The 127340-nt window shown below is 38.0% G+C and overlaps 2 protein-coding genes across 5 annotated transcripts; one reads left to right on the top strand and one right to left on the bottom strand.

The window, feature by feature from the left end:
- Positions 1 to 15131: 15131 nt before the first annotated feature.
- On the bottom strand, positions 15132 to 64240 carry CDC40 (cell division cycle 40). 2 transcript variants are annotated; one of them, XR_005069261.1, is made up of 16 exons: positions 63999 to 64240; positions 53321 to 53407; positions 44029 to 44158; positions 35791 to 35871; positions 34344 to 34483; positions 32904 to 33000; positions 30565 to 30704; positions 29652 to 29726; positions 27594 to 27639; positions 25031 to 25132; positions 23913 to 24028; positions 23526 to 23659; positions 18546 to 18622; positions 17012 to 17156; positions 15485 to 15995; positions 15132 to 15403 (listed from the first exon to the last, which is right to left on the bottom strand). XR_005069261.1 is itself a non-coding variant. In XM_037065036.1 (15 exons), exons 1-15 carry the CDS (start codon positions 64185 to 64187, stop codon positions 15818 to 15820), a joined length of 1737 nt encoding a protein of 578 aa, XP_036920931.1. In that variant the 5' UTR covers positions 64188 to 64240; the 3' UTR covers positions 15132 to 15817. The 2 variants fall into 2 exon arrangements, 1 of the variants encoding a protein (XP_036920931.1); XM_037065036.1 differs by having other exon boundaries at positions 15132 to 15995.
- Positions 64241 to 64949: 709 nt separating this feature from the next.
- WASF1 (WASP family member 1) lies at positions 64950 to 106540 on the top strand. 3 transcript variants are annotated; one of them, XM_037065039.1, is made up of 9 exons: positions 64950 to 65186; positions 87474 to 87634; positions 93447 to 93581; positions 98053 to 98206; positions 99282 to 99399; positions 100970 to 101139; positions 102719 to 102898; positions 104152 to 104780; positions 105677 to 106540. In XM_037065039.1, the coding sequence occupies exons 2-9, from the start codon at positions 87502 to 87504 to the stop codon at positions 105832 to 105834; spliced, it is 1677 nt and encodes a 558-aa protein (XP_036920934.1). In that variant the 5' UTR covers positions 64950 to 65186; positions 87474 to 87501; the 3' UTR covers positions 105835 to 106540. The 3 variants fall into 3 exon arrangements, with proteins under 3 accessions (XP_036920934.1, XP_036920933.1, XP_036920932.1); XM_037065038.1 differs by having other exon boundaries at positions 100967 to 101139; XM_037065037.1 differs by having other exon boundaries at positions 99282 to 99426; positions 100967 to 101139.
- The last annotated feature ends 20800 nt before the right edge of the window (positions 106541 to 127340 follow it).

Raw genomic sequence — 127340 nt, 5'->3', positions numbered from 1 at the left:
ACATAATATTTCACCAATATAAATGTAAACAGAACTCAACAGCAGCATTGACAACCATTATTCCTCCCAAATTTGGGGGGGAAAAGGTGTGTCTTATAGTCTGAAAAATATAGTAGTATAAAGTGAACCAAATTATTACTTTATTATAAGTTAAATATATTTTCTGACACTTTTTATATCCTGACAGAGCAGGAAAATCATATATACAAGTTTGTTCAAGAAATTTGGGGCAGAATACTGATTAGTACTTAACTTCATACCTTTTTTTCTCATTTTTTTTTTTTTACCTATTTTTACCCCAGATATTCCCTGGGCTTTTTTTTCTTGCAATGGTTTGAAAATACCGTTCCTCAAGTGAGAAACCAAAATATATTAGAGTTATATGATTTCACTAACTTGGGTTCAAAAGAAACAAAACTTTGTGAATTAGTGATGATTTTTAAAAAATATAAACGAGGCTTTTACTTAAAAACCCATGGTGCACTAATAAGTCATTGACTGGGGAGAAGCAGTTCGAATAAGAGACTTGTGATGGCAGTTCAGTGGCGTTCACCGTCCACAGGATGCACAAAGTCTCTAAAGTGATACCGTCAGCTCGCATGGCGTGGCCCCCAAAACAAAGTTTGCTTTAGCACAGTTCCTGTTTGGATTATACCACAGACTTTCTTTTATTTTTTTTCCTAAAAAATGTTATGCATTGAAGCATATACAATAAACCTTTTTATACATTAAACATTTTAAACCTTCTTATACACTAAAGTATGGAGTATACTGATCCTATGTGTCTAGATATGTACCCACCTATATCGAGATTTTTAATTGATGGATTGACGGTTCATGGCATTACTGAAAACCCCCTTTGTGTGGGGCAAGTTCAGTCATCCCAGATCCATAGTGCAGAACACTGACTTTAGCACGCCACACACGCAGGTATCTGAAGCAAGGGTGGGTGTACTGTTAAAAAAAAAAGACAAACTCAAAATAAATCACAAACACACCTACCTACACCCACCTACTAGGCGGCCTGTTAAATAGTTATCTGTATTGATTTTATGCTTATATCTAAGACTGTCCTAAGACATTCCCTTTATGGAGAGTTTGAAATTTATGATGAATTTTCTGACTGTTGCTATGGTTTCTCTGCCTGTAGAATTTATTGTGATTACTGTGTTGGCCAGGGCTTCTTAACCTTGGCACTGCTGCCATTCTGGACTGGATAATACTTCGTTGGGGGAGGGAGGGATGTGCTGTGCATTGTAGGATGTTTAGCAGCCTCTTTGACCCTCCCCACTAGATGCCAGGAGCACCTTCCCCCATGCCTTTTCAGTTGTGACAACCAGGTATGCTCCCAGACAGTGCCAAATGTCCCCTAGAGGGCAGAATCCTCCATGGCAGAGAACCTGGTGTCAGCCGTGAGAAACGGTCTAGGTTACCACAGCACTGGTGTTTAGGGAGATCCTGCTGGTGAAGAGCAGGCAAAATCACCACAAAAGAACACAAAAATCAAGAGCTACTATTTACTGAGTACTTGCTATGTGCCCAGAACTGTCATAGATTATTCCTAATTCTCCCAAGAACCTACAAAGAAGTATAATGTCCCCATTGACATACACAGGTAAGGAAGCTCTGAGAGGTTAAATAGGAATCCCTATCTTGGTCTGTCAGATCGCAAAGCCCATGCTGGCCCCTCCACAATGCTGCCTCAATGGCTTCTAACAAATATAAGATGCCACTTTCAAAGGACATCATTTTGCCTCCCTATTAGTAAGTGGGGGAAAAACCTACAAATATGCTAAGACCAGATCTGCAAATTTCTTAGAGTGGGAGTTATTTCTGTAGCATGCAGGTTTAATTTAAACATTCTACTTAATAGAAGTATGCCTGCCAAATGGAGGCTTACTGAAAAAATACGGGGACCCAACACGTTCTCTCTGAATATATTCAGATTGCCAGGAAAGCTCTTTCAAGGCCCTGGAAGGGACTCTTGGCCCAGACTTGTCCTAATACTCGGCACTTTTCCCCCTGGATTTTAGAAAGGGCACAGCCACTTGGAAGTGCGGTTCCCTTTGTTGCACACATTTCGATTCGATACTGAGCTCAGGTGGGAATACTGGTGCCATAATTAACTTTTACCAGAGCAGTGCTCATAAATGAATCTGAAAGTGCAAATTAAATACTAATGCTCTTATCCAATGATTTAAAAAAAACTGTCCTTTTTTCAGGAAGTAAGAGATTCTTTTTCTGAGGATGTAAGAGATTTAGAGGTCACCTTTCAGCACAAACCCTGTTACATTGTAGATTGTAACCCTGTTACATTTGAGATTAAAGTCAAAGAAAAACAATTTTCCCTTTCCCTGTTTCTTAGAGTGATTGCATTTGATGAAGTTATAGTAGGTTATCATATAAATATTTGTAGGTATTGGAAATGTTCACATGAAAAGAGACAGGGAGAAGTAAACACACTTCCATTAGAATTGATTGATGGTCCGTTAATATTTACATCAGGGTAAAACAAAAGTAAATTCATGAATTTACAGTGTTTAGTTCAAATTGGCTATTCATGTAGGCATTTCTGTCTTGGCTATAAAAGTTTAGAGTGTATAGTAAATATAGCACAAGATTTGCATTTCCCAAGTATTATGTGTTTGGAGTTGGCAAAGTTTGGATTTATACCAGAAAACTAGCCTCATCATGTTTTTCCAGATTAAAATGGAGGCCTCATTTAAATAGTTTATTATACTAGTCAGTACAGTGGTACCTCCAAGCTTAGTTAATATAATTGTTCTCTTCTTCTGGACATAAATTTATGTTTTCCTTTTAAGCAATAACATAATTTTTTTGTATTAGCCCATTGCTGGCTTTTTGTGAATTCAGTAATACATTTAACCTTCTGCTAAAATGTCTTCCTTTTTCTTACATTGAAAGAGATATTTGAACTTATCACATGAAATCATACTCCCAAAGTTCAGTATATTCTTAAACTACCTAAATTTAGAAATTCTTGAAATAATGCTATTCAAAAAATATATCAGGCAAGCTTAATGTCACACTTTATGTTCAGCACTATATGGAAAAATGTTAGTTCTCAATACCTTAAAACCAGTGCTTTGTAAAATTGGCAACTTCGTTTTATTGCATAAAATATTTTAAGTTTTTTCTTAGTGATTGGTTTTGTATGATAAGATGATCTGAAACAATAAGGGATTTTTTTCCTGTCAAGTTTGAATTTAATGTAGACTCTCTCAGTAGCAGCCCAGTACGCATAGGACTGATGAGCAAGCAATAGTACGAGGGGGCAATAGTGGTTGGTAAATGGCTGCCATCCTCAGTCATTCTCTTCCACTGTCGTCCCTTCCCCAGGAAGCCTAGACCTCTCCAAGGTCGAGCGATTAACACACAGCACACTAGGCAGCTTCCCTCCCTCTGCCTCAACAGAGGTTACCTTCCACTCTAACTGCCCCACGTCCCATGTTACTGGTTATTGGATATTTTGATATCAGCTCTGGATAAGTGTATATAATAAGCGAAAGTCCAGGTGGGTTCTATAACATTAATGAAACCGCAATGGTGTTAAAAATAAGCAATTATTTGTGCAGACAATATTATTTCTCAAGGATTGATGTCAGATCAAACCTGGTCTCCGCAGGGGGCCTCGCTCCCATTAAAGGCCCCCAGTTATTGTCTCTGTGCTGCTCTCTAATCTCCCTCTCTTCACAGGCCTTGTCATTTGACGGATCTGCTTGTATAATGGTTGTCTTTCCCAGCAGACTGTAAGCTCCACGAGGGTCAGGGCAAGTCCGTAGCTCCCATGCTCGCTAGGTAAAAGGTGCTCAATAAATATTGGTTGAATATGAATAAAGAAAGTTATTTCACATAGGATTTTTCATCAGTATTTGCTGATGTGAATTTATTTCATCAGCATTTGTTACTGAAAATTTTTTTTCTGGCATTAAAAATATATTTGCAATTTAGATGTACCACTGTCTTTCATCTTGGTTAATTTAAATTTGGACAAAGTTTATCCTTTTCTTGATATGGTTGTTTATTGTGCTGCCTCTAGTAGTCCTCATTTCCAAGTAGAGGGTGCTAACCTGGAGAGTTTCTTGGGGACTTGAAAGGTATATAATAATTGAATGAATAAATACAATAATACCCAAAGACTCAATTATTACTGGAAGATATCCTAGGATATTATACCTCAATCTTCACTTCATAACCCCAACACAGTGTTCTTTCTTTGTACCAAAGCCCAGAAAATGAACTATTAGAGTCAGTGTGCAAAACCACAATTCCCAGTAGCCTGGAGAATATTTTTTGGTTTATGAGAGAAGGAAGGTATGATGATGTGTGGCTACTTATGCCAAGGATAGGGACTGGGACTTCTACATAAGTGGTTAAAACAGATGTTCAAAGAGTAGAAATAAGGTGAGAAAAGGTATTGCATTTTCAAACCATCTGAAATATGACTAAGGAATGTCCTTGTGAGCAGTTATGAGGTGATGAACGGGGGCCCAGCTCAAATGGAAGAGGCTGCGAGAATGTCTTCAGCTACTGATTGTCTTACTGGAGGATGAAATAATTATTTAAATAGCTGAACATTTCTTTTAAACCACTTAACTCAGAGAGAGCCAGCTGGAAGCCACAAAGATTATGACACCAACTTGACAGTTTAAAAAAATACACACGAAGTGGCATTTTGTGGAGGAGGCCGGATAGTGGGCTGGAAGGAGAAAGACTTTAAAGCTGCTGCTAACTAGCTGCATGAGTTCAAGCATCGCCTTTTCTGGCCTGTTTTTTTTTTACATAGGATAGAATATTTAATTTCTAAGGTTTCTTCTAGCTTGAAAAATATCATTATTCTAAGATTTTTGTGATTAGGGAAGGCTTGACAGTGGTAGGATAATTCCTGATTTGTGTGCTATAAAGGGAAATCTTGGGATAAATTCACAAGAATCCAAATGATGTACTTATTCAGAAGAAAAAGCTCGGATAAAAGATGAATCCATTCTTATAGTCCTCCAGTCATCAAGTAAAGTGCCCTCAGGAAAAGTACCTTTTTCGATAACACACAAGCTCCCATGGTTCTAAAAACCAGAATGTTTCAGACTGTACTGGTTTCTATATCTATATTTTTAGACTGTCTTCACAAAGCAGCAATATCTGAAGATACTAGATCAAGTATACATACTTATGGTGATCCTTCTATATGTGTGTGTGTATATGTACATATTTATATATATATTTAAATATATAAACATGCATATATACATGTACACATAGAAGAATCTCATATACTATACTATACTATATGTACACAAATGTAAATATACAAAATTTTGTGTATATATATATACAAAATCACACACACACACACACACAGCTGAATTCTGAAAAAAAATCTTCATACACAAAATTTTTGGACTGTTGTGAGTTCATTTTCATTGGTTTCCAGAAACTTTTTGATTTCTTCCTTGATCTCATGCTTAACCTATTCATTGTTTAATAGCATGCTATTTAATCTCCATGAATTTGAGTGTTTTTGAGTTTTCCTCTTGAGGTGGTTTCTAGTTTCAGTCTCTTGCAATCAGAGAAAATCTTGATATGATTTCAATTTTCTTGAATTTGTTGAGGCTTGTTTTGTGTCCTATCACATGGTCTATCTTTGAAAATGTTCCATGTGCATTTGAAGAGAATGCATATTTTGCTTTGTTGGGATGAAAGATTCTACATCCACTTTCACCACTTCTATTCGACATAGTATTGGAAGTCCTAGCCACAGCAATCAGACAAGAAAAAGAAAGAAAAGGCATCCAAATTGGAAAGGAGGAAGCAAAACTGTCATTGTTTGCAGATGACATGATAGTGTGCATAGAAAATCCTATGGATTCCACCAAAACTACTCCACCTAATAAGTGAATATGGCAAAACATTGGGACACAAAATCAATATTCAGAAATCAAAGACATTTTTGTACATCAACAATGAAATGTCAGAAACAGAAATCAGGGGAAAAATCCCATTTGACATAGCAACAAGAAAAATAAAGTACCTAGGAATAAACCTAACCAAGGAGGTAAAAGACCTGTACTCAGGAAACTACACAACAATGAAAAAGGAAATTAAGGAAGACACAAACAAATGGTACCATGTACCATATTCATGGATTAGAAGAATTAATATCATCAAAATGTCCATACCACCCAAACCAATTTATAGATTGAACTCAATCCCTATTAAAGTACCAATGGCATATTTCACAGATATACAATAAACATTTCAAAAATTTGTATGGAATCATAAGTGACCCCATATAGCTGCAGCAATTTTGAGAAAGAGAAGCAAAGCAGGAGGGATCACAATACTTGACATCAAACTGTATGAAAAGGCCACTGTATTCAAAACAGCCCAGTAGTGACCTAAGAACAGACACATAGATCAATGGAACAGAATAGAGAGCCCAGAAATAAACCCAAGTGTCTATGGTCAATTACTATTCAACAAAGGGGGCTGAAGCATAAAGTGAAGTAGAAATATCCTCTTCAACAAATGGTGTTGGGAGATCTGGACAAGCACATGCAAAAAAAAAATCACCAACTTACACCATACACAAAAATAAATTCAAGGTGGATAAAAGACTTATAAATATAAGTCATGACACCATAGAGAAGAACATAGGCAGAAAAATCTCAGATATTCTACACAGTAATATTTTTACCAATATGTCCCCTAGAGCAAGGAACACAAAGGAAAGAATAAACAAGTGGTATCTCATCAAAATAAAAGGCTTCTGCATGGCTAAAAAAAACAGCATTAAAGTGAAAAGAGAACCAACTGTATGAGAAAACATATTTTCCAATGATACCTCAGACAAGGGCTTGATCTCCAAAGTACATAAAAAACTCACAGGACTCCACTCCAGGAAGACAAAAAACCCAATTAGAAAATTGGCAAAGGACTTGAATAGACATTTCTCTAAGGAGGACATACAGAGGGCCCAGAGACATATGAAAGGATGCTTGGCATCACTAGCCATCAGAGAGATGAAAATTAAAACCACAATGAGATAGCACTCCATACTGGTGAGAATGGCCATCACAAACAAATCAACAAACAACAAGCACTGGTGAGGTTGTGGAGAAAAAGGTACCCTAGTGTACTGTTGGTGGGATTGAAGAATGGTGTAGCCACTGTGCAAAACAGTGTGAAATTTCCTCAGAAAACTAAAAATGGAACTGCCTTTTGACCTGGCAATTCCACCACTGGGATTATACCCTAAGAAGCCTGAAACACCAATTCAAAAGAACCTATGCACCCCAATGTTCGTAGCAGCACAATTTACAAAAGCCAAGTCCCGGAAGCAACCTAAGTGCCTAACGGTAAATGAGTGGATCGAAAAACTGTGGTGGAATACTATGCAGCAGAAAAAAAGAAGGCGCTCCTACCCTTTGAAATATGATGGATGGTACTGGAGAGCATTACGATAAGTGAAATAAACAGGCAGTGAAAGACAAATAGCATATGATCTCACCTGTAAGTGGAAACTAATCAACAAAACAAGCAGGCAAGCAAAATATGACCTGAGACATTGAAATTCAGAATAAACTGACAGTAACCAGATGTGGGAGGGGATTATAGCGGGGAAAGGGGAAACAGTTTTCAGGAACACGTATAAAGGATACATGGACAGAACCAAAGTGGGGTAGGATCAAGGGTGGGAAGTGGGGATGGCTGGGGTGGGGGAGTGGTTTCGGGGAAATGGAGACAACTGTACTTAAACAACAAAAAAACTGTGAAAAATTTTTGGAACAAAAAAAAGAGTATAAATGAAGTTCTCAGTAAAATTATCTTCTTGATCACTCTTGAATAGATGTGTGACATAAAACAAAAAATAAAATTGCATCAAAAAAGAAAAATATGCATATATTAATTACAAGATATATTACTGACATTTTTTAAACTGTCAGCTTGGTGTCATATGTCACTTAGGAGTTGTTTGACTCTTAGGATGCCTTTCAGACAACCAAGTGGCTAAGTGGACCATCTGAGCCAGTGCTGGGATGAGCAGTGTGCAAGCCATTAGCCACACATTGCTGCCGAACACTTAGACTGTGGCCAGTGTGACTGTAACTGAATTTTAACATATATTTTTTACATTTAAAACCTTATCCTTATTTCAATTATTAGAAAACTCTGTGGTATGTCTGGAACAACTTGGGCATACAATGTACTTTGTATGAAACAGTGTCTGAATTGAGATGTGCTGTTAAATGTGAAATACACACCAGATTTTAAAGACTTAGTATGAGAAAAATAAAATAGTAATTAAAAAAATAATTGAAACTTCTGGCCAAGATGGAGGCATAGGTACACACTGTGCCTCTTTGCACAACCAAAAGAAGGACAACAACAATTTAAAAACAAAGAACAACCAGAAATGACAGAAAATTGAACTGTATGGAAGTCTGACAACCAAGGAGTTAAAGAAGAGACATTTACCCAGCCCAGAAGGAGTGGCAGCAGGGTGGAAAGGATTTGCGGCAAGGCAGCGACAGGTGGACCCAGCGAGGTGGTGGACTAGGTGATCCCACATTTGCATGCAGATAAACGGGGAGGAACAACTGGGGAGCAAGACAGACCATGCAACCCAGGGTCCCAGCACCAGGAAGTAAAGCCTCAAGCTTCTGATTGAAAACACCTGTGGGGGTTGAGGCAGCAGCAGGAGAAACTTCCAGCCTCACAGGATAATTCACTGGAGAGATCTACAGGGTCCTAGAATGTACACAAAACTGCCTACCTGGGAATCAGCACCAGAAGGGCCCAATTTGCTTGTGGGTAGTGGAGGAAGTGACTGATAGCCAGCTGAGAGCCAAGCAAGAGGCATTGTTCCCTCTCAGACCCTTCCCCACATACAGCATCACAACGCAGTGACCTGGGTTACCCTGCCCTGGTGAACACCTAAAGCTCCACCCCTTACGACATAACAGGCATGCCAAGACAAAAAAATGGCCCAAATGAAAGAACGGATCAAAGCTCCAGAAAAAATACAACTAAGTAATGAAGAGATAGCCAACCTGTCAGATGCTGAGTTCAAAATACTGGTAACCAGGATGCTCATAGAAATGGTGGAGTATGGTTGCAAACACAAGAAAAAAGTGAAGGCTATGAAAAGTGAAGTAAAGGAAAATGTACAGGGAAACAACAGTGATGGGAAGGAAACCAGGATTCAAACCAATGCTTTGGAGCAGAAGGAAGAAATAAACATTCAACCAGAACAGAATGAAGAAACAAGAATTAAAAAAAATGAGGAGAGGCTTAGGAATCTCCAGGACAACTTCAACTATTCCAACATCTGAATTGTAAGGGTGCCAGAAGGAGAAGAGGAAGAGCAAGAAGTTGAAATTTATTTGAAAAAATAATGAAAGAAAACCCCCCCAATCTGGCAAAGGAAATAGACTTCCAGGATGTCCAGGAAGCTCAGAGAGTCCCAAAGAAGTTGAACCAAAGGAAGCACTCACCAAGGCACATCATAATTACATTACCCACGATTAATGATAAGGAGAGAATCTTCAAAGCAGCAAGAGAAAAGGAGAGAATTACCTACGAAGGAGTTCCCATCAGACTGTCAGCTGATTTCTCAAAAGAAACCTTTCGGGCAAGAAGGGGCTAGAAAGAAGTATTTGAAGTCATGAAAGGCAAGGACTTACCTCTCCAGCAAAGCTATCATTTAGAATGGAAAGGTAGATAAAGTGCTTCCCAGATAAGGTCAAGTTAAAAGAGTTCATCATCACCAAGCCTTTATTATATGAAATGTAAAAGGGACTCATCTAAGAAAAAAGGTAAAAAGTATGAACAGTAAAATGACAACAAACTCACAGTTATTAACAACCAAACCTAAAACAAAGCAAATAATTAGAACAGGAACAGAATCACAGAAATGGACATCACATGGAGGGTTAACAACAGGGGAGTGGGAGGAGGAGAGAGAGGGAAAAGGTACAGAGAATAAGTAACATAAATGGTAGGTAGAAGATAGATGGGGGAGGGTAAGGATAGTATAGGAAATGCAGAAGCCAAAGAACTTATATATATATGACTCATGGACACGAACTAAAGGGGGGGGAATGTGCAGGGCAGAGGGGAATAAAGAGGGGGGGATTCCAACATTTGAATTGTAGGGGTGCCAGAAGGAGAAGAGGAAGAGCAAGAAGTATAATCAATAAAACATTTTTAAAAATTAGTATAATAGTATAAATAGTATAATAAAACATATTTTTAAAAATTAAAAAATAGAATGTTGAAATATTTTGCATGTTATATAAAATATATTATTAAAATTAATATCCTCTGGCTTTAAAATATGGCCTTTAGAAAATTAAAAATTACATATATGGCTCATGTATTTCTATTAGCACTATTCTAGAAAAAACACTTAAATGAAAGGTTTGAGATTTGAGTTCTTCGGATCTCAGGTGCGGAAGGTTGGGGAGTGGGAGCTACATAATTTGTTTGAACATAGGTGTTGTATTATAGGGAGCTGCACATGCAAGGAGTTCTCTCTTCCTCTGTCACTAAAAATACAGCTACTATAAAGACTCTGATTGCAAGTTGTGACTTCTTTTCCCTTAAGTTCCAGATGATGTTGCAGTTAGGATGAGAAAGTTGTGTCTGCAATTATTAAAGTGACTATGAAGTGGAAGGTGCACATATATATATATATAAAATATATATACATTTGCACATGCATATACATACATGCACAAACACACATGTATATATTTTTGGTGAGGTCAATTTCTCTGGGTCATGCACTAAACTGTAGTTTTTGAAATACTGAAGATGAACTCAGACTCTACTTCATGGGTGCTCACCCTCAGTGTGCATCACCTGGCAACCTTGCTAGGACTGCCAACTTCAACCCAGTGAATTTTTATTTTTTAAATTGGAATTTTTTGTTAGTTCATTCTGTTTATTAACCCATTAAATAAAAATTGGTAATGTGAAATTTGAGCCAAGTGCTGTGATAGAAGCTTCTTTCCATTGATTGGATCTTCTCCTTCTCAGGATCCTCCCTTATCACTTCTCTTGTTTATACTGTATGTAATCAATTATTTTATGATCTACTAAGAAAGGCAATTAAACTATGACACAGCATTGATTTTAAGATGCAGCTCCATTTCAGAGATGTAAAAAATATGTGCCCTTGATGAAATATAGCACCAGTGTTCCATAGGTCTCACTTTTTAAGACCCAGATTTTATAATAAGATGGACATCTTGACCTGTCCATCAAGATGGACATCTTGACCTTGACACTTCCCTTCCCCAGACCTGAATTCATTATGGCTCCCCCAACTTACCTTTACCTTCTTCTGAATTCTCTCAGTAGAAGACAGCATCTCCAGGTGATTCTGATGCAGGTGGTTCTCAGTCCATACCACTCTGAGAAATACTTTTCTTCAAAGACAGACTCTAAGTATTGCTAGTGTTGCAATCCTTAAGGCTGCAATCCAAGGGTTTGCTATTTCATTGTCAAAGTTTTCTCTCAGGTAATTTACAAACATGCTAGGGACACCAACCAGCCTCACAATGCATCCTTAAGAAACTACTAGAGCTGATAAATGGAAAAGATGTAAAAGACCTGTACTCGGAAAACTATGACACTGAAGAAAGAAATCGAAAAAGATCCTATCAAGATTCTAATAATGTATTTTACAGAACTAGAACAAATATCATATTTTGCTTTGTATAATGCACACCTACATTTTTGGCCGAAACTTTCAGGGAAAAAAATCTTTGATTTTCTAATTCAATTACTTACTTATTTATATTTAGACACTTGCTTTTTATATTATAAAAAAATTTTAGCATTTATTTTTGAACATATTGTGGTACAAGAAATTTTAAATTACAAAACACAGGAACAGATACAAGGCATTTTAGGCACTACCCATGAATAATGTGCACCCTTATTTTTCCCTCAAAAATTTGGGCAAAAAATACGCATTATGCACAAAATACAGTATTTCAAGATTTTATATGGAATCACAAAAGGCCCTGCATACCAACAGTGATCCTGAGAAAGAAGAACAACATTGGAAGAATCATGCTACCTAATATAAACTATACTACAATGCCATAGTTATCAAAACAGCATGGCACTGGCATAAAAACAGACACATAGATTAGTGGAACAGAGCAGAGAGCCCAGAAATAAACCCACACCTTTATAGCCAATTAGTATTTGACAGAGGAAGCAAGCACATACGATGGGCTAATGGTAGTTTATTCAATAAATGGTTTTGGGAAAATGACTGATGGGTATAGAAAAATGAAACTACACCACCTTCTTATATCACACACAATAATAAATTCAAAATGGATCAAAGGCTTAAATTTAGAGCCCAAACCATAAAAACTGTAGGAGAAAATATAGGCAAAATCTTGGACACTGCTCATAGCAATATTTTATCTGATATATCTCCCCAGGCAAGGTGAACAGAAGAAAAAAAAATAAACGGGACTACATCAAACTAAGAAGTTTTCACACAGCAAGGGAAACTGTCAACAAAATAAAAAGATAACCCACAGAATAGAACATATTTGCAGATACATCTGATAAGGGCTTGATATCCAAAACTTATAAAGAACTAAACAACACAATTAAAATGGACAAAGGACCTGAACAGACACTTCTCCAGAGGACACACAGATGGCCAACAGACATATGAAAAGATGCTCAATGTCACTAATCATCAGAGAAATGCAAATTAAAACCATAATGAGATACCATCTCACACCTGTCAGAATGGCTATTAATAAACCAACCAACAAAACATGCTGGGAGAAAAGGGAACTTCTGTTTTACTGTTGGTGGGAGTGCAGACTGGTGTAGCCGCTGTGGAAAGCAGTATGGAGATCCCTCGAACAATTAAAAATGGATCTGCATTTTGACCCAGTTATCCCACTTCTGGGAATATATCTGAAGGAACCCAAAACACTAATCCAAAAGAACCTAAGTACCACTATGTTCATTGCAGCCTTATTTACAAATACCAAGATACGGAAGAAGTAGTTGAGTGGATAAAACAACTATGGGACATTTACACAATGGAATACTATTCAGCCATAAAAAAGTAAATCTTATCCTTTGTGGCAATATGGTTGGACCTGGAGAAAATTATGCTAAGTGAAATAAGCCAGTCAGAGAAAGACAAATGCCATATGATTTCACTCATATGTGAAATCTAATGAGCTGAACTACCAAGGAAAAAGGGGACGGACTCGTAAATGGAGAGCAGATGACAGCTAGTGGAGGGAGGAAGTGAGGGGTTGGAGGGATTGAGCAAAAAGGAAAGAGGACTCATGAACATGAGCAACAGATTGCTGGGGGAGGGAGGTATAAGGGGACTAAATGGTAATGGAAAATATACAATAAGGATTTTAAAAAACCCTAACATCCATTATATGCCCAGTGAAATTAAATCAATTTTAATTAGGATCTCACTTACATAAAAAACAAAAACAAAAACAAAAAACCCTCTAGACTCTTTATTTCCAGAAGTGGCTGTTTGCTTATATTAAAACCTTGTTATTTAAGACAAAATATTACCAGCTTGTGCTTCAATATTTAAATATCCATCCCATTGAAAATTTCACTAAAGCATCACTTTTATAATGACTTGTAGGAAGGAAATCTGTTCTGGGTGCAGCAAAAAGGACACAGTGAGGAGGAGTCAGGGGCGACCACCTAATCCCGGTGACTGAGACTTGGTGACGCTGGGGCAGAACCCCACTCGTGGGCGTGCTCTGAAGTGAGTGCAGTTGTGACTGACTCAGTGTCGCCACTGAGTGAATAAATGTGGAATGTGTTCAACTTAATGTGTACGTTCTGAGGGTGCTGCCCTGTGTTTTTATTAATCAAAATAAACCCATTAACATACCATACATACCTCTAAAGCATGATTTTTCTCCATGAAAGATCTGTAACTAGTTTAATTTGGTATCTCAACAGAGTTAAGACTTAAAAGGAGACCAAGAATAAAAATTCTGATAATTTTTTAATAAAAATGCTTTATTTAAAAATATGATTTTTTAAAAAAGAGACAACTTTTATATACAATTGTTTACAAACAGTCAAAACACAGTAAAATAAACCAAGATTTAGAAACTATGATTTGTAACATATACAATAATGGTGGTGAATAAGATAGTTTAAATATATGATTCTTTTATTATTAATGAAATATGATTAATTCACATTGGTTAAACCCAGTGGTTGGGACTAAAGAAAAGGTCTTGCCTGAATTCCTTCCTCTTCAGGAAAGGGAAAGGCAGCCACCCTTTCCGGCAGCACAGAAAGGGAGCAGCTAGGCAGTGTATTCTTATTTCTCTCAGTGCTTCTATGTCCAAAAATATAGCTCTACCACTTGTATTTGTTGCCTATTTTTGTCTTCAAATTTTTTTTATGTGTGGCTATAGCTCCTGGTCATCTATACCAGGCTTTTTATTTTAATTTTTTAAAACGTGTGTTCTGAAGGAAAGCAGCACGAACTGCTGCTCCTGACAGCACAAGGCTCGGAGCTAATGCCTCCAGGATGTCAGCACCCAGTGTGACTCCGCCCCCCACTCGGGGCTCTGAGCAGCTGTGAGCTGACTGTTTTTAGTCCGGTAATACGGAAACACCTCGAACCACGTTCACACATCTGACACAGATCTGCGATAAAGCTGGAGAAACGGGTGTCGAACTAAAGTGCTATAACTACTACATTCAAGAGGCTATCTTGATTTCACAATCTTAAGTTTTTAAACTTTTTTACAGCTGCTGCTTCTCAAACTGGGGAACCCTAGCCATTTTCCTGGATTGTCAATTTCACTCAAAGATTTAGAAAGAAGTTTAAAACTTTTCTAATCTTAAAAGTTTTGTCAAATATATTCATAAGCCAAATCAGAATAATTTTAGAGAAGTTACAGGTTGATATTTTGTTCTTTGCCCCATCTCCATTGAGGAGTATTTCAGTAGTAACATCTGTAAAGCAATGACCAAAGAGACCTTAATTTCTGAAAGTATAGCCAGGTTCTTACTGACAGTAAATACAAATAAAATTCAAAGTTTTGACTCATTCTCTTGAGTGCCATCTTCAAAAATTACATAATTCTCTCACTATAGACAGATTGGGAAGAAAGTCAAGGAAGCACTCTGGGTCGCCTTGTGTTTCGCCTTGTTTAATGAGAGGAACACTGCAGCCAGAGAAGACCGCTGGCTCACAAGGAAAAACACACAACATTCGCCACACAGACAGAGGAACCCCTGAGTCCAAAACACCAGCACTCGGTGCACTGGAAATAATGGAAACAGTCACTGTGGGTGGTTTTGTCCTTCTCTCAGAGTCACATCAAACTCGGTCGTCCCTGTCGCTTACTTCTCTTTTGGTTGAAGAGTAAGTACAGGGCACCTTTCTGGATTACTTGTCATTATTACCTCCTATAAAACCCCAAATCCATGAGGGCTTCTTTTCCAACTCCAAAGGGACCCTTTCCGTATGTCTTGGGGGTAAGCCCAAACTGCCTTGTCAAATACAAAATCGATGGTCATTCTCTGTATAAATAGTATCTATAAAGAACAAATTAAAGTTGCCAACAAAATCATATAGGCCAAATTTACAAAGTTTTTTTTTTAAAAACAATGTATATGAACTTTATAAGGCCATGTAAGGAAATGACATCTGTAAATAAAGTTATCATCCCACACACTTAACAATGGAATAGTTAAATATGGTATTGGATCAAAAATAAACCAGAGAGTTGAAGGATTAGTCCCATTAATCCCATAATTTAATGAGACCATCCCAACCGCATGTTATGACTTTAGACGTTTCATGAGGGTGCCACACTGCACCTATGCACACTTTGTCATGAGCTTTAAACCGACTATAGAGTTTTGTGGTCTTCCAGTCCCAGATGTTTAATTTTCCATTTCCATCTCCTGAAATCACATAGCTACAATGGGAAGAAAAATAAATTCAAATTATTCAGACACTTAAAATTGGTAAACGAAGAACAGAGAAAGAGTTTATCTTTTTTACCGTAACATAAAATATTAAAGTGACTATATTATATCAAAGTGACTACATTACCTTATATATTGTAATATATATACCCAGTGAGAAGAACAAGGTAGAGCATAAAGCAGTCTACAATTTAAACTTCTATCAAAACCATCCCTACTGAGCACCAATCTAAGAGTAAAAAATAATTTTTAACTTAAGACTGAGAGACCCAGGGGCCACAACGAGTGTGATGTCACAGTCCCCCTCTAGACAGTCAGAAACTGTGTAGGGAACCCAGTGTCACACTGAACAGCAAACACATTTAGACCCTTTCTACTACAGGGACTCTACCACCTTCAGGGTTACCTCTGGCTCTAATACCTTCTGAATACGTCTAACACTGACTCAGAGGTAGGAGTCTAAGGCCCCATTATCAGGCTGAACGTACAAAGCTACAGGGATCTGTGAGTGACTTTATACCAATATATTTTAGCTAAGAATAGGGAAATGAATGCAGAGTTTCACTTAGAAAGACTATAGGCTTCACAAATCTAGTATGACCTAGAACTATTCCCATCCTGAAGTAGCTGGATTGGAGATTTCAGCACAGAAAAGATGCAGTGAAGCTGTTAACTTCAACAATGCGACGCAGAATGAATCCTTCTGGTGTTCACTCAATCACGGCAATATGGCGATTCCAGTCCTCCAAATCTTGCTCAGAAAAGCAGAGAGAAAAGAAGGCACTGCCTATTCAGGCAGGGATTTAGCATGTGGTTAAAGGGCACAAGACTGATCACTATGAGACAGAAAAGAACTTGCCCCTTTACCTGGCACTTTGACAATCTGCATATTTCTCATATAATTACACATGTGAATGTGATATGTAAGGTGTTATTATTAGTTGTACAACAGAAGTTTATATCATTATATTTGAATATCAGAACAAGTGAGAAGATTTGAACTTACCTCATGTCTGGTGAAAAGTCCACCTGACAAGCATAGCCTGCTACCATATGGCCCTTAAAAATTTTTTTCTTATTTAATCTAAACCTGTTTTGTGCTCCAAAAATTAAGATTTGGTTGTCCATTGATTGGCATGCTAGCCATTTCCCTGTAAATTCAATAAAGAGATATTTCAGAGAAAAATGGAAAAATTTAAAAAGAATTTTTACTCTAAATATATTCAGTCACTAATATTTGCTCCCAACTACTTTATACTAATAGGAAAATAAATTTACCAAACCACCTGTAAAGTGTACAGGTTTGTTGCTGGCAAGAGGTTTTTACATTTAAAGTAATGGAATTGGCTCATACAATCCTATGTCATAAGCACTCTATATATAAACTTTTTTTTGGCTCTGTATATATAAAGGATATACAGATATCCTGGGTTTAGTATTATCAGAACTAAACTAAAATTTATATGAAATTAACCTGTACTAAATATAGACAATAGAATTATAGGGAGAGACTTCTCTATGTTAATTATAAAAAAGGAAAGATCAACTTTAGGTGACAAAAACTAGGATTATTAAATAAAATTATTAAAAAATGATTTAAAAAATTTTAGTATCTGTTGTAAGGCCACATTGCTTTTATCCAGCCAGGATTCCCCAAAGCCCCTAGAGCCCAAATGGCAGTGTCTTTTTGCATCCTATACACCTGCAGACATCAGTAATTACGGGAACAATCCTAACAATGCTCACAGTCTGAGAGGGTAAACGGCCTTGTTCAAGATGGACAAGCTATTTGCAATGTGCACTTTAAAAGTACACTACATAAAACGTACATGCAGCGTCAAATGCGACGAAGTCTACAATACGGTGGTTATTAACAGAGGACCCAGTCAGGTTGCTCCTCTCATTAAGATGACAGGGCGTTTGACAAAAATGACTACTGACTGGCCTGTGGCAGGTGCCCCAATACAAGAGCAAACTGCTTCTTACCTTCTTGTCCTTGTTCTACACTCACAGTGATTCTGTGAGTTCACAGTGGCTTTGATGACAATGTTGCCCAAATACCTACATTCCCCTTTCAGACCCTCATGCAGAGCTATAGTTATATCAGTACACTGTCAGGACATCTGCAGTACGGAAACAGTACTAAATAGATTTATCTTTTTTATTTTGCCTACGAAAATATTTTATACTGAATTGCCGAGATGTTAGAATTCACAATCAATCACTAAATGAATTGTGGAACCCAATTCTGGTGGAAGGAGAATTATTTACAAAACCCCCCTCATTCTCAGATGGAAAAACTTAGATGCTCAATCAATGTTGGTTTCAAATAGTTTCTTTTATTTTTATTATTTTAAAAGGGAGACTGGGTGAGGTGACTCACATAGGAAAACCAATGATTATTTCTAATAATGAAAAGATTTCCTTCGACAGTACGGCGCTGTGACAGACTGCAGAGAGAATGGCCACGGTTCTGCCACCCAGAAACCACACCAAGTCTTCGAAGCTCATTTAAAAACACAGTCTCTCTACTAACTCACCATTTGGAGACAAAGTCACTGCAGGCATCGAGTGCATACTGGGTTCTGCTATATACTTGAAATCCACAGGGATATCCCTAAATAGTACAATAGAACAAGTAATTTTTAAAAAGTACCCTTTGAAGAGTTATCCCTAAACCAGAACAGATATTCTTGAAATGTTATATTTAACAACCTTTCACAGAACTTCCTGGGGGAAGAAAAATCATAAATGACATTCTGTCGCTTATTGTAAATCTTTTACTTCACAAATGACTTTCTGTGATAATTATAACAGTGTCGATGATTTAGTTTTTAAACTCTATGTGATTTAAACTTTGGTCTTTATGTTAAAAAATCTGTTACTGAAACTTGTTTAATAATGAGCTTGTCTAAAAATGTATCACGGTAGGCAGAAGCAAGATGCCGAGGCAAGCCTGCAGAGCCTGCAGGGAAACACTCTCGTTTTACTTGCCCGTCAACATTAACTTCATTCTGCAAGGAGGTGGGAGTGCCAAAGAGCCTTCGGCAATGCAAGCAGAGGGTGCAGCTGTGCCGGGGTCTGCACACAGGCCGAGCCCCGCCAAAAATGATGAGGTTTCAGGATGGGTAAGAAAGATGAAGTGCTGGGTATCCAGGCACCTTCTATTTTCAGTTTATATGTAAAATATTACAAGCATATGGCACTGCAGAAATAGCATTAAAAACATCTCATATAAAAGACAAGACAAAGCAAAAAAATCCAAAACCTGGTCACCTAAATTTAGAGTCATTAGAAGTTCAAAATGCCTTTCCATTTTTAATATTATCTATGATAGAACGAGAATATTAAATCTGAATTACCGAAAGATTTTACTCTTGTTGCTTTTCGTGACAGACCAAAATGCTTTTAAAGAGTAACATGAGGAAAAGGTAATCTCATGTTGTCTCAGAATACAAAGCAATTTCAAACTATAATTTGAGTTCTAAGACTTTACTTAAACAGAAAATAACATCAACAACAACAACAATTTACTTTAAGGATTTTCTTCATCTGTCCAGAGGAAGCAAATGATTTTAAAAAAACCCTATCAAGGTTCTGGTTAAAGAAAAATATTTTCAGGTACAACCCAGGGAACAAGTACCATTTATCAAACCTCCAGCCCTTCACGTACCTAAGGCACCAGTGAAAACTAACATTCAGAATGACCCAAATGTATTGAAAAGAATCTCAATTTGAAAAAAGCTTGACTGGTTTTCCCTCTTCATATTTATTTTTAGTGGCTAACAATTTTATAACTTGAATTAAAACACAAGTGCACTTTCTAAATTAAATTACCCATAATCCAGGTTCATGTCAATGAAATGTTTTACTAAATGTAAACAAAAATGTAAACAGTTATTTCAGTGACTCTTGGTACAATGAGCTCTAAAACAAGAAATTAATCTGAACACCCTGCGGCCTTAATTATTACTAGTAAAATGACTGGTAGGCATAGTTATATTTAATGAACACAACACTATTTTCTAATTAGGAACTGTAATTCAGTATAATAAACTAGTAACATATACCTTACAAATAATCTTCAGTCTGGAAACGAAATCATGTAAAAAACCCTTACAACATCTACGAAAACCTAAAGCTAAAAGATAAACAACAGTATCAACTTCTGTAAATTTTTCTTTTGGGAGGGCTCCCCTTTCCCTCCCAAGCAGGCTGCCAATGTCACCAGTAACTGATTTGGGGCGTGGCTACGTGTGGTGAAGACAGTTCTGGGAATCCTGAGGTAGTTTTGCTTCCTACTTGTCTTTAGAGCAAGGCTGATCCTCACATTTATCGCTTTCTGACTATTCAATCTAGACACAAGTTACCCTTTCTCCAGCAGACCCTATTCATTTAACTATCATCCATGACTAAGAACTCTGGTTCTGGATGTTTTATGTAAGCCTCATGGTATCTAGAGAACAGAATCCTGTAATAGATATGTAAAAGAGAAAGAGAAAGGAATCAAAGCATACCACTGCAGAAAATCATCAAGTGATAAAGGATGAGAGAAGAAACAAAGGAACTAGAAAACAACCACATAACAATCAACAAAATGACAATGGTAAGTCCATAATTTAAATTTACATTACTAAGTAGATGGGGAGAGGTTAAGAATAGTATAGGAAATGGAAAAGCCAAAGAACTTACACGTACAACCCATGCACATGAACTAAGGAAGTGAATGCTGGTTGGTGGGGAGGGTGGGGTGGTCCAGGGTGAAGGGGTATAAAGGGGAGAAAAAAATGGAAAAAAAATGGAATAGCATAATCAATAAAATATACTCAAAAATAAATTTATATCTACTTTAAATGTAAATGGACTAAATTTTCCAAAAGATACAGAGTAGCTTAATGGGCCCAAAACAAACAAAACAAGAACCACCTACATGCTGCCTACAAGAGACTCACTTCAGCTGTCAGGACTTGCACAGATTGAAAGTGATGGGATAAAGATATTCCATGCAAACAGAAACCAAAAGAAAACAGAGATGGCTACACTTACATCAGGAAAAAAAAAAGACTTTAAGCCAAAAACTGTAATAAGAGACAAAGGGGTAAGAGAGGATGGTAAAGAGATCAATTCATCAAAAGGATTTAACAGTTGTAAATGTTTATGTGTAAAGCAAATATTAATAGATTTGAAAGGAGAAATAACTTGCAATACAATAATAGTAGGGGACTCCAATACCCCATTCAACAAGGGATAGATCGTCCTGACAAAATCAACAGAAAACACTGAACTTAAACAACATGTTGGATCAGACGGACCTCACTGATGTATACAAAACATGCCACCCACCGGCAGCAGAAGACACACTAGTCTCAAGTGCACAAGGAACATTCTCCAGGACAAACCATATATTAGGTCACAAAATGAGGCTTAATAAATTTAAGAAGTCTGAAATCATATCAAGCTTCTTTTCTGACAATAATGATATGAAATTAGAAATCACAAAAAAACTGGAAAATTCACAAATATGTGGAGATTGAACAACATGCTGCTTAAGCAAAAAGGGGTCAAAGACATCAAAAGGGAAATAAAAAAATCTTGAGACAACTGAAATAGAAACAAAACATACCAAAACTGCAGGTTGTAGCAGAAACAATTTGAAGAGGAAAGTTTATAGTGAAAAATGCCTACATTAGGGGGAAAAAAGGAAGATTTCAAAGGAAAAAGAACCTATGCCCCAGGTTAGCAGAAGGAAGGAAATGACAAAAACCAGAGAGCAAATAAATGAAAGAGAGACTAAAAAGATAACAGAAAACACCACTATGGGGTGGTGAACACACACTCTAGTGTAGAGAGGATGTGTTGTAGAACTGTGCACCCGAAACCGGTATGATTTTGTTAGCCAGTATCACCGCAATAAATCCAATAAAAAAATCAATGAAACAACTTAAAAAATAAAATTGACAAAAATTTAGCTAGACTAAGAAAAAGGTAAAAGATGTTAATAAATAAAATTAGAAATGAAAGGAAACATTAACAACTGGTAATACAGAAACAGTAAGGATTGCAAGAATACTATGAAAAATTATATGCCAACAAATTAGATCACCTAGAAGAAAAAGATGAAATCCTAGCAACATACAACCTACCAAGACTGAATCATGAAGAAATAGAAAATCTGAACAAATCAGTAATAACTAAGGAGAGGAAGTAATCCAAAACCTTTCAACAACAAAAAAGTACAGGAACAGATAGATGGCTTCACCAGTGAGCTATACCAAACATTTAAAGAAGAATTAGCATTAATCCTTCTCAAACTCTTCCCAAAAACAAAAGAGGAGAGAGCACTTCCAAACTCATTTTAAGAGGCCAAAATTATAGCCCAATATCCCTGGTGAATATAGCTGCAAAAAGTCAACAAAATGTTAGCAGCGTTACTCACCAACGCCAACGTATAGAAACAACCTGTGGTATCTGTCAATGGGTACAGAAAATGTGGTATTTACATACAAAGTAGAATATTATCTAACCTTAAAAAAGAAAGAAATTCTGCCATTTGTGACAACATGGATGAATCTGGAGGGCATTACACTAAGTTGGATGCGTAAGACAAATACTGCATGCTGTCATTTTGTGTGCATTCTTAAAAAAAAGCTGAAGTCATAGAAGCAGAGATTAGAATTAGCTTTAGTTATTTCTTGACTTTAGGAAAGTGTTTTTCCCCCTCTAGGAAAGTAAAATTAACCACCATATTATGATTATACTCTGTAAGTAAAACGTTTGTTTTCTACCTAATGGACTATAAATGTCAGGACACAGAGGAGATTTCGTGGACCAATTTCCAATACTGAATAGTCAAAATATAGACATTTTAAAAAATTAAGAGATTATTTCAATGTTTACTTTGGGTTGGTTCTGAGGCTAGGATCTTATGCTCAAACTTTAGCATAACCTATATGGTCTATACATTTGTGGCCTCTACTTCCCATCAGTCATTTTGCAAAGATGACTAAGAGAGCTAAGAAAAAACCTAAGACTGCACTATAAAAACTTCACCACTGCTAGAACAATGACTCAAAATACATATCCTTGAGATAGATTCTCCAAAGACTATGACAAGTAGCATGTTTAAATTTTTTAAAAAGGTTTTATTTATTCATTGTGGAGAGAGGGGAAGGGAGGGAGACAGAGAGGGAGAGAAACATTGATCGGCTGTGTCTCCTGTGTGCCCCGACTGGGGATCAAACCCGCAACCCAGACAGGCATCCTGAGTGGGAATCGAACTGTGACCTCTGGCTTTGTGGAACAATGCCAAACCAACTGAGTCACCACCAGTCGGGGCGTGTGTTTAAATTTTTATTTCCAAATTCTGGATACTTAAGTAGTTAAAACAGTTTGACTGGCAAGCCACACATCACAGTTTTGAAAATATTCAAATAGCTGCATAGTATCAGGGTTTGTCTTTGGCCACAGATTGTTAAATTGCTTGCTTCATATAATCAGATTTTCTACTGATAGAAACTCACCATTCCCAAACTCTTAGGCTCTTATCATCAGATGTGCTCACAAATCTCCTGTTTTCATCAACAAAAACAATGGTGTTGACAGCTCCCAGGTGCCGATCATATTCCTGCACAATTTCTCCACTTCGAATGTCCCACTGTGCATCAGACAAGAGGAGGTAAAGACAGAGGTGGCACAGATTAATGAAAGCAAAGATTGTACTTATGGAAAGTGGATGAAAAAAAAAGATTTCCAACACTATATTTTTATGGTTACACAATTTTCTACTAAGAAGAGCACCAGCAAACCCTACAAGTAGCAAACATTGAACAAGTCAATATCCCTTATTCTGTCCCCTCATACAACATAAAGCTCTGGGATCTTAATGAGAATACTGTGAAAAGACTTACCTGCACAATCTTTTTATCAGACATCCCAGCCACAAAGAGATTTTGCTTATCTTCATCAGGATTAAATTTGACACAATAGGGTACTTTTCGGTTTGTGAATCTTGATATACACTGTCCTAAAACCAAAGACCAACGTTAAAATAGGCAAAATAAATTTGACCACTTAAAGATAACTCTGGGATTAAGATCCAGAGATTATTTGCTTAATAAATTCTAAGGAAAGGCAGCCTGGTTGCTCTTTATTGTAAACCATATTAATCTTTTTCAGATTTTTAATGATTAAAATGATATTTTCAAAAGTAAATCTGTATCATGACTTTCAGAACAGAAAAGGTCTCCAGGTGATTATGCTGTGCAGGCGGAGTTAAGGACCACTGCTAAGGAGGTGAAGAGTAGGGGCTTTGGCATTAGAGAAGCCTTACTCTAAACCCGATTTGGCTCCTTACCAGCTCTGTGATCCTGAAAAAGTTACCTCTTTAAACCTCAGTTTTCTCCTCTATAAAAATAATAGTACTTTATCACACAGAGATATTTTAAGGATTGAGTGAGAAACTAGATATAAGTATTTAGCAAATGCCCAGTAAACACAAAGTGTTTAGTAAATGTTAGCTATTATCTTTACCCTTGAAACACAGCAAGATGAAAGATGGTTCTTTAATTATATAAATTTATACCAGCCACAATGTACTGATGCAATTCACATGTCTGCAAATATAAGAAACTAACTGGACCATGGAAGTTTAGAACTACATTTTAATCGATTTGGGTAATTAAGTATTGTTCTGTCCATCAGACATCTACTGTGTTTCTATTACATGCAAGGACATGTGCTAGGTGATGCAGGGGAACAAAACAATCGACTACATAGTCTATGGAAGATTTCAAATGTCCTTGTCTATCAATATGTTTCCTTTATAAACTATTTGGTGGAAACAAAGTTTCATAGTGAACACCACCTACACAGCTGAGTTTCAACTCTACAAACAGATGCACTAAGTCAATGATAGGAGAATTAGCAGCTAGAGAAGGTACCATTTTGCCAAAGAAGACCACACACGTATTTCACTTAAAAATGTTAATTTATAAGACAAGTTATCTATTAGTATAAGAGCTCTTACCTGTCTCTGTGTCCCAGAGCTTAAGATACCTGTCGTAAGCTGCGCTGAGGAACTGCGTTCCTGCAGTATTAAAGCAGATGTCCCTGACAGCTTTACTATGACCTGAAGGCAGAGACCACAGAAAGGCAGGTGAGGTATCTTCTTTTAAAACATGAACAGCATAAAAAACCAGTATTAAACAGTGTTTTCCAAGCCATGCTGTGAGTCAAAAATCATTGGAACCCCACCCCCTGATTTACTGACTCAGCTGGTTCTATGTGGGATTGGGAACACGGGTGGTACCCACCTCCTACCCCCTTCGAAAAGCTCCTGAGGTGATTCTGATGTATAACCTCCAGTGTGAAGCAAGAGAAAAGACCTAACACTTTTAAAAAGTCTGTCATGGCAATCTCTTCATATGTAATATACATAAAACTGATGACTAAACAGCTAAGAATCTAAGGAAATGTAATAGGCCAATTACTGCCAGTGAAAGAGAAATGACTGGTGACATTTTGGAGGTTCACTCTCAGATTACTCAGGAAGCTGGAAGTAAAAATAGAGTGAGTGACCTAAACCTCCTCAAGTTCGTAAAAAAAAAAATCATAGCCCTTATTCAAGAACTGCAGGTTTGTGTCATCACATTACCAAATTTCACAGAAGTGGACTCAGAGTCTAAGACTAAGTCTTTTTGAAACCAAATATTAACTTCTCATTTGTTTTAACTTTATTGACACTTGGACAATAAAGTCATTTTAAGATGCTCTGCTTGGAAATCAATCTTGCCAGACCAATTGACTATTGACAGTTATGGGGACAAATAAAACATGGCTAAATGAAAGCAGAAACTTCATATTTTTTACCACCCCTGAGTGATCAAGACTGTGAAGTACAACTGTGCGAAATGTGCGTGGCACAAATTGTCAACCAGGCACAGCAGCCCCGAACCACCACTGCCAGTGCGCCCTGGGGAGACCCGACACGTCGTGGCAACTAGGCGATCAGGTAATCTTTTCTATGGCAGAAGTCCAGTGAGAACTGCCAACATCTTCCTGAGCAAGAGATTTTCCCTTTTCCACTGAAAGACTGTCTGCCAGTGCAAGAGAGACAAACGGGGACCGCATCCACTACATCCGCAGGAGGCATTTTGTTCCCTGTATGCTGCTGAGAGCCTTCCCATGAATCTTTCTTTAGGCTGCTACGGCATCTCGGGCAGTATTATTTGCACAGTTGAGGCCCTAAAATTACACAGCACTGCAGAACACACTCCCACTTCAATCTAAAAACAGAGCCACTGAGATTCACACAAATACTGTTTCAATGCAATACAGTTAAACTGGGAAGCCTTCACACAAAATTTGAGAGGCTATTCTCTACCAAAAAGGCTAGTCTGCCACAAAGCTGTCCTCTGCTTGGCCCTCTTCTTTGCCTCAAGTTCTTTCAATCTCATCTTTTTCTGTGTTAGATGCCAACTCCCAATCTCTCTTCAAACTTAACATCTGGCCAGCTAATTGCTTAATTAGACATTTAGACATTTTCATCTCAAAATCCCAAGCAAACAACTAGACAGGAATAGAACTACAGAAATGGAGATCAAGTGGAGGGTTAGCAACAGGGGAGTGGGAGGAGGAGAAGGTACAGAGAGTAAGTATCATAGACGGTAGGCAGAAAATAGACAGGGGGAGGGTAGGAGTAGTATGGGAAATGTAGAAGCTAAAGAACTTATAAGTATGACACATGGACACGAACTAAAGGGGGGAAATGTAGGTGGGGGTGTGCAGGGTGGAGGGGAATGAAGGGGGAAATGGAACAACTGTAATAGCATAATCAATAAAATACATTTTTTAACCCCCCCATAAATAAATAAACAAACCCAAGAGCAGCTCAAATTCAACGAGTCTGAAACCTCGGCATCCTCCTCGGTTCACTCTCTTGGTGAATGACACCAGCATTCATCCTGCTGTCCTCTGGGCGTCACCGCAGATTCCTGCCTTACTCTTAGCACTCACATCCAGTAAGTCCCACTGATTTTAACTCTTGATTAATTCTTTCCTCTCCACCTCTGCTGCTTTACTTCAGGCTCTCACCATCTCTAATCCAAGCTGATGAAATAACCTTGTAATTCACTTCCCCGCCTCCAGGTCTGCTCTGTTAAAGCATTCTCCACACTGCCATTGTGATCCTCGTAAACTTCAAACCTGATCACGCTGCTTTCCTGCAAGAGCAGTTAATGTCTGCCTTCCCAAAGCCCTCAGCATAGAGTCTAAACTCGTTATTAAGGACACACATAGTCCTCCATACTCCGCCCCCTCTTCTGCTGCCTTTCTCACCCTATCATCCCATGCCCTGGCAATCTGAAATGCAGTGGTTCCCCCCAAGTGGCACGGTTTCTCATACCACTTTTGCCTCTGCTGCTTGCTCCTCCTAGTTCTCTTTGTTTATGTGGGGAGACTTACCCCCTCTTCAAGACTCAAGTATATGAAGATTTTCATTCATATTTGTGGAGAAAAATTATGGTTTATGACGATAAAAAGTTTTAAAAGTCTTTCTAAACAGTTATAGTAAGGGAAAAAAGAAGCATTACCAATAAATGTTCGCAGACAACGCCTGTCTCCATAAACCTCCCACAGCTGGAGAAAAAAAAACAGCATAAATAAATATTAAATTTAATACTAGACTTTGATGAAATGACAACTTTTAATTAGTTACGGCAGCCATATGCTGCCCATGTGTGTGCATAACTTTGTGTGCACAGGGGATTAACTAAAAGCAGTCAATAGACATCATTAAATATATTGCTTGGCATATCTAATCTGCGTTGCACTACCTGAACTCATGGAGACACACACACACACACACACACACACACACACACACTTTAACACTAAACTTTGATATCAGATTCTAAAAGATACATCAAAATATCATAAGAACTTAGATGGAGCTAATATAGGTGACTTGTTTTCTTCCTGTTCTTTTCTGTATTTAATATGAGGGAAAAAAGTTTCTACTTATATAATACCATAAATTACTCTTAAAGAGTTAAATAGTATTAATACTGTCATATTTATAACATTTTGGTATTAAAAGGTTTTGTTTTGAACTTTTCTAAAATGATGAGTACTATAGAAGCTTTAGTACGAAAATGATGACCCAGACTAAAATGTAACAGGTTCATTAATTCTCATCACATCTAAAGTGAATTAACACGAGAGCTTTGAAAGTACCTTTATTCTTTCCTGCCTGAAATCCAGCTCTCAACAGAACTGCTAGTCCTCTCCAATCAAAAGCACTTCCAGCTACCCAGTGCCAACGTCCAGTCTCAGCACCCCCAGCAGAGCAGGCAAGGACCTGCAACATGGTCCTCCGCTCAGGACTGCAGTGGTCATTCTGTGTCTCTCAGATGTTAGCCTCCAGCTACCGTACAACTGTAGTTTTCAGCACACACCATGCTGGATCATTCTATTCACTCTTCTCAGGCACAGTCTACACCCCACCCCTCCCACACTAGTTACCTTCCCATTGAGGTATGCTTCCTCTTTGAAACCAGAACACTCTGTTTCTGACTCTATAATGATCATTAAAATCATAATGAAATGTTCATCCTAAGGGCAGAGACAGTGCCTTAATAATTTTTTGGCCCTTGCACATAACACGTACCTAATTCATGTTTACAGAAGTGAAATAAACTGTACCCTCTGCTTTTTTAATTGGTTAAAGAGAAAACCTTATCTCAATTAACACAGTTTATATAAAGTAAAAGTTAAAGGAAATAAGGGGTTTCTTACTCCAAACTACTGCCTGTTATTTTAAGCTACTAAGTATACAAATACCTAAATGGTTGCTCTCATTAAAACAAACAAACAAACAAACAACCCATAAAACATCTGCCTTTATGGATACTGTTAATATCCATAAATTACTTACAAAGAATAAAATTTTAACAATTCTACTTTTTAAGCTCCAAGAGCACCATAGGGTTGATATTTATTGACCATCATAATGAACCAGACACACAAGACACAAAAGAGGTAAGAACTATTCTTTTAAATTTAAGATTTTAAAAAAGGGCTTTACCATATTCAAGTTGACACACGCTGGCAACTGAATTCTTCCTACCATGTACCCTACAGCTAAACACTGGGCTAAAAGTGAAGCAGCTTCCCGAAACTATGAAGAGCAGGAATCTGGGAGCATTCCTGCTACTTGGTGTCTGCTAGCATTTATAAGAAAAAAGGATGAATTACATTATCCACTCTTTAGAAATAGGATTTCTATCACATGCCCCCTTTCCCTAATAAGGTTCTGAGGAAGAAATGAACTCAATTACAAATACAAAAACCTCTATGAAAATGCACTGTTAATGATTAAACATTTATGTGTCTGCAGCCAAAGTGACTGGTTACATTCTAATTAGTTATCTAAGCTAACAAAAGAGCCTCACCAACTGAAATCATACACCATAGCTGAATCAACATGTTTAGAAGCAGTACATAAATTAGAAAGCAGTATAGCATTCAAGGGGCCTAGGAGAAAATTATTAGCCTTTAATTACCTAACAAACCCAAATTTATTCATAATTAACCAGATTTAACCAAAACAGTAGCTTTGCAACACTCCTCCTCTGGTACTGAAAACTCACCTTAATTTTACAGTCCATTGAACAAGACAGCAATAAATGGCCAGAGAGGGGGAACAACCTGACGGCACTGACGCCCTAGGAAAAGGTATTTATTAGTTACCGATCAGAAGCACTCTGAAATCAGCTAAAATCAAACCTAAGAAAAAGGCAGTGTATCTTTATGCAATCTAATTTACTATTTTCTTCATTCCAAAGCTTATACCCCAGAACAATCTTCACTGTATTATAATAGCAGCCCTTATTGACACTAAACTTCTCAAGATTTCTTTTCTAACCTTAACGGTGACTTCCTTGCCCGGGGAACCTGGGTCAATCAAGCCACCAATGCCCCATCCCTCTTCTCTCCTTCTCTCAGACCCTCTGCCCTTTGCTAGGAGCTTAAAATGCTACTTGGAATAGTGGGGATGACAAGGATTATCAACATCAAAAGTTTTCAAGTACAGTATCTTGTCCCTTCATTTGTTTGAATATTATCGTAGTTCATAAACCAGGGAACATCTGACATTCTTGGAAGGATGATGAGCTCAAGAGCTAAAGCGAAACTGCTGAGGCTTTGGTGCTAGCACCAGAGCCTGTTTATTGTTCCCTGACGTGGCACCCAAGAAGCAGCAAACTGTGGCAGGAATCTGGCAGGAAAGGCCAGGGCTACCACAAGGGGAGGGGGGACCAAATCACAAATTCTTAAATCATGGCCAATCCAGATGACCTTGAAGACTGACTCATCGCTTGTGACTGATATGCATGGGTCGCTCCAAAGCCCAACTTAGTTTTCTCTTCAACTTGACTTCCCTGCTCTATCTTGACTTCCCTACATCTTTACCAGAAATAGAGAATGTTCCATATTGTTAGCTAAAACTTATGTTGGTTTCACTATTCCACATTACAGCAAACAAAAACCAACCAATCTGCTTACCTTTGTGTGTCCAGACCACACGTGAATTTGTTTTTTAGGAAGATAACATTTCTCAGGTGGCACAGTTGACCTCAGATTAACACCAACGTCCTGAGGTATGTGCAGGTAAGACCTGCCTTGGTAGTCATACATTTCTTTAACTGAAACAAGAAGGCAAAGGAGAGCCATGAACAAATACGTGCCATAGCCATGGAATCTATGTCCTTAAAATGACAAACGTTTATTCATTGGTATATTATTCTGCAGTAAGATTTAGGTAATAACACTCTGTAACGCCAACAATAGCTAAAATTTATCTGCCTGAAATCATCGATCTTATTTGTAACTAGAGGTAGTATTTTGGAGCGCCTAAAGACCCAGAAGATCTATCCTTCTTTTACTCACAGGTTTTAGTGACATATATAAAAGACTTCAGCCCCAGCTGGTGTAGCTCAGTGGATTGAGCGCGGGCCTGTGAACCAGAGGATTGCGGTTCGATACCCAGTCAGGGCACATGCCTGGGTTGCAGGCCGGTTCCTTGCAGGCCAACTACCAGCAGGGGACACACGAAAGGCAACCATACATTGATGTTTCTCTCCCTCTCTCCTTCCCCTTTAAAGATAAATAAATAAATAAAATCTTAAAAGAAAAAAGACTTCACTGCAGTATGATTATAGTGAGGCAAGAAAAATTAGTACTTGGGCCTTGTGAGTCACTGGCAAAGAATCAGAAGCAATGCAGGGTAAGAAGGAAGTTAAACAAAACAAGAAATAGGTATTCTTTCCCCCCATTTTCCTCTCTAATGTCTGTTTAGGTTCCTTTTCCATTCTCTCTTTTTTTTTTAAAGATATTCATTTATTTATCTATCTATCTATCTATCTATCTTTAGAGGGGAAGGAGAGAAGTATCAATGTATGGTTGCCTCCCATGCGTCCCCCGCTGGGAACTGGCCTGCAACCCAGGCATGTGCCCTGACTGGGAATCGAACTGCGATCATGTGGTTCGCAGGCCCGAACTCAATCCACTGAGCTACACCAGCCAGGGTTTCTTTTTTACTTTCAACACAGATTGTATAATAAAGTCACTTGTGGGAATTAAGTGACATAGTGTATGAGGGGAGACCCCCCCCTTAAAAACCAGAATCATCTTCTGAAGGTGGGCCCCCTGTAGTACTGGCTTCCCCAGCTAGGTGAGTGTTCTGGGAACCTTCTGTATCAGTGCTCCAGCTGTGGTTGTGAGAGGCTGCATTTGGTTTCAGTGAATTTGTTTTGAAGACTCTATCAATGCATTTTGCCTATTCCATGATTTACTAGCACACCTTCCCACACTGCGTTGAGTGTTCAGTTTTTGACCAAAAACGGACTAGTGGACTGCCCTCCCTATTCACCCCATCTTGCCTCAAGTGACTTTATATTGTTTCCCTGGATGACAAAGTCCTCCAAGAGAAATGCTTCGCCTGTGTAGAGAAGCGAAACAAAAATGGCAGAAGCACGGGATCAAAATCAACAAGTTTAAAAACTGTTTTGAGCAGTGGAGAAAAGGTCTCGATAGGTGCACTGTACCAAATGGTCGGTACTTCAAAGGTGACTGAAGTTTTAACTTGTAAGAATAAATACACAGTGTTTATAAATCAGTTCCGTTTTTTTGGGTCCCCTTTCATCTACGCTTTATGCACGGCTGCAGCACCACAGCACTAAACGGACTCCTTGGAGACAAAAACGGGAGCTCGAGGAACCAAGTATGGTTCCACCAAACCTAAAAGTTTGATATATGATATAACATTAGAATAATCTATACTCTCAGTGCTGAAATATTCTTTACAGTTTCAGATAATCTCTACATAATTTTCAAAGTTTTATTAGGTAATTATTTATGAACCAGGTACATTCAAGAATATTTATAATTTATTTTGGTGTATACACCTTTCTTCCCACAAATCAAAATCGGTGAGAGTCTTAATCTCCAATCTATTCACATCAAAACAAAATTTATTCTTTTAAAGTATAATTCAATAACAGCGGGTAGACCTGAAGAATATTTGATTTGGGTTAAAAACAAACTGTTAAAATGACAAGGGCACCACTGACACACTACATAAAGAGTCAAGTCAGATTTCTTCTTTATCACTTAAAAACTTCATTAGCACTGAAAAATGATCTGCAGCCATCACTAATCATTCTATCGCCTCTCATCTCTTAGAACATAAAAGTTTGTTGTAATTTCTTTGAGATGCAAACTGTCCAATATAATTCTTAATTAATTGTAGCAGCTACTTAATAAAGGCAATGAATATTATACAGAGAACAGTAAATATGTGAAAGTTTAATATACAAACTGAAGAAGCGCAACAACTATATTACCATGTAAGATTGTCTTTTCCTCCCCAGGTTTCTCTTCTTCCAGTTTGCCTTTCTTCTGCCTCTTTGCTGTGATTTCATCCAATTCTTTTTGTTCTTCCTAAAGGAAAATAAGGAGTCAACTTCAAAATGGATGTTCTAGAACCCCATCGTGGCCAAGGCTGGTTATAAATTCTTTATAACGAGGTCCACTTTTTGCTGAAGGAATAGCTTCAAGTATGTGACCCAGGAGAACAATCTCAATTCTTCAACAGATTACAAAATGATATTAAACATGTAATGGGTACTGGTTAACAATTTTAAACTTATACCAAACCCATTTTTCTGCAACACCTAGAAATAACTTTAACATATTATGCTAATTATGCAAGTGAAAGGACAAAGCAATTAGAAAACCTAGTACCAGACAGGAACCTGGATTTTAGTACACAACATTGTTCTTCAGTAAACAGTTTTTACATAGTCATAATATAAGCAATGCCAATAGGTTCGTGACACAACTTTTATGGGAGAAGCAGTGGAACACAGGTGGGGAAGCAGAAAACTTTTATGTACAATAACAAAGAAGTCAACAGATGATGTCTACAATAAATAGCAGCATACATATATATTGAGATATAATATCTCAATATAATAATATGCATGTTATCGAATGTAGGATAGACAGCTAGACCATAAACTTCATGAGGCTAGAATTTTCTTGATCTTGTCCACTGTTGTAGTCCTCAGACCTAGAACAGCGAATGGCTTAGAGACCATGAAATTAGGAGGTGGGGAGGAATAGGGTAGGGGTCTGTCTACAGCTTTAGCTCATAGTAGAACTAAAAAAAATCCTCCAATATTGATATATTACTTTGTTAATATATTGATACATTTTATACCGAAACATTTTATTTATTTTTTAAATATTTTATTTATTATTTATCTTTAGAGGAGAAGGGAAGGAGAGAGGGAGAGAAATATCAATGTATGGCGGCCTCTTGTGCGTCCCCTGCTGGGAACTGGCCTGCAACCCAGGCATGTGCCCTGACTGGGAATCGAACCGCGATACTCTGGTTCGCAGGCCCGTGCTCAATGCACTGAGCTACACCAGCTAGGTATACTGAAGCATTTTAAATAAATTAATAAATAAATAAAATTCACATCAATTCTAAAATCACAGAAAGGCCGACAATCTGATACCAGGAGAGCAGCTACCATGTCAGCTTAATAGCATTATCAAGGTGATATTTATTAAAAACTGTTAAAGAAATCAGGAAAATGTAAGCAAAAATATACTAAAGAAAAACAAAATCTTACAGTATTTTCTCAGTTTACCTAGACAGAGAAATTTTGATGAGTCATTTAGTTATCTAAGGAAATCTGAAGTTTATTGACACAGGCATCCTTCATAGAGATACAGAGCATGCACCTGAACTGACAGTGAAAAACATCAGAGCTTACTTCGGAGGGTTTGGCTACATCTTTTTCATCCACATATTTTGCCCATGGTCCCAGGAAACCATCAATATTAGATGCATCATTTTCTTTGAACTTTTTCCTTTTTTCTATTTTCTTCTGACCAGTTTCAAACACAGTTAAACCTACATTAAAAAAAGAGACATCACAAATAATTTTCTAAAGAAATAGCTGCATATATATAATTTTACTTTATACTGTTCTTGTGACTAAAGAATCTATTAAAAGACACAAAATAAAATCTATATAAGTATGCCAGGTATACCAAGTCATGTTATACAGAAAAGATTCAACATTCTAGGCAAAGGAATTTTCCACCACTGCAGTATTTGGCAAATTCAAATATACATAAAAAAAGAGCAGCTATGTAATCCTGTAATGATACACAATCCTTTTAATGAATCATAGCCCTACATCAGTGAATTTTACCACTTTTTGAAAGAAATTCAGCAATTTAATATTGTTAAATAGTAATAAAGCTATTTTTGAAGGAATAAACTAAAATTTATCAGTTAAAAACTTAATTGAATTAAATTAAGGAATTAATAACTTATTTTGTTTACTTGTAATACAACAGCATAAAGTTTCACAAGAATCTTGTATTTTTCTTAAGTGATCTCAATCCAAACTTGACATATTACAACATAAACCTTAACAAGATGGAAAAGAGGAAAGAGGACGTTTCTGGACTGGGATTTGATCAGGAGACCGTGGCACACTGTGCGTAGTCATCATTCAGTTGGGAACAGAAAGGTTCATGGGAGTCATAACCACAATTTAACTGTTAACTGAGAATCTAGCTACATAAATATGTGGCTTGCAGAGGTCCAACTTAAAGGAAAAAGCTTATCTATAGTAATTCAAACCGATAATCTTTAGGCTGTGTTATAACAGAATCTTGTTAAAATTCTACTTTTAACAATAATTTTGCTTATACACTGAGGACAGCCTGATCATACAGGTCTGTAGCTACCAAGTGTCTTTGTGCAAATAGCATATTCTGTTTTTAATGAGCATTTTATAAGAAAAGATTCCAATGGGCTGATAAGCTTTATTCAAATTAGCATTCAGAATAACTCTGCTTTATAATAACACAAAATGAGTATGAGCACAAATATGTATTTTAAAACATTCAATAACTGAACAACTGAAGCAATCTTCAAAGACAATCTCCACAATGAAATATGTTCTGCTCTTTTAAAATGTGGTTTGACATTTAGTGTTGACAAGCACCATTATCTTCCCTATAAGGTTGCACACCTACCACATGGCAAAAGCAAGCTCTAAAACTGTTAATAGTTCTAAACTGCAACACTATTGTCTCAACTTGAAGAAAAAATCAAGAACTAAATAAAATACTAGTTTTATTTCTATTGTTTAAAGTCAATCTGCAAGATAGTGATTACAGGTATATATAATTTCAAATAAATACCTTGATTTTTCTCAGCTTCTTCTACAGAACCAATATACTTAGTAGTCACTTGATTATCTAATGAAGGGTCCAATGCATAACCTAAAAGAAAAAAAGTACGAATACTTGACTCCATTTTTTGCCATTTACAATTTATTTTAATTCTATACAAATATACTCACTTCACATTTTCTTCACCAGATGTTGAAAATACTCCTTAACTTAGGGCCAATCCTTCTTTCATGAGCTGTGTTTCTACTCAGAACAATTAACCCAAGTCTAGAGCTGGACTATGAATGACTTCAGCAGAGTATGAATGGTCTTATGGTGTAAAGCTAGCACATTATTATTAAGATCCCTTCCAGCCAAAACGTCCAACTGTAGTCTTAAATTTTGGAAGAGCTTTAAAATACACATACATCATACATTAAAAAGTTTAGAAATTTTTTTCTTATTTCTAAATTTTTACTTATATTTTAAAAATACATTTTATCGATTATGCTATTACAGTTATCCCAATTTTCTCACCTTTGCCCCTCTACCTGGTAGCCCCATTCCCTTTAGCAATTCCTCCCTTCTTAGTTCATGTCCATGAGTCAAGCATATAAGTTCTTTGGCTTCTCCATTACCCGTACTGTTCTTAACACTCCCGTCTATTTTGTACCTACCAATTTGCGCTTCTTAATCCCTCCACCTTCCCCCCATATTCCCCCTTCCCCCTCCAAACTGAAACCCCCCAAATCATCTCAATACCTATGATTCTGTTCCTGTTATGCCTGTTTGCTTAGTTTTTTAAAAAATATTTTATTTATATATCTTTAGAGGGGAAGAGAAGGAGAGAGGAAGGAAACATCAATGTATGGTTGCTTCTCATGCATCCCCTGCAGAGAACTGGCCCCTGCTGGAAACTGGCCTGCAACCCAAGCATGTGTCCTGACTGGGAATCGAACCTCGATAGTCTGGTTTGCAGGCCCGCGCTCAATCCACCGAGCTACACCAGCCAGGGTTTGTTTGCTTAGTTTTTTATTTGGATTCAATTGTTAATAGTTGTGAATTTATTGCCATTTTAATTGTTCATAATTTGGATCTTACTTTTCTTATATAATTCCCTGTAGCATTTCAAATAATAATGGCTTGGTAATGATAAATTCCTTTAAGTTTTACCTTGTCTGGGAAACACTTTATCTGCCCTTCAATTCTACAAGATAGCTTTGCTGCACAGAGTAATCTTGGATGTAGGTCCTTGCCTTTCATGACTTCAAATACTTCTTTCCAGCCCCTTCTTGACTGTTTCTTTTGAGAAATCAGTTGAAAGTCTTATGGGAACACCTTTGTACATAACTCTGTTTTTCTCTTGTGGCTTTTAAGATTCTTTCTTTATCTTTAACCTTTGGCCTTTTAATTATTATGTGTCTTCTTAGGAGTGGGCCTCTTTGCAACCATCTTGTTTGGGACTCTCTGTGCTTCCTGGACTTACATGTCTATTTCCTTCACCAAATTAGGAAAGTTTTCTTTCATTACTTTTTCAAATAAGTTTTCAATTTCTCGCTCTTCCTCTTTCCTTCTGGCATCCCTATGATTCAGATGTTGGTATGTTTACAGATGTCCCAGAGGTTCCTAAGCCTATCCTTGTTTTTAAAAAAATTCTTTTTTCTTCCTTCTGTTCTGATTGAATGCTTTTTCTTCCCTTGTGTTCCAAATCATTAAATTGGTCTTGGCTTTATTCACTCCACTGTCGGTACCCTATAGATTTCCTTTATTTCACGTAATGCAATCTTCATTTGTGCCTGAGTCTTTTTTTATGGTGCTGTAGTACCCAATGAGTTCCTGGAGCTTCCTGATGACCAGTGTTTTAACTCTGCATCTGATAGGTTGCTTGTCTCCATTTCTTTTAGTTCCTTTTCTGGAGTTTTGTTCTGTTCTTTCATTTGAGTCCCATTTATCTCCTCCCTGTGTTTTGGCAATTCTGGCAACCTCCCTGTGTTTGTTTCTGGGTATTAAGTGAGCTGCTTTGACTCCCTGTCTTAGAGTACCTATTAAGTTGTATGGTGCAGAGCCTTAGGTAATCTTGCCAGGGCAGAATAACCCGTGTCACTACTCTGTTGCTGTGTGTGTGTGTGGGGGGGGGGGGCGGGGGGGGCTCAGAAGGGGGCCATGCTGCTGCCTGGCCTCTGGGGTTTAGCCTTGGAAGAAGCTTTCTCCCCATTTCCACTTCACTTTCTCCCCATATGCCACTGGTGCCCTTCCAGCTGTTGCTCTGGCACTGAATCCCAGAAGAGATGGGTCTGTGTGAGTCCTAAGTCCCTTGTGGGCCCTTTAAGAAGATGCATTTTCTTCTGCTACCCTAACCCTCCCAGTTTTTATAGCCAGAAGTTATGGAGACTTATCTTCCTGCCACTGGGCCCTGGGCTAGGTGGTTTGTACTGAGCCTGGGATCACCACTCCCCAAGGTATCCCTCCTGTTTTTTATCCACCACATGTGGATGTGGAACCACCCATTCTTATCTCTGTGTCTCCACGCTTCTCCATGTCTCTGCCTCTCCTACCCATCTAGATGACTGTGGCTTCTTTAAATCCTTGGTTGTCAGATTTCCACACAGCTCAATTTTCTGACAATTCTGGGTGATAATGTTCTGTAGTGCAGCTTTATTTTTTGCTATTGTTGTGCATGGAGGTGAGGTATATTTACTTATGTCTCCATCTCAACTGGAAGTGCAGAAACTTTTCTTTTTTTAATATATAATATAGGACTTAGTTATCAAATTATATAAACTATTAAATAATTTTTTAAAAAGGAGAATTATGATTTATATGTAATCTAACTACTTTTGAAAATCCTATTCTGAGTAAAGACAGTGTGTACTACCAGTTTTAAGACACTACATTTCTACTTCATAAATCATTACTTATATTTCCGTGGTAAGAGAAGTAAGGGTATTAATTAGCATATGAATACACTCCTTCAACTGGAGATAAGAGTATGTGGCTACATATAAATGTGATCTTCAATGGCTTATGGTAACTTAAGTGAAAAAAGTGTATACTAACTCAAATCAGTGTTTTCTTAAGTGGGGGTTGCTAGTATAATCAATGTTTGGTTAAGATCAATTTTAATAGAAACCTAGCATATTCACAAAAAGAACTAGATGCTTAATCAATCTAGGGTATAAAACCCATGCAAACAATCATGGAATACATAATAGTACTAGCCTATTATTTGTAAGGCTATATCTTAGTAGGTACAGTTAACATTTTAATTTTTCAGCTAAAAATGAAAAGGACTGTCTTTAGAAAAGCATTTGTCATCAAACATACTTTTCAAACTAGCTAAGGATGCAAGTGCCCAATTCACCTTCATGAAAAGCTTAATATAGAACCAACCACCTGGCTATTAGCTCATTTGCATATAGTTGTTTTTGAGTATTTAAATATGTTCTTAGCCAGAGGAGAGCACTTGATGGCAGAAAAGCAGCTTCAGAATAGAATTTGTGAAATCACAGGTTTAAATCTCACGAGTTATTTTATCTTTCATCTCTGTGATGTACAAAACAGTGTTCTGTAAATAATGTATTTTTTAACCTCATCTGAGGACTTTTTTTCCCACTGTATTTAGAGAGACAGAGAGAGAGAGAGAGAGAGAGAGAGAGAAACATCGATGTGAGAGAGCAATATCATTGCCTCCCATATGCTTCCCGACTAGGGACCAAACCCACAACCTTGGCATGTGCCCTGACCAGGGATTAAACCTGGAGCCTTTCAGTTTATGGGACAATGCTCCAACCAACTGAGCCATCACTGGCCAGGGCTAAATGATGTGTTTTTAAAAATGAGACTAGATAAGCCTTATATAAAATTTAAACAAAATTCCCCAAGTTAAAAGAATCCTCATTTCAATCATAAAAATGCATCTAGAATATAATTGTCTTGACGGAAATTTATGTATACATAAACAGTGTTGCACTGTGTGTTTGGAGGGATGAGGTAGGAGGCAGAGAGGGAAGGCGACCCCTGGTCCTTCCTGTATGGACTGTGTACGTACCAATCCCCAGCGCATCTGGTCACAGTCTTATTTCTGAGAAAAGGAACTTGTGCTCTCCTTTTCCAACCTCTGCGGTAAAATCTTACTGCTACCATCACCATTATGACTACTGCCCCCGCCCCTAGGTAATTAGGGGTTAAGAGTGTGTTTCCTTTACAAATAGAGAAGTTAAATATTTCGCTGTATGTCCTACTAGAAGTCAGCTAGTGATAGAACAAGATGTAAATCTGACACTACAGAATTTCAGTCCAATTCATTTTCCACTATCCTATGTCTCAATAAATGAATATATTTGCAATTTAGGTCTGAAATATTCTCATTTATCTTTCTGAAGCTTATTCTCCATTTTATCTTTTTAATGAAGTTAATGTCTACTTTTTCATTTGTAGTCCTATTTGAAATGTCTGTCAATTTATTATTTATCCTTAAAATAATCAACCCTAACATCCTAACAGGTAAATGAGAGGTGACTTTAAACAATTTGCAAAAGGATGGTGGTCACAAATACAGGCATACCTCTAAGATATTGTGGGCTCGGTTTCAGAAACTACAATAAAGGAGTATTGCAATAAATCAAGTCATAAACTTGTGAAGGGTCTTTAATTTGTAAAAATTGCAAAATCTGTGAAGTGCAATAAAACAAAGCACAAAAAAATGAGGTAAGCCTATATATGTAAAAACCTTCAATCTTATTAGTAGCTCAAAAGAATAAAATTTTAACAGATATATTTTGTTTGAAAAAAAAACAAAGGAAAAATGATCATAAGGATCTTGGGTAAGGAGAAATAGGACTTTCGTACATGGCAGTATTAAGATGGGAGAATTCTTTTGGAGAGCAATTTGACAATATATAACAAATGCTTCAAAAACATTTATATTCTAGGCCCTGGCTGGTGTAGCTCAGTGGATTGAGTGTGGGCCTGCGAACCACATGATTGCGGTTCGATTCCCAGTCAGGGCACATGCCTGGGTTGCAGGCCAGTTCCCAGTTCCCGGCAGGGGACGCATGAGAGGCAACCACACATTGATATTTCTCTCCCTCTCTCATTCCCTTCCCCTCTAAAGATAAATAAATAAAATCTAAAAAAAACCCCACATTTATATTCTTAGTCCTAGTTCTGAGAATTCTCTTTAGAAAATGAGAAAAACTCAATGTCCCATGCACAAAGATATTCACCGTCACATTTTAAAAAGCATTTTACTGAAATTTAATATATACATCACCACATTTTTAACAGCAAAAACTGGAACCAATTTGAAATTTAAATGATTCGAGAAATTTTAATATAAATATCCTCATTCAGTAGAATATTTTAAAAATCATTTAGGCTTAATAAAGAGTTTCTAGTACTGAAGTTAAAACTAAGTTACTGATAACGATGGTGAAACTAAAGGTATTTAAATTCTATTCTCCACGTCCATAAACTGGTGTAGAGAAAATTTTGGGTGAACAGAGAACAAAGGGAAGAAAGCTCACTGAGAAGTCCCCACGAAGACTCATAAGGGAAGAGGCGGGAACCCAAGAAGAAAAGGGAAGAAAACAGGACAAAAGAATCACACAAACCATCCACAGACTGAGAAGTCAGGATAAATACCTTAAAGAGGAGCCAAAAGCAAAACTGTAGAACCAGTAAATGGGATGATACAGCAAATATGATTATCTTTACTGATAAGGACTCCACAGGCAGTTTTGTGATAAACTAAATGTACAATGTGAATCTTCCAGAAATAATAAACTTAGATTATAACACTGCTACCACTCAAAATGGCAACAGAGTATACCCCAGCAGAGTTACAGAGTAATAAATATAAAACTCAGGTATTCATGTGCCATCTCCTTTTGTGTCTAGCAGGTAACAGCAGTGCAAGGTCTGCTCCTTGGTACTCTGCAAATGAGGGAAGACAACGGGAAGTTCTCACAGCCTTACAGTCTAAAGAGTGAAAGAATCACTCTCTGAATCACTATCAGGTTAGACAAAAAATTTCTATGAGAAAACTGTATCACTTTTAAAGCAATAGAAGCTATACTTGCTTAATACCTGGGGGATAAAAAATAAAGACTGCTAAACCTGAGACTGATTAACTACTTTATTAATTAAATTTCAAAGAAATTGCTCTCAGTTCTAAGATGATCATAAGGGAGACAAACTCTAATATCCTTTGTTTTGCAGCTGTATTCTACGTTGCCTTCTATAGAATAGCCACATTCATTTTTTTGCCTTAAATTCACTAAATAGTTCAACCTGTGCCCTAGCCCCACTCTCTCCCAACAGGAAAGGCAAACATCACCAGGTATTAAAAAAAAAAAAAGTAAGGTTATTTCTGAATCGAGGTCTAAAGACAACTAAATAATTTTAAATGGTCAGTCTTTTCTATAGGATAATTTAAGAAAGAAAGTAGGTATCAATATAAGCTTACATGGACATTTTTTCCTGCCTTGTTTTAAAGTAGACTTAAGCTATCTAAATTATTGCTTAAAGCCCTCTAAGGTCTAAGAAAATAAGCAAAGTCTTTAAATCTGTTTTATTATAGGCTAAGATATAATAACTTCAGGATGCAATAGAGTTAATTTTTATGCTCTGCTTATATGCTTACACGAATCTCTTATACAAGCAATGGGCGCAATGCATTTATAACATTTTGTTGAATTGGAGGTGTCACTGAAGTCTTCTGGGAGATTTTAGAGGGTCAAAGTCACGGCTGTGATATTGGGCTCACGGTTAAGTCAATTATAAGCTCACTATGCTGAAATACAATCTAACAAATGACAACCTTTTTACAGTAGTTTTAAAGAATATATTGTGATGAATAATTAAGACTACACTAAACTTCTAAACTGATTTAGAAATGAATCTGTTTGCATCACAAAGTATTAGAAAAAAGTAATTTTCTAGCATTAGAATATAATGTAAATTATAACACAATCAATGGATTATTATATAGCTCTTAAAACCGATAAGCTTTGAGACTCTAACACTGAAAATGCTGATGATAAAATATTGAACAAAGAAGTAAAATGCAAAATATTTAGTTTCAAAACATTACAGCTCTGTAGTACAAATATGAACATGAAAAAAGATCTGGAGAGACAAAGACCACAATGCTGAGAGTAGATCCTTTGGTACAGTGGGATTATGAGTACATTTTTCTTTTCTTTTTCCTAAATGTCTAAAATGTGTTTATATTACTTGTTAATGAAAGTAACTGTTATCAAAAAGCACCACTAAAAACATCATGTTGTTTAACTTTTTTGGTCCTATCTTATAATAATGGATATTAACGGTATATAGGACAGAAAGATTTGTTTAGAACTTTAAAAAAATCCAACAGTAAGAAATAAAAGGAGGTACTAGAATTCTAACTGCAAAGAAATTTTTTTAAAAAAGACAATATTGCTGATATCTAAACTGTGATTATCAAACCTACTCTAAAAAAATTCAGAGTTTTTTTTTCAATTACTCTTTTGAGAAAAATATCAGCACAAGTACTTAGTTCATAAAAAGCATCACAACTACAACAGCTGTAACTCACTCACTTTCTAAGCCCACTCCTATTAAAAAGCTCTTTAAAGCAGAGAAGCGATCAGTGTGTCTGTCAAACTGCAGGTGTGGATTACGGGAAGAGAAAGGAAAGGCAGCACCAAATAGGGACAAAACAGATACAGGTGACAAGGACCCTGATTTGCTGAACTCACAACAAGGACATCATGAAGACCAGCTTCTCTTAGAGAGGATAGCCAGCCTTGTGTATGCACATGAACCTTTTTTATATCTTGCCATTGATAGATTGTGATTATTTTACACAATATATTTGTGGCAATTCTATTTCCTGACACCCTTCAGTGATCAACAGAAAATTTTTCAGTGATAAGATTTGAGAAACGGAGTAAGGTCAACTAGTCTATACAATAAAAAGTGTAACCTCTTAATCTATCCTGTCATCTACTAACTTCAAAAGCAATCTGCATATAATGGACATTCAATATCAAGTACGGCAGAGAATATTTTGTTTTTAAGACCAGAGAATGTTTCTAGTACTCAGAAATCATGGTAGATTTAGAATGACAACTGAAAATATTCGTTCACCTTCCCATTTGTATAATTATTTATAGATGTGTATTAGAAAAACACAATACCCTTTTTGAGGGGTATTGTGTTTTCTTACACACACACCCACTTCTAACAAAGTCAAACTTGAAACTGTAAGTCTAATCACCTTACCATATGTGGCAAAAGTTCTTCTTTGCTGTTCAAACATAAAATCATTGATATGAGCTGGTTCAGCATATCCAGAGAGCATATTTCTAGGGGCAGCCATTTGCTGTGTCCTAAAGGGATTTTCTGGTCCAAACTGTAATGTTATTTTAAAAAAAGGAAGAAAGAAAAGAAAAAAACTTAAACTCTGAGTGCATAAAGATAAAATTACTATGATAATATACAATATATAACATATTTTCGACTTGAAATCATCAGGAGCCGAATAATCTAATTGGGGACATGCTCACCCCACTTAGCTCAGGGCTGCGTACGGGGAGATGGCTGATGAGGACAGTCTGTCAACCTGAGGGCAGAAGGAGAGGAATCTAGCTCATCCAAGTCTACATGTGGCTCTTTAAATTTAAATTCATTAAAACATTTCAACAGCTCAAAGGCCATGGGTGGTTATTGGCTACTGTATTTCCATTATAACAGGGAGTTCTATTTGACAGTGTTTCTCTAGGTAACTGGGATTTACTACAGTTTTGTTTAAACTATGGTGTGGCCAGGTTGGGGTAACTTTTATATGAATAATGGCACCATGATGTAACGAAAAACCACATGTTTCTCCTCAACTAGATTATGAGTTCCTCAAAGGCAGAGACTTAGAATCCTCAAAACTCACCACAGTGCCTGGAATAGAAAGCACTAATAAAGGAAAGATTAATCAGAATACCATTGAGGGCAGAAGACAGTAAAATAGACAACAAAAGTAAAGTGCTTGAAAAAGTCTCCAGGAAGCCCTGGTTGGTATGGCCCAGTGGACTGAGTGCCAGCTTGCAAACCAAAAGGTCACTGGTTTGATTCCTAGTCAGGGCACATACCTGGTTTGCGGGCCAGGTCCCCAGTTGGGGGCATGTGAGAGGCAACCAATCCACGTATCTCTTACATATCCACGTTTCTCTCCCTTTCTTTTCCCCTCCCTTCCCCCTTCTCTAAAAATAAATAAGTAAAATCTTTAAAAAAACAATAGGAAAAGTCTGGAGGAAGAGACATTAGAACTGTAAATAAAACTTCTCTACTCTGAAAAGTCAAACTATGAAAGCCTACACAAAATAACACCATTATTACCTATTTGTTTATAATGCTTTCTTTCAGTTTCCAGAATGACTTTCCAAATGTTATTTAATCTGTACAAAAATGCTGTAAAGTTAGAGAAGTATCTGAATTCTCATGTTAGAAATGAAGATAAAGGTCAAATATGATGTACTTCACCTGCCTTAGAGTTAATTGTTTCATTAATTAGAAGAACCAAGGCTAGAAGAAATCCTAATCTAGCACTCTATTACACAATAATATTCCTTAGACATACAACCATAGCCTCTAACTTAAAAAGAAGTTATTGGGAAAATTCCATTCTTTTCCTTTTTTGTTTTTAAATAAAGAATAAAATGAACCTTCCACTTTGGAAACAATGGAATCAGATGCGACATTTTTGTTTGAACTCTGGGAGGTCCACTGTCACCATGAATCATACTGACATTAGAGCATCTTAGGGCACTGGCATTAGAGACCACATCTTCTGTGACATATATCCAGAGCTGTAACTATAAAAGTTACTCATCTTCTTTTAACCAGAACGTTGCCTCCTCTAAATATCAATATTATATTATGCACAAAAACCTACATTTAAAGAATGTTAGGTTTGTCTTACCATTCTTTCGGCTTAAGAAAATAAAAATATTCTATATTGACAGCTTCCATTTTTACATGATTCAATCTTAAAGTATCTCATTCATATATAAAGCCTTTATTACTGTTTATCTAAATTAAAATAAAGGAGACTACAAGACGTTGTAGTCCAGGTTAGCTTTTCCTGTGCTGCTGGGGGAAACAAAGGGGAGAAAAAGCAGAAATCTAGATTGCTGAATGCTGGAATTTTCAGTTAACTTCATTCGGTCATGAACTCTATTACAAAACAAGAAACATCCGTAAAATTAAAGACAATAACATGATTTGAAAGTTTCTTAGATGCTCCACCTGCTATAGTTAGCTACCATCTGCATAACTACATGTGATTATTTCTAAAACAATAAAATCCCCACTACTCTTATTGTTACTTCTACCAGATATAATAAACTACCAATCAGAACTATAATTTCCATTTGAAAGCAAAAAATACAATTTCCATAGGCTTGTTTCATTAAGGTTTTACAAAAGGAGAACAATTATTCTATAGGCCATACATATCAAACTGGCTCCAATTTTTAAAGAAAAATTCTCAGTGCTAAAGAACTTTGATTTCTATACAAATACAGATCCATACATTACAGTTAAGTATATCTAATGTGGTGCTATTCCTAACTCAGTCTAAAAACTTAAACATCCTTATGTTTTATTTTCTAAATTATATTTTACTGACTATGCTATTACAGTTTTGTCCTGATTTTGGTCCTTTGCCTCCTTCCATCCAACAACTCCCACACCTTTGTTCATGTCCATGAATCATGTAAGTTCTCTGGCTACTCCATCTGCTACACTGTACTTTCCATCCCCATGGCTATTCTGTAGCTACCTATCTGTACATCTTAATCCCCTCACCTCTTCACCCATTCTCCCCTCTCATCCAGCATCCATGGTCTCCGTATCCATGATTCTATATCTGTTCTTATTTGTTCAGTTTGTTTTTCAGATTCAATTGTTTTTTTAAATTTATTGTTGTTCAGTTACAGTTGTCCTTTTCCCCCCTTGCTCACCCCAATACCATTACCCCCACTCCCAGTCAGTCGCCCCCACGTGTCCGTGCCTATGAGTCCTCTATTTGTGACCTTTTGCTTGCCCCTTTCCCTGCTATCCCTGTCCCCCACACGTTCTGGTCACTGTCAGCTTGTTCTTTTTCCAATTGTTGATAGATACATATTTTTTGCCATTTTACTGTTCATGTTTTGATCTTCTTTTTCTTAAATAAGTCCCTTTAACATTTCATATAATGATGGTTTGGTGATGGTGAACTCCTTCAGTTTTTTCTTGTCTGGGAAACTCTTTATCTCCCCTTAGATTCTAAATTGACAACTTTGCTAAGTTAAGCGATCTTGGTTATAGGTCCCTTCTTTTCATGACTCTGAATATTTCTTGCCAAACTCTTCTAGCCTGCAAAATTTCTTTTGAGAAATCAGCTGATGGTCTTATGGGAATTCCAATGTAAATAACTAACTTCTTTTCTTTTGCTGCTTTTAAGATTTTCTCTGTCTTTAACCTTTGGTATTTCAATTATCATGCACCTTGGAGTGGGCCTCTTTGCATCACCTTGTTTGGGACCCTTCCTGAACTTACATGTCTATTTCCTTCACCAATTTTGGGACATTTTCTTTCATTATTTTTTCAAACAGGTTTCCAATTTCTTGCTCTTTCTCTTCTCCCTCTGGCAACCCTATGATGTGAATGTTGGACTTCTTCAAGTTGTCCCAGAGGCTGCTTATACTATCCTCATGTTTTCAGGTTCTTTTTTCTACTTCTTGTTCTGATGGGGTATTTTTGCTTCCTTATATTCCACATCTTTGATTTGATTTTTGATTTTATCCATTCTACTGTTGTTCCCTATAAATTGTTCTTTGTTTCAAGTACCCTTTGTTTCTGACTGGATCTTTTTATGCTGCTGAGGTCCTCACTAATTTCCTCGAGCATCTTTATAACCAGTGTTTTGAACTCTGCCTCTGAAAGACTGCTTATCTCCATTTTGTTGAGCTCTTTTTCTGGAGTTTTGATCTGTTCTTTCATTTGGGCATGTTTCTTTGTCCCTCATTTTGGTAGCCTCCCTGTGTTTGTTTCTGTCGATTAGGTAGAGCTGCTCTGACTCTGTGTCTTGGTAGTGTGGCCTAATATAGTAGGTGTCCTATAGTGTCCAGTGGCACAGCCTCCCTTATCACCTAAGCTGGGTACTTGAGGTATGCCCTTCATGTGGGCTGCGTACACCCTCCTGTTGTAGTCATGCCATGGTTGCTATTGGCAGATAAACAGGGGGGATTTACCTAGACCAGTCAGCTACAGGAACTGGCTGTGACCACTGAAGGCCAACCTCTGCCCTCTGTGCAGGGGCAGGGTGGTGGTACTCCAAAATGGTCTGTAGCTGTGTACTGGGTGCGTTAGTCCTGGGATTTCCCTGATGGTACAGGCCAAGGTCAGCCCCCACCTGTATTTTGCCATGGGCCACGCTGCCTAAGGTATAAAGCAATCTGAATGAGCTGCTGCTTGTCCTGGGCTTGGAGATTCCCAGGAGAAGCCAAGCTGTGAATCTAGGCTGGCTGCTGCTAGTGCTGGGCCTGGGGCTCACTGAGGCCTTGCTTGTTTGAGAGGATTCAGAAAGTTGTGAAATATGAACCAAGCTCAGCCATGCATACCAAAAAGCTTCGTGGGTGGGCCGTTAAGCTGGGTAGGGTAGAGTCTCTGGGGATCTCCAGGGCAGGTCCAACAGTGTCGGCCAGTCTCAGATATGGCATCAGTTTACCGGCTCTGTGTGGGGAGGGTTTAGAAAAAGGACAATGGCCTCTGATGCCAGACACTCCAGTTTCTCCCTATACATCACAGGAGCCTTTCAAGCTGCTCCCCCAGGGGGCTGGAGCTCAGAGGAAGTGAGTGTGAGTAGATGAGTCCGTGTGAGTTTTTTAAGAGGAACTGCTTGGGGTCCAGAAGTTTCTTCCACTGACTCAAGTGCTGCTGGTTTCTGCAGCCAGAAGTTGTGGGGACTTTTCTTCCTGGCACTAGAACCCTGGGCTTGGGCCTGGTGTGGGGCTGGAATTCCTCGCTCTCAAGGTATCCTTCCTGAGTTTTTCTCCTCCACACGTGGGTGTGGGACCACCCCATCCCGCATCTGCATCCTTCCTACCAGTGTGGAGGGAGGGGTTTCCTGAATCCTGTAGTTGTCAGACTTCTATTCAACTCGATTTCTGACAATTCTGAGTGATGGCTGTCCTATATTTTAGTTGTAATTTTGATGTGATTTTGTGAAGTGGTCAGCCTACGTTGCCATCTTGACCTGAAGTCATCTAATCTCCTTAAGTTTTATGTATATTTATGCTGAGACATCAAAAACAATTCTAATGATATAAGAAGCTGTCTGGGGGATGTTCCAACTACTTCTGGCTCACCTTAACTGCTTGGTTACTGACAGCTATTGAAGCTGACCTCATAGACATTAAATTTCAACAAATGAAGGCAAAGAATGTTACTCAGTAAGACTCTGCTCTTCCTAATTACTTAAACAAAAAGAAAAAAGAAAAAAGAAAAAGTCTTCTAGATGCTGCTAGTCTCTGAACATGCAACTCTTTTAATTCTGGGTTAATCATTAAAAAACAAATAAAAAAGCATATAAAAACACATAATTGATTTCCAAATACTTCTTTTCAACCTTTGGTAGTTAAATGCAAGTTTATAATTGAAGTGCTTTTTAAAAATACATACTTGAGTTAATTAGCTATGAGTATTTAACAGTTCTTAGCTAAAACAATATTGAAATATGTAGTAGTCAATTATAATTGTAATCTCCCATATAAAAAATACACACATTTCAGAATTAATTCAAATGACTACACACCCCAAAATGTGTGGTGCTCCTGGGAGAGGTTATTTTCCTTGCATCTTTCATCTGAGTAGTGACGTATTTATAGAGTTGGGAGAAAAGCATTTTTAATTTTTTAAGGCGATGGTTGATAAGTCTACAGATCTGTACAGTATAAGGCAGTGACTCTCAAAAGTCTTCAGTAGGTAGAGAATTTGAGGGTCAATGTCTTAGCAGTATATAATAACATCACAGGATTAAGGAAATTTATACTAGTGAAAAGATATAGGCATGTACCCTGCAAATCCCACCATGGCCTACAAACTGGTCTTCCAGTCACAGAATGACTGCTAACAATGATCTAGACTCAAAGGTGCAAATCTGTCACCTTTTGGCAGTATGATATGAGAGTCGGTTTCCCTGCTATAAAATAGGGATAAGAGTATTTACTTCAAAGGGTTGTAATGAAGTCTAAAGGAGATAGGTGTATAAATTTACAATCCTCTCAGTATGGTACTTGGCATATGGTAATAAAAGGTAGTTTTATTTCATTAGTTTCTATCCTTGTTCTTTTCCATCATGCAAAAAGAACCAAACTCGCCTTCCTATATTCAGTTTTATTTATGCCACTCTTCCCTTAAAGAACCTTAGAAATCAAGACCAAATTTATTAAATCAAGACCAGCTCTTCACCTTGGTCCCCAGAGCCCTGTGCAATGTTATAAAAACTACCATTCTAATCTTACCTCCCATCCTCCCCTACTGAGAATGATTTAAGCATTCCTGTTCTTTAGGGCTTCTATGATTTAGCTCATGCTGTTCTCTTCTGCCTGCACTCTCCTCATAAAAGCCTTCCTAGCTGTCAATGCCAGTAACGGTAATATAAAGAACAGTAAGTGCTACCATCTATTAATGCTTACTGTGTCAGAGAGTTTCCTAAGCATATCATACATTATCTCATTTATCCTTATAACTCAGTAACGTAGAAATTATCTTCATTTTACCTAATGGGAAAACAAAGATAATCCAAAGTTACACAAGACCAAAACGGCAGCCTGTTTAACTCTAAATCTTATGTTCTTAACCTAGACTGTACTGCTTACTAAAATATTATTTCTTTCATGGAACATTTCCTAATCTTTACAACCAGATGCAATCTCTCTTTAAACATGAATAGTACTTTAGAGACACTATAAGAAATAGTCTGGTCTCTATCTTTTAAAAAATACACTTGGCTTACCGTCTCTGGTAGACACTGGCTTGAGGAGAGGGGCTATACTTGGTTTCTAACAATGGATTCTCAAATACGGGAACTTGAATTTCACCTAGCAAAGTTCCTGGTAGTACCTTTCCAGACTTGGCCAAGTTACATACATCCTAGTCATAAAATCCAAAGTTAATAATATGTTATGTCACAGACAATTCTTTTGCCAACCAGGAAAAACTAATTTTTCTTCACTTTTCAATCTCATCATTCTTTTCTTAAATTGTGGACAAGCAGTGAAGGGTTTCTAACATAAACTAATTTACATATTAGGTTGGCCAAAGAGTTTGTGTGGTTTTCTCCGTAAAATAAAGGACACACTTTTTCATTTTCACTGAAAACTTGTTTGATTTGGATATTTTCAGTATGTCAGCTATCTCCCATGTAGTATAACATCAATTGTTCTCCATTAATGTCTCAATTTGATTGCTATCAACTTCAACTGGTCTACCCAAGCGTGGGAAAATCTCGATTTCTCTGATACCCAACCATCACTCAGCAAGAAATCTCCAGCATGAAACTTTGCAAACCACTTTTGACACTTTTGATCAGTCACAGCACCTTCTCCATTATACACAGCACAAATCTTTTTTGTTTCTGCTGTGTTTACACCTTTCTTGAAATAACAAAGCATTATATACTGAAAATGTATATTTTCTTGCATCTTCAATATTAAAATGGCTACACAAAAACCAATTTTCATAAGTTGTTTTTAAACACATGCTCATAATGACAGCTGTCACAATAAAATCTAACAAAATTGTTTCAAATGAAGTTAAAGACACTACTAGAGCCACCTTACAGGAAAAAACCAAAAACTTTTGGGCCAACCCGATATTCAGTGGGATGCTGCCTATCACGAGAATACAGAAGGACTGACAATCCCACAAAGGGAAAAGGCCTACTGCCTTGTCAATGTCACCTGCAAAAATCTTGATCTTTCAAATTTTCTTGAAAGTTTTTGAAAGCTGGAATCAAATAACCATTTATTAGTTATACACAGGATCTAAAAGTTTAAGAAAAACAGATTTCATAGAAAATACATATACTGACATAGGAATGTCATATCCCGTATTACTTGAAATTTTCTCATTTTCTAAATTCAGCGATCCTATTTTATTGAAGTACTTTTCATTAAAAAAATCATAAAGCATATAAGTAATATACAACCTCTCTTCAATGTGATGGCTAAAATGGTGCTAAGGAATACGGGATAGCTCGTAGTTCAACAGGGTGAAGGATTTAATAAATAATGGAATAAAATTTAAAATGTGCTACAGCCTCAGAGCATGAGAATGAGATTTTTGCTTGCTGTGCACCCAGAGAAGAGCCAGAGTAAATACTACCACTGACATCACAGGCTGTGCCACATATTTCAACTGCTATACTTGAAGTGACTAGGCAGGCAAATTTGACTCTGCTGTATCAAAAAACACAAAAGCCAAAAAAAAACAATGGCTATATACTAAAAAATGAAAAATATTAAAAAGTAATCTTCTCTACCAAGATGCAAGAAGATGTGGCCTTTTTTTTAAAAGATTTTATTTATTTAGCTTTAGAGGAGAAGGAGAGAGGGAGAGAAATATCAAATGTGTGGTTGCCTCTTGTGCATCCTGTACTGGGGACTGGCCTGCAACCCAGGCATATGCCCCGACTGGGAATCGAACCACAATACTCTGGTTTGCAGGCCTGCGCTCAATCCACTGAGCCATACCAGCCAGGGCCAGATTTGGCTTTTTAAAGTGCTTCTTAACAGCCCTGCCACTAAGACTCTTTGTTTGTTTTATGACCATTTCATGGTATTTCTATTTTGTCAATCAGGCATTCTTTGTCTTTTAAAGGTAAGATAGCTAGAAATCTTATCTTTTCTACAAATTTCTAAATGCACAATTGTCACTATCTGTTCCCTTTCCTCACCTTCTTTAATGCATTCATCACCATTTATCACATGGAACAAAGATGCCACAAGATGTCTTATGCAGAGTAGGCAATAAACCCTGTGATTACTGTCGAGCCCTGACCACATGTGTGTGGCACCTCTTTTTAGTGTTTAGCACAGCAACATGCACAACCAGATGCTTCCTAATGTACTGTGCAGTAATGATGTTAACAAACCAAATTCTTTTTCCATAATGGTTAATTTGCAATGTGCCCTTATCAATACTGAGAGGAAGATGTTAACTAAGTTCACATTTAAGAATCAGATATTCTGAGATTTCCTTTTTTCAAAAGAAATAGTTCCATACTACCAGATGGTTCTATCTTGGTAGGTAAACATTAGTGGATTTTTAAAAGTATTCTCACAAAAGCATATATAATATTTAAACATTTGTAGAAGGACATTTCTTTTTAAATTGAGATGTAGTTGCTATATAACAGGATATATTTTCTAAAAGCTTAAATAGTATACTTTTGTGAAAAATTCACCATTTAGCTACCTATGTATAATTTAAATAGTTTAGCAAAAGGCAGAATCTTAAGTATGGCATATTTTCTCACCTCAGGAGCAAACATGGTCTCATAGGTGGGATTATACTGAACCTCTTTGACAGCAGGGTCAAGGTGAACTCCAGTCTCCAAATCTTCCTAAAAGAAAACCAAATGAACATTAAATATCTGATAAATAGTTGTTTTATTTTAAAACTACACTAAGTCATTTTAACACTAATTTTACTATTATTACATTAGTGCCACACAATTAATAATTTAATAAGCAAATACTAATAAAAGTAATGTATATAAGTATAAAGGTTAGAATGCGTAACAAATTTTTTCCTTTCAAAATATTGACTTTACCCCAACTGAGCAAATAAAAAATTTCTAAATAAGTTAACATTACTCAAAGCCTTAAATTTGAGAGTCCAACTCCCCTCTTCTATTAACTCAAAAAAAGACCTGCTCTTCCAGTTCTAAATTCAGAAGCACTTTCTTTATTCACCAAACTTTATTAAATATATACTCAGATAGCACTGGTTAGGGACTGCAGAGGAAACAAAAGAAAGTGGCAGGACCCAAATCTAAATCTCAAGTCTTACCACTTTGTCAATGTTTCACCCTTCCTAACAACCTCATCTCCACTAAATAATCACTGGTCGTCTATTTCTTGTGTAACCCTACCACTTTCGTATTTTCAAACTGTAAGACACACCTGCCCCAAAGTTGGGAGGAAAATGGTTGTCAATGCTGCTGTTGAGTTCTGTTTACATTTACATTGGTGTAATATTATGTTATTTATGTTATTAAATATTTTACCACATTTTTTCTTCAAAAAATTTTCCCCTATTTTCCTCTAAAACCTAGGTGCATCTTATGGTCCGAAAAATACAGCACAAATACAGCAATTCCCAAATTGGTATCTCTAGCCCGGACCTCTCCCCTAAACCCTAGAGGCTCGTGTATCTAACCTTCAATTTGCTATCTTTTCTCCCACTATGTCTAACAGACACCTCTGGTCTTCCTTTCCCCAAGGACTCCTTCCAGCCTTCTCTGCAAGTTAACTGCAGTTAACTGCAATGCCATCCTTACATTTGCTCATAAGAAAATTCCTGGAGTTATTTGACTCTCTTTCACTCTCACCTCAGTCCAATTTATCTCGCACCTGGATTACTGTAATAGTCTATTAACAGGCCTCCCTGCTTCTGCTCTTGCCCAGCAGCTTCACTCCACATGGGAGCCAGGGATTGTTTTAAAATATTCATCAGACTATATTACTCTTTTGCTCTTAAGCCCTCTGGCACCTTCCTCACTCAGAACAAAGGCCTAAAAAAGGCTTACGAGGCTCATTACCAGTTCAGAAAGTAAGTATGGTTCCCGACGATAGTTTTATAGAGCATTTTGTCTTCCTGTATTGTCCTGCCTTAGCTTTTACATACTAAAAAGAAGTTTTTGTAGAGGTTTTATTTCCATATTAAACATGTTATAAATATATTTCATTTAATTAAACTAGGACATTCAAGTTATGCTTTGAACTTTTAAAGGAAGTTACATGTTGTTTATAAATTATATTTCAGTAAAGCTGATATTACAAAATTGCTGTTATAAAATTAGGACATTTGAATCTAATTGGTTGAGAGTTTAGCCTTGATTTGTCCCTCTTTCTCCCCTCTATCCCAACCCCTTTCCTCATCTAGCCCTGTGCCTACCTCATTGTAGCTCAGCCTCACTGCCTCATTTGCCACCCCAGAATTCACTGAAGGCCAATCCTGACTCAGGGTCTCTGGACTTACCATTCCCTCTTGTTGGAACTTGGGTATCCACATGACTGTTCTCTTTCAGGTCCCTGCTCCATTTTTCTACTTTCCCCTTACCTTGCTTCAACTATCTCCATTATGCTTATCACCACCTGACACATATTTATTGTCTACCTCCCTCCACTGAATATAAGCTACACAAGTTAGATTTTATATGCACAAAAATCTTTTTAAAAAATATATTTTTCTCCCCCTCTGCCCTGAACCCTCCTCCCATCCTCATTCCCCACCTTAGTTCATGTCCATGGATCATACATGTAAGTTCCTTGGCTTCTCCATTTCCCGTACTATTCTTAACCTCCCTCTATTTTGTACCTACCGTTTATACTTCTTATTTCCTGTACCTTTCCCCCCATTCCCCTCACCCTCTCCCTGCTGAAAACCCTCCATGTGATCTCTATTTTTGTGAATCGGTTCCTATTCTAGTCACTTGCTTAGTTGGTTTTTTTTTTAGGTTTGGTTGCTGATAGTTGTGAGTTTGTTGTCATTTTAGTGTTTGTATTTTTGATCTTCTTTTTCTTAAATGAGTCCCTTTAACATTTCATATAATAAGGGCTTGATGATGATGAACATCTTTAAGTTGACCTTATCTAGGAGATACTTTATCTACCCTTCCATTCTAAATGATAGCTTTGCTGGATAGAGTAATTTAGAGTAGGTTCTTGCCTTTCATGACTTTGAATACTTCTTTCCAGCCCCTTATTGACTGTAATGTTTCTTTTGAGTAATCAGTTGACAGTCTATGGGAACTCCTTTGTAAGCAACTGTCTCCTTTTCTCTTGCTGCTTTGAAGATTCTTTCCTCACCTTTAATCTTGGGCAATGTAATTATGATGTGCCTTGATGAGTGCTTCCTTGGGTCTAACTTCTTTGGGACTCTCTGAGCTTCCTGGACATCCTGGAAGTCTATTTCCTTGGTCAGATTGGGGAAGTTCTCCTTCATTATTTGTCAAATAAGTTTTCAATTTCTTGCTCTTCCTCTTTCCCTTCTAGCACCCCTATGATTCGGATGTTAGAATATTTAAAGTTGTCCTAGAGGTTCCTAAGCCTCTCCTCATATTTTTTTTGAATTCTTGTTTCTTCATTTTGTTCTGATTGAATGTTTGTTTCTTCCTTTTGCTCCAAACCATTGGTTTGAATCCTGGTTTCCTTCCCATCACTGTTGTTTCCCTGTAATTTTCCTTTATTTCACTTTTCATAGCCTTCACTTTTTTCCTGTATTTTGTGACCATACTCTGCCATTTCTATGAGCATCCTGGTTACCAGTGTTTTGAACTCTGCATTTGATAGGTTCGCTATTTCTTCATCACTTAATTGTATTTTTTTCTGGAGCTTTGATCTGTTCTTTCATTTGGGCCATTTTTTTTTGTCTTGGCATGCCTATTATGTAGTAAGGGGCAGAGCCTTAGGTATTTGCCAGGGCAGGGTAACCCAGGTCACTGCATTGTGGTGTTGTATGTGGGGGAAGGGTCCGAGAGGGAACAATGCCACTTTGCGGCTGGCTATCAGTCACTTCCCCCACCACCCATAAGCAAATTGGGCCCTTCTGGTGCTGATTCCCAGGTAGGCGGTTTTGTGTACATTCTAGGACCCTGTGGGTCTACCCAGTGAATTCTCCTGGAGGCTGGGAGTTTTTCCCACTGCTGCTGCAACCCCTACAGGTTTTTCAGCCAGAGGTTTCAAGGCTTTATTTCCCCACAATGGAACCCTGGGTTGCGGATGTGGGTTCTATCTTACTCTCCAGTTGTTCCTCCAGGTTTATCTGCATGCAGATGTGGGACTGCCCACTCTGCCAGCTGCCTTGCCCACCCGGGTCCTCCAGCCACCACCTTGCTATGAGTCCTCTCCATCCAGACTGCCTGTCTCTCCTCTCCTACCAGTCTGGATGAATGTTTCTTCTTTAACTCTTTGGTTGCCAGACTTCCATACAGTTCAAATTTCTGGCAGTTCTGGTTATTTTTTGTTTTTAAATTTGTTGTTGTCCTTATTTTGGTTGTGCGAGGAGGCAAAGTGTATCTACCTATGTCTCCATCTTGGCTGGAAGTCCACAAGTGTATCCTTAATCACTAGAACTACCCCTACCACATCACCATTTTCCTTCTGTTAGTCTCTTGCTGATGGTAGGATACATTTGCTAATACAATGCAAAGGTAATGGAAAATAATTATCACAAATTTTGCAAAACAGGTGGGATGTCACGACACTGGCAGTGATGCTGGGGAAGAAGCAATGCCATTGACAAATGAAGACCTGGTAGAATTAGAGCATTTAATGACCAAAGACTACAAAACTGACACGAAAAATAACACCACTGGCATACAGATATTCTCCCCAAATTTTAATATTTAAAAAAATTTTTATTTATTTATCTTTAGAGCAGAAGGGAAGGAGAGAGGGAGAGAAATATCAATGTACGGTTGCCTGTTGTGTGTTCCCTGCTGGGAACTGGCCTATAACCCAGGCATGTGCCCTGACTGGGAATTAAACCGTGACTGTTTGCTTTGCAGACTTGCGCTCAATCTATCGAGTTACACCAGGCAGGGAAAAAATTTTACATATTTCAAAACACCCTTCACCAAAGCAGGCAACTTAGTTTTTCTGCTTCTCAAAGGCACAGTACTTCAGGTATGATGCCACTAAACTTCCTTCCCCCTTATTTTCAAAACTGCCCAAATCTTTACCATTATCTTGTCTTCCTCATGATTTCAATTTCCAGCACAAATTTTTATCTGCAGCCTTGACTGCACTCCTGGCCTCTGGATCTCCATATCTAATTTGCCTTTTGAGCTTTACTGTACGGGTGTTTCACAGAATCAGACTCTTTGCTATGCCTAAAACAGAGGTTGTCACTCCTCCACGACTCAGCCTACACTCCCTACCAAATCGGGCTCCGAGTTTTACTGATCCTACCTCTGCACTATTTCAGCAGCACCTTCACTCCCAACACCCCTTTTCCACATCGCAGCCACGACTGTCCTAGTTCAGGGCTTCAGTGTATCCTGCCTGGTCTCTAAAGCTTCTTTATCAGGTTTAATAGTCCCTTACTTTTGCCACATTAGACTGATTGATAATTTTTTAAAATACCAAGCACTTTCATGCTTTCTGCGCTGTTGGCAATGTTACTCTTTGTTCATTATGCATTTCCCTTTATTATCATTAGAGGCTAATCTGATGATGATGATGATATGTCATCTTATTTTCTCTGATACCTTCTGGCTCAAGAAAACTGCTTTTTCATCCACAGTCCTAAGGGATGTTTCACATAACTCCTTATAGCATGTGATATTATATTATTTGTTGCACATGGCCTTTACTTACACATTTTATATCTTCACTGCCTAGTATAATACAGGGCACTCAGCAAATGTTCAATAAATATTTGTTCAATTAAACTGAAGAAAAGTCAAATCCATAGAATGAAGGCTGACCAAAATCAATGACTTTGGCAATCATGTCACAGAAAGCCTTTGTCAGAGCAATTTTGGTAGTGGGGGCGGGGGGAGCCAACTGCAAGAGCCTGAGGTATAACTGGGAATTTAGAAAAACAATTCAGCAATATTTTTCACTCTTTCAAAACATTTGGGAATAAAGAGGTGAAGAGACAGGGTGCAAGATTAAAGGACTTTCAGGGTGAAATTAAGTTTCCTTTTTTCTCTCAGTAAGAAAAGACCAGATCAAAGATTTAGTCAATCACAGGCTACAGGAAAGGACCAAGTAGGGAGAAACACATGAAAAGGAAGGGATAATCAAAGGTATGGAAGTGGTAGAAGGGAAGGGAATCCTGGGGATTAGAAGATAGGCCTCTGAAAAGAGAAGGAGCTTTCTGAGATGAGAGGGAGATGACAAAGACAAGAACTGACAGGTGATAGATGTGTGGAGCTGGTTTTAAGTGTAGGCAGTCACTGTTGGTCTTTCATTTTCTCTGTGTAGTTAGGGGCACAGGCATCTTAGTAAAGCAAGTACAGTAACTTCAGATCTATTTATTCGTTTAACAAATACTGATTGCGTACCTACTATGTGCCAGGCTGCTCTAGGCCCAAAGAAATAGGAAAAGATCCCTGCCCTTGCGGAACTTATATTCTAGTGAGGAATACAGATAATAACCACTATAATAAATAAGTGAATTACCTCTATAGTTTGCCATGAAAAAAAAGGGTATTTAACAAGTGCCAGGACTGGGGTAAACACATTACCCCAGTATAATCCTTTATATAATCCTTACAAAACTCTTGTGAGATAAGTATTAGCAAGATTAAATCACTTACCCCAAAGTATTAACAGAATAAATGAGAAGGGAAAGAATTGAAAGGAACCACAATGAAGGATGTCAGAGACCCAATTAGCAACAAACAAACAAACAAAATAGTTGGCAGAGTATGAGTCAGGTTCCTAGTTGCCAGCAATTGAAAACCTCACAGGCTGATTAAACAGTATTGAATCCTTCGAAGTTTCTCTTAGCATTGCCAAGAAGGGTGGAAAATGAGCTTGGGGAAACTCGCAGAGATAAAGGGGTGAGTACACAGATGGAATCACAATTCCAAACCAATCACATCCCAGAACCAGTCCTATGAAGACAAGGGTTCGTCATTTCTGAAAACCACAGCTATGGCTGCCACTGGAGGCTGCTGTTGAAACCACTGGCCCAAGAAACTAGATAATGTTGGCTACCACTGTCACTTAAAAATATTTGCTCACTTAAAAATAAATCCTTGCTTCTTGGTGGGTTAACATTAAATTAGAATTTAGGTGGTTGAATTTGTTGGGCCAAGTCTGAGCTGTAGTACTAGACTTTAAGAGGGAGCTGGGAGAATGAGAATCTGGGTTTTCAGCTCCTAAAGGTAAGGTACAGGGAGGGATATATTTCACATTAAGACTCTTTAAAAAGGGGGTTCAAATGGGCCACCAAAAAGATGATACATAGGTATTATGCTAGAATGCATACTAGAATTGCCATTGATTAGAGATAGTATCTTGACTAGGGCTCAGAGCAAAATCCAGTACTACAAAGTTAAAAGGTTATATACAAATTGCTTAAACTGCAAAAAAAACTAAATAAAGTAGTTTCTCTCTTAACATTCAACTTGTAGTGATTAAGCTGCTTAAATTAAGAAGAGGCCCCAAAGATGGATTTTATAGAATTGCTAGAACCACTTTATAATATGTTTTACCAGATCTTTCTAAATTTTAATTATTTTGAACAGAGTACCATAAAATACCAAGCTTTAAATTTAAGGTACAATTTATAAAGAATTACTCTTTACATGTGCACCAGTGGTAACTGATGGAAAAAATATAAACAGGTCTTTGGCTCCTCCTAAAATCACAGAACCGAACAAAACCTCCTAAAAATAAAGGGTTATTACATTAATTAGAAAAACTTTGATAATACTACAACCTTGTTTTGAAACACATTAAAAGTTCAATAACAATTAGGCATGCAAATGAAATTACTCTAGAATTACAGAGGATTTCTATCCATATAAATTAAAGTGTAGTAAGTGAAGAAAGACCCTATTGGACCAAGTAAGTGTTGAAAGTTTATCTTTTGTTGATTCAAAGAAATTTGAGAAAACTATGAGATATTTATTTTCCAGTCCTTTTCACATTTCTTACTGTTGTTATAATAAGAAAATAATGTAAAAGCACTTTATAAACTATAATGCAGAACACAAACATTAATCATTATTATAAACTACTTATCAATTTATAGTATAGGTTTTTTCCCCCCAGAAAGTGGTAATGAGTAAACTTGCTAAAATGTCTAGGTGGATGAGTTAAAAGAACAGAAATTCATACAAAGTTATTCTTTGAGTTTGGTTATTAACTAATGCAGTGGGAAAAGGCAATCCATTTGAAGCTCACAGTATGAGAAAGATCACCCAAGAAGAAATTTTAAAATATGCTCAAAGTTAGAGGCAGAATTTTCACTTTACTCAAGTAGACTATGCTAAAGAAAGGGATATACTGGGGCAAAAGTAAGTCATAAACTGAAATGAGAGAAAGCCAGGTCTGCTTTATTTTTTAAATTATTGCTATTTATTGATTTGAGAGAGAGGAAGGGAGTGAGAGGCAAAGGGTGAGAGAGAAGGTAAGAGAGAGAAACATCAATTTCTTGTCCCACCCATCCATGCATTCATTGGTTGCTTCCTGTATGTGCCCTGACCGGGGATCAAACCTGCAGCCTTGGCGTACTGGGACCATGCTCCAACCAACTGAGCTGCCAGGCCAGGGCCTGGTAGCTTTTTAACTCTGAAGTTAAACAGTAAGCAACTCTTACAACCCAACAGGGCTAATTATATGATTACCAAAGTGCAAAATCTGACAATGTTGCATTAAAATACATTTTTTAACCAGAAAATACTCATTGTAATGCATCACAGAACACAAGCACCTGTATACCTCTTTGAGAACTGAACGCTATATTCAGGGAAATAAATTAAAAACATTAATCCATAATGTTTTTATACATTAAGTTCATTCTGCCAAAATGCTTACTACTAGTCACAATACAATTAGTTAAACACAAATGAGTAGATTTGCATGCCTCACATCTCCTCCCTTGGTCCTTTTTCTATAATTACATTTACTATGTGTAAGCCTTCCCTCCCCACTCTTTCCTGCATAGAAGCAAGTGTCAGTCCACAAACTAGTGACGATTAATGTCCTTCACTGTTACCATAGAACCCAGTTCACTGGGGTGGGGGATCTAACCCCAGCTCTGGTATCATATGCAAACTCTTTTCCTGGATTTTCTTAAGTGATTAAACTAAGTGGGTTCTAGAGACATCCCCTCATCCCTGCCCAATCAATATACATTGATTCTCAACATACATGCTTTTTCAAAGACTTTCTTTTTCACTTACTCTTCCATTTTCTCACCAAATATATTTTCCTTCATCTTGTGTACTGGGTATTGGAGATATAAAAATGAACAGATGCAACAATCTCTGGTTACAACAGTCCAAGGTGGGGAAAGGTTAACAATCGCAGTACTGTGGCAAGTGCTACAAGTGATGTCTGAAAAGGTGCTAACATAGACAGAAAAGGAAATGTGCAGGAGACTGGAGGACAGTACAGTTTGGTTGGGCGTGAAGGGGGTGGTAGTGGTGAGTGGGAAGGCACAAAGCAAGGGATTTCTAGGCAGAGAAACTAGTATGGGCAAAATCTTGAAAGGAAAAAGGAAGAAAATAACGCTTTTGGGAGAATGGAAGGCCACATGTTACATAAAGAACTTACAAATTAGCCCTGGTTGGTGTGGCTCAGTGGACTGAGTGCCGGCCTGTGAACCAAAGTGTCGCCAGTTTGATTCCCAGTCAGGGCAGACGCCTGGGTTGCAGGCCGGGTCCCCAGAGGTGGGTGCTAAAGAGACAACAACAATTGGTGTGTCTCTCTCTTTCTCTCTCCCTCCCTTCCCCTCTTTCTAAAAATAAATAAATAAAATATTTTAAAAAATAACATAAAAAATGTTTTAAAAAAGAACTTAGAAATTACCCACTAGGCAACACAATGTCCTTGGGCAGGGAAATGACTAGAAAGATCACTCTGGGTACATGTGAAAGGAAGAATGGGGTATGGAACTGGGAGACAAGAAATAAGAAGGTAGAAAGACCAGTTGGAAGGCTATTATCATTATCTTCCCTCTCTCTAAAAATAAGTAAAATCACTTAAAAATCATAAATACAACAGATCACTAAAAACCTGTAAAAAACTTAAGTGATACACACACTGGACTTGAGAACATCTTAAACACAAAGGAATTTTTGCACGATGCCTCCCCTCACACCTTGAGCTTCTGATCACCCTCCATTAGGCTCTGCTGGGCCCATACAACCAATGGTGGACATTCTCCTGAGGCTCTAGGCACACTGACCTTTCCTCCATTCTCCAAACACATTGCCATCTCAAGGCTTGCTGTCTCCTTTGCCTAAACTTTTGCCTTAGAGTTTGCTTATGGTTGGCTTGTTCTTCAAAGCTGTTTTTTCAGAGTACTACCTTGATCAATCTATTGAAGTCCTACGCCTGCATTATTCTCTGTCATAGTACTCTATTTTTTCCCTTCACAGTACTCAATCCAATCTGTAACCACTTTATTTGCTCACATTTTATTGGCTGCTTCTTCCACTAGAATGTGTGCACCACAATGGCAAACATGTCTGGCTTGTTGGCCTCTGTGTCTTCAGCCCTTAGAACAGTTGCTGATAAATAACATGTGTTTAATAAATACTTGTCAAATTGCCCATATAACCCAATTTCTCTCTGAATTACCTCTCTCAATTGGCATCATTCACTCCTTAAACCCAAGCCCTTTTCTCATTGTACGGACTTAAGTAACCAAAAGAGCTAACATTTACTGCACTTTTATTAGATACCAGGCCTTGTGCTAAAGATTGATTTACATTATTCCACTTAATGTACACAATAATCCACTCATATGGATAAGTGCTTTCAAAATTATCGCCATTGCACAGGCAGGAGGAAACAGAGATTGTGGAGCCTGGCTAAATTCACACAGATGGTGGAGCTGGGATCGGAATCTAGTTCAAACTTCAAAAACAAAACAAAGCCAGTCCACCGCTGGCTTCCCGTGAGGGCATATGCTCTAGTTTGGGGAGTCCTGAGTTAGCCTTTCTTAGGTTTTGAGATTACACCGGCTCTACCCAGGGAACATCCTAATCCATTCATTTTCACTCCCTCTTCCCACTTGCTTTCTGATGGTGGGAGGCGAGGGCGGGAAGCAGTGGAAGGCTGTCCTGAACTGCAAGTTCCCGGCTTCTCCCAAGGAAGATGCATGTGGGAAGATGAAGAGTTCCAAGCGTTACCATCTTCTTTCTTAGTGTTGAGGAAAAGGTAACCGGGGCCTGACCAACGACTGCCAGATTTTGGAGCAGAATCCAATTCCCGCACCGCATTAGAGGCAAAAGCGCTTACCTTAACTGCCACCTCCGGAGCCGAGTCCACCGCCACTGCCAGAGATGGCTTGTCAGAAGGCGATTTAGTCAAGTGCATGAGGGAGTCAGCGGTCGGCAGCGGACACCGTCCGCCCTCACTGTCCGAGTCAGATTCGGACCCCGAACCCGAACCATAGGAAGCAGCCAGAGAAGCAATCGCAGCCGACATGGTAGCAACACAACAGTGGAGACCAGGCCCCGGCGGAAGTAGAAGCGGCTCCCAGGTCCTAACAGATTGCCATGACACACTATTTACTTCCCGTGCTAAGACATAATTTATGACACCGTAAATAAGTTAATTAGTGTTAAAATAAGTACAACACAACTGAGAACTTGGAAGCATTTATCTTGGAAAACAGAGAGAATTATAATAGGTTATAACTTTTAGGACCTTTTGGCTAGCTTAGAGACTACGAGTTCATACATACCTTGCGGCCTCGGGATTCTGCACTCCCGGCGTGCAGCGCGGCGAGATATGAGAGGCACATGGGAAATGTAGTTTGGATAGAGGGGGCGGGATCGGGCGGGCAGGCATCTTTTTAACTCCGCCCCTGGATGGAGATTCATTCAATTGGCTATCACTTTCCCTCATTCCCTGGCCAAGCACTGTTCTCTCCGTCCCCCTCCCCCAAACTGAGGATTGGGCAATACCATAAAAACCTCAGGATGGGGGGAGGAAGATTGATATTCATCCCCACTGATGGGTGAGTGGGCGGAGGCTGAGTTTCCCACCACGGCTGCACCTAGGCACTGGAGGCTGAAGAAGTTAAACGAGTCTTAAATTGGAAGACTCTGACTGTTAGGGAATAGTTCGTAGGAAGGATGAGAGATTAGGTGGCGAGAGTCCAGCGGTCCCCCCTGCTTTAGGCGCGGGTCCCTGCGCCCGGTTGTGGAGCTGTGCTTGCGGGGAGGGGGCGGCTAGGGGGCGGCGGCGGCGGCTCTTGGTGTTGTTCGCTCGTGCGTCGATCACACTGTGGGTCCGGCGTTCGGTGGGCGCCGTAGGCAGTGTTCCCCGTGGCCCGGTGCGTCGGACGCTGCTCCGAGCGGGTTCCACCAGGGAGCCTGACTTTCCTGGAGGCTCTAGGGGAGTCCCGGGAGCTGAAGAACACCGGCGGTTGCCGCCGAAGCATGAAGAAGGGGTAAAGTAAGAGCCCCCCAAGATTTCTCGGTGAGCCCGAGTCTCTCAGGAATTGTTGTTGGTTTTTTTTTGTTTGTTTTTGGAGGGCTGGAGGGAGCTGGGGAGGAACTCTTCCACACCGGCCACAACAGAGAGGTATGTGCGGAGCTCCAGCCCGGCAAAGGTTACGGGGATGGGCGCGCCTCCCCCGCAACAGCCCCCGCCCCCACTCGCGGGTGCCTGATCAGCCGCCCACCCGCTAGCCGGGCTGGGCGCAGCTGGAGGGGCCGGCGAGTCGGGGTTTCGGTGGCAGGGACCGGCCGGAGGTTGCTCTGGGCGGGGAGACTGCAGGTCGCACCTGAGGTGCCACCGCCTGAGCCTTGCACCCACGGGTTGCCCCCGTGCCTCCCGGCTCTGGGGGAGGCTGCAGCACCCGCTGGCGGAGAAGACTATGCTCGCGCTACGTGCCCGGGGCTCTGTGAAGGAGGAGGCTTATGCGTTTGCGTGTTTGCACCGCGCGTCTCTGCCTGAAGACCCAACGGTAAAGCAAGTGCTGGGATCATTTTTTTCGCTCGAAGAGCGAGGCGAAGCGGGGCTGTCGCCTGCAATGCCTGTTAACGAGGGTTGCCTCGAGGAGAGTTAGGGGGCCACTCACTGGGCACCGATGTCGGCAGGACTCGCCCATTGTGCCACCCAGATAATTATTCAACTATGCAGCATCCATTGCACCTTTCCCATTTTTCTTTTCCCCTTGCTACAGCATGCCCCCTAGCTTCGGTACTCTGACGCCTTCTCTTGCACTTGCGGAGGATGAACTGGAATAATGATGAAAAGAAAGCACATCTGACCTGAACATTTACAACCTGTCCTATAGCCGATTAATGAACTAATCCCCAGCTAGACCGGATACTTTAATACGACTGGGTCTAATCCTATCCTTGGATTATATTTTAATTTTTTATTTGGTGTTAGATTCACTTATTAGCTAAGTTTTATTCCTGCCCATTAATGTAATTGATTTATTGGTTAATCAACTCGTCTTAATGTCCTTAAATTTAATTTATATGGTAGGTAGGTAACTTTAATTTTTCTAATTGTTGGTAGGACTAGTATATCATAATTACAAATGCAGTTTCAGTCTTTGAACTCTCAGGAGCAGTTTTTCTCATGCTCTAAGTTTCTAAGTTAGGAAAAGTATATTTGTGTCGAACATTTGAATGAAGTACATGACATAAAATCTCTCAAGTTTTCAATAAGAAAAGTTTTGTATTTATTTTCTAGTAACAATATGTAATTGCTCATTATAGCCTTCAGTTACGGAAGGAAGGAAACACTTAATGTTTAAGCTGGAGTTTTAACCACCATAATGATCATTTCCTAATTTACCTAAATTTTGTTTTTTACTCAGCTCTTTTTTTTTGGAGTATCATGTATTGGATTACTTATTATATAATTTTTCTCACTTCTCTAACTTCTGTCTGCAAGGATGAGTAAGCTCCAGTTTACATGATCTACCTAAAAGGTGCATTATTTTTTGAAAACAAGAAACAACTGTTGGTTACTTGCTATTATGTTAAAAACTGTTTACATCTTATTAGTTTAACATAAATGATTCACTACCAAAAGTAAGTGTTTTCTTTTTGTTTTGGTAGTCCTCCCTTTCTAGCTTTTCTTGTTTAAGCTTGTTGCCATAAGCCTCTTGATAAAATGGAATTGTACATAGGCATTGCAGAGGCAGTTGCTTTAAGATACAGTTATTGTTTTATGGCACTTGGAAGTGGTGCACATATAATATAATTAATTTGATGGAGGAGGGTCAGTTGCTTGGTTAGGAAATGACCTTGCAATTTACGAAATGGACACCTTTGTGCCTTGGTTTCCTTATATGTAAATGGTGGTAAAATACCCACTTACTCCACTAAGTAGAATGCATAAATTTGGTAAAGATGTTTTTATGCTTTTAAGGATTTTCTAAATGTTTTAGCTTACGAATGATGGAAAATGTTTCAGTGTAAAATACCATGAAAAATGGCCTTTTAGAATGGCCGATTTACACTGAATTTTGCTTTTAAACAGTATGGCCCCAAATTCGGGAATGTTTCTCATCCATCAAGAGTTTTTAATAATTTAATGGGTATTATAGTTAATATATGTATGTAATATCTAAATATAGGTATAGCTAATATTGATGGGAAAAGTTACAGGACTTGGTAATAAGTAGAATATTGATTTGAGTTTATGAATAATAAAATCTCCAGAAAACATTAAAGCCTTTTTTATTAAAAAAAAACTTTTAGCTGACTAAATCCAAAATACATAGTTGTGATCATTTGTAAGATATGATATAGAGCTACTTTATTATTCAAGTTTGTTAGTATATTCAGAGGCAATGTGTGACTACTGCATAATACTGTATTTATTTTGCTTTATCTTCAGAATAGTCTAAGGTACCATTTCCAAATGCTTGATTTTTATCATCACAGTAGATAGTAGCTTTTGATTTCTTTATTGGAGGATTAACTCAGTTAATTTTCATAGCAAAACTACTATTAAAGTATATTATTAGAACTTCTACCAAAACAGTGCTTTAGATTACTTTGTGAGGATACCTAACATAGGTAAGACTATTCAATGTCTTTAAAATTACTATTGTTTGGGGGTTTTTTTTAGAATTAATTTGATTACATTTTTTTAAATAAACTGAAATTCAGCTGTCATTATCACTTGGGTACATAGAGTTAACTTGAGGGGTTTTGTTTGTTTGCTTGTTTTTTTTGTGGGGGGGGCTTCTTGAGGACAGCAACTGACTTGATGCTTACTATCATAAATCCAAAGTTATTAGCATAGAGTGTAGCAAGTAGTAGGGGCTGAGTTTTGTTATTGTTGGACAGATAAAATGAACGAGTGAAGAATATCTATTGATTCAGTGTACTGAGTAGAAATTTTAAAAATTAGATTTATCAAACACATTTATTACATAAATATTTATTACAGATCTTTGATAAATACAGATATTTATCAAAGATCTGTAATACTGGTAAAACAATATTTCTATGGGACTATCAATTCAGAATCTATCTTGAAATGCTAGGAATACGTTTCTCTTGTGTTAGACATGATGGCGTTGTTAGTTAGGAACTTGGCCTGTGACACCCACTGGGCATGGAGAAGAGAGGAATCTTCTTCAGTCAGTGGCGCAGCCTTATATCTTCTGGGGCAGTGGTCAGAGAATGAGAGAAACTGGAAAGAGCTAGGATCTTCTGTGTAATGTTGGACAAGTCATTTTACCTCCCAAGCATGGTCTCTGGTTTTCTGAGTTGTGAAATGAGGGCACCGAAGTAGATGACCTCCATGGTTCTTTCCAGTTACAAGTAAAATTTCAAAGGCACTTAGAAGCTCACTTGCCCCACCCTGCCCTCCTTTTTTCCTGAGGGTTCATTTTTTTCCTTTCTCATATTACTGCTCATTATTGTCAGGGAATTTCTCCTTTCTGGATCTACCTCTGAAAAGGTGGTAGTTTTTATCTTTTTTCAAATGCTTAGTCTTGAAAGCTTTTTAGGATTTTTTTGAATTGATTAGAGAGGATGGGGGAGAGAGGCAGACAGACAGGCAGACATCGATTTGTTATTCCACTTTTTATGCATGCATTAGTTGCTTCCTGTGTGTGCCCTGATGAGACTGGAACAAAACCTCGGCCTATAGAGACTATGCTATAACCAACTGAGCAGTGCGACCAGGGTCTATCTAGATGTTTTAGGTTTTTAAAGGAGGGTTTTGGTATGGTGGTAATAACTGATTTGAAGGTGGGGAGTCTTGGATGATGAATTTGATTTTGGATATGTTGACTCTGGGTTAATGAAACAGCACTGTGTTGCTGTCTGGCAGACTGATAGCACAGGGCTAAATGTTTACAAGGACGTTAGGGTTGTTTGTGTAAGTATTGTAGAGGTGACGGTTGAAGATTCTGGAAATAGAGGGATTTATGCACAAACAGTATAGAAAGAACTGGGATATGACAAAACTGTCAACTTCTGGCTTCATATTTACCAAGTGGGAATTACGGAGAGCCGGAAGAGGACGCAGGATGAGTGATGGGAGAATAGATCATGTGCTGCATTCTGATTGGACTGCTCTGTTGGCACCAGCGTGTGAGCTCTGGGGCAGTTCTCCTTTGAAGAGGAATGTGGAGTGTTAGTTGAGGTAAGAAGGGAAGCAAAGGCAAAAATATGTTGATGGTTTTGAAAATAGAGGCAAATAAAAGGGTTACATAAAGGAACTTGATAAGGACAAAGAAATTTTATAATGAGAAGTTGGATAGAAGATTCGGTCTGAAGGGGACATTTTAGAGATGGAGTTGCTAGAGGTAGAACTTTTTAAGAGTGAACTGTGAAAGGACAGCAAACTCACAGTTATTAACAACCACACCTAAAACAAAAGCAAACCAAGAGGACAGCTAGATCGGGAGTGGAACCATAGAAATGAAGAACACATGGAGGGTTAGCAACAGGGGAGTGGGAGGGGGAGAAGGGGGGAGAAGGTACAGAGAATAAGTAGCATTGAGGGTGGGTAGAAAATAGACAGGGGGGAGGGCAGGAATACTATGGGAAATACAGAAGCTAAAGAACTTGTGACACATGGACATGAACGAAAGGGGGGGAATGGTGGGGGAGGGGTGTGCAGGGGGAGGGGAGTGAGGGGGGGAATGGGACAACTGTAATGGCATAATCAATAAAATATATTTAAAAAATAAAGTTAAAAAAAGAGTGTACAGATACTTGGTGTGCTTAGTCATAGAAGGGAAAGTGCTACCTAGTCCTCAGGACGGAAGTACTGACAGCAGGAACCCTCGGGAAAGGTCAGGCGCATTTGAGAAAGCCTTGCGAGTCCACATGCTTCTGACCCTGGGGTTAGTGTGCAGTACAAGTCACATCATGTGAGGTAGGAATCTCGGAGGGAAGAAAGGGGTTATGCACTAGTGAGTGCTTAATTATAAATGTATTCTCCTTCCTACTTGCAAAAATAAGTCTTACTGTGATAGAGGCAGCCAAAAGCCATGTACCGCATCAGTGTTAATATCATAAAGAAGTATCATTTTCATTGTCAGTCTAGTCATGGAAATGAATAAAATATATCTTCTTAAAGGATGTGTATGTAAAGAACTTAGTTTCATTCATTAGCATTAAAAAGGAAACGTAAATTTCTTTTGTAATGTTACACTAAGTATGGAAAGGTGGCATTAATGACCTGTCATCAGTTGAACATGAATTTCAAGATGTATTTCTCATAGTAGGGATGGATTTAAGAGTTTTTCAGCTAATTTTAAATTCATCAAATTTGCTTATTAAAAGTTTTTTATTTGAGAAGTCATGAAACTTCTGGTTAAAATAGTATTTTCTGTAATATCGTTATGGAGTCTTTTTTTAGGGTAAAATGAGGTGATTGCTATAAAAAACTTTTGAATCAAGTCTGTATTAATATAAGATATTACTGTGGTAGTGCCATGGGATCAGGACCATAGTTAAGGCTCTGATTTATATTTTAATGAAATATTTAATGTGGTATTTAAATGTTTTTAATGTAATACATGAGTAGAATAAAAAGTATTTGTTTTGGTATTTATCAATTTAGCTTTATTATTTTTAATTTTTAAGTGACTCCCTAGACTAGCATATTGAACTTGAAGAAAGATGGTGCTGTCTATTGAAAATTTTCACTTATTTTTCTTTTTAACTCTTGTTTCTATTTGAATCTGTTTTTTATCTGCAGCTGCCTTCCTAAATAATTTTATCTATACTTGACTTTGATTAAGGGTGATAGTGAATCAAACAGGTTCGTTAAGTTAGATGTAGATGGATATCTCATTTTAAGAAAATTTAATATGAAATCACTAATGAAGTGAATATGGATAAAAAAATTTTTAAAGTTCCAAGCACTAAGTCTTAGAACACTCTAAGATTTAGAGGTGAAGAAGATAAGGAAGAAAGCCAGGAATCTGAGGTCTTCTGAAAGCCAAATTAAGGAAGTGATTTCAAGGAGTGAACAAGTCACTGTGTCAGATGCTGTTAACAGATTAAGAGAAGAGGCCTGACAATGAGCTACTGGATGTAGCAGTAACTGACCGTGGTGAGGTGGTGTGGTATAGCACTGGAAATGAAAACCTGAATGGGACAGATGTAAGTGAGAATCGGAGGAGAGAAATCAGGGAACTCATTCAAGGAATTTTGCCATAAAGAGCAGAGAAATCCGTGTGTGTTGGAATGGGAGCGGCTGGAGGGAGAAGTGGGATGAAGAGGGGTTTGCTTTTGTTGTTGATGATTTGTGTTTTTAAGATGGATAAAATTATAGCGTGTGTCTATGCTGATGGCAGTGATCCAGCGGCAGAACACTGATGCAGGAGAAAGAAGAGATAATTAATCCCTACTGCTTAAATAGGGTTTGGGAACTGGTTTGGAACTTTGCCACCATGTGAAATGGTTTCTGTGGAGAAATATTTGGCTTGGACATAGGCAAATATAAATGCCTAGTGACCTAACCCATCTCCTCTTTTACAGTTGTAGATTATTTTTAGTGATGGGATGGGGATTGATAAAGTCACACTAGCTTTTCCATTGTGATAACTATTTTCAAGTCAAGAATAGGATTGTAATGTATCGATAGAAGATAGTAAAGTTTACTGATCTGCCTGAATTTGTCTAATCTTCCACAGTTTTAATCCATTAGTCTTCAAGTTTTTTTACATACATATTTCTACAGATATTGTTGAAAAACCATACCCTCTTGCACATTTGAAGTTGATATCCTATATTACTATTATAAATTCAAATCATGTACTGTTGGTAATAGCTGGTAGAAAATAATAAGTATTTCTAGCATGATAACAGTAATGGATAAGTAGTTAATTCTATTTGATTAGATAGGTTTTTGAGAACTTTATTGAAATATAATTGCCAAATGATATGTTGTACAGCTGGATAGTTTTGATTTATGGATTCATTATGAGACCATCAGAACAACCGAGGTAATGAACACCTTCCTCCCCACAATTTCAGTCTTTCTTTGTGTTCCCTGTACCCTACCTCTCTCTACTCCTTCCACCCAGCCTGCACCCATTCCAAGCAAGCGCCAATCGACTATCTGTCACTATAGGTTAGTTAGCATTTTTTTAGAACTTTGTATAGAGTCATACAGTATATACTCTTTTTTGTTTCGCTTCTTTCACTCAGCATAATGATTTTAATTTACTCATGTTGTTCCATACATCTTTAGTTCATTTTATCGGTGAATACCATTCCATTGTATGAGTCACATTCCATTGGATAACAGTTTGTTATTCATTCGTCCATTGATGAACATTTGGGTGGTTTTAGGTTTTGGCTATTACAAATACAGTTGCTGTGAGCATTCATGTACAAGCCAATTTTTGGACACGTGCTTTTATTTTTCCTGAGTAATACCTAGAAGTGGAATGGCTAGGTCATACAATAGGCATATGTTTGACTTCATAAGAAAGCACTGAAGTGTTTATTCAAAGTGGTGCTGTCATTTTATATTGCTATAAGCAAGGTATGTACGAGTTCATTTGTTCCACATCCTCACAATTCTAATTTTAGCTGTTACTGTAGGTTTGTTGTAATATCGCATTGTGGCTTTCATTTGTATTTCCCTAAAGACTAATGATGTCATCACTTTTTCATATGCCATTTGTATATTTTCTTTTGTGAAGTATGGGTTCAAATCTTTGGCCATTATGTAATGGGTTGTTTCTTTTTTTTAATTTTAACGGTTCTTTATTTTACATATGTGTGGTTTATCATATGGGTGATTTGCAAATATTTTCTCTCAACCTGTGGATTGTCTTTTCATTCCCTTAACCAGGAGTTTTTAATTTGGTTGAATTCCAGTTCAGCAATTTTTTTTAGGATTGTGCTTTTGGTGTTAAGAAATTTTTGCCTTATCCAAGGTCATAAAGATTTTCAATTTTCTGCTAGAAGTTTTATGTTCTCCATTTAGTTCTGTGACCCATTTGTACATGGTTTGAGGTAAGGATCAAGGTTTTTTTTCTGTTTTTAATATAGACCCCAAATGCTGTAGGACTGTAAGAAAGTATTTCTCTATTCAATTGTTTTTGCACCTATGTCAACTTCTGGACACTTCCATCTGTTCCATTGACTATTTATTTGTCTGTCTTCACAAGAATACCATACTACCTTGAATAATATAGCTTTATAATAAGTACTGAAGTCAGGTAGCATAAATTTTTCACTATTGTTTTTCTTTTTTAAAGGGCACTGTATTTCTTTTTGAGTAAACTTCAGTAGTTGTGTCTTTAATAGAATTTGTCTATTTCATTCATGTTTAATTCATTGGCATAAATTGTTTATAATATTTTTTAATTGCATGTTCAGATCCTTTATGATTAATGTGATTACTGATATTGTAGGGTTTAAATCTGTCATTTCGCTATTTGTTTTCATTTTGCCTTAATGTTCATCAATCCCTTTTATTTCCTTTTTTGTTTTAGATTTAGTAGGCTTCTTTAATGATTCCATTTTGTCTCCTTTGTTGGCTTATAGCTGTGACAAGTGAAATTTTAGTGTTTGTTTTAGAATATATATCTAATAATTCTAATATTAATATATTAGAATTAATCTGATTAACTTACAAATTAATTTGTCCAGCTTTCAGATTAAAGATTTGACATTTTGTCACTATGGTCTCATACTCATTTGAACTTTGGAGTCATAGCCACCTGGATATGACTCCAAAGTTGTTTGTTTTGTTTTGTTTTAACGTCATTTGATGGGTCCAGAGTGGGCTCCACTGTCCTCCTCTACTCCCTGCCAAAGATGTCCATTTCTTAACCCCTGGAACCTGTGAATGTTACCTTTCTTGGCAAAAGGGACTTTGCAGATGTGAGTAAATGAAGAATCTTGAGATAGGTTAGCCTGGATTATCCAGACATGTTCAGTGCAATCACAAGGGTCGTATATAGGAAAGAGGGAGGCAAGGGAGTCAGAGGATGTGAAGGCAGAAGCAGAGGTCTGAGTGGTGGATCAATGGCTCTGAAGATGAAAGGCCAGGAGCCGAGGAATGCAAACAGCCTCTAGAAGCTAGAAAAGGAAAAGAACAGTTTCTCCCGTAGGCCCTCTAGAAGGTAACCCCAGCTGTGTGGATACCTGTGGCCTTAACCCCAGTGAGACGTCTGACTTCCAGAACTGTAAGGTAAATCCATGTGTAAGCCACTAAGTTGTGGTAGTTTGTTAACAGCAACAGTTGGAAACCAGTACAGTGCTAAAATCTGACTTGAACCGATGTGAGAATGTTTATGGTCTTTAGTAATGCTTAGTGAGTATAAATATTCAAACATTTCACTATAGAAATAATAATGTTTGATTTCAGGGTGCTAACCTGGATCTTGCTAGGTAGGTTACTAAATGCACAGTACATTTACTTTTCTAAAATCTTGAGAAATTGTAAACTCTGAAATGTATTCATCCCCAAGGGTTTCAGAAAAAGGGTTTTTGGACTTAGAGTCATTTACACTAAATAAGGTCTTTTTTCTTCTAAAAGATTATAAGCTACATGAGTGCAGAAATGGAAACTTATTGCTCATCTCTTTGTCTCCTAGTTTAATGATTGATGGGGTAATAAGTGTAAAAAAATATTACTGAATTGACCTTAAGTTTCTGTATACAGTGTGGGAAGCATAAAGTTGTGGGAGGCCTGGGAACTGCCCAGATCGTCACCTCAGATCCTAGTGAGGGAGATAAGACATGTTTTGGCTTATGTTGAGGCACTGTAGTGTAAGTGACATACAAGTTGTGTAAGAGAAGGAACAAAGTAACCTGTGAGCCTTCCACTAAAGATGGAACTTTTTAGCTAAAAACAATGACCACCATTCGGATCACTCTTTGACGAGAGATTAGCATGAACATTAGTCTATAATTGGATGGTAAATACCTAATACATTCAGAAAATTGGGTTTTCTTTAAGAGTATATCTACATAATATATTAGTTGATCTAAAATATAGTTATTTGCTGAATAAAATGTTAACTGGTAGTCTCTTTGGTTGCTGGGATGTGGCATGATTTTTATTTTCATGTATGTTAACTATTTTTCAAATGTTCTTCAAGAAACATTGAATGTGTAATATAGCAATAAATATTATTTCACACTATTAAAAGACAGGTGTGTTGTTTCGGAATATAGTTGGGGAAACACTTCCTTGGATGCTAACTACTACCCGATATAATTTTTAAAATTAGTGAGCTACCTAAGTGTAGATTATTATGCTAATTATATGCCATACAAACATGTTATTCTACATTAAAATAACTGACCTTAGACATTCTCTCTGAAAACATTATTATTTAAAAATCTGTTTTAATACAGTATTTCTTTTATGTCAGAAACAGTATAATTGTGTTTTTGGAACTGCACTGTACTGTATTTAGAAATTAGTGTATAAATTCCATTTCTATGTATTTCAACATGGTATTTCTCCTGTAGAGAAGTAGAAGCAGTGAGGGGGGTGAAGCGTATTGTGAACAGTCCCACTAGCAGGGATGTGATTATCTCTGTGTTTCCAAGTAGCAAACTACTGACCCTAGGTGCCCCGGGCACATACGGACTAGATTTTATTTGTTGCATAATTAATAGTCTAATGTAATGTTAACAGGTACTCATTTCTTTCTTAAATTTTTTTATTAACGTTCGAATAGTTGTCTCCACAGGTACTCATTTTTAAATGATATTTTATTTTCATGTTGGGTGTTGACCCTGGAGGCCTTTTCATTTTCATTCTCTGTGATAAATTTAGTTTTGTTCATCTTTCTTTTACTCTCTGCTGTTGTTGGCAAATAAACCAATGTGTTACCATACAAAAAGTAAAACTGATTATTTTGAAAAGTATTTATTGAACACTTACTATGTTTCTGTTGCAAGCAGTATGCTTAATGTTGGGACAGTAATGAATGAAACAGTTTTTACTCTCATAGAATTTACAGCCTAATAGGAAAGATGTAACAGATAAGTAAATATGTACTTATAAATTGAAAGCATACCATGAAGGAAACAAAAATGGACAATATAATAAGATAACAAGGGGATCTGTATAAGAGGATCCATGTGTTCATGGATAGGAGTAATTAACATCATTAAAATGGTTGTCTTTGGGTAGTCCATATTACCCAAAGCAACCTATAGATTCAACATAATTCCTATCAAGATTCCAATGATGTATTTCACAGGACTAGAACAAATATTTCAAAAATTTATATGGAACCACAAAAGGTCATGCATAGTAACAGTGATTCTGAGAAAGAAGAACAAAGTTGGAGGAATCATGCTACCTAATATGAAACTATAAGGCCCTAGTACAGCATGGTACTGGTATAAAAACATATGTATATCAATGGAACAGAATAGAGAGCCCATAAATAAACCCACTCCTTTATACTCTATTAATATTCAACAGAGGAAACAGCACATACAATGGGCTAAAGATAATCTATTCAATAAATGGTGTTGGGAAAATTGGACAAATACTTGCAGACCAATGAAACCTCACCACCTTACACCCCACACAAGAATAAATTCAAAATGGATCAAAGGCTTAAGTGTTACACCTGAAGCTATAAAAATCATAGAAGAAAACACAGGCAGCAGAATCTTAGACATTGCTCATAGCAATTTTTTATCTGATATATCTCCTCAGGCAAGGGAAACAAACAAACAAAAAAACAAATGGGACTACATCAGACTTGAATTGCTTTTGCACAGCAAAAGAAACCACCAACAAAATAAGTTCACAGAATGGGAGAACATATTTGCCAATATATCTGATAAGGGGTTAATATCCAAAATATATAAAGTACTTAGAAAACAACACCAAAAAACAACCCAATTAAAAAATAAAGGACTTGAATAGATACTTTTCCGAAGAAGATATAATTTTGAATTTGAAAAGATGCTCAACATCACTAATCAGAGAAATGCAAATTAAAATCACAATGAGATACCATCTCACACCTGTCAGAGTGGCTCTCATCAGTACGTCAACAACCACCAAGTGCTGGCGAGGATGTAGAGAAAGGGGAACAGGAACCCTTTTACATTGTTGGTGGGAATGCAGTTTGGTGCAACCACTGTGGAAAGCAGTACAGAGATACCTCAAAAAACTAAAAATGGATCTATCTTTGACCCCATGGTTCCACTTCTAGGATTATAGCCAAAGGAACGCAATACACTAATTCGAAAGAACATAAGCACCCCTATGTTCATTACAGCATTATTTACAATCAACAAGATACGGAAACATCTTGAGTGTCCATCAGTAGACTGGATAAAACAACTATGGGACATTTACACAATGGAATACTGCTTGGCGTTAAGAAAGAAGGAAGTTTACCCTTTGCAATAGTATAGATGGACCTGGAGAACATTATGCTAAGTGAAATAAGCCAGTCAAAGAAATAGAAGTACCATAAGATTTCACTCATATTTGGAATCTAATGAACAGACTGAATGAACAAGGAAAATAGAGACAGACTCATAGATGGAGAGAGAGCAGGATAATAGCTAGTGGTTGGGGGGTGAGGAAGTGGAGGGATTGAGCAAAAGGGAAAAATGAACTCATGGACACGGACACTAGTATGGTGATCGCTAAGGGGAGAGGGATATAAGGGGACTAAATGTTAACAGTAAAAGCATACAATAAAGATTAAATAATAAAAAAAGAAGAAACAGTACGCACAATGGTCCTACAGCAATAAAGAGTTTGGTGTGACTGGAACAACAGAGGAAGGGCTTGGGAAGGATTGAAAGGCAAACAAGGCTTTAGAGGCTGCGGTGAGGGATTACATTTAGAATAGCAATATATTGTGAAGGGGTGTAAGCAGGAGAAAGTGTGATCATACTCATTTTAACAGTATCACTGGCTCCCCTAAAAAGGCAAGAATGGACACAGGGAGACAAAATGGGTGTCAGTTCTAGTCTGAGCAAGAGATGGTGGTGCCTTGATCCAAGGTAGTGTTGAAAGAATTGGAGAGCAGTGAGTGGATTAGTTAATGTATTTTGAAGGTCAGCCCTCAAAGGATCAACCAAGTAGAATGAAAGATGTGGGTGATGAGTAGAAGGAGGAGTCAAGAATCATCGATAGATTCTGATTTCAGCAATTAAATGCATATTTGTGAATATCTGTTAATAGGTGACTCAGTTTGTTGAACTCGTACTTACTCTTGCAGGGTTTGAATGTAAAACAATATACTTCCATTGTGATAGTAAACCCCAGATATTTAAAGGAGGGCATCTTAATATGGGGGAAAATGTAAATAAAATGTTTATGAGAGCAGATTATCATGATGTATCTTAAGTATTTAATACAGTGACTGGCATAGGCAATAGGCAGTCAGTAGGAATTTGTTGAATGAATTATTTTCAAAAAATATTTTTTATTGATTATGCTATTACAGTTGTCCTTTTTCCCCCTTTATTTCCCTCTGCCCTGCACACCCCCTCCCATCCACATCCTCCTCCTTTATTTCATGTCCATGGGTCATACATATAAGTTCTTTGGCTTCTACATTTCCTATATTATTTTTAACCTCCCCATGCCTATATTTTTAATTTGAAATTTTTAAATTGTTTTTCAAGTACAGTTTTCTGCCTTTCATCTCAACCTCTCCTCCTCCCCCCTGCCTTTAAAATTTTTTTTTATTATGCTATTACAGTTGTTCCATTTTCCCCTCTTTATTCTCCTCCACCCTGAACCCCCACCCAGCTGCATCCCCCCACTTAGTTCATGCCCATGGGTTGTACATGTAACTTCTTTGGCCTCTCCAATTCCTGTGCTACTCTTAACCTCCCCCTGTCTGTCTTGCACCTACCTATTATGCTTCTTATTCCCATCCTTTTTCCCTCATTCTCCCCTTACTCCCGCTGATAACCCCCCATGTGATCTCCATATCTGTGATTCTATTCTTGTTCTCATTTGCTTAGTTTTGTTTTTTAGGTTCGGTTGTTGATAGTTGACTTTGTTGTCATTTTACTGTTCATAGTTTTGATCATCTTTTTCTTAGATAAGTCCCTTTCGCATTTCATATAATAAGGGCTTGGTGATGATCAACTCCTTTAACTTGACCTTATCTGGGAAGCACTTTATCTGCCCTATCCATAGCTTTGCTGGATAATCTTGGATGTAGGTCCTTCTCCTTCATGACTTTGAATACTTCTTTCCAGTCCATTTTTTACTGTAAGATTTCTTTTGAGAAATCAGCTGATAGTCTTATGGGAACTCCTTCGTAGGTAACTGTCTCCTTTTCTCTTGCTTTTAAGATTCTCTACTTACCTTTTAATCTGGGCAATATAATTATAATGTGCCTTGGTGTGTGTTTCCTTGGGTCCAAGTTCTTTGGGACTCTCTGAGCTTCTTGAACTTCTGGAAGTCTGTTTCCTTTGCCAGATTGGGAAAGTTATCCTTCGTTATTTGTTCAAATAAGTTTTCAATTCCTTGCTCTTCCTCGTCCTCTTCTGATACTACTGTGATTCAGATGATGGGACATTTAATGTTGTCCTGGAGGTTCCTAAGCCTCCTTATTTTTTTGAATTCTTGTTTCTTCATTCTGTTCTAGTTGAATGCTTATTTCTTCAGTCTGCTCCAAACCGTTGAGTTGAGTCTCGGTTTCCTTCTCATCACTGTTGTTTCTCTATACATTTTCCTTGATTTCACTTTGTACAGCCTTCACTACTTCTTCTGTTTTGCAACCATGGTCAACCAGTTCTGTGAGCATCCTGATTACCAGTGTTTTGAACTCTGCATCTGATAAGTTAGCTATCTCTTCATCACTTAGTTCTTTTTCTAGAGTTTGATCTGGCCTTTCATTTGGACTATACTTCTGTGTCTCGATGCTCCTGTTATGTAGTAGGGGGTGGAGCCTTAGATATTCGCCAGGGCCTGAATTCTTCTCTTTGAAAGAAAAATGAAGTTTCCCAGAGACAAACTGAAATAGGATAACTCCTGTGCCATGTAAACTGCTTCTTTTTTAAAAAATGTATTTATCTTTAGAGGGGAAGGAAAGGAGAGAGGGAGAGAAATATCAATGTATGCTTGCCTCTTGTGCATCCCCTGCCGGGAACTGGCCTGCAACCCAGGCATGTGCCCGGACTGGGAATCGAACCACCATCCTTGGTTCGCAGGCCCATGCTCAATCCACTGAGCTACACCAGCCAGGGCTTAAATTGCTTCTTTTTAAAGTTGACCTCATGTAATATGTTAGGCTAATAGATTGTAAAACTCACACCTCAGATTATGAGAGAAAATGTTTTGTTATGTGACATTATTTGGAGGCTGTTTTATGGAAATGTAATAGGACCACTAGGATCTTGTAATCAATATCCTTAATAGCTTACAGTGGAAAACCATTGAACTAGATAGGACCAGACCTAGAAAACCTAATTTTCAATTTTGACTCTGCTATTTATATAATATTATTTTGGACTAGTTACTAGTTTCCTGAACTTTAATTTCCTCACATGTGAAATAGGAATAGCCTATTTTTCTCAGTACTTTTTGCAGTGATTTCATGTAATGATTAAATACATAAAAACATACACATCTACATGTATATAGCATTTAGCAAAGCACCGAGCACTTAGTAAGAGTTACATTTTCCTAAAAGACCTTAACACAATATCAAATATATACATGTGTGGTGATTTGTAAAAAATGACCACCATAAGCACCTCCTTGATGCTGTTCCTCCATCCTTTAAGACTTAGTTTGCCTTATAATGTGTTTTAGGCAATAAACTTGTTGGAAGTAAGGTTTTGTGAGTTTTCATACTGGGTCTTAACTGACCTTACATGTTTCCACATGTAATCTAGTCTAGGCTAGCCAGGTAGATGGTGGAAGATCATTTAGAAAAGAGAGAAGCCACCCTCGCTGAGCCATCCTAGACCAGCCAGTCCAGTCTTCCTGGTAGCTGTCCGTAGGTGCATGGGTGAGGCTGGCCACAATCAGTAGAACTGCCCAGCTGAGCCTAGCCTAGTTGGTGACTAAGAATTGGTTATTTTAAGGTACTAATTTTTGAGGCCATTTGTTACATAAGAAAAGCCAACTGGTGAGATCAAGTTCCTTAATAAATCTTACAAAATTATAAAAAAAAATTATTGTAATGCTTTTTACTTGCTAGAGACTAAACTTACATATATTTCTCATTTCTAACCCTTAAAGTAACTGTTAATGATCCCACATAGCATTATTGGACTTAGGTCTTCCTGATGCAAAGTCTGTGCTCTGTGCCATGTTACTTCTCAAATGAGATTATTTAGAAATTTTTTATAAATGTTTAAAAGCCATTCAGATTGTAAAGATAAGAAGTGCCCATATTTCCTTAGGCCGTGGTGGTTCACTCCAGAGTAGGGAAAGAGGCCGAGCAGATATATACCGTGCGCCCCCTCCCCGCCAGGTCCTAGTGCTTACTGGATAAGGATTTATATCAGGTTGTTCATGATGCAGCAGCAGTTTTAGTGACCAGGATTTCAGTGTTTATATTGCATTCACTTTACCTAATAAAGGATTTCAGTTTGTCACTGTCCTCCATGGGGTTGTCCATTGGGGCAGAATTTTGTGCCGCGACACTTTGTAGGTGATAGGCATTTTGTTGTTGTTGTTTTATGTCTTATGTGGCTGCTTTTAGATCAAATACCAAATCAGCAATTAAAATCAGATTGGCAGGTTTGATTTAATTGAAGGTAAAAAATAATACATCTTATTAGTTTTACTTTTTGCAAAAATAATTTCATTTCCTTAGAAGGGGAGTTTTGTACTCTATCTTCTCTCTCAAAGGATAATAAACCACACCAAATCTTAGTGGTACAAAACTACCATGTTACTTGTTTAAGATTCTGTAGGCCAGCATTTTGGGCTGCGATCAACTGAGCCCTTCATCTGCCTATCTTCTCAAGGCCACCCATATGGCTACAGCTGTCTGGGCTGGAGCTGAATAATCTAAGAGGAACTCATTTATGTGTCGGGCAGTTTGTTCTGGATATTGACTGGACACTATCTCCAGGCTGCCATCTGAGCTAGTCTGTGGAAGGGTCCTAAGGGAGCTGAGGAACTGAGGTGTTTTTTGAAGCCTAGACTTAGAAGTCATACAGTGTCACTTATACCAGATAATATTGCCAAAACAAACCACAAGATTAACCCATGTTCAAGGAGTGTGGAGATAAGGTATTAAAGAGTTGCAAAGAATTTGTGGCCATTTTTCATCTATAGGTCCTGAGGAACTTAAGGTTGCATAAAGTGGACAATACCTTTGGGTAACAGTGCACAATTATTTGAAAATGATTACACTAGCCCTGGCTGGTGTGGCTCAGTGGATTGAGTGCGGGCCTGTGAACCAAAGGGTCACTGGTTCAATTCCCAGTCAGGGTTACGTGCCTGGGTTGCAGGCCAGGTCCCTGGTGGGGGATGTGTGATATGCAACCACACATTGATGCTTCTCTCCCATTCTTTCTCCCTCCCCCCTCTCCAAAAATAAATAAAACATATTTTTTAAAAGGCATCTACGAAATAAAGCAAGAGTAACAATAAAAACCCTGTAGCAGACATGTTGTGAAATGTTGAAGACTTTCCATTTGGTTCAGGAAAAATACAAGAGTGTTTATTATCATTACCTCTATTTTACCTCTATTTCACATTGTTAAAGGTTCAGTTTGTGATAAGGAAAAAAAAGATTGGAAAGGAGGAAATTATTATTCAAATATGATAGGTTATGTACATTTTAAAAATCCAAAATAATTATAGATAAGTTAGTAGAGATTAGGAAAATATTTGGATATAAGGTCAATGTTCAAAAGTCAATTTTTTGCATATATGATAAAGAGAATATAAAGCACAATATATGTATTTCCACCATTGTTGAAAAAATAATCACATGTATGCTAATAAATCTAACAAAAGATGTAGAAGACTTCTTAAAACTATAAAACATTATTCAGAGAGAGGTATTTATTTTTAAAAACCTGAAATAATTGGGGAGATACAATATGTTCATAAATAGGAAGACAGTGTTGTATAGATTCAGTATTCCCTAATATGATCCAGAGACTTAATACAATTCCAATAAAATTTCCAGTAATTTGGTGTGTGTGTATGTGTGTGTGTATAACTTGATAATCTGATTCTAAAATTCAGAGAAAAAAAATTTTACATGAAAATAGAAAGGGCCAAGAAGAAGTGGTATTTTTGAAGAAGAAGGTAGGAAGGCTTGCCCCAATGGATACCAAGACTTTATTACAAAGCTTCATTAAGATAGTGTGTCATTAGTTCAAGGTAGACAGACCAGTGGAATACTACAGAGCCCCCAGAATGGATGTAAAAGAATGTAAAAATTTATGACAAAAGTGCCACTGTAAACAATAGGGAAGGAATAGTCTTTTTAATAATGGTGCTGAGGTAATACCAAGGAACTTGACTGCTGCCTCACACCATTCATAAAAATTAATTCCACATCAGTTATAGGTTAAAAGTACAAGGCAAACAATAAAGTTAAGAGATAATATAGAAGGCCTTATATATGATTTTATTGTAGGCAATGATTTTAAAACCTATGCTTTCACATTTTAAAAAGGGATTGTTAAATTCCACCGTGCTAAATGTAAAAACCTGTTCACTAAAAGACATCAAGAGAGTGAAATAGCTAGTGACATGAGAAGATATTTGCATCAAAAACAACTTTCAAATGGCTTGTCCAGTGTTTCTACAAGTCAGCTCTAACACAGAGAATGATGAATAGAAAGTAGGCAAGAGCAAAATCCAATAAGATCAATAAACATGAAAAGGCACTTAAATTTATTTGTAATTGGGAAAGTACAAATTAAAGCTACAGTAATTTATCACAACATACAAGAATAGCTAGAGTTTTAAAATGGACGGCATCAGACAGGTGCTGTAGGGTGTGAAGCAGCAGCAGCGTATCACACAGCATAGCACAGTGTCCACTGATACAGTCGCTTTTGTAAGTTTGACACAACAGCCTCAAACCGGAAACAACTCACTTACATCAACAGTAGAACGAGTAAGTAAATTGTGGTGTAATTGTACAGTGGACCGTAATACAACACTAAATGCACATCCTGTGTCTACAAAAACAACATGAGTGAATGGTGCGAATACAATGTTGGTTTGAGGAAAGATCACGACATAAAATAATATGTATCATTTGACTCTACATTAACTTCAAAAAGCAATTGAAACAAAACTATATTGTTTAGAGTTACCTGCTTAAGTGGTAAAAGAATAAAGAAAAACAAGAAAATGCTTATAAAAGTCAGGATAATAGTTATTTGGGGGGGTGGGAAGCAAGGGTGATTGGGGAGGGGACCAAAATGGGAGGGTTGTGGGGTCCAGGCACTGTCTCCTCACATGGGGCCACATGTGCTTCCTTAAATCATTGAGCTTTACAATTTTATACTGCTTTGTGTTTCATATTGTACAATTTTAAAAAGGTTTAAAATGTAGAGAGAATGATGAACAAACAGGTCAGAGGAGCCAAATTTCATGCAAAAATTTGTTTTTAAAGAATGTTGATAAGTAAGTTTTAGATTATCAAAAACTTTTGGTAATCCTTAAAGTTCTGTAATTTTAGGTTAAATTTAAAGTTTAAATTTTAGAGTTTAAATTTAAATTTAAAGTTCTGTAATTTTAGATTAAATTTAAAGTTTAAATTTTAGATAAAAATTTGTTTTTATTTTTATTTTTTAAAGATTTTATTTATTTATCTTTTAGAGGGGAAGGAGAGAGGGAGAGAAACATCAATGTATGGTTGCCTTTCGTGCATCCCCTGCTGGGAGTTGGCCTGCAGGGAACTGGCCTGCAACCCAGGCATGTGCCCTGACTGGGAATTGAACCGAGATCCTCTGGTTCACAGGCCTGCGCTCAATCCACTGAGCTACACCAGCCAGGGCTTAAAATTTGTTTTTAAAGAATGTTGATAAGTAAGTTTTAGATTATCTAAAACTTTTGGTAATCCTTAAAGTTCTGTAAATAATTAATTATTTTCTTCAGTAACCATTGTTACCAGCAGGTAAACATAAGCAGTCCTCACTCTGTGTGATAGATAGAGTGGGACCAAAAAAGACCATACAAACTAAAACGGTGCAAAAACTATCTTTGTAATCAATGGGGAAAATTACAGTTGTTCCATGATATTTTTCAAAAGTCAAAACATTAAGAACTCTAAGTTGATTATAAATGTATAGAGAAATTAAAAAATAGTAAAATATATTAATTTAGTATGATGTAATATAAAACATTAGAAACAGAATTGAAGCATTTTGTTTCTTTGTAAAAAAACCGATCAAGCATAGTCTGGACAGTGCTTTTTTTGCCTTTGTAACAGAACAACTAGCAGAGTGTGCATCTGTTCTGTGCCTTGGCACATTGTCTTACTCCTTTCTACTAAGTTTAGATTAGCTTTCAACATTTTATTCTTTGCACTTTCAATGTGGTGAGATATCTCTGAGTTCCCTTTAGTGTGAAGATTTTTGCTGGCGTTACTTCCTTTGGGACATCTTTTTGTCACAACCATCTTCCTTGATTATGGCAATAAGTTCAACTTCACTGATTTCTTTGACTGCCTGTCTAGAGTCCCAAACAGTGGCAGTGGCAACATACCTATAATCAGCTATTTATTTTATTACTCCAATTACATTCGGTTTGAATTTCATTATTTTTTAGCATTATCATTTTTTGATTCTTTGCTGCACTTTTACCTTTGTTGGCCATTTCCCTCCTTCAGTTACTCATTTTGTAAAATTTCACATGGGTGTATCTTTGAGAGGCAAGAAGGTTACTCAGCTACATGCTTTGCTGTCTATAGGCAAATTGAGGAGCAAATGAGGAGTAACCAGTCACCAACCTACTTTGAAAGGAGTGTACTTGGTCACTGATGATTGTGTGCATCTCCTTAACATAGCGATGTGTGGACTGAAGTCCTAATAAAAAAAGTTTGTATTTATGCAGTTACAGATAATGTACTGTGGTGGGTGAGACTGGAACCATGTTGTTGAGGGACTGGTGTGACAGTTGACATTTGTGCATATGGAAAGCCTAGGAAGTGAGGACTGACTGTAATTCAAAGAAGGTTGAACACTTTGATCAATTAAATAAGATTTGGTTGGTTTTGATGAGTTTGAGGATGTGAGGCTGCTTGGACTATTTGGTTTCTGAGCTATCGAACACCTGATAGAGTTTATGTGCATCAACATAAGAAACGTCCAAACCTGTAGAGAATTTTTATGGATTTATTTGAGACAATTGGCCAGGAAGCAAAATCTCAGTGGGTTGAGAAAATGCTCCAGAGAATGGCAGTTTTGCTGCCTATTTTGTACGTTAGGATCAAAGAAGGAGGCATAGAGCAGGTGGGGGGATGGTTACATGAAAGCCACTAGTAGTAGATTAAGGAGGCAGGACAAGGCAAAAGCAAAGCGGGGAAGTCTCTGAGATTGGATAAAGGGTAAAATGGAGAGACACATATTTCATTTACATTGATAGGTATAGACTAGTAAACAGTTAATATTTATAGCACATAGGGGTGGTATGTGGGCAACAAGGTAATAATGAGGACTTTGCTCCAGTGGGAGATAATGCCCGAGGGGTCTGGCTAGAGGGGATTTACTCTGATATTTCAAAGGCATGATATTGTAGATACAAAAAGACAATAGATAGTCTCGGTTAAGGTAAAGATTGACTTTTGTCAAGGAAGATACTGGCCTACTGCAAGACTATCCCCCCATGACTCACTTTTAGTTAGGAAGTTTTAATTTCAGACCATCCTGTGTGGTTACTTGAGGTCTCTGAGTTTGTAAGACCTGCCACGTAGGCCTCCCCTGAGCTTGTCAGGTGTAGAATGTAACCCCTTTTTCTTCCATACATGAAAATGTAAATTTGATACTATTTTTTCAGCTGCTCTAATCCTTTTAGGCACTTTTTTAGAGAGGTCCTTTCAGACCAGTTCATTACTACCAAACTCCTAGTTGTAGTAAGTAAAATCAGTGGTTTTAGGAGACTAATAGTGATAGTGATTATGAAATCACTGTGAAGCAACTGGTACTGAAAGTAAGGAATTTTTAAAAATGTTTTATATAATGTTGGCATTCTATTAATTGAAGATAAAAGAAGGTGAACAAATCAATTTTAATCCATTTCATTTAGTTAGATGATCTCATTTTCATTGTCTTATATTAACAGATATTAAACATGAAAGATAAGGTCTCACTCTGTGTTAGTTGAAATTAAATAATATTAATTTATTGTTTGATTTTTCCACAGGTGAACTGGCACAGAGGTTGAGCTCAAGATGCCATTAGTGAAAAGAAACATCGACCCCAGGCACCTGTGCCACACGGCGCTGCCCAGAGGCATTAAGAATGAACTGGAATGTGTGACCAATATTTCCTTGGCAAATATAATTAGACAACTAAGTAGCCTAAGTGAGTATTCTTATACCAACTAAAAACATTACTTCTAAATCACATGTTATGCTTTAGAGTATTAATTAAGATGTTCTTGTGATTACATGGGGAGACAGGGGAAGATATTTGGTGAGAATACAAAATTATCCTGAAAAATAGTCATTTTAAGTGAAATTAATGTTTTAGAATAATTTCTTCCCCTGTGTTTCCTCTGGGAAAGGGAAATAAGGACAGAATCTTTAGGAACATAATCACCTGATGGATAAGAATTACTGAGATTGTTTTAAAAATGTGCTTCAATCTATGAAAGACAGAGCCAGAGTTCTGTTTCTGCTTGCTTGTTATTGCTGTTACTTTTTCAGAGGCTTTAACTATTTATGTTTTGGGACACTAGTGTCTCTTTCTTTACATATATTTTATTAGCCTATTAGCCTATTTATATTATCAAATAGCTACAAGTAAAAGGTGTGGGGTAGTTAAGACTCAACAGATTGGGTTATTCAAATGAGTTGTCTCCAAGACATGAGAATACCAGGCAGGAGTCTTACGTGCAGCATGATGTGAAAGTAGCAAGTGAGCCTGGCCTCTGGCAGACAGAAGGCACCCGGGCTGGCTGGGTAATTGTTAGGAAATTTAAAAAAAATAAACCCAGTCTATCTTTTGAATCAAAGAGTTAGCTTTTTACTAAGACATTTATATTTCATTTTAAAGATAAAACAAGGTGTTTCTTGGCTTAGAAATATTACCTAAATGGTCTTAGACTTGTCTTCTCATACCCTCCCACATAGAGTCCTTACAGGCAAGATTGGCTCTTCTCTTCTATACCTTTTAACTTTTTTTCCTTTCTTTTTATAATTAGCACAAGATAAAGAGAGGTTGTTAATCTAATTTGGTTCAAGTGAGATCATTTGGACATAGACAAATGTAGTTAGAGCAACATAAAAAGTTACATTTGAATGCTATTGGTGAGAGCATTAAATTTCTGTATTGCCAATGAAATCAGTTGTAAGAATAAATTTAAAAGCCCTTTATTTGAATTTAAGTATATTCCTTGTCCCTTTTGGTGGTTATTTTTCTGGTTAGTTATTGGCAGTGAATCGCTAGCATTATTGTTTACTTCTTTGGGAAAGTTAATATAGAATAAAGTCAAAAGAAGAGTTCCAGATATTGTCTTACCGCATGATTAACTATATTGTTTAAAAGTATTTGCTAACAGATTTGTTCGTGGTCTGGCATTAATTGAATCTAACATAACTTCATATATAGAACTTATATGTGACACATGTACATGAGGACATCTGCCTGTTAATATTAAAATCCATTTTAAGAGCATAGAAATGACATTAATATTTTGGTTAAAATATTTCTTAAAATGAATTTCAAGTTTTGTACTGGCATGTTGTTTTACATTTGTTCCCAATATAGAATTTAGAACTAATACAGTGATTAAGGTTGTTACTTTGCAGTATTAACCTGTTTCTTACTTAACATAAAAGTGAAAACTTAAGAAAATTTCAAATCGTACATAGTTTATATAAGCAACAGCACCTGTTAGCATGCACATGGTCATGTTGTAGCCAAATCCTTAAAATAAAAATACAGTGGAAAAACATAACTGAATTAGATTTTGGGTCCTTTGGATTTGGAATGAGATACTATAGAGGCATTTTATAAGCAGTGTAGAAATTCAAAAACAGAGAAAATCAATAAAATATTTTACAATAGCAAGGCATAACAATAGTTCACTGCCCTGGAATTAAGTTTCCTGGTAGCTTTCCCACTTGATGTAGTGGAGAACCCGGAATTAAATTTGGAAGTCCTCTAGGTGGCCAGAATAAGCAAGCCCACGCACTAAAGACAACGCACGTAAAATACCCAACAGGTCCCTTTCTCAGAGTCTGTTTTACTTTTACGTTGGTAGTTCATACAGTTTTGATGATCTGGTTTTCAAATATTTATACTTCAGAGCAATAATGAGGAGGTAGGGGAGATAATATATTTCAATAGAAGCAAGCATTACTGAAGCCAGCCCAAAGAGGTAATTTCCAGGAAAGGAAGTTGTGTAAGAGAAGCAGCAATATAAAAACTGGGAAAAGGCCATTTAATGTAGAAGCAAATATATATTTCAAGAGACTGTTTACTAGCCTGAGACATTAATTGATTTTTATAATCAATTCATGACTGTAAGTCCTCAAGACATGGTTAAATTATGTTTAATTTTGAATTCTACTTAAGACAGGGAAACTTAGAATAGATTTTATATCAGTGTCCACCCAAAATAGTAAAAATAGTTAATATATTAAATAATCTCTGAATTACTTTCAAAACTTGGCTATTCAAACTGGTTCTGAGTAATTGCAATTTTTCACTGTGGTGCGATCGGTAGCCCCGGAAGTGCTAGGAGACCCAGCAGGGAAGGTAGACTGCAGGGCCAAGCGTGGCCTGGAGAGGAACATCATCCTGGCCTCTTCCTCACCAAAGTGTGCATTCCAGTTTTCTTTTTCACCATAGAACACCTTTCTGTTTTATAATTACTGAAAACCATGAATTTACTTTATGTAAATTTCTTCTGCTATAACAAAATTATTTCCCATTTTATTTTCATCTCAGCTAGTGGAACTCTTAATAACCCGTAGGTTCTTTTACCATTCTTTCCACCCACAGCCTTTTTCTTGTTGAATATTGCCAGTTCATACTGCCAAGATGAGCTGATAGAGCCTACTTCTTGATCTCAAACATAGAAAATTTAGAAAACTGGATGGATTATAGATAGCAAGGCAGGTGTGGAGGCGGGTGGATAGATTGGCTCGATGAAACTGATTGAATACATAGGTAGACAAGGGGCAGATAGTGGTACATGGTTCTTGTCCCAAAGGAACATACCCCAGTTTAGTTGGAGAATGGATGCTGTGAATACTGAAACCATTCTGAACAGTATGCACATATATGTAATTAAAATTATGAGTTTTAGACTACAGGAACTGTGAAAAGAGAGAGAAGCATAAAGTCGAGTCATGATAGGAGGTTTGCTGAATGAAATGCGAATAAGGGGGATTGAAGGTACGAATGATTGGAGAAGTATAGTAGAACCTGATTTTGGAAGACGAACGTTAGACAAGAGGACTTAGATTTTTAATCTCACAGATAATAAGAATTTGTAGGTTCTTGAGTGGAGAAACAGTACAATAAGTGTCAGGTTGGTTGAAATTCAGAAACATACACAATCAGTTGTACACTGCAAACATTCTTTCACTTCTCTGTGGGAAGGAAGGATAAGGAAAGTAAGAAAGGATATGAAAAGGGAACTAACAGGGTGTTTATCTTATACGCTGAGGTACTTGACACCTAACTTTGTGGTGGGGGTAGCATAGACTCTTTAAAAAAAATCTGTTGACCAACTATGGGCCCTCTTTCCAGAAAAATGCAAATGCGTTTAAAAATCTGCATATAATTTCAGGTGGTATACAGACTCAGACTATATGCTAAGGATCCCTATAGTAAACTAAGCTCTTTAGTGATAGAATTATGTCTTCCATCACTGTCCTTCACATTTGTGTCCCTAACATTCAATGAATAAAGGCTAACTTTATACTGGCTTCTTTTGGCTTTCTTCAGATTATAGTAAGAGCTGTATATTTTTGAGCTTCTACTCTGTACTAGGTACTCCATCAGGCCCTTTGTTCGCTGCGTCTCCTATTCTTATAAACTTTTTTTAATCCTCACCCGAAGATGTTTTTATTGATTTTAGAGATGGAGGGAGAGAGGAGGGAAAGAAGCATTAATTATTGTCCCCTGTTCACGCCCAACCAGGGATTGAACCTGCATCCTTCCGGTGTGTGGGACGATGTTCCAGCCAACTGAGCCCTCCCACCAGGGCACTTGTCCCTTCTCCTTAAAGCAGATATATTTATCCTTGTTTTATAAGTGAAGAATTTGATACCAAGGTCTTAAAGCAAATAGAGCAAAGAGTTGGACTTATTTATTAAAATGCTTTTCATGTTTTTTATTTTTTTAAGATTTTATTTATTTATTTTTTAGAGGGAGGACAGGAGGGAGAAAGAGAGGGGAACATTGGTGTGTGGTTGCCTGTCACATGCCCCCTGCTAGCGACCTCCTGCAACCCTGGCATGCGCCCTAGACTGGGAATCGAACCAGCGACCCTTTGATTTGCAGGTTGGCACTCAACCACTGAGCCACACCAGTCAGGGCTATCTTTTTATCTTTTAAACTTTATTTATTTAGAGAGGGAGGATGGAAGAGGAAGGGGGAGACAGAGAGAAACATCAATTTGTTGTTTTACTTATTTATGTATTCGTTGGTTGATTTCTCTACGTTCCCTACCCAGGGATTGAACCTGCAACCTTGAGGTATCAGGACAATGTTTTAACCAACTGAGCTAGGGTGCTTTTCATGTGTTTAAATGTTTGCTGAAAACTTATCAATGGCAGAGATCCTCTTGCAGTCATTTTATGTTTCCCAGTTCTGGTACAGTGTTTGGTACATTAGACATTTTCAGTCATTTTGGTTTAAAGAATTGTGAGTAAATGAATACCGTATTTTTTGGACCGTGAGACTCACTCCCTCCCCTCAGCCCCAAATTTGGGAGGAATAGTGGTTGTTAATGCTGCTGTTGAGTTCTGTTTACTTTTACATTGGTGAAATACTTTGTTATTTATATTATTAAATATTTTACCACATTTTTTGCTTCAATTTTTTTTCTATTTTCCTCCTCTAAAACCTAGGTGTATCTTATGGTTTGAAAAATATGGTATATATAAAACTATCCTTTAAAAATATAGATAGATTAAAGTTCTGATTTCTTAAAGATTATAAAATCTTCTAGGACAGGAATTTAATGTTTTACTTTTTGGTATATTCAGTCGGTCACATACCTGCCTGGCAGAGGGTGAACTTTTGGTAAATGTTTTGTCATTTAACTGATAATATAAAGGTGTGCTTTGAAAAATGCAGCATTATTCAAATATAAACTGGTGAGATTAGTGAATTTATTTAATAAGTATTTAGTACTTTCCTGTCATAGGAATTGTCTCGATAGAGCTTACTGTTGAGCTAGATTTAACCTACAGTATGCTCAGGTCTAAAATGTCTTGATTTAGGAAGACCATTGATTTTTTTCTATTTGAAAGTACAGACAGTAATAGACTCATCTTTATGTTGTAATTATGCATTAGTGTATATGTTCTAAATATACTTGAATAATTTTTCATTGTAGGTCATCTAAAACTTCTTTTAGAATAGATTATTTTTGTCTAATTCTTTTCAGTAATGGAAATTTACCGAACTAGAGAAATACAGTGATTTTAAATTTATGATGATTTTTTAAGAAACTGAAACAAGAGAGAACATAAATTATCTCATAAATTTTCAGAATCTGTATTTTGGACAGGTCACCTAACTAGGCTTATGAAGAATTTTGGATTCTGCCACTTTACCTGAAAGTTAGTTCTTGTGTAGCATCTATTTGTGAATGCTGAATTGGGGTTAAAAGACATTATTTGTATCTACTTTCTCTTTTTTCTATTTATATATGTACTTTATATCATAATCTTCTCTGACCCTCAACAGACAGGTAGATACGGATAAAACAGGTAGAGCATTCCCATTTCAGATGTAAATTATACGAAACCAGGTTTCCCAGGCATTGAGTTGTTTTCCTATTCTGCCACAGTTGGGTTACTTTAGGGTTTAAAGTTTAAACTAGTTTCAGAAAACGCCAAATTTATTAGGACAGTACCTTTAAATATTGAATTGCATGATATTTATCTCTTACCACATTAAATTTTATGGTATATGTTTCATTTTTGCTTAGGTAAATATGCTGAAGATATTTTTGGAGAATTATTCAATGAAGCACATAGTTTTTCCTTCAGAGTTAACTCACTGCAAGAACGTGTGGACCGTTTGTCTGTCAGTGTTACGCAGCTTGACCCTAAAGAAGAAGAATGTAAGTTTATTCATATTATGTTTCTTTCACATATATTTCAGGTTCGATGACTTGAGTGAAATATTTAAGAACAGTATTAAACACAAATTTATTACAAGTTTTTTCTACCCATGATTTTTGGTCTACTTGCTGTAATAAGTCAGTGAATTACCTACAAGTGCCATGTGTACGGCTTTTCCTCTCTCCCTTTTTTCTTTTTGATCTCTTCTTTTTGTATACTAAATAACTCTTAAGTTTTTGACATAAAAAATGTTAGCCAAATTTTTTCCTCCATTATCTTTATCTTTTCTTCCTTAAAATTTATCTGTGTACTTTTGTCTTAGAAATAAAAATTATTAGAAAATTACTTGAAATTCTTAGTAAATTGAAATTGATTCTGTAAGAATGTAATTTGTTTTAATACACTTTTTTATGTGCATATGTAAAATTGCTAAAACCTGATCTGGTTATTTGAATGTTACTTCCTACTTTAAATGAATATTTTTAAAAAACCCAAATTGCCAATATGTAGGAAAAAATGTTTTATAATGAGTGTTAAATCAGGGATATCAGGTAAAAAAAACAACATAAATAAACAAAAAACTCCCACATTAGTGGCTAAAATAGTGCTAGAAACTTCAGTGGTAAAACAGTTCATGACTTGGTAGACCGTTGAACACTGATGTTTCTCCAACCCCTTTCTGTTTGTTTGTTGTTTTTTTAAACAAAATGAAGTGGAGCTATGAAGGACAGTAATTTTCATTTACCCTAGAGTTACTTAATGTGAATTTCTTGTAACCTTTTCTTTAAAAAAAATTTTTTGTTGAATAATATTTTTAGTATAAATGCAAATTATATGAGCTCTAAATTTGAATAATAAGTATACTGAAGAATATCACTGAAGAAACTCAAAAAGTAGAATATGTAATGATAGATGTTTTAGTGCTTAAACCAGCATGTTTTGACGTAACCTAATTTAATGCCTAGATAAGGCAAGGCAAATATGTTAATGCTAAGTTTCTACTGCTTACAAGGGTATTAACTCATAGGTCTGGTTTTGACAAAAACCAAAACAGCACCTTTCTTTAAACAGTTTTATTAAGATGTATTTTATACACACTACAGTGAGCCCATTTAAGGTTAAATTGTACAATTCAGTGGATTTTAGCATATGCAAGAGTTATGCAACTATCACCACAGTCAATTTTAGAACATTCCAAAAAGGAATTCTAGACCCCTTAGTAGTCACTCTCCATTTCCCCTCCCCCCTGGCCTCTAGTGGTCACTGAGCTGCTTTCCATCTCTATGAATTTGCCTGTTGTGGACATTTCATATGAGTGGAATCTCACAGTATGAGGTCTTTTGTTGACTGGCTTCTTTCACTTAGCATAATGGTTTCAATATTGGCCCATGTTGTAGAATGTATTTGCATCTCCCTGATGACTAATGATGTGGAGCATCTTTTCATAGCTTATAAGCCATTTAGAGATAAGTCACTCAGCAGGAAGTGGTAGAGCTTGGATTTAAAACCAGGGTTTAAATGAATTATCAGTAATTTGTGTATCATTTCCAGAGAAATGGCTACTCAGAACCTTTGACCATTTTTAAATTGGATTATTTTTCTTTTAATTGTTGAGTTATAAGAATTCTATGTATATTCTGGATGCAAGTTCCTTGTCAGATAATATGATATGCAAATACTTCTATTCCACGGGCTGTTTTCTTGGTGCCCTTTAAAATGTGTGCATGTGCGTTGGTCACACTTCTTGAAATTCTTGATACAAAGAATTGTATCAATAATTGCTACTAGTGAAAAAATATTTTATGGCCATACTTTAAATATTATCATTCACGTCCAAAATTTCTTAAGTAAGTTAAACATTTACTATGCCATATAATAATGTAGAGATACATAGACAGTCCTTATAATAATGGAATTAAAAATTAACAATTAGTTTCAAAATACTGTTGATACAAATATCTTTGCACACCCCTATTAAAATTGAAAATGAAAATACAGATACCAATAAATAACTAAATGTTTTTAAAAAAATATCCTAGTGTTGCCCTGGCTGTTGTAGGTCAGTGGATTGAGCGCAGGCCTGTGAAGCAAAGGGTCGCCGGTTTGATTCCCAGTCAGGGCACATGCCTGGGTTGTAGGCCAGGTCCCCAGTGGGGGACACATGAGAGGCAACCACACATTGATGTTTCTCTCTCTCTCTCTTTCTCCTTCCTGTCCCCTCTCTAAAAAAATAAATAAATATATTTTTAAAAAATCCTAGTGTGTTAACAACTATCAGAATTGTTTATAGTTCCTTTACAATTATGTGGAGCAGTGGGTAAGAATTCAGAAGGTAAAAGCTGAATTCCTTAGTTTAGAATTGTTTTGGGGATGTTAGATAGAAGGAATTTTCGACATTATTTAACCTACATTTTTTAATGCAGTGAGAATTCAAACAAAATAACTATGAATATAATACTAAATTATAGAGTACAATATCAATATTTTTGTTTTTAATTACCATTTAATAACAGTGAGAACTACCAATATAATTCAGAAAGTATGTAAAAATGAATTTTAAACAAAGACTTGTACAATTATATTTAATTAAGTTATATTTATAAATGTATTGTGCTATCTTACTGTATTATATATAATACTGTTTAAGTAATATTAAACATCATTGTTGGCAGCTGGAAGGGGCTTTGTCACAGTGGTCTGCTAACAAGTAAGACAAATGTTAGGGAACTTGAAGATAGAAAAGTGCCTATTACTTTCCTTGCTCTTTACATCTTTTCTAACAAAGTTTTGGGAGAATGAACACTAGGTTCCATCTGGTTACTTACGGTTACTAAGTGGGTTGAGAGGGTGGTCAGAATTGACCCATTTTGACTGTAGAAAGCAGAGGCCACTTCGGACAGGAACCAGAGGACCAGTAGGCAGTTTGTGGCAAAAGGATCAACCTCAGAGGCAGATAGATTCGGGTGTTCTGTTCTGACTTTACTGCTTGTCAGCCATCTAGCCTTGGACCAGTTATTGAATACTTTATAGCCTTTGTTTTCTTATGTTTAAAAATGTAATATTAATTCCATTGCCATTGAATTGTAAAGATTAAATACAGTTAAAATTAATAAAAGCACCTAGTACATACAGTGTAGAGTCATTAAATATTTTTCATACTACTTTTTAGTGGGAAAAACAGTGTCTCTTTGAACTTTAGTTTGGTGTCTCTGAGTGCATTACAAGTGGTGCAGTGGTAGGGCTGCCGAGGACGCAGCTGCGGGGTGGCCGGCGCAGAGGCAGTCTCACTGCTCCCCCAGTCCACGGGTCCGGGTGTTCGTGTGGAGTGACTTGACTTGTGAGCGTGCTAGAGATACTACTTTAGGGAGAAAAATAATTCAAGAATCATTAACGGTTGTTTAGTACTACCTTGCAGTGGTATAAAGCATTTCTCTGTATACTTAAAGCCACATTAAATATGTAAAAAAATCACCTAGTTTTTTAATATCCAGAAGTCACTCCAAGAGTTGAAAATGTAGTATTCCTGGCTGGTGTGGCTCAGTGGGTTGAGTGCCAAAGGTTGCCAGTTCGATTCCCAGTGAGGGCACATGGCTGGGTTGCAGGCCAGGTCTCTGGTAGGGGCCATGCAAGAGGTGATCACACATCAGTGTTTCTTTCCCTCTTTCTCCCTCCCTCTCTGTCTAAAAATAAATAAATAAATAAAATTAAAAAAAATATATAACTGTAGTATCTGGGTGTATTACTTAATATGCTGCATAGTCCAAAAGAAAATGAGTAAATGAAGTTATTTTAAATCATCATATGTGATGGCAGCTGTGCTAGTTCCTGGACATACTAGTGTACAAAGCAGTCTCAGTCATCCAGAGCTTATAGCTAAGTAGAGATCCTTGTAGCACAAGAGAAAAGATAAGTGAAATAGACAATAATATGCAGATGGCTCAGTACTTGAAAACATTTTCTTTACTGTCAAGTTTATTTTAACTTTATAGTATATGTAATATTATATATGGTCAATGTAGACAGTGTATTTAGGCCAGAATGCTACTGATAACTAAGTAATTTGTTCAGTGTTACTGGCATAAGCTAAATAAAAGTAATAAAAGGTGATGGGGGGAAAGGTTATAGAAAAAAGGAAGAAGAGAATGTATGTTAGTGGGGCTGGGGATGGCAAGTAGAGAAAAGAAAAAGGTATATTTTTTGGAAAATATGGATAATCTTCAGGTGTCATTAGAGCCTTCTTATCCTTAGAAATCAAAGGTTGCATTAAATCCCGTCTGACTGGGGAAGCCGGGCACAAAATGACATGGGAGATAATGATAAGGACACTCAAAACACAGTTTGTGACTCAAACCACTGCTGTTGCAGCCTCCTGAGCCATGCTGACTTTTAAACAAATACAGTATGTGAATTCGTTCTTATGTTAAATTATCTTCATAAAATAAACAAAATACATTGTTGATTTTTTTTTAGTGTCTTTGCAAGATATAACAATGAGAAAAGCTTTCCGAAGTTCTACAATTCAAGATCAGCAGCTTTTTGACCGCAAGACTTTGCCTATTCCGTTACAGGAGACATATGATGTTTGTGAGCAGCCTCCGCCCCTCAACATACTCACTCCTTACAGGTCAGTAGACTCATAAATGAGAAGGGTGGTTATTTATCTCAGGCTTCAGGTTCACATAGGTAGGAGTCTGCCTTTAAATGCTAAATCCCCGGACATTCTTTTTTTACTGGGCTCCTGACCAACATAGAGAACACCCTCTCTACCACCTTCAGAAAACATCTGATTTATTCACGGAGTTCCCACAGGTCTGGCATGCAAGAGACAAGACTAATTTAAGGGAGTTGTTTTCATAACTATTAGTAAGAAAACCAATGGCAAAATCGTACTGTGCTGGGCCAAGGAGTTGTTACTGTCTTTTAAATTTCATTTCCAATCAGATGGAAAAGAAAAAATAAAGAGCTCAAAATTTGAACACACTAACAAATACTATTTTTGCTTGTTTTATCTACTCTTAATCTGTATGCATTAAATTTACAATACATAATGGGTATATAGTATTTGTTTTTAAAATGTAATCTACCATTTAAAATAAAATCTGGAATTATTCAGCCTTATTCTGGAGCTCTTTCATATGATTTGTTAAATAGGTAATTTAAGATGTGTTACACATATCTTCTTAAATAAAATGGTATTCAGATAGTTATTTGAAACTATTTTTCAGTATGCAAGTCATTTGGATATAAATAACTGTGGTACTACAAGAATGACTATTAGGTGATATTTTGAGGGTTTGGTAAGTAAATTAGAGTATTGGCAGAAACCCTGTATAATTTCTCTATTCTAAATGATATTATGTCCTTTCAGACTTTTATCTTGGCAGAACTATTTATAATTACTGGAATTTCTCAAAGGACTTTCAGAAAACTCGTTATTCAGCAGAAGTTAGGGATGAAAATTGTCTAGCTGTACTTTAAATTATTAACACCAACTCTGAAAAAACATCTAATTTTCTGTTTTCTCAGTTTCCTGTCTGACTTGTGAGAACTATTCTAATGGTATAATATTCTTATTTATTTTGCCACTATTTTAAAACATGCTATAGTTTGTTAATGTAAGAGGGAAAAGATTTCACTGAACTATTTCTATTCTGATTGCCTAAGTCTAACTAATATATATTTTAATTGATATATTTCAGAGATGATGGTAAAGAAGGTTTGAAGTTTTATACCAATCCTTCATATTTCTTTGATCTATGGAAAGAAAAAATGTTGCAAGACACAGAGGATAAGAGGAAAGAAAAGAGGAAGCAGAAGGTATTACAAGAGATTCAAAAAATTGAAGTTAGTTTTCATGTATTTGTGTTTTATTACACATAGGCAACTTTGTTAGTCCTGTACTTTGATGGTTTTACTTTATTGAGTCCATGTAGTCAAATACTGAGGTCTTTATAATCACACAGGAAGATCACAGTATAATCTGAGCAGATTAGATTATTAGATTATTAACTATATATAATAATGATATTATTATGTATACATCTAACTATATATAATAATGGTATTATATATAGTTAGATGTATACATAATATGATTATTATAATATGGTGTGATAAGTGCCACAACAGAGGTATGCATACAAAAAAAGCACTTGATTTAAACAGTGGACAGGGTTGGCAAACACTGTCAACAAAGCTGACAATGTATCTTGAACAAAAAATAGGAATTAAGTGGCCCAGGGAAGAGGACATTCTGGTAAGAAGGAGCAAAGGGATCTTGTCTGGAGATTGGTAGAGATGCAGCTAATATTTTCTAACCACAGAACCTATCCCGATGATTTGGAATGGTTATTATACTCTCACTAAATTCCTGTTATCTGTTTGCTGTGTTGTTGTTTTCCACCTTCTGATAAAGTTCACTTGGATTTACTTTACTCCATGTTGATGATAATTAGAAATACAGAAGGAGGAAGCAGGGTTGGCTTTAAGCAGAACTATGAAGGAAACAGAGTCTGTCTTCATCACCCCTCTGTTTCTCTTAGAGCTCTCTCTGCTTCCCTCTTCTCCCGTTTCCCTGTAACACATTGCCGTTGCCATCGGTACTGGACAGTAGCCCTGGGTTCTAGCTAGAGTTTGCAGAGTGGTGATGGACAGCACACATTACACCTGTGAGCAGTGTTGTGCTTGATAACCCCAGTGGTTTTAAATTTGTTGAACTGAAATGCCTTAAATAGGCATGGCTGTCTAGTTTACTGCCTTCCCTGAGTTGCACCCTGCTCTCTCCGTGTATATTATCTGCTTGGCCCCTTTGGGCATTTGACTTTGTTGTACTTACTCTGTACTTTTCTGTGCTTGTTCCCACAATTTAAATCACTTCTTGTTCTATTTTTAAATACACTGTTTTCTGTTGAGTGACACAGTTTTAATGGGCTAAATGGATAATAGGATTTTTTTCTAATGTATTGGCTAGCCAATTGGTAACTTCCCTAACTTACTAAATTAGTAAATTTTCATGTTTTGGTTAGAGATAGTGCCATTAATGATAGGAATTTCACAAAAGTAATAGATATGGTAGCAAAGAGGTGAATCGTTTTTCATCTGAAAGGGCTTTCTGACTTCAGATTTTATTACATAGGCATACTGTTTTTATCTGGTACGTCAATTCCAATTAGAGATTAAAAAAACATGAGGAGAAGCTGGATTATGAGCAAACTAGCTAAGATTTAAATCAGTGTACAGATGAACTGTCTCTATGTTACTTTTCCTATATTATTATGACATTGTTTTTTTCAATATTAATGTTAGAATTTTATTGTGATTGTTATAATCTTTTTAAAAACTTGGCACTTCAGCATTTGGCTTTGTCTCAATACATCTGTTATAGCAGAAAAATCTAGATCGTCCTCATGAACCAGAAAAAGTGCCAAGAGCACCTCATGACAGGCGGAGAGAATGGCAGAAGCTGGCGCAAGGGCCGGAGCTGGCTGAAGATGATGCTAACCTCTTACATAAGCATATTGAAGTTGCCAATGGCCCAGCCTCCCATTTCGAAACAAGGTTTCTTTTCTTTTGTTTGTTTTTTAACAAAATTAATGATAAAATTTCTAATATCTATCCCTATAAGTGTTAGGACATGAACTGCTGACCTGGCAGACCCTGGTACAAATATAGAGGTGGTTTTGAAACCCTGACCATTGTGAGCTTGCTGAGGTCTGATCTCGGGCAGATCGTTTTCGTGCCGGGGCTTTAGTTTCATCATCTTTAGAGAGAGGGGGTCGGACTAGGTGATCTTCAGGGTTGTTTTAGCTTTTGTACGAAGTCTCAGCTTCCTCTCAGTGTTTCAGGCAGACTCGGCTAGAGTTTCACAATATAGGAATGGGGTCTGGACTATTTTTTCAACTATTATTGACTCACTACATAAAAAATAGTTGAGAAAGGGTTATATTTTGTTCCTTTTTCTTTCTGACTTCCTTTCTATGCTATATGTCTCACTCGAATATATCAGGACTTTAAAATGAAATTGCTCATCTCCCTTTGCAAAAATAGAGAATAGATCCTTTCCTTTTTCAGTGGTCAGGGGCCCTATATAAGTGACACACCACCCTAGCAACCATGCTAGCATCTTTCTGTGAAGAAATTAGTTTTTGTAGAGTTGATTGTCATGATTATATATATTATAGTTACTGATTTTTGAATGGAAAAGAGCTTAAGGTTTTCTTTTGAATAATACATATAAATTATTGGGTCGTAAGTATGAAATATTTTGGCCCATTTTAGGAGTATGTTACTCCTAAAACTATAAGCATTGTTGAAAAAAATAATGAAAGAATTGAGATTCTTTTCTGAAAGGATTAACCTACAGGCGAACATTTATTTCTACCACTGTTAAGTAATCGAGGTATTTGCTGACCCAGCAGTCTGAACACAGCACTTCTGACTTGCTGTGTGCGTATGTTTTAAATCCAGCTTTGTTCCAACATGCACTACAATCAGTAAATATTTATGTCTTCCTGTGCTTGCAGTGTCTAAAATTTTGCCTCAGTCGGATCTTCAGTCACATGTTGCTGTATTAATGAGCACCCATTTGCTGAGTACCCTAGCATCCCTGAAAGCACTGAAAGGCCAAAAATGAGGTCGCCAGCCATGCTAGTGGGGCTAGTGTCAGGGAGGCCTATCCCTTTGGGCACAAGACATTGGGAAGCCACTTAGGTGTGAGAGAGCAACAAGACATCCTGGTAGTAGGAAATCCAGTTTTTATATTGTAAGTTTTTGTCATTGGCATTTTGTTGTAAAGAAAAAGGTGAAATAGAGGCAGATTGCTTTGAATGCAGTTTGCTAAAAGTGAATTATTTTCTTGTTTATAAGATTATATATATAATACTTTTTATCCTTGTGAATTGAATTAGTATTTTGCCATAAAATAATAGAATAGCTGGAGGTCATCATAACCTGAAACAGCAAGGAAAATTTGCATTATGAACAGCATTTTTTGTTTTAAAAGCAGAATGGATGTAATGAATTTCTGAGAGAAGTTTCTTAAAGGTGGTTAAAATATTGACATTCAAAGGATAAACTATCTCATGCAGAACACTTTATTCTACCAAGAAAAATATACTGATACCATTGTTTTTTTTAGACCTCAGACATATGTGGATCATATGGATGGATCTTACTCACTTTCTGCCTTGCCATTTAGTCAGATGAGTGAGCTGCTCACTAGAGCCGAGGAAAGGGTCTTAGTCAGACCACATGAACCGCCTCCACCTCCACCAATGCATGGAGCAGGAGATGCGAAGCCCATACCCACCTGTATCAGGTATGTAGGGGCAAGCACTTGGTGTTTTGTCTCAGAGGTTGGTAATCTTTTTATTTTTTTAAGGCCCAGATTGTAAATGTTCTGGGCTTGGTGGGCATATGTTTGTGTTATACATACTCAGCTCTGCCATTGTTGCATGAAAGCAGCCATGGGTGATATACATAATTAAATGAACATGTTTGTGTTTCAGCAAAACTTTATTTACAGAAACAAGGAGTGGGGCAGATTGGCATGTGGGAGGTACTTTCCAACCTCTGATAAAAGCTGACACAGTCTCTTGGGAAAATTAACTAATAAGAATTTACTTTAAAGGTTAAAGCATGTTTTATTTTATTATAGCTTTGTTATTAAACAGTAAAGTCCTTGAATAGCATCATCTTGTTTAACATTGATCAGATGCTACAGGAGCTTAATTCTTGTTTATATTAATTAGTCTATGGTAAAATTGGTTTTGTTATATGTCATTTCACTTAAAGTCATTGAACCTGTCATCATTTATAAGGGAAGACTTGCTGTATATTAACACACAAAAAATTTTTGTGATGTGCCAAGGGACTAAAAAATGGAAACCAAGCGTGTGATTATTAGTGTTGATTTGATATTAGAGAAATACTCTAAAAATTTGAGAATAGGCAGTTGTTCATAGTATTTTAGCAAAGCTGCTTTGAACTGTAATTTTATCTGGTGTTATCTAAATTATGAATTTTTAAACAGAAAGCAAGGTCAGTGTTATAATTTTCAGTTAAAAAAAGAAATCAGTGTTCTGTCACTGACTCATTTGATGTTTCATCCTCAGGAAGGAAGAGGGCTGTAAATTTCCTATTGTGGTTTGTAATTAGTTGTCACGGATTTAACTGAAATGACATATGATGAGTCTTAATAGCTTCAATACAAATACAGAATTTTATTGGCCACAGGTATTGATACAAATACTGTAATATGATAAATGTTGAGTCATTATAAAGACTCATACACAGTATAAAATTGAGCATTTTACTTACCAAAGTAAGCATAAAATTCTTGAGTGGATATGAAAGTTGTATGAGAGGTTGAATTTTTCAAAATCCCACCTATTCGTTTTCTTGGTGAACTTTTATTTCTACTTTCATTCCACAGTAAATACTGCTGCATATTTTTTAATTTCTGTAGGAACATGTTAATACATCTACCTTGATAGAGTTACTGATCATTTATATTTTGTGTAATTAATTTTTCTCTCTTAATAACTTGCTAGGATCTCTTTATCATTTCAGTTCTGCTACAGGTTTGATAGAAAATCGCCCTCAGTCACCAGCTACAGGCAGGACACCTGTGTTTGTGAGCCCCACCCCCCCACCTCCTCCACCACCTCTTCCATCTGCCTTGTCAACTTCGTCATTAAGAGCTTCAATGACTTCAACTCCTCCCCCACCAGTACCTCCCCCACCTCCACCTCCAGCCACTGCTTTGCAAGCTCCAGCAGTACCACCACCTCCAGCTCCTCTTCAGATTGCCCCTGGAGTTCTTCACCCAGCTCCTCCTCCAATTGCACCTCCTCTAGTGCAGCCCTCTCCTCCAGTAGCTAGAGCTGCCCCAGTATGTGAGACTGTACCAGTTCATCCACTCCCACAAGGCGAGGTCCAGGGGCTGCCTCCACCCCCACCACCGCCTCCCTTGCCTCCACCTGGCATTCGACCATCATCACCTGTCACAGTTGCAGCTCTTGCTCATCCTCCTTCTGGGCTACATCCAACTCCATCTACTGCCCCAGGTCCCCATGCTCCATTAATGCCTCCATCTCCTCCATCACAAGTCGTACCTGCTTCTGAGCCAAAGCGTCATCCATCAACCCTACCTGTAATCAGTGACGCCAGGAGTGTACTTCTGGAAGCCATACGAAAAGGTAATGTTCTTGGGGCCATTAAAAGTATTGCTCTTGTAGCACTGGCAACTTTCCTATTAAACAATAATCCTTTGCTCATTTATACAATTTTAAATGATCATGGTTTTGCACAAATGGTCTTTAGAAAGTAAAGCTATGTTCAACTTTTATTTTAAATCATTTTTAAGAAACTATATCACATTTGGTTATTTTATTTTCATATTTAGTAGGGGTTATAATGTTTATTGAATGAATGAAAAAAGTATCAGACTTAAACTTTATAGAAAATTAGTTAAAACCCTTCATATTATGTTTAATATGTATACTACTTTAAAAAAACTGCATTTTCTTCAGAGTAAAGGCTCTCCATCTGGTGTCTCAGGGACACTTGCTCTACCAGATGCCTTTAAAGTTTCCTCCCTTAGTTAAAAAAACAAAACAAAACGTGACATACTCATTGAGTTATTCTGCCAGCATTTCCTAAGCACCTACTATATGCCAGGTGCTAACAGTATAGAATAAATAAGAGTGCCTTTTCCTCAAGTAGAGGGAGAATAAAGCCTCAGAAAATATCATCAGCAATGTTTATTTTATTTGACCCTAGAGGTAACAGAAGAAAAGTATTATCTGGTTAACTTTCTAGGATTTAGTGAGCAGGGAGGCATAGTAGATTATAATGTTTTAATAAACTCTAGATAGCCACTGGATGTCTGGCAAGTTCTACCAACTAATGTCACAGATAGCATAATGAAGAAATTAATGCCCCCCAAAAATAATTCCTTCAAGATCTTTTTAATATATCTTGCTTTATATTTTTCGATTAGCATTTCTTCTGTGCATTTCATTCCAGAAAAATTAATAGTATCTAGCATTTGGTATTTTGGTTTACAATGAATGGTTTGCATTTACTGTGTCAGGTATTCAGCTACGAAAAGTAGAAGAGCAGCGTGAACAGGAAGCTAAACATGAACGCATTGAAAATGACGTTGCCACCATCCTGTCCCGCCGCATTGCTGTGGAATACAGTGATTCAGAAGATGATTCAGAATTTGATGAAGTAGATTGGTTGGAGTAAGGAAAATGCATTGATAAATACTACAAAACTGAATGCAGATGTCCTTTGTGGTGCTTGTTCTTTGAAAATGTTTGGTCATTCCAGTGTTTTGCTTTCTTTTCCTTAAGATAAATAACCTTTTTCCTCCATAATTTTTGATTTCTAAGAAAACTATTAGCATACATTTCAAACTAAATGTTTTACAGTGGCTTATCTTTTTTATTTTTCCCTGAAAAGATAATTTGGTCAAATAAACCACTAAGTATTAAGCATGGACAGCTGTTATTAGAGTAGCAGACTCAGTTTTTGATGTATCTTAATTGTGCACTTTGTGAATTTTAATTTAAAGGAAGCAACTGAGATTGAAATCATGAGGGCGACTGTATCTATTAATGAGCCTTATTCCACTTCTTGACGTTTTCAAAAAAGAAACACAGACTTTGATTATATGAATACACTCAGAAAGTACCTTTAGCTTGTAGTATTGAATTCTCTTAAAGGAATGCTTGAATTTTTTTAATTATTGTTTTATTGTTTTTAAATACTTGCCTTATTTGAATGTTTAGCAGTACCCTTTCCCACTTATATATTGTGTGGTAAAATTTTGCTTGCCTATAAGAGTTTAAAAGATTTCCATGTGAAATACTCTGACATAAACATCCATGTAACTTACATAACTGTTAAGAATAACAGTCTGATTTAATAAATGGTTCACTTTAAAAGTTTATGGGTGTTGCTCTTTGAATAAAACTATTTCTGAAAGTTTACCAAATAATATAAAGTAGTTTCTTAATACCTGGATAGTAAACAAAGACTTTAAAATCCACTCGAGCTGCATGTGTGATTTCCTAATTGTACAGATTCATTCTGTCTAGTGTAAAGGGTAACTTTTATAACATTTTCACCCTAAGTTCACAAAATTAGTATGTTTCAACTCCTTATGCTCTTAAAGTGTTAACTTGCTCATTTCAGCACACCTTGACTTTAACATTATTCTTAAAATTATATTTTGCAATGTTAAAATGAGTTGTGCCTATTTGTACAGTCCAGAATCAGAGGTAGAGGGAAGCAGCATTCACTTCAGGTTATTTAGCATGAAGAAAAGACTAAATGATGTTCCTTGCCTCTGTCTGCTCCTTTTGCAATGCAATTTCCAGCTCCTTCCATCAACAGATGGGCCCTGATCCAACTCCAGAATCTGAGACTTGTTTTAACCAAAAACATATGGCAGAAATGGGCTCAGGAGCCTGCTACAAGATCAGAAACCTCATGCCAGAGGGCAGTCCCAAGTGAGGCCATCTCAGACCAGCCAAGCACAAGCTCACCTGCTGCCTAACTGTAGGCAGATGAGCAGGCCTCGCTAAGGTTAGCCCAGCCTGGGAAAATTGTTCAACTGACCTATAAGGTCATAAGCAAAAATAAATGCTCATTGCCTCGCACCTAGGTTTTGAGGTAGATTATTTCACATAGCATGATTGTGGCAATAGACAGCGGGTACCACATGCTCCTTGATAACTTGTTAATTTGGGGGGTATTTAGGCAGATAACTAATGACTTATATCCTTGTATTTGGTTTTGAGTTTTATTGTAGCAATACCGTTTGGGCATAAAAAAACCATTTCCTAATGGCTCTAATAAACAAAAAGGTTTGCTTTGGTCTTTTGGTAGCTTTGCCTAAGAACAAGAGATTGCATAGACATTTGAGATTTCTTTCCAACCTATAAAACTAGTGTTGAATTTAACGCAAGAAAATATGGCAGTTTAAATTTTGTCCTTTTTAAGTGTGCTTATAGTCAAAGGAGTAGTTAATAGGTAGTTTTTATAAAGCTCAATTATAGCCAGGTAACTAAGACATACTGGTGTTGGTGTTGGAGATGTTAAGGGTGGTAAAAAGAAAATGAAAAAAGATTTCCTAATAACAGGAGTGGATCTGTTGTAAAGCCTGGCTGTATGTAGCCTAAATAGTTCATGATAGATTACTTTTTTTTTTTTTTACAACATTCCTGGAAGATAAGAGCATGTCCATAGACTGAAGAGGTTTTATATATATGTATCAGGTTTTTATGTATATACATATATGTGTATGTATGTATTTTGATATATATATCAAAATAATCTTTCAGTCTAGATATTCAGATTACCTTCTGAGATAATTTTGGAACAAATAATTCAGTGGTCAGTTTTAATATCCTAGGAGGAATGAAAGGTACTGGGTAATGACTGCCTTTTTCTTACTGAATTATATTACTGTCCTACAAGGTCGTGCATAAGCAGAGTCAGAAAAAGTGAATGTCATGGGGAAATAATTGGCTTCACTTGTTTTGGTTGAAGTCATCCATTTGCCTCCGTATTACCAAATCCAAGTCCTTAGTCCTTTGTTTGATCTTTATTCTGTGTGTGCTCTGCCTCCTTGAAGCTGTGAATCCCTCTGGCTGTTTTTGCCTCGCTGTTCCTTCCTCTTCCCAGTAAGGGTGGGACAGGAGAAGGGGAGGGAAATGCCCAGCCACAGTGGAGTTTGGGGTGAAATTCAGTCATTGTGACAGGAGAGAGAGTGTGTCTGTTAACTTTTTCTAAGTAAGGAATCTTTGTAAGCTTATAAGGCATTTTAAGCTGTAACCACTGCTTTTCGTAATTTATAATAGATTTGAGCAGAAGAGATGACTTCTGAAGCAGTTTCGCATTAGAAATATTTATTGAAAGATAAAACCCAAAATTTCCATTTGGGTTATGTTCTGTAAATTGTGAAACGCCCCTCCTTTATTCTACCTTTAGATTCAGAAAGCCCCACCCTCCTTCAACAGCCACGTCACGCCCACGTTTCCACAAAATCTTCTCAAATCACCACAGGGAGTCCTTACTCCCTTTCAGCTTCTCTGATTCCTTTATTATATATAAGCTTTCTTCAAGTGGTACAGCTATGAGCTATTCAGGCTTGCCAGGTAGGTTTCTCACAAGATAGCCAGGGCCTTGTCTAAAATAGGTAACTCACAATAGCTCTGCGTGGAAACAAGTTCAGAAATCCCCATTTTTATTCTGTCCACAAGGGCTCTTTAAATCGTATCTTCCTAGACACTGCTCCTGTTTAAGAAAATGTTCACCACTAACCTGGGTAACAAGATTGATTAAAATTAGCCCTCACCTCATCAAAACCGTGTGCGCGCGCATGTTAATTTAAGAAATGGAAAACATAGGATCAACTATTCTGGCCAAAAGGTGGAAGTTATTAATACTAATTTCTGAAGTCACTTTTTAGAGCAGAGAGCAAAATTAACCAAGTATTCTAAATTTAATGGGAATTCTCATTAATTACTTTTAAAACGTAGCTTTATCTTTGCCCTTTAGTAAACATACTATTGCCATTTATTTTCACTCTACTACATTTATGTTGACCCTGGTTTTTTAAAAATTATTTCCCTAAACGGAAGGAGGCATAAAATAAATTATTTAAAGATCCTAAATAATTCAAGAAATTTCTTTTGGATTTCAACAATCTCTATATTGTCCATTTAATAAAAAATGCAAATAAACCAATGTAAGATAGCACTCATGTAGTATCAGGATGTAAAGATTGCTGTGTTGAACTGCTGAAAATATCATATTACAATATTTCTAAATTGTGTCATATAACTGTAATTAATAGAAATCATCCTACTGTGGCCAAACAGAAGGCATTGGACCCTTATAATACAAAGAATAAGTCTTTTCCTCCCTTTATTCATTGCTGTACTAAGAACAAATTTATTTATGTTCTCCATGACTTGACTGTAGAATGCATCAGTAATCTGTTGCTTTTCAAGCCTGACAACCAGGCTCTGAATAAAGAATGAATACCAGCCTTGAATGAACATTGAATGCACTTTTTTTCACAGTCCAGTTATCAATACCTTTTCTTATTATTGTAAGGCCAGCTGCTCTTTTGCTCTTTAGAAAAAAATATTTAAACACAACTGAGCATGTATTGAGGTCATCTTTCTCAGGATGTTTATAGTTTGTCTTCCCTATAATAGATACATTTTTTAGTAATAATGAATATTTTGTCGTATCTAAATAAATATGTTCCTTGTGTATGTGTGTGTATTACACTCAAAGGTTTCCTGATGAATTTCTCATTTATCCTTCCTTCAGGTCACTAGCTTTTCCAGTACTTCTATTCTTATGATACAGGATATCGATGTCTACCAAAGTGATCAAGTTCTCATCCACTTTTCTGGCCTGGAAACAATCTAAAAGACACAAGAGCCATCAAATCCCCATCTGTCTTCTGTTGTAACAGCCTCAAATATTACTTAAAATTATCTATTTCATTCTTATCTATGAAAACTGTGAAATGTTGCACTCCTAATTTTAAAGAAAATCTATAGGAACTATTTTCCAGGTAAAGGAGCACATCTGTTGTGAATGGTTTATTTTTATATTTCTTTTTATTTTTTTATTATTTCCTCCTGTCTATTCAACACACATTTTTGGTGCTTGCACAGTTCCTCTGCTGGGTCGTGGAGCCATGTCGGTGAACAGACAGTGCCCTGCTTTCTGACCACACAGATAAACTGACAGAACAATGAATGTTATGTTAGGGAGGCTCAGCACAGAGACCAAACCTCGTCTAGGAAGTCAGGGAAGGCCTCCAGAAGGAAATGGCATTGAAAGTCTGGGGAGCACCCAGGCAGGCAAATGCTAAAGTGCCCGTGGACTATCCCCCTGGCAAAGGAAATGTCTGGAAATGCGTGATGTGGAGCATGCAACGAGTGGAGTAACTAAAAATAATTAGGTGATCTAGAAGCAAACCATGAGAAGGCCTTAGGAACCATGGTAAAGAGTTTGCCTTTTATTCCCTGGGTAGTAAAACTGAGGAAATAACATCAGAACAGGGTTTTGGTAAGATAATTGGCAGCTACAAAAGTGGTAAATGACTAGAAGTAAACTTGGAGGTCAAGAGACCAGTAAGACTGCTACAGTAGGTGACAGATAACGGAACGGTGGTGACAGAGGAGATAAGGTAGATTTGAGAGAGATTCAGGATGCGAAATGCACTGGATGCACTGGGCTTGGTGATTGGAGAGAAGGAGGCAAGGATAACTTTCAGAGTCCTCCTTTGCTGAGAAAGGACCTCTGGGGCAGGAGCGGGTTTCAGAGGATGAGCTGCACAGTTTGGGACGTAGGCAGAGGAAGGGTCACTGTCGTGTTTGGAGGGAGGGATCAATCTTGTATTTGTGAAAGGAAATTTCTGCAGGAAGGAGAAAAGGATAGCTATGTAAACAGATTGGAAGGTCTGGTACCAAAAAGTTGAGGAAATTTCCTTCTAATTGTGCCTATTTTCTCTTGGAAGCAGGTGCCAGCACTGCCTAGGATGGTTGGAAAGCAGGGGTGTCAACATTTGTAAGAAAAGTAGTCATTGTGAGAAATGGGGGAGATTTCTAGGGAAACAAAATTGTCAGGCAGTCCTGAAAACATTGCTGCAGCCGGTGAGCGACTTTGCAGTGGTCCCAGGCCGCAGTGGGTGACTCCTCCCTGCAGTCTATAGACAGTTTCTAGAGAGAGTCGGGTTCATTGAGAGGGGTTCTGACTATTGTGGGGTAGAAGGACCATTTCCAGCGAAGATTGTCCAATCGCCTTAGTGTCTTAAACCCATCACTAAACTCCCATGTTGAAGTAGTTGTCTGATTTGTCATAATGCTAATTTAATCATCTTTTCTCATTAAGTACAGTCCAGTACACCATCCTGTGAAGATGAATCTTCTGTCTTTGTAAGACTATATATACGTTTCACTTCCCAAAGGCTCAAGGTCACCTTGGTTTTCTCGGTACCTCGGTTTACTCTGCAGTTCCTCCTTTTTAGTCTGTACACCCCCAAATTTCTGCCCTCTTCTCATTTTAACATGCTCAGTTATCCTTTATTGTGTCATCTTTCAGATCTGGAAATCTGAGGATTCTGTCAAAGATGACTCTGCCACGAAGGTTATGCAATTCAAAACGAAGAAGAGGCGGGCGCTCTCGGGACCGACTTTTTCCCCCGTCCCTCTGCCTGCTGAATGAGCTCGTCTGCCGCAGTGGCTTTGTCGGCAGGGGTCCATTTTCCTTTAAAGACACTTTGATCAGCTCAAAAAATAAATGCTATGCTTGATTCTGTTCAAACGAGGCCAAATTTTTAAATTCGATTCTGTGAATTTTTCACAGCTCTTTGGCAGTAAACTTGGTTTTTTTATAGTTAGCCAGCCATCTCAGAAATGTCTGGCATAGAGTCTCAGTAAAAGCATCTGGATAATTCACTGCCAACTGCCTACCATTATCAGTAAAATAACTCAAAGAGAAGGGCCTGCTAACCAAGTAGTGAGGCCTTCGTGTTGATATTCAAAGACCAGCCATTCCTTTAGTTTGGTGGTTTAATCTTTTTTGTTATAAAACTTGCCTACAGAAAAGTGCGTGAACTAAGGATCTGCCACGGTGTGAATGCCAGTGTAACCATCACCCAGGCCGAGGGATAGGTTTTTGCCGTCACTCCAGAAAGCCCCTTCCACACTTCCTTCTCATCGCCCTCCTTCTCTCACCTCCGACCCCACAGGTAACCACCATCCTAGTTTATGATAACCATTTCTTGCTTCCATCTAGGCTTTTTACCACCTAAGCATGTTTCTGAATATAACAATTTAATTTTGCTTGTATTTTAAAACTTTATAGAAATGGAATCCTTTAGTATGTACTTGTTAGTCTGTCTCTTAAAATTCGACCGTGCTGCTCTATGTAAACAGCACTTTGTTCGTTTTCATTGCTTTATAATACTCTATGGTATAACTATACCACCGTTTATCAACTCTGTTGACAAATGTTTTAGTTTGCATTTTGGGGCTTTTACAGATATTACTGGTGTGAGTGTTTTTCCGTATGTTTCTTACTTAAGTGTAGGCATTTCTATTAATCATGTCTTCACCTCTAGCGAATAACATCAAAGAGTTTTTCCAAAGAAGTTGCACCAGCTCACACTCCCACCAGCCGTCTGAGACAAACTCCACACGTTTGTCTAATATCTTTCTGCTTCATGTTAACTATTCTAGTGGGTTTGTGGCAGTGTCTCATTATGACTTAAATTATCTTTTCCCTGATTACTAATGAGGTTGGGCATCCTTTCATGTTTATTAGCCATATCTTCTCTTTTTCTGTGGCATGTTTTCTCACTTTAATGGTGCTCTTTGAAAATAAGTTACTAATTTTAACATAGTCCATTTAGCAATCTTTTTTATGGCAGTGCTTTTCCTGCTTTGTTTAAGAAATATTTCCCTATGCCAAAGGTGTAAATGATTCTCCCATCTGGTCTTTTAGAGGCTTCGATGTTTTACCTTTCACAGTCAGATTCTGTCTTTTTAAAAATTTTTTATTTATGTATTTTTAGAAAGGGCAAAAGAGAGGGAGAGAAGCCTTGATGTGAGAGAAACAGCGATCAGTTGCCTCTGGTACATGCCCCAAGTGGGGTCAGAACCCGCAGCCTAGGCATGTGCCCTGGCTGGGAATCGAACCAGTGACCCTTCACTTTGTAGGACGACACCCCACCAACTGAGCCACACCAGTCGGGGCAGATTATCCGTCTTTATAATTCGTCTGAAGTTGATTTTTCTGTGCCATGTGAGTCAGAGTTTAGTTTCATTTTGTTTTCATATGGATATCCGATCAAGTTAGCCTCGTTTATTGAAGACTGTCCTTTCTCCAGTGCTCTCTGTGCAGGGCCACTTCATCAAAAGTACATAAGCACAGACCAAAAATAACTATACGTCTATGTTGGTACTACTCAAATGATTGATGTAACTATATAATGTCACAATACAGATACATACAAATACAAGCCCATTTACACACTTTATTCTGCTCTACTGGGTCTAACTTTATGCCAACATCATAGTTTTTAAGGTTATAGCCTTATAGAAAGTATTGGTATCCGAGAAAGCATGCCTATCTATCTACCTTGTTGGTGTTATTCACTATTCTTGGCCCTTTGCATTTCTATATACATTTTAGAATCATTGGCTGCTAATAGATTGGACACTTAGAGGCAGCAATAGATAGATTGGCCTTGGTAAGTGGGAGCTCACTCCAGTCCTCATTTCTGCCACTGTGGCCATGCAGTTCATGTGCTTCCATGCAAGTCTCACTGGCCTTGGCATAGCAGACCTGAGTCAACAGAGCATTTAAATGTCTCTGGAACTCGGTGCTCTAAGGAACAGGTCTTCAAGTGGCTGCTCAGTTGTGTCTGCAGTTCTACAGCCAGAATGGGGGCCTTTTCGTAAGCTACCAAACTAAGCTCTCACCCATAGACTTTAACTGCTTAGCACGTTCTTCTTATCCCACTGCAAAGTATCCTTGCAGCTTGGCAATAACCAGCCTATCCCACTGTCATTTTAGGCATTGTCATTTCATTCCCGAATCACTACACTAGCAAGGACAGTCCCCTCCCCAGGATGTGTTTTCAGGTCTCCATTGGTGAAATCTTTAGCAGTTTGGCCACTCCACTGTGCCAGGGACTGTCTGCACTCCACATGCCCATCGGGATGACGTTCCTCTTTGCCTACCAGGTAATGAAAAGTCAGTTTTCTGGAGTGCACATGCCGAGACATTCTTAAATGTGCATGATATTTATTGGGGGGCAATCCTATGAAGGAAGAGTGGGAGCAGAGGAGACATGGAAAAGCCTCTAGATGGTAAAAGAAGAGGAAGGACAAAGGAGTATTGGTTGAAAACTGTCTTGGACCGCAGTGTTATTCTGAGAAATTTGGCCAGGTCTGTGGAGGGTACTTTACTCAGGTTGCCTGTCAGGGGAATGGGCCAGTGTCCTAACCTCGCTGTGCTTAGTCATTGACCAGGAGCAGCGCACAGTACGCTGGCCGTGCAAGACATAGCGGTAGATCCAGAAGAGCGACAGCCGGTGCCTCCGTCGACTCTGCATCCTCCAGCAGGAGGCGTGAATGGGGCGTGTTTGTAGCCAACAGGAGAAGCAACTAGGCCATCAGACCCCCCCCAGATCTTGGCCTGGCAGTTCTTTCCCAGCTTGTCGTCTCTCAGATAGTTTCAAGCATATGTTTTTACTGTTTTGTCCAACTTTCTAATTGTCCTCGGCAAGAAGGTAGATCCAATGGGGTAATGGCAGTACGAGAAGACATTGGCCAGCCCGATTTCTTTTATTATTCCTTTATCTAAAAAAAGGGAAATTAATGGGAAAGCCATTTTTGGTACTTGTGAAAAGTAAAAATTAATAACCAAGCGTCTCTCTATCTTGAGCATGAGGTATGTGAGATGCAGTGTCCAAATTTTAACTGAGTTCCTTAAACTCACAATTAAACCGTTCACTGTGAAACTGCAGCTGCATTTAAAGACACACCAGAACAAAACGAGAACTGTGAACGATCCAGGTTATTTTTAACTAACAAAGGCAAGTGCTCCAAAGCATAGATACAGGGAGGCTTATGTAAGTGGAGACAGTGCCTCCCTGGAGTTTTCTGAAGAATGACAAAAAGCAAGTGACAGACCTGTCAAATGGCTCCTGATTTACTGCTTGGGGACTCACGGGGTTCTATTTAAAGTTAAACAACTTATACAAACTTCGTCATAAATCAAAATTCCCTAGTGGCACCTCACTTTGAAGCATTCCTGCTGAAGGAAAGAATGTGTGTGTTTAGTGCATTTATGTATACTTCCAATTCTATTTTTAGCTTCTTGGTGACTGTAGGATCTTTGTTGATTACAAATGGTGCCCAAACAGGTGTTGCTGAGAGTCCCTCTGCCAGAGGTTAGACTGTCTTTTTTTTCGTCCTTACCTGAGGACATGCTTACTGATCTTAGAGAGGGGGAAAGGGAGGGGGAGGGAGAAACCGATCAGTGGGCTCTCCCTGACTTGGAATTAAACTGACAACATTTTGGTCTATGGGACGATACTCCAACCAACCAAGCCACACCAACCAGGGCAAGAGACTGGCTTACTCATCCTCTGCTCCCAGTTCTTGGTACGATACATGTTTGTTAAAATAAAACATAGCCCGTCTAGAATTCTTGAGAAGTAAATCATCTGGATAAATCTCTTTTCCATATAATTAAGGGTTAAAAATTTATATATTATAAAGCAAGTATTAGTATTATGACTATCACCACCCTCATCCCCACCACCCTGTTAACCATCTTTTATTTGTGTGCCGGGCACTGTCCTGAGTAGTTTACTTTATCTCATTTAATTCTAAAAACAAGAGCAGCTGGGAACTGGTAACAGTCCATGTCGCTGAGAAAGGAGCAGAGGTTTGGAGTTGTGACTTGGCTGGCCTGTGTCTCACAGCTTATAAGGGGCAGAGCTTGGATTTGAAGCCAGCGTGTCTGATTTATAAGCCCATGACCTTAATCAGTATTATTACTGAAAGCCCCTACAAGTTTTTCTGTCTTTTTAAAAAGAAAATCCTGGGCATCATCTCCATGTAAGAATCACATTAGCATAGCACTTATCAGAGGGTATTGTAATTGTTTACATTGCTGTTTCCTTAGTCTGAGAGCTGTATCCTCTTTGTTTCTGCGCCCCCAGCCCTCAGTGTAGGCCCTAGCCTCACAAGATGCCTTCAGTAAAAGTTTAAATAATGAAAGGAGTAGTAAGTTGGTGTCATTACTATTACTACTGGTCACTGTGAAGAGTCTAAAAGGAGATGCAGCCCTGGCTGGTATAGCTCAGTGGATTGAACATGGGCCTGTGAACCAAAGGATCACGGTTCGATTCTCAGTCAGGGCACATGCCTGGGTTGCAGGCCAGTTGCCAGTTGGGGACACATAAGAGGCAATCATACATTGATTTTTCTCTCCCTCTCCCCTTCCCCTCTAAAGATAAATAAATAAAATCTAAGACAAAAATTAAAAAAGCAGATACAGAAGAGGACACAGATGCTGACTGCACTGCGTGCGGCTCAAGGGTGGCAGTGCCTCCGTCCTTGTCCTTCCATAGAGAACCTGCTTCCTTTGAGAAAAGCTCCAGGTGTCATCTCTCTTTTCTGCTTATTTGTTTTATTCATCCAACAACTGTTTCCTAATCAATACTATGTGCCAGGCACCTATACTGTCCTGTGCTTAGAAAGGAAAGGAGCACGCAGAGCTTTAGCTACTTTAGTAGCTTATCGTCCCTTACCCATGGTGACGCCAGCACCTCATTTACCTTAGAGAATTTTCTGACCCTAAACAAGCTTCTTTTTGGCTGTCTGTTAGGTTGACTTGTCAGCGTGATTGATACCTCATTAACAGTGAATAAGCAGCTCACTCTTACAAACTTCAGTCCATTCTTGCAGCTCACGGAGTGTGGGGGGTGGGGATTGCCTACCGTTTACATGGTGGTGGTTAAACTTGGCGGATCATCAGGCTTATCTGTGGACCTTTTAGAAACTTAGCCCTCATGTCATCAAATATTTCTTCTGCCCTGTTCTCTCTCTTTCTCCCCCGCCCCGCAACTTCTTAGGTTCTGGTTATGTTTATGCTTGCTAATTTGATACTGTCTCAACTCTTGGGGCCCCTGTGCTCTGTTTCATTACCACCTTCACGCGCTTTGTGTTCAGTCTGGGTAATTGCTGTTGTTTTATCTTTGAAGTTCACTGATCTTCACTGGAGCTTTGTGGAGTATACTGTCAAAGCATTCTGTAGCTCCATTCATGGGCTTTTTTCTTTGTAGCATTTTTATTTAATTCTTTTCTTTCCATTTCCATCCCTCTGCTAAAACACATGTTGTCAACCTTTTCCATTAGAGCCTTTAACATAATAATTATTGTTGTTTTAAAATTCCCTGCCTGGTATTCCAATAAGAATAAGCACTGTAGGTGGTGTGCTGGGTGTCTCTTGCCTTCTCTTTTTGTCATAACAGTTCTGGGGTAACAACAGAAAAGTCCCATTTAGCATCCTGTTTACAGTTAGATTGTTACTAGATAACCTTGTAATCGTTTTAATGGTAGTTAAAGGTGTCTGTTTATATTTTCTAAATGCTAGTACACACCATTTTTCAAAAATATTGGTACATTTTCATCAACCTTACTGATCTTGCCTAATAATCTAATCATTTATTAATTCTCTTGGATTTTTTAGGCAGAGATGGTAAGATATTTGGGAATAGGCATGCTGTCTTGTTAAACCGGATGTCCCTAGCATTAACACAGTCCCAGGGCAAAGAAAGTGATCAAAAAAGGTTACGTGACATGGGTAGAAGCCTTGTGTGATTAAACAGTAAACTGTTCTTGACTAAAAAAATAAAACCATTGAGTGTTTCAGTGACTCCGTACCTTTGAGATCTTGGGATGGAGAGAGGTTTTTGGATATCTGAGAAATTACATCCCATCAGTTTTATTGTGAAGCTGGAACCTTAGTGAGGACTAAGATGCAGAGGAGCAGCGGGTATCTGAGCCAGGAGAACAGCGAGAGGAAAGCAGTGCTACCCAGGGCCTGCCACCAAAGCGCCACCCCCTGGAGGGCAAAAGGAAAGGCTGGGGAGAGGGAGGTAGGTGCCCAGGGAAAGAGACAGACAAGCGAGGGAGACCTTCCCCGGCCTCCTTGGGAGTCCCAGCCTCCTTACCTGCAATGGCACTGCTCTCCTCCTCTGCCCCTTCTATTTCTTAATCAAAGATGAGATCTTGGCTGAGCTAAATGTACTTCCCTGCCCATCCATCTGTTCCTATCTAATAATTTTCCTATACAATCCATTCACTAGCTCCATCCTGAAAATGTCTGGCTATGACTGATGAGCTGGACTGTGCTCCTTGCTAGTCACGGTGCTATCACTGAGAAGTGACTCTGCTGAGAGACGGCCCTCCATGGCTCTTGTGCTCCGGTGAGTCCCTGGCCACTCTTTGTCTGGGCCATCTCTCAGGGTTGTTCAGGCAGTGAACAAGCTTGGGGAAGGAAATAATGTCCCCCTCCCTGCTGAAATCCAACTTGCTTGCTGCCCCCTGCTCCCCGGCTTTAAATCAGCAGGCACTGTAAGCTCAGTGTTACAGTGCAAACCCAAGACGCAAACCACTGCGCACACAAGTGTGCCTGCATCCAGGCCCATGCCCATCACCCTTATGGGACCAGAGCCCAGGAAACCCTGGAGAACATCAAACACTTTGGCTACTGCTTTTGCTCTGAGTAATAGTCTTTCATTTCCTGCTCATTTCTTCCGTCAGCACCCAGGGAAGTCCAATAGCTTGCAAGTAGGATGGAATCTCAGACCCTTGACAGACTAAACTCTAACCACACAGCCAGTCAGGTGGTTTGGGACTTGGCCCGCCACTGGAACCATCAGAAATGATTGCATTTTTCCTCTCCACATCATTGCACGGACATTCAGGAAACTGGGCATATCTTAGAGGAGGCCCTCACTCTGAGAGCCAAGGTTTGGGCTCTGAACCAAGGCCAGAAAGGGACACTTTCCTGCCTGGAAATATGGCCGTGTAAAAACTTCCTTCCCGTGCTAATGAAGGATGACAGGTGGTGTCGGAGCTGGGGCTTATCAGAGAGCCTGGCCCCCTCGGGAGACTCTGTGTGTCTGACCAGAACTTGGCATCTGCCCCGTTTCTTAGTCCCCCCTCCTCCCCTGACATTACTGGGAAATAATTTCAAACTGGTAGAAAACTTGCAAGTTTCATACAGAGAAAACTCAGCCCAGACACCTTTTACCCAGGTTCTCTTGTTATTAACATTTTTACCTAATTTTCTCTTATTTCATGTGTGTGTACATACTTTTTAACGAACCATTTAAAGTTATATGCATTTGGGCTATTAATTTCTGTAGATAAGCTTACACTTGCGATCCACCCTTTCCCAAATTCCATTCAATTGTGAGTAATGTTAGCCTGAAGTTGCTATTTCCATGGAACACTTTTATTATCTCGAGAACTTAATAAGGAACTTGGTAATTGAGAGTTTGGGTACCTGGTATTTCTCCAATAAAATGACTATTTTCACCTCACAGGGATGTTATGATACTGTATATCATAGTTTCCACATATGCTATATAAGGTATTATTGTCTTCAAAGTATAATTTTTAGAGGTAAATTTTTAAATTAAACAAAATTTCATTTCTTCCTTAGGATAGGATATAATTTAAAGTTTCATGGTTTCTACTATTGGAATGTAAGATTTTAAAACATTTACTTAATTTTCTCAAGGATTTTATATATGTTGGTGGCATATGATTTGTATTAGAAAATGACAACTAAGGAATTAAGGCTGATTATCTCAGATTGAAAACACTTTGCAAATGCTAACACTGCACAGATATTAACTATGGCTTGTTGTGGGTGCACGTGGTACCAGTTTTATGTGTAGAAAAAAATAAATGTAGCTTAAAGAAAAGGTAAAAAAATGAACCGGTTCATAATAGATTAATCTCTTAATTATTTGGAATTCTGTGCCTGTGGTCTCGGCACCACTGATGCCAGGGTGGGAATAGATTATAACTGACTTACTTATTTTTTTACTGGCGAAAATAAACTTCTGTTTATTTTCCATGTGAAATTTCTGTTTTCCCAGAAGAAGGCAATTAGCTTTCTAACATGTTAATGTGTACACACATGATGTGATGGATAAAGAATGACCTCCCCGGATATTACTTATTCTAAGGGCAGGACAGGATAGGCAGTGAAACAGGATTTTCAGGGAAGATGTGGGTGGAGAAATACCCTCTGGGAAGCAGACTGAGGTAACTGAGTAAAGGGAAAGACCAGGGGCACTCAGCTCGCTGCCCTGCCTACCCTGACGTCAACCACCGGGACAGATAAACTGGAAGGTTGGAATCTGCTGATGGAGGCAGTTGGCTCTGGCTGGATTGGTAACGATGGTAAAGAGCTGGAGCCATGAGCGGGTGGTGGGGGGAGGATAGGCATGTTGATCCCCTAACGGACAGCAGACAGCAGGCAGGTTGGTCTAGAGAGCTAGGAAGACAGACCCAGACAGGGAAACATCCTGCTTCTCCAGAAACAACCAGCCTGTCCAAAAGGAGAACTCAACCTAGCACAGGGGTTAAGCCCTCAGGGTGGACAAACAGCCCTCCCCCTTCTGCCTCCAAGGGCTGAAAACTAGGAAAGGGATTCACAGGGTGGTTTGAACCAGGCAGTTTAATCTGTGTCAACCATTTGAGCTGCTTAAGATTTGCCTTGCTCTGCAGTAAATAGTACAACCAACAGCAACCATGCTGTGTTACAAGGAAGCGGGGGAAGGGATAGGCAGTCCAGCTATGAAAGAAGTGTGGAGAAAAGTCATGAATACAGGGAGCAGACCGTTTAGGGGAAATTACCCTCATGCCATTTGGGGGCGTGGATGGGGAGAAGGACTTCTGACTCTCAGCTGAAAGTAAACCAAAGCAAATAATTAACACCTTGACAGAGTTTGGGGGAAGGGGGTGTATACGGTGGGACTTAGGTGTTATTACAAGGGAAAAAAACATTTACAGTAGTAATAATCTCTCTCCTTAGTAAGAGAATATTTAATTTTTTTTTAGGTGAAGAAACATATTCAGATTCTTTAAAATCTTAGAGGCATAATCCCAAATATGCAAATATCATAAACACATAGATGAAATCTGCCAAAGTATCTTTAGATTCTAAGGTTGTCATTTTTCTAAAGATAATATGCATTTTCTACAGGAAATCATCTTTTTTAAAACCATATTTTAGAGTTTAAAAAAATCTACAGAAGGCCCCACTGGTGCTGGGTTACAGTCACTAGCCAGGGCCAGCCTATGGCAGGAGGGGAAGAAAGATGCGCACACCCACACGTGCGCATGTGTGTGCAGAGAGCGCTACTTTGGATGCCTTCCGTTCTCCTTCCAGCATGAATTTCCCCCCGCCCCACCCAGGCCCTCTCCATCTCCTCCCACTCCACACATCCCTTCCTATTGCCTCTGCTGCTGCCTCCGTCCTCTGGGCTGGAAGCTCTTTCTTACACATTCCCAGTAGGCTAACAAGCTCATCACCAAAAAGGCTCATCACTAATTTATTTTATTACCTGTAAGATCTTTACGAGGAGGTAGTAAAGACTGGAAAGTCTTAAGTCCAAAGAATGATGACAGGTGATTTTTGGCACTTCAAGAAAGTTTGGACCAATGCTTCCTGAATGCCTCTTAACTACACCCAAGAGCTGAGATTGTGAATTGATTTTATGGCTTTAGGTGTCTTGATTATTTTGTGCTTAATACTGAGAGAGTGCCTATAGGTGATATATCAACAAGCACAGCTGTGGAGGAAGGAATAGCGTGCTTTACCCAGCTGTGGCCAGATGAGTCTTCCAGCCCTACGTGTTACGGGATCCTGAAGAGCCCTGTTTTTCTTTGGTAAAATTGGCCTTTTGAGATCTTAGGATAAATTAAATTGTGCCAGGTATTCCTTTATTCAGTATGAGATTTAGTCCATCTAGAAAAAGGATAAAAGAATTAAAGATTAGACAGTATAGAATAGGATATGAAACAGCCGTCTCTGGGCCGGCTTACAGTTAAAATACTTCGTTCAGTTTCTTGGGAAGTTGATTGAAGGAAGAAAATATATAATATGCATGTAAATTGAATATATTCCTCCAGCATGAGCTACCTTTCAGGCATAGTTTACGTGCTTCCATAATTCATCAACACATTTATTAGACCCCTAACATCAGTATTTGATTCAGCATTATATTTTCAGCAGAAAATGATTGGTCTTCTCAAAGAAAATGTGCAGTTTCTGGGTTCATTCAAATATGCTCCATTTCCATACCCAAAAATAATGCTGCTGAAGTGAAATTTTTATGAGTAGCAGTACAAACTGTCTTGAGGTTATATGCGGCTTTAATTTGATACTCATTAGCTAAGCTAACAGGTAAAAGGACTAAACTCACTATGTTTCTTTATTGGGATCCTGCTGAAATCCACAAAAATAGAAATTTCTCAAAACAATATGAAATAGAAATTTTCCTCCTGTGGTATTTTTTAAAAAGCTACCCTAGTTAAATACCCAACCACCCGAGGATGTGGCATCTGAATGATAATGGCTCTAAATATTTTCAAACACCCAATTTAAATGCGTAAGGTTACTGTTACTTTTCAATAGATCGACAAACAGTAATTAACATTTATGTGACAGGCATTTTATACACAGAGAAAGCACTCAGCAAGAATATTCAACAAATATTTGTATAGCTCCACAGCGCAATGATAATAAAACACCATGATGACAAAGACCCATTCATTCGGTGTCTTCTCAGATGTTCCTCAGTCTTCAGTGGCATCAGTTTTCTCCAAACCCTGAGGTACCACAGATCTCCTTTCATTGAGATGATATATCCAGATGGACCTTGTTTCTCCTTTAGCTGAAGAAACTAGCATTAGAATGTCACCTCTGTAATATCTTACTTTGGTCTATACATTATTTTTTTTAAAGACATGGGTGTGGAATATGTTTCTATGTGGTATCTTTTTAAAAAAATCTTCGCCCGAAGACTTCTTTTTTCATTGCTTTTTAGAGAGAGGAAGGGTGAGAGAGAGAGAGACATCAATTGGTTGCCTCCTCCCACAAGCCCTGACCAGGAATTGAAACTGAACCCTGGGTATGTGTCCCAACCAGGAATCAAACCCACGGCCTTTCTGTTTAAGGAGTGGTGGTCCAACCAAGCCACATTGGCCAGGCCACGTAGTGTGTGGCTTAACTGCTGTCGTCCCTTGCCACATGCAGGTGCCATTGCTAGACCCTGGGACACCGGAGGGAAACTCATAATGGTTTAAAAAAAAGCTAGAAACTGCTTCTTTCCCCTATTTTGGTCCCATTTTAACAAACTAAAATGAATTGCAGAATTAAATGCCTGCAAAATGTGAAGTAATAGGAAACATTTCAATTAGTAAGTAAAAACACTAACTGCCAACACTCATATGGCTTTAACGATGTGTCACGCACTGTTCTCAGTGCTTTCCATGCATTGTCATTTCATCCTGACAGCCTCCCTGCGGGGTAGGCATTGAAGTGGCCCCGGAATCCAGGCATGGCAGGTTAAACAGATGTCTTGCGGTCACCTGAGCAGTGATGGGCAGAGCTGGTTTCAGCCCAGATACCCTGGCTGCATCACTCCGTCACTGTACCGTTCTTCTGCTTATACAGTGGGGACGTTTTCACTGTCAGGAGCCAGAGGAGGGGAAGCAGTAAGTGTCCCCTTTAGCCAGACCTCTGGTAAGCCCCACTGGGCTAGAATTGGTGACTGCTGTGTGCATGCGTGGCTGAGTTTGTGGCTCCAGGCTGAGCACGCTTGCTCAACATAGCGGATCAGCTGTTCCAGTTGCATTCAGCGTAGCTGGGGGGGTGGGGAACTGTCTCTTTCGAAGAGCTTTGGATGTGGTGATGGAGTTTTCGTTCTCCAACAAGTTATTAAATATTCCATAATCCCAGGTAGGGAAGACCTACTGTGGACCCCAGAAAGTCGTACCAAAACAGGCTGTCTGAAGATGTGGAGAAAACTTACTTCTATTGTTATCTTGTAAAAGAAATAAATGGATGGCCAGAAAGTAACTTGGTCCCTCACACAAAAGGAGGTCTAAAGCTCCATCAGTAGGCAACAGTCTGGTCAGGAGAGAAAAGCTTTGAAATTAAGTGGTCCTCATAAAACAGAACTAACCTTGACATTAACCAACAGTGAGATTCGAGGATTACCAGTTCATCTGAAAAATTAACCCTATGACCCAAAACTTCCACGCTTGTAGGTGCATTCTCTTTTGTCTTAAGGCTTTACTTCTTCATGGGTCTTTTTTTAAAAATGCAGCTATCCCTGGGAGAGGGTACAGCTTTGCCTTTATCAGCCCACACCTGATACTGTTCATCTCTTTAGCAGGGCTTCGGTGACAGGCAGACGCGTAGAAGAATAGCCTGTGGACTCAGGCAGAGGGGTGAAGGAGAAAAGGGGCCGAGAGGGGTAGGAGACAGACACCATTACCTCACGGATTTTCCCATGCCTGGCCTGTCTCTGAAATTTGATGAGTACAGTATTCAACCCAGAAAAAAAACAAAAACGGGCTTTTGAAAGCCTTTTACAAAGACTGTCTTGTTCAACAGTGACCCTACCATTCTTCCGGCTGTTTGAGCTTCAAATCTTAGATTCTAAGACGTAGAGGTTGTTCACTCCCTTCTCTCCATTCCCGGGACCCAGTCCGTTATCAAGTTGCTTCACATTTCTCCACATTGTTTCTTCTCTTCACCCCGTCCTTTGAATTCCAGCCTTTAACACCATAGCTCAGACCCTTGTCATTCGCCCAGATTACCTAGTGAAAGGTGGCCCAGGGGGAGCGTGGGTCAGGAATTCCTCCGAGATGTATAATTCCCAGATGAGGTCAGGAGTGTGAATGGTCTGCTGTTCATGGGCTTTGTTGCACCTTAACTGCAAATTCAGGACCACTTCCTAGTGAGAGGCACTTTCACAAAGAAAAGACAGGAAAACCAGTCCTGATTGGGGTCAGGGACTCAAGAGGCTGAATGAAGTCGAGGGTTTGAGAGGCTTTGTGGGATCAGGGAGGCCAAGGACACTCAGGTTTGGAGAGCTGTGCCCTCAAGGACAGAAGAAGAAGGAAGAGAATAGGATGCTGCAGATACTGCTGAGCAGTGAACTTGGAAACACGGTTATAACAACTTCTATGGTTCTACAGCCTCCGTACCAGCCCTTTTCATTCCCCTTAAACAATACCTAAAAGAAGAGCCTGCATGCTTAATAAGAAAAAGGATGAAAAGCCAGTTACTGATCATTGATATGCACAGTATTTGCTTGTGCACGCCTTCTCTGCAGAGACGCCCCACGAGCTGGAAACCGGTGGCGTGGAAACCTTGGTCTAACCATGTTTGAGGTGCTCCTTTTGCTCCAGGTTTTTTAATGACAATACAAAGAATTTGACGAGGGGAAGAAAGGAGCTCACCCTGTGGTTTCAACCATCTGCCGTTTAATAAACAAACATTTTTTAAATTGAGATTTCATCCTTTTAGCAGTGGGTGGGAGCCATTAAGGAATTTTTTATTTTATTTATTTATTTTCAGGGAGAGGGGAAGGGAAGGAGAAAGAGTGGAACAGAAACATTGATGTTTGGTTGCCTCTCATGTGTCCCCTACTGGGGACCTGGCCTGCAACCCAGGAATCGAACCAGCGACCCTTTGCTTCACAGGCCCATGCTCAATCCACTGAGCTACACCAGCCAAGGCTAACATTAAACATTTTTTTTTAATTGCTGCAACTACCAAAAATCCAATACATGGGTCAGGGTGCCACTCTGGTGTTCATTCCAGTCCCTCCTCCCTGTGGAAAGGCGAAGCCTTCTCCAGGAGCCTGAAGGTCGTCCCCTGAGCCTGCCTGGGCCCTGTTCCTTGTCTTGGTTCTCAAGAGCGTGCTGATCTCTTTCTGTGTCCCATGCCAGCTTACACCAGGATGGTCACAGCTGTACCCGTGACAAAGAGCTCTCCTGTTTGCAAGAGCTCCAAATCCACTCTCCTGAACTGCACTGCTCTTTCTTGTTCCTCACCTGCCGCTTCACAGTCCCCTGTGGTGCTGGAACTTCAGAAGGTTGACTTTCTTTCTTGTGTCCTTTGTGTCTCCCGAATGGCTTCTCTCCCCCTGCGGTGTGACAGTGGGAGGCCTGACAGGGCCTACCTGATTTTTGGCACAGAAGGAACAACTTCCAAAGCAAGTTGCTATAGTTACCAAGTCTTTCCCCACTGCGCAGCAGTCACTGACTCTCTGCTCTTTTTGTGTTGCTGTGTCAGACGTTCTCCTTGGGTACAGCAGCTTGGGGTTTTGTCATTAATCATTTCAGGCCCACTCATGTGTGGGCTCTGCAGAGTGAAGAGCACGGGGCCTCTATTATGGGGAGCACATGCACACTCCCACACGCCCATGCATGCATGCATATTTTAAGTTTGATGTGCCTTCAATCATGCATGTTTTTCAACGGGGATTTCTTGTACTGACTCCATTTTAGAAGGTCGTCCAAAATAAGATTGTACGTGGAGTTATTTTGTACATGCCAGGGAAATGCTTGCTTCTATGTTTCTGAACACAAATTCTGCCCATTGAAAGTTTCCCCAATTCTTTCCTCAGTAATTATCTATTTTATGTCTCTAAGAGAAAAAAGTTGATTGTAGATGAAACAATTTGTGAGCACTTGGAAAGTTAATATTTCAAATCAGCCCCATCGTTGAGCATGTTGCCTTGTTTATGCATGATAGTAATTACTAGACGTGGTGACACTTGGCACCTAACTGAGCTCTCTTATCTGACAGGCACAGTGTTCTGCGTAGAAGTTAAGAAAACTAATGTGCTCGTGGATGAATGTTATACAGCTCTCAAGGAAAACAGAGACCACAAACTAGAATTGTGGTTCCTTCAGGGCCCCAGTCCCCGTGGCGATGAGCTCTGTGCGCGCCTGGACTGGGCCTCCCTTCCCACCAGCTCCTAGCCTCATCCTCTGGCCCTTGCCCTTCCCAAGCTATCTCACCTGGCTGGCTGCAGGTGCTGCTGGGAGTGAACAGGCCACTGCCCCCTCTCTGAGCTGACTTTCTGGCTGGAG

The sequence above is a fragment of the Sturnira hondurensis genome, unplaced genomic scaffold (assembly GCF_014824575.4).
Source record: "Sturnira hondurensis isolate 20B ecotype Veracruz unplaced genomic scaffold, ASM1482457v3 Scaffold0015596, whole genome shotgun sequence".
NCBI classification, from domain to species: Eukaryota; Metazoa; Chordata; class Mammalia; order Chiroptera; family Phyllostomidae; genus Sturnira; species Sturnira hondurensis.
Note: the sequence above shows the minus strand (reverse complement) of the source record. Positions and strands in the feature narration are given on the sequence as shown.

Bases quoted from the DNA above. Each gene is read 5' to 3' on its own strand.
- CDC40 (XM_037065036.1), bottom strand. From the start codon at position 64,187: ATGTCGGCTGCGATTGCTTCTCTGGCTGCTTCCTATGGTTCGGGTTCG. The intron at 35,872-44,028 runs GTAAGGTGATTA...TTTTTCTTTTAG, and splicing joins AAGAACTTTTGCCACATATG to GTTATGCATTGGACCCTTCA. The intron at 34,484-35,790 runs GTATTTATTTGA...TTTTTAATGTAG, and splicing joins AGAAGCTGAGAAAAATCAAG to GTTTAACTGTGTTTGAAACT.
- WASF1 (XM_037065037.1), top strand. From the start codon at position 87,502: ATGCCATTAGTGAAAAGAAACATCGACCCCAGGCACCTGTGCCACACG. The intron at 93,582-98,052 runs GTAAGTTTATTC...ATTTTTTTTTAG, and splicing joins TGACCCTAAAGAAGAAGAAT to TGTCTTTGCAAGATATAACA. The intron at 99,427-100,966 runs GTTAGTTTTCAT...CATCTGTTATAG, and splicing joins AAGAGATTCAAAAAATTGAA to CAGAAAAATCTAGATCGTCC.